Below are 121,546 nucleotides of genomic sequence, written 5' to 3'. Positions count from 1 at the left end.
ATTCTCCATCACCAGCCATTCTTAAATCAAGACTGGCTCTTTTTCTAACAGATCAGTGCTAGGGACTGTTGTGGGCAGGTCTCTGGCTTGTGCTATGCAGGTGGTCAGACCAGGTGAACACACTGGTCTCATCTGGCCTGGGGATCTCTGAATCTAGCCGAGCTCTGACTCATGTTCCTGGACAGTTATTATGGTGTCTACAATTCCTACAGGAATATGGGCCTGGGGTGACAGCAGCCACAGAATCCCGACCTGCAGCTCCCGCGGCCTCCCCCAATCCCCCTTCTGTAACAATGTCCCTCAGTCTCGACCCACAACCCCCTGCTATTCTAACCCTGGGCTCCTCAACAGCCATTGCCATCCGGAGCTGCAGCCCTCCTCCCCTGTGCAGTGCTTTCACACAGCTAATGGGGACTAGGCTGAGAACAGCCAAACTCGGTGCAGTCATGACCTGCATGAGATCTTGGACCCAGACTGTTCAGTGCCCGGTTCGCCCTAGGCCAGGCGGGGGATCGGGGTGGGGACGGACATGATGTGGCCCAGTCCAACCCAATGTCTAGTTTTCCCTCCCAAGGGCAAACGGGAAAGGGGAGCAGCTGTGATCTCCCCCAGATGCCCAGGTCCAAGGAATGCAGGCCCTGATCCACTCTGGCACCCCCCACATCTTACCCCATTTCCAGTCAGGCTCTCCTAGAGGGGGCGTTGGGACATATCAGGACACCTGGGTTCTATTCTGGGCTTTGCGTGAACTCGGGCAAATCCTTCCCCTGCTCCGTGCCTCAGTTTCCCCCATACACTGAGGCGAGCCCCTGCCCCAAGGGGGTCGCAGGTCACCCTCTCAGCTCAGCCCAGCTCCAGTCCCTCTGGCAGAGCTGAGGGTTTGTGGCCTCGCTGGGTCCTGGGGGACTTAGTGGCTCGTGTTCCCTTTTGCAGACATGTGGGGGCGGATCGGGGGATGGGGCTGGGGTGTGGGGGGCGGGTCGGAGGGGGGCTGTCCCCTTCCCAATAGATGAATGCCTGGGACACATTCAGGCTCGAGGAGGCGCAGTTCTTCATTCCCACCACTAGATGGACCCACAGCCACGTCTCACATTAACAGGCCCATACGGACCACACGTTACCATGCCCGTGGGCAGCTGGCATGTAGCTCTTCCGCTTAGGGCCCGTCTCCTGGTCGCTGCTCCCCCTTCGTGACAGCCTGGCTGGGGCCCTAACCCCATGGATCCAGGCCGCCCGGGGGTACGGACACTGGCCTTGAGCTGGACACAGACCCCCTGCTCTTAGGCTCAGCCCCGGGCTGCCCCGGAGATGATCGACCCTTTGTCCCAGTGCCACCCCATTGGGGGGAGATATGTGGGGGCATCTCCCTGGGGGAGAGGGGAGGATGGCATCATCACCCCCCCAGTACCCACCTCTTGTGCACTGCGACTCGTCCCCAGAGCCTGGCCCTGGGGGGGACCTGTGGCCCCTTTTAGAAGGCACTTGCAGGGGCATATGCAGATGATAGGCCACGATAATGTCACCCCCCTCCTGGCCACGGTGTGTGTGGGGGAGGGCAAGGGAGGGCAGGACTGCATCAACCTAGCTGGAATGCACAGGGCTTCCCCGGGGGTGGGCAAGTGGGGCAATTTGTGCCAGGCCCCGCAGGGGTCCCCACGAGAATATAGTATTCTATAGTATTGCAACTTTTTTTATGGAAGAGGCCCCCAAACTTGCTTTTCCCCAGGCCCCCTGAATCCTCTGGGCAGCCCTTGGTGTGCAGAAGGCAGAGTCTGGCTGGGAGCCCCCCTGACCCGAGCTGGAAGAGGGGCTGCTGGGGGTGGCGGTCGTGGCTGGAGCGGGAGTGTCTGGGTGTTGGGGGCAGGCTGGAGTTAATGGTTGATTGTGGGACCTTAACTCTGAGTCTCGGGAGCTTAAAAAGTCTGATTCCCACCCCATCCCCCGCAAATGTAACCCCGACTCTGGATTTCCTGCCTTGACTTATGGGGCAGGGTCTGGGTCTGACCAGCACCTGACATAGGATGGTGGCGCTGGGACTGGGGCTGCTAGGCAGTACAGATGCCACCCGACTTATGAAATCGTTCTGTTCCGGAAAGCCTTGAGTAGCTCGAATTTTGCATAAGTCGGAAACGTATGCCTGTATGTTATGCAAAAACTTCCACAACTCGAAAATCCTATTTCTGGTTTATGGAACTTTTTCTGTAAGTGCAAATTTGGGAGCATCTGAACTGTAATACATTTAGTATTGTGCAGCGCCTGGCTGGGGGCTGGGGCTGGAACTGGGGCTGCTAGGCAGTACCATAATACAGGTGCCCCCCCACCATTGCCTCTGCAGCAAGTCTACCGAGACCTGGGTGAAGTTTAAAAAAAATGTTTTTTAAAAGAATAAATAAAGAATAAAGAATCCTCCAGACACCGTGCCCATCCCCCACCCTACCTCCTTGGGTTTTGCAGCCTTAGTCCTGGGGGGAATAGCCAGGCATAGGGCCCCTCCCCCCAATAATCAGGACCATTTAGAAGCAAAATGCCAGCCTGGGCTGGCTACCCTGGGATGAATTGGCCCCAGTGCCGCCCCAGGGCCCAGCTGGTGGAACCTACATGGGCCTGGCCATTGGCTGCAGGACAGAGAGAGCTGGGGTCTCTGGGGCTCGCCAGCCAGCCTGCCCCAGCAGATCCACACACCATGGGAGACAGCTGCTGCCTTTGCCAATGGGCCAGCTCTGAGACTCGCCCAGGACCAGGGGTGGCACCAAGAGTGCCCACCAGGGGGCAGCATACACCTCTCACCTCTGCTGCCTCCCCATCCCGAGTCTGGGCCAGACTATTGCTCTGACCTGCTCCAGCACTGACCATGGGCCTTGGCTCCATTCATGTGGCAGTACCAGCTCTGCCAGGGGAGTGGGTCGCCATGAGTGCCACGCCTCGACTAGCGTTGGCCGTGCAGGATGGGAGACCTGGGAGTGTCACTCACCAGCTCAGACTCCTGGGGCTGGAGGAGCCAGCTCAGTGCCCCAGGGGCAGCCATGGCCGTGTCCAGCCAGCACAGCACAGACCTCCCACCTGCTAGGGCACTGCGGGCAGGGGGCTGCAAAGGGCAGCTTCCCCCGAGCTTTGACAACAGCCAGGATCAGCCCCTGTACTGGGACCTAGAGTCTCCCTCTGGGATCAGGGCCCCTTTGGGCTGGGCACTGCACCGACCCCAACTGAGATCAGGGTCCCCTGGTGCCAGGCACTGCTCAGACTCCGACTGAGATCAGGGTCCCCATGTGCTGGGCATGTACTGCCCAGACACAGAGTGAGCCCTTGTGCTGAAGAACTTCCAGTCTAAACAGATTAAAGATGGGAGGGGAAACTGAGGCACAGAGGGGGTGGTGACTGGCCCAAGATCACCCAGCTGTCCTGTGGAAGAGCTGCGACTAGAAGCCAGCTGTGTGGGTCCCACACTAGTGCCCTGCCCACTAGACCATGCTGTCTGTAGCTGCTTCGCCGTTCAATCCACCCTGGATCCAAGGGGCCTGGCTGCCGTCTGGAGGGGTGTGTATGTGACATCTCAGTGCCCCCAGTGACATATGGGCCCTTTGGGAGGTGACAGGGCTGGGTTCAAAGGGGCAGTGGGGCCGGGGTCCTGTTACTAGATCTGTATCTCTGCGGGAGGGGGGGCTCACCCTGTATTGGGGGCTCGTTAGGAAGATGAAAGGCCTCGGCTAATTAAAGAGATAAGAGGAGGAAATTGGGATTCTCTCTGCTTGTCCCCTTCCCCCCAAGCCTTGGCGCTGTCAGGGTGAAATACGGCCCGGGGGTGCTGGTTGTTTACGCAGAGCAAGGGGGGGTACAGAGCTGCCCCCCCATCCATGTCTCTCTGATCTCTGTGTTGGGAGAAAACCCCTGCTTGTGTCCTGCCCTGGCGCCCAGTGGGGCCGCACCAAGGAACTGCCAGCTGCCTTCGCCCGCTGCCCTGTGTATCAGAGCCCGGGTGCCTGCCCTAGTGGCACCTGGGCTCAGTAGAACCGTCCTGCAGCCCAAACCTGCCTGCCGAGGAGCTGGGCTGGAGGGCAATGGAGGCAGCTGGGTCGGGCATGAAGGTGGGGGCGTGCTCCTGGTGCAAGTGATGGGCACCCTGACATTGCAGGGATGGGATCTGGCAATGCGGGGAAGGAGGGGTCAAAGACCACAGTGATGGGGGGATGATGGGGGGATAAAGGGGGTGTATGGGGATAGATAGATAGATATGGGGGTGTATGAGGATAGATAGATAGATAGATGCGGTGTATGAGGATGGGTAGATAGATAAAGCGAGGGGGTGGACAGACAGACAAGGAGTGTCTGGGGATAGAGAGAAGGAAAGGACAGAGATGGCAGGAAGATTTGACAGCTAGGGGGCCAGCTGTTGTCTCCTAGGCCAGTTGCTGCCTCTGGGAAATTCTCCCCCCACCACGATTTCTGGCTTATCCCGGAATCCCCCCCCCCCACCCCCGTGTCCCCAGGCAGGGCAGGACCTGGGAGCATGTCCTCAGGAGTGGCGGCAGAGCAGCTGAGTCCCCGTGTCGCTCTCTGGCTCAGGGAACAACCCACTGACCACCCCTGGTGGCCCTGAGAGGGTTCCGGAGTCTGGACAAATTCAAAGGGGAGCACTGGGGAAATCTGGGGCACATGGATAGAGATGTCTGTGGCTGGGGGCATACGGGGGAGTTGGGGCAGCTGCGCTTGGATCAGCGCCCTAGTGAGAAGATCTGGAAGCCAGACGGGACCTTGGAAACACTGCAGTGGTGGGCCATTAGCACATGCAGAGCACTGAGCTTGTGGGGAACACTGCAGTGCTTAACCCAGCTCCGAGAAAGGCAGGAGAGAAGCAGCCGTATTGCAGATGGTCGAAATCAGGGCTCCGTCGTGCCGAGCGCTGCCCAGACCCGACCGAGATCAGGGCCCCGTCATGCCGGGTGCTGCCCAGACCCACTGAGATCAGGGCCCATCGTGCCGGGCACTGCCCAGACCCGACCAAGATCAGGGCCCCGTCTTGCCCGGTACTGTCCAAACCCTGACTGAGATTGGGGTTCTGTTGTGCTAGACCCCAAGGCCCTGTAACCCCCACACTGAATCCCAACATCCCTACAGCAATGCCAGGGATCCAGCCACTTTCACCATTTAACCACAACCTGCCCTCCTGCTTTCCTGGTGCCAACTTTGGGGGAGCCCTAGGCTGGGGGGAGGGGAGGCCAGGGTGCCTCCTCCCTCACCTCCCTCCTACATATCCAGGTTTCTTTCTTCCCTTACTCTCTTTCCTGGGAAATGCTCCTTTGCATGTGAGCGTGGGTGGCGGGTGGGGGTGGGGGTGGGGGACGGGACGACTGAGGCTCATAACTGCGCCAATAATTGCTTTTGCGGGTATTTCCCCCCCCCTCCCCGTCTTGCTTCTTGGCGGCTTCTCAATTTCCCTGTAAAAGAGGGAATTCATTTCCAGGCGCTAATGTAATGTCAGCGCGCGGGGCGCCCAGCATGGATGATGTATAGGGGGACGCGGCAGCAAGAGGACTATTTAATGATGCATAGAATTAAATCCAGCCCTCCTCAGCTGAGCCGGCGCCTCCCCCTCCTGATTCCCAGGCTCCGGGATGGGGAGGGGGAAGCGACTGCCGGTGACGCCCCTCGTCTCCTGTTCTCTCTATCCCCACTGCATGCTGACGGGGCCTCCCGGCCTGGTTTGCACTAGCGCCCCCTCTCAGAGACTCGCCCGCCCCTTGGCCTCGGGGAAAGAGTTTGGGGCTCTGCCAGGGCACCTGGGCTGGGAGTCAGGATGCCAGGGTTCTGCTTTGGTCTGCAAGCGAGTCACTCGCCTGCCCTGTGCCTCAGTTTCCCCTCCCAGCCCTTGTCTATTCCAATTGTGAGCTCTTTAAGTCTGGGGCTGTTTTTCATTGTGTCTAGGCAGCTCCAGGCACAACAGGGCCATGACTCCAACAGAGATCAGGGCCCCCACCCCCAGCTCATGGCCCATCTGCAGACCTGCTCCCAGCCCCCCAAGACTAGGCCCCTGAACCCAGGCCCCTGTGAAAGCTCTGGTCTCAGACCCTTTCCTCAGGGAAGCCTCATTGCCGGTGAATCCCCCACTCACCATGGAGGGGGCCTGGGGCAGGGCTGACACCTTATCCCTGCTCTCCCACCCCCATCATCACTTACACAAGGCATCCCCAGGGGGCGCTGTTCTCTCCGGGGACCTGCAGGGAGGGCACTTCTCCCCCACTGCTGGGACATGACCAGGCTGCTCCACCCCACCCTAGCCCTAGCCAGAGGGGAAACAGGCTGGTGGGGAACATGCAACTCACGGAAATCCTCTGCTCTAACCACTAGTCACCACCCCCAGAGCCAGGGTAGAGGACCCAGGAGTCCTGGCTCCCAGTCCCCACTTTGCCCTCCTTTCTTGATAACACATGGCACTTTCATGGGCGTCAGTGGGAAGGGGGTTAGGCCCTGAGACCGGGGATTAGAATGCTCCTTCTCTGGCTTTGTGCCCCCCTCCACCCCAGCGAAGTACCCCCAACTTCTCTTGTCAAACTCACTATGTTTGTGTTTGAAATGTTTCAGGAGCAAATGGGAAGGGGGAGGGGTTGGAGGGCTGCTACCACAAGCATGAAACACAGGGCATGTGGGGAGCCCAGGGCTGGGACAGCAGGGAGCTGCAGGCCAGGAGCAAGGGACACAGGCAGAGCTGTGGGGGAGGAGCCCAGGTCTGGGCTAGCAGGGGCTGTGAGTTGGGACTGAGGGGCACCAGCAGAGCTGTGGCAGCCCAGGAAGTTGCTCAGCATTTCCCTGCACTGCCCTGGCTGGCTGCCTGGGTGCTGGACTGGCCTATTCCCGTCACAGTGAACGGGCTGAAGTCGTTGGAAAGCATTGAGAAGCCCGATCCTGCCCACTGCCTCGTGGGCTCATTGACAATCTGTGGGGAGAGGGGAGAGCTGCCAGAAAGGGCCCCTCAACGTCACTGATATTAATGGGAGTTGGGTCCTGGATCCTTTGGGGGAAAACCACAGCGGTGAGGTGCAAGGGACAGGAGAATCAGGCCCCCAGGGCTGGGCGAGGAGAGGATCAGGGCCTAGCAGTTGCTGTGGGGGCCACGGGTGAATTCTAGGCCTGGGCCGTCTCTCCCGTTCTCTGGGCTGGCCACATGGCTTTGGTGCTAGCAGGTACCTGGTCGATTGGGGCAGGGAGCAAAGGAGGGGCATGTGCTGGGTATTTGTATAATGTGCCGCTTGGCTAGGTTCACACACCCGCAGACGGTGCTGGGAGCCGGTCCCATTGAGCTGAGCCGGGGCAGGACAGCCACCAATCTGGGAGTTCGCTGTGGAGGCTGCTGGACACAGATGGACCCTGGGGTGCACTCAGGTGCTCCTGCTCCTGGCCTGCACTGCCCAGTGTCACCACCTGCAGGCTCCCTACAACCCAGCATGGCCCCCTGAGAGAGGCTGTGTCAGAGGCGGGACCTACACATGGGGGCCATCGCTGCTCCCACATGGCACGAGGGGGCTCTGTGCTGTGGGTGGCCATAGCTAGAGACGCTCGTTCCTAGCCCCTAGCCACAGCACGAGGCTGGCACCTGGGCTGGGACAGATATGGGGTGGGGGCAGGGGAGGTACAGCAGGGTGCAGGGGTGGCAAAGATTTTGGCAGATGGTTTATCCAAGCCAGGAGCAGGCCAGGGAGGGGACTGGCTGGCTGCTCAGCTGGGATGCCATCTGGAGCCTGTTGCTGCTGGTTCCCCTGGAGCAGCTTGGGCTGGTGGCGACTGATTTCCATCAAGCCCTCCTGTGAAATGAACAACAGGGTGGGTCACTATTGGGTACATTATGGTAGCATCTGGAGGCCCCTGCTGAGATCAGAGCTGCCCCAAAGTGCTTCCATCGAACTGGGAACAGGGTGGGAGGGGAAACGAAGTCACAGGGCAGCGAGGAGTCTTGCCCAGGGCAACCACAGCCCCAGCCATAGACCCATCTCCTGACTCCCAACCCAGGGCTCAGTGGTCCCTATGCCTCTGGCTCTGGGCAGCAGCGCGGGGCAGGATTGGGTGGGGGCATCTCAAGTGGCTAGAGGCAGCTCTCCCAGCCCCAGAGGAGATAGGGCAAGACCTTAACCTCTGGGCTAAGAGCACCGTGCCCCTCCCCCTCATTTGCATAATGACTGCGGGGCTAAGGCGCTGGAAATGAGATAGCCAGGTACTGAGGCCGGTGGGGTTGATGCTGAGCTGCCCGGCAGTGCTGTATGCCAATCAGTCCCAGCGACAGAGTGCGGTATCCATCTCGTCCCCTCTCTGCCTTGACAGTGTGTGTGGTGCAGGGAGGGGGCTGCTGAGCATCGTCTGGCATGGGAGCCGTGGGCATCCGGCCACTCACCTCCTCAGCACTAGCCCTCGCAGCCCCTGCTGCACAGCTGGGGAAACTGAGGCAGAGGGGGTGATCTGGGGGAGATAGCCCCAGAGCCCAGCCCTGTGCTCTGTCCACTAGGCCCCCTGCAGCCTCCCAGCCAGCCTGGCCAAAGCCCTCAGTGATTGCTCTGGTCCTATGCGCAGCAGCTGTGCTTCCTGGGGTCCCAAACACGGTGGGCAAGTGAATCTAACCCGTCCCAGCCCAGGTGCCAGCCTCATACTGGGGCTAGGAACAAGCATCTCTAGCTATGGCCACCCACAGCACAGCGCCCCCTCGTGCCATGTGGGAGCAGTGATGGCCCCCTTGTGTAGGGCCCAGCCTCTGACACGGCCTCTCTCGGGGGGCCAGGCTGGGCTGTAGGGAGCCTGCAGATGGTGACACTGGGCAGGAGGAGGAGCGCCCGAGTGCATCCCAGGGTCCATCTGTGTCCAGCAGCCTCTGCAGAGACACCCGGTCACCTCTGCTCAGCCAGCCTGGGTGTGAGGCCAGGAAACAGCCCCACTGTCCCAATCTGGAATCCTACGAGCCACTGCAGGCATGTGGCCCATGTGGTGGGAAGGCAGCCTGAGAGCCACTCCCATCTGGCCCAGAGCATGAGCAGGGACCCACAGCTGGAGTGTGGGAAAAGGGAGAACACCTTGGCCCACCTGTGCCACCCCTGCTGCCAGCCCAGACACACCTCACCCCATGGGAGCACCCTCCAGTGCCATCATCAGCAACGGGGACCTTCCAGGGGCGCCAGTGAGGCTTGTGCTCTGGGAGGTGCATGGAGGGATCCTGTACCAGCAGGGGCCCAGGCTCAGGGTCATTAATGAGGCTCCGGGAGCAGCTTGGAAGAGCTAGCTGAGAACTGGAATGGAAGTAAAGGCTGGGCTAACGTTGAGGTGCTGCTCGCTGGGTCAGGGGGGACACCCCGGGGCCGGGGGGAACAGAGATCGCTCCCACATACACACCTGCCTCAGGACTACTCTCCTTGGAGCTCGTTAATAACAAATCTCACCATTAAATAGCCCTCTCCATCCACAGATCTCAGAGTGGGTGCATTACACTGGGGAAAACTGAGGCATAGGGAAGGGAAGTCAAAAATCACAGTGCAAGCCAGAGCTGGAGATAGAACCCAGGTGTCTTGACTCCCAGCCCATCCTATTCTAACAAGGAGACTCCATGACTTTTTTTAAAACATGGCAAGTTCAAACCCGCTAAAAAAAAGCATTTTCCCACACAAGGTGTGATCAGACAGTGGAACTCCCCACCACAGGAAACTCTCTTGGTCAAGAAATTAGCAAGACTCAGTGGGATTGGCCCAATCTCCAGCGTTAAATTGGAAAGGGTGATTAAACCAGCCAGAGAACAGGGTGGGACCTTCCCGGGGACAGGGTACCCCACAGCGGCCACTGCCAGGTTCTGCCACCTCCCTCTGCCAGGGTCTCAGACAGAAGCCTGGGCTAAATGGGCCATGATCCCCTCTGGCCATCTCCATCTTCCCGCTCGGAGGCTGAGAGAACCCAGGAGTCCTGATTCCTCTCCAGCTCTAACCACTACGGCACACTCCCTAGGCCAGGCATAGAACCTAGGCGTCCTGATTTCTGCCCTGCATGCCAGTTCCCCCTCCCCAGGCAGTCTGCTCTCTCCTCTTCAGCTCCCCCACCCCAGCCCGGTAACACTTGCCCGGGTTTGCAGTGGGGTGCTGAGCCAGTCCAAAGCCAAGTCTGGTTCCATCCTGCTCAGAACATCCGCTGGCACTGCAGTGTAGACAGCCCCACGGCCTCCTCTGTGACATCCCTCTCATCTCCCCCACCCACCATTCCCACCCCCCTTTTTTCCCCCACCCCCATGCTCACACCCTCCCATCTCCACCACCCACCATACCCACCCCTCCCGTCTCCCCCACTCCCCATACCCACTCGCTCCCTTCTTCCCCACCCCCATGCTCACCTCATCTGCCTCCACTCACCATTCTCACCCCCTCCCTTCTCCCCCACCCCCATGCTCACCTCCTCCCATCTCCCCCACCCCCCCATGCCCACCCCTCCCATCTCTGCCACCCACCATGCCCACCCTCATCTACCCCTACCCCCATGCCCACCCCCTCCCATCCCCCCAATCCCCATGCCCACCCCTCATTCCCCCCCATGCACGTGTTCTTGCCCGTCTCACTCCCTTGCTCTCCCACTATGATTTATTACTTGCCCTGATGCTTCTGACAAACTATTTGCGGGGAATGAGCCTGCGCCGGGCCTGGATGGCTCCTTTGGGAGGGGAACGGGGGGGCAGGGGTTTCCTCTCTGCCAAGATTCCCCCCCCAGCCGCTCCCCGTGCTCAATCAGGCCTTTAAGATAAATGAGCAAAATTAAGAGACTCCCGGGTGGGGGGAGGATTTAATAGCAGCGAATGTTCCCCCCCAGTGTGGGGTGTGTGTGGCGGGGGGGGGCGCTCCAGGCTCCATGGCAGGGGGCTGCCTTGCTGTCGGGGACGTGGGGGCAGAGCTTGGAATCAGGGTCCCTGTCAGGGTTCCTCTGGGGCACACGGGATGTCAAGGGGATAGAGTCTGTATGGGGTGGAGGCGCTCAGGTAGGGAGAGGGGGGCAGTGGGAGCAGGCCGGGGGTGGGAGCAGGGGGGTAAGGAGCCTATGTGGTGGGGGGCAGGGAAGCCCCCCCGGTCCAGGGCCCTCCCACAGTCCAGCAGAACCACTCCTGCTTTGCACCCAGGGCAGCCAGGCTCGGAGGTGACAGGATGCTCCCGGGATACGAGGGCACGAGCGTCTGCACCTGCCATAAGATGACATGAATTTCCACCCACTGGGAGGCTGGCCCATGCATCTTGCACTCAACTGGGTGTAACCCCCCTCTCCGGCAGAATGCATGAGTCACACCACCTTCTGGGGGAAGGTCCATGCACTGGATAACAGCCTACTACTGCTTCTAGCTACTGGAGTTACCCCTTCAGATCCAGGGGACGAGGCCTATGGTTTGGGGGCGGAGAGCCTGTGTAACTCATATGCAGGGCTTAGGTGGGGGTGGTTATGAACTGGGATTTGAACACCTGAGGGGCTCAGACATGTGGGAGAAGCACCTCACTGTGTGTGTGTGTGTGGCGGGGGCGGGGGCTGTAACATGCTTGTAAGGTATGTGTCTGGGCCACCTCAAGAGAACAACCTACTACTCATAGAATCATAGAATATCAGGGTTGGAAGGGACCTCTGGAGGTATCTAGTCCAACCCCCTGCTCAAAGCAGGACCAACCCCCAACTAAATCATCCCAGCCAGGGCTTTGTCAAACCTGACCTTAAAAACCTCTAAGGAAGGAGATTCCACCACCTCCCTAGGGAACCCATTCCAGTGCTTCACCACCCTCCTAGTGAAACAGTGTTTCCTAATATTCAACCTAGACCTCCTCCACTGCACTGTTCCTTGTTCTGTCATCTGGTACCACTGAGAACAATCTAGATCCATCCTCTTTGGAACCCCCTTTCAGGTAGTTGAAAGCAGCTATCAAATCCCCCCTCATTCTTCTCTTCTGCAGACTAAACAGTCCCAGTTCCCTCAGCCTCTCCTTGTAAGTCATGTGCTTCAGCCCCCTAACAATTTTTGTTGCCCTCCGCTGGACTCTTTCCAATTTTTCCACATCTTTGTAGTGTGGGGCCCCAAACTGGACACAGTACTCCAGATGAGGCCTTACCAATGCCGAATAGAGGGGAATGATCACGTCCCTCAATCTGCTGGCAACGCTCTGCTAGCTCCAGCAGCACTGGGGGCCTGAGAGCCAGCTCCATTGAGGCATCTGCAGTGGTGTGAACAACACTCCACGGTGCCCCACAGCCCACAAACTTCAATGTCACCCCCAATGCCCACCCTGCTCCCATCTCCCCCCACCCCAATGACCTCCGCTCCTCGCAGCACCATACCCTCTGCTCCTTCCATAGAGCTGGGCCATGAGATCTTCCCGGCAAGGCTCTGGGCCTGATCTCCCTCACCCGTTCTGTGTGTGTGTGTGTGTGTGGGGAGATGGCACCCCAGGGTGGGGCTGAGCCATCTCTGGGCTGGGAGGAGCCATCTCTGAGTGCCACTGTGCCCACTGTAGCCAGGGCTGAGCTGATTGGGGTGCCCGGACTCCTGGGTTCGTTCACACTCTCCTCCCTTCTGCCCTGCTCCTTTTGCCAGGATTTCGGCAACAAATACTGAGGAGAACCTTCCGGAAACCACCTCCTGGGGTGAGGGATCCCACAAGGATCCACCCTACAGGTGCTTGCTATCTCTGGGGGAGCTGCTGTCGATCTAGGTATTGTTTTTGAGGAGGCGCTATCTACCACGGAATCTAGGTAGATAATTGATTGTGGATCTCTATAAGCTCTCTCTATAGGTGAATCCATCTACAGAGGATCCATCTATGAGTCTCTCTTTATGGGATCCTCTATCTATAAGAGTCTCTCTGTCAGGGATCTCTCCTGGTGCCTTCTCCATGCCCAGCCTCCTCGTGCCACCCAGGGCCCAGCTCTGTGCCAGGGAATGCCCCAACCTGCCCAGGACTCACTAGCCCCAGGAGGGATGGGAACAGCCCCCTCCCCCCTTCGCTACGGTAACGCTGGCTGCCAGACAGCAGCGCGGCGGTGCCATGGCTGCAGCGCTGGCCATTGTTGGCCGCACAAAGGCTTCAGGCGGCTTTGTGAGCGCCCTGCAGCCCGGCCATTAACCAGCCCCGGGGCCTTTGAGGGACATCCTGGGGGTGGGGAAAGGTCGCAGGGGGCAGCTGGGCAGAGGAAGTGGGAGGGGACGGGAGAACAAAGGGGAGGCTGGACCCCCCTAGCTCAGCTCCCTCCCCAAAGAGCAAGGGGCACACACGTTGGCAGCCCAGCAGAGAGGATTCCCAGCATGCAGTACAGCTAGCCCCAGCCAGGGAAGAGCAAAGTGGCCTGCCTGGAAAGGAAGGCAGCAAGGCTGACTGGGGAGCCAGGACTCCTGGGTTCTCTCCCCAGCTCTGGGAGAGGAATGGGGCCTAGTGGGTTAGAGCAGGAGGGCTGGGAGCCCAGGGTCCTGGATTCTAGTCCAGTTTCATGAGGGGCTTATGTGCCATTTTATAGTGGTGTCCCCAGATCCCCAAGGGTTTTACTAACATCACCCCTTTGTCCCAGCCTCACAGAGAGGTGGGTCAGCCCAATCCTCCCAACTTCATAGACTGGAAAAGGGAGGCACAGAGCTGTGATGTCAGTCACAGAACCCAGCCCCCTGCTCTAACCACTACAGATCTGGAGAGAGAACCCAGGAGTCCTGGCTCCTAGCTCCGTCCTTCCACTAGTCTAATTGGACCATGTTTTCAAAGCCAAACCCCAGCTGACCCAACCCACAGCCCCCTACTGTCCCAGCCTGAGGCTCCCCCACCTTCTGCCAGTGCTCCTCACTCCCAACCCACAGCCCCCTGCAACTCCAGCCATGGGCTCCCCCCCAGTTCTGCCAGGCTCCCCACACTTCCATGGGCAGAAGAATCAATGCTCTCAGAACAAGGCAAGTGTTGAATCCTTGGGAGGGTACAAACCCTGCTCTGGAGTCCAGCCACAGCTCAGATGTCGGGCCCCCCAGCTGAGATGCCCCAGGCCAGGGAGCAAGCAGTCCCCAGTAAAACCAAGGTGCTGCAGACGCATGGACAGAGACAGTCCCTGCTCCCCAGCCCCAAAGCTCACCCTTTACAAAGCCAAGACAGATGCACAGCAGGAGAGATTTGCATATGGTCACCCAGGATTAGAACCCTGGTTCTCCTGAGTCCCAGCCTGGTGCTCTGCCCACCAGCCCAGACTGCCCCTCCACCAGGAATCCAGATCGACTCCTTATCTGAAAGCCCCCCCCAGCGCATCAAGAAGTCGTGCCCCCCCGCACCCTTGCTCCAATGCATCCAGAGACTGATCAAACCCCACCCTGCTCAGTAGGTGCAAGCCACCCGCTGCCCCAGCACAGGCTCTGCCAGGCTAACCAGGTACCTCGGGCTCTGCTGGAAGGGAGAATTGCCGGCAGCTTCACAACAGAATAAAATCCCCAACAATCTCCCACCCCCCAAATAAAATAGCAAATGGTGAAAAAAAAATTAAGCTGCACTTTGCATTCTCATTAGCAGGGCCCTGTGAGATGAAGCACGTTATGTTATTAGCCGCATTCTCTCGACTCAGTAAACACAAGCCGAATAAATTTATAAACATCAGCATTAAGTGAGATTTAACAGGGGGCTGTTTATCTTCTGCCTGTCAGGCGCTGACAGGAGGCTCTGGCTGCCATGTATCACTCAGCAGCCGTGCAATGCAGCCGGGCCCAGTGCTCGCCAGGAGCCGGAGCTGCCAGATCGCCCACCCGCCGCGGCGGGGGAGTGCGCCGAGTGTCGCAGGCTGGACAGGCCTGTTTTAATCCAGCCTGTGCAGCACCAGGCCCGGGAGATCTCCACCCATGTCCTGGGGAAGCCGATGCGGCAATTGAGCCGCCTCCCAATTTCCAGTCTGAATTTGTCCAGCCTCGACTTCCGGCCGTTGGCTCTTGTTTCGCTGAGCGGGGCCCTTTCCTGGGATTATTTCTGCTCAAGTAGGCCCTAAGAGACTGGGCCCTGGTGTGCCAGCCGCTGCCCTGAGGAGCTTACTGGCTGAATAGACAAAGGGTGGGAGGGCAAACTGAGGCACTGGGCGGGGCCAGGACTGCCCCACGGTCAGCAGCAGGGCCAGGCATAGCACCCAGGACTGGCGTGCCCCACCAGGCTATGCTGCCTCTGAGGGCAGGAGAGAAGACTGGCTGATGGGCAGTGGGAGAGACAAAGGCTTTCATGGTGCCCTGCACGACTTAGCTGGTGCCACCATGGCCAGGGGGTGCTGCTCCCCCGTCATTCCAGGTTGCTATGTCCATCTCAGTCCTCAGCTGGGCCCACCTGGGGCTGCCGTTGCCCCCGCTTTGCAGGCAGGCACTGGAGGCAGAATTTCCCTCCTGCACTTTCTCCCTGCCCCGCTCGCTCCTAGTTTTACCCAGGATGCCTTGCAGGAAGGAGGCAGAGCCACATCTTGTTCAGCTCGTGGGGTAGTTCTGTCCTTCTCAGAGGGCATCTGGCCACCCACGCACCTTCCCCCACCCTGTCCTGGCCTCAGGCCACAGGACTGGGCTGTCTCCAGCCCCCAGGCCACAGCCTGGCTTCTGGTCCATTGAAAGCATGATGGTGGCCATCTTTAGTAGGGGCAGCCTCACTTTCATGTGCCCAGACTGTAGGGAAGTGGTGGTGGCCATCTTGATTGAGGGTCATTTGGCTTTAGCCCCATGGATGGAAAGGGGAGTTGGTGTCCATTTCAAATGGGAGGAAATTCATGAGTTTGAGGCCGGGAACCAAGAGCTCGTGGGGAAGGCAGAACCCCTCTGTCGCGAGAGTCGGCTGCTGATTTCCCTTCCTTTGTCCACCTGCCTCCCTTTGCCTGAGCGCCTAGCCAGACCTGGAAGGAGAGCCGGCTCGGCCCAGACAGGCTGCCACATACCCCCAGGCTGTCCCTTTCGCACTGCGCGCCCCCTGCTGGCCTCCCCACACATCTGCCCGCCCTGGCACACATGTCACCCCACTGCTGCTCACATACTGACATGCACACCTGGGCACTCGCTTCCACACATAAACACCCACTCCTGCAGGCTCATGCACACAGTAGACACACAAACACACCCAGAGTACACACCCAGCATGCACACACACACACACACAGAGTAGACATCCAGCACACACACGCAGTACTGAAGGCTCATGCACACAGTATGCACACACACACCACACAGACACACATAGAATACACAGACAAACACAGAGTACACACATAGCACACGCATACACAGAGTACACACACATAAAGTACACGTGCACACATACACACAGCACTGCAGGCTCATGCACACACACACTCTCTCTCTCCCCTGCAGCCATATACACCACAGACACATACACGAGGGGACCATGTCTCTCTGCCCTTCACCCCATGTTCTCCCACTTTCCCTGCCGCTGCCCACTCCCCCACCCCACGACCTGCCTGCTCCCAGGACATGCCACAGCGAGTGCTGATGCTGTTAACCAGTCCCCCAGTAGACCCCACCTTGCCCCTATTTCCCCTGCCTTCGGAGGGACCCCCGTCACCCCAAGGGCATTAGCTGGCCTGTGCCCTGTGCCCTGATCCTGAGGCTGGAGATGCTGTGGAGTTCAGCATGCCAGAGGGCCATTGGGATGGGCAGCGCTGGGCCATCCAACCTGGGGCTTCCACACACCTGCGGCTTTGGCTGGCTTCCCCTGAGCTGCAGGCATCGCTTCCAGCAGACAGTGTTGCTAACCAGCTCAGACTCGAGGCCCAGTCAGTCCAGTGGCCCATTGGCCCTGCCCCCTACATGAGGTCTCCCCCTGAGTCCTAACAGGGCTCGTGTTTTGAAGCTGGATGTCATCATTCATACTGATCACGCCAGAGAGTCAAGATGTCCAGTTCCTGCTCAGCTCTTGTGAAGCTCCTGGCCTCTGCGGCTCCCTATGGCAGAGAGTTCCACAGGCCAAGCTCCCAGTGTGTTTCCTCGCATTGACTGTGAATTTCCCACCATTCAGTCTCATTGTGCTGGTGTCAGGAGGCCGGGAGAACAGAAGGTCCCAATCTCCCCTTTCTACTCCCCGGCCTGCTCCCCTATTCCCTGTCTCTGGGGATCAGTACTCAGATTTTCTCTGCGTGTGGGTACATGAAAAGCAAAACCAGGCACCCTGCCCTGCTCCCATCCCCCATCTCGGAACAGCGTCCCTCGCTCCCTAAGAGCTGCTCCCAGCTGCTGCCCCATGGCCCCCGCGCACTCGGTCTCAGCTACCAAAGCCCTCACAGGGTAGGACGTGGACAAGGGAAATGCCCCATGCAGCGGGAAATGACAGCAGTTCAGTGCGGCGGGCCCAGGTGAGTGAGACTCACGAGGTGTCTGCCCACATGGAATGCGGACAGGCGGCATTTCACGCCCATGCGGCCTGGCCTAGGGTAGAGAGCAGCTCAAGTCTCTGTGTGGGGGCTGGCTGATGACAATGGACCACCCCAGAACTGCCCAGCAGCATTGCAACATGGCTGCTAACAGGAGAGGTACCATGGACTGGAGAAGGGGCCAAGGCGTCAGGACTCCTGGGTTTTAGTACCACCTCTGTGAGGAGAGTGTGACCTAGAGGAAAAAGCATGGGGGATGGGGGAAGTGGGTCTACTGGCCTGGTTCTATTCCTGGCTCTGGGAGGGTGGCAGGATCTACAGATTAGAGGACTCCTGCGTTCTGCTCCCATCTCTGCTTACTAGTGATCTGGGACAAGTCACTTCACCTTCCTGCCTCACTCCTCTCAACCCCAGGTGCTGAGTATTTGCACCCATCACATCTGTGGAATGCTCAGAGTCCTTCAATAAGGAAAGGCAAAGAATTATTATTAGCTGTGCCTAAGTGCCCATTAGATCAATTCCAATCCGGCATCTCATCAGCATACAAGAAAAAGGGGCCACATGATAACATGACTGGCAGGTGCATCGCCAGGGAATAGCAGGGGACCAACCTGTGGAACTCACTGCTGCAGCAGACCATGTCCAATAATAGCACTGGTAGCTGCTCAGCCTGAGGAGGATTAATCAGATCTCATGCTCCAGGGCATCAACTCATCACTGCTGGGTGGGGTCAGGCAGGAACGTCACCAACCATTGCTCGATTGGGGAACTTCCTACTTTCTTCTGAAGCATAAACTATTGGCGGGAGACTGGACTGGATGGACCAATGAACTGCAAGGCTGCTATGCTCCCTTAACACCCTTGAAATGACTAGAACACAAATATTCCAGTGAAGAGGTTTAACCCTGGCTGGCATCAGCTCCCCCGGATGCAAACCCGCAGCCTCTGATACAGATGCACTGCAGCAGGATTTGGCCTTGTGAGGTCTTTCTTTTTTCTGCCACCTCCCCTCACCCCCCGACCTTCTCCTGTGTCTATCCAGCTCCAGCACATTAATGACCTACCTGCCCTTTGCTGGGAATTTCTCAGCGCTTCCTTAAACTCAGCACCTCTGACTCACTTACGCTGACTCCTTCTCGCCACCCCCCCGCCACTGCCATAATGAGTTGTGTACAGGAAAAGCCAGCCCTGAATAAGTCAGCTATTGTCCCCGCTGGGGGTTCGGGCCTCTCTGTCCTGTCCTCTGATTATTCCTGCCGTGCCAGCGGCTTTGTGGCCAAACAGCCTTTTCTGAGCCAATCTCCTCCCGAGAATGTCAGTGCAGGGCAAAGGAGCTGCTAAAATATAACCAGAAAGAGGCGTCCAGTACCCACAGTGCACCAGGCGTGGGCCACAAGGCCAGCGCTGCAGCCCCAGGTCCCTGTTTCATGAGAGTCATTATATTCCTGCCACCACAGTAGAGCCTCAAGAGCTCCTGCTGGGGAGAGGGTGTGTGGGGGGGTGCATGTCCCTACCCCAGATCCCCATCCTGGGCTGCTGCAGCAAGTGGGTCTCACTGAGCAAGCGGTGATGGCTGCTGTTACAGATTCGTCCCCTAGAGGGCGCCAGCGAGGGGTCAGAGCTTCAAACAGAAGTGCAGATGGGGGAAGGGCAGCTCTTCTCGCCCTGCTGGCTAATATTTCAGAGAGATTTCCTGGTCTATATGTAGTGCTCTGGCCTGGGGTGCTAAGAACCTTCATTCTAATCCCAGCTCTGCCACTTGCCTTTTCTCTCTCTTCTCCCCCCCCCCCCCCCCCCGCCTTATTTATTCACATTGTGAGCTCTTAGGGACTAGGTGCTAGTGATTAGAGCAGGGGACAATGTGTCCGGACTCCTGGGTTCAAGAGTGGGGTCTTGTGAGGAAAGAGAGGAATCAGGACTCTTGGCTTCTGCCTGGAGCTTGGGAGGGAAATGTGCTTTGCTGGTCAGAGCAGGACTCTTGGTTTCTATTCCTGGCTCTGCCACTGACTTGCCTGTACAGCAGCCAGCCCAATGAAGCAAAGCAAGAGCTGTGGGCTGCAGAGTTAAGGGCAGGAATAAGGATTTATTAAAAGTATATCACTAGATGGCAATGGCAGAGCTATCGATGAAAAAGCAGAAGAGTTCAATAAATATTTCTGTTCTGTATTTGGGGAAAAATGTGATGTCGTCACATCCTATGATAATACTCTTTCCATTGCACTGGTATCCTGAGGATGTTAAACACCAGTTGCTAAAGTTGCACCTTTTAAAATGAATAGCTCAGAGTGCTTGCATCGGAGAGTTTTAAAAGAGCTGACTGAGGAGCAGGTGGAACTGCTAATATTGATTTTCAATAAGTCTTGGGGCCCTGGGGAAGTTCCAGAAGACTGGAAGAAAGCTGATGTTGTGCCAATACTATGAAAGGGTAAAGGGGATGACCCAAGCGACTATAAGCCTGTGATTCTGACCTCGATCCTGGCAAGATAATCGAGCAGCTGATATGGGCCTTGATTGGAATTAAAGGAAGGTCATATAATTAATGCCAATCAGCAGGGGTTTATGGACAATAGATTTGTCATGGTATAAACCCCCACTCTGAACCTTAGCGTCCAAAAGGTGGGGTACCAGCATGAATTCCTCTAAGCTCAATTACCAGCTTAGTACCCGTAGCACTGCCACCAACCAGGAATTCCAGTGCCTGGTACACTCTGGTCACCTCAAAACCTTGCTCGGGGACCCTCAAGACCCAGACCCTCTGGATCTTAACACAAGGAAAGTAAATCCTTTCCCTCACCGTTGCCTCTCCTAGGCTTCCTCTCCCTGGGTTACCCTGGAAGATCACTGTGATTCAAACTCCTTCAATCTTAAAACAGAGAGGAAAATCCACCTTCCCTCCTCCTTCTCTCTCCCCCTCCCAGACTCTCCCTGAGAGAAAGTGATCCTAACACAGAGAGAGAAGTAACCTTTCTCTCCCCCTTCCCTCCTTTCTCCCCACCAATTCCCTGGTGAATCCAGACCTAGTCCCCTGGGGTCTCACCAGAATAAAAAAACAATCAGGTTCTTAAACAAGAAAAGCTTTTAATTAAAGAAAGAAAAAAACAGTAAAAATTATCTTTGTAAATTTAAGATGGAATATGTTACAGGGTCTTTCAGCTATAGACACTGGGAATACCCTCCCAGCCTAAGTATACAAGTACAAATTAAAATCCTTTCAGCAAAATACACATTTGAACTCCTTCCAGCCAAATACACATTTGCAAATAAAGAAAACAAACATAAGCCTAACTCGCCTTATTTACCTAGTACTTACTATTCCGGACATATAAGAGACTGTATCAGAGAGATTGGAGAGAAACCTGATTGCACGTCTGGTCCCTCTGAGCCCCCAGAGTGAACAACAACCAAAATCTAACAGCACACACCAAAACTTCCCTCCTTCAAGATTTGAAAGTATCCTGTCCCCTGATTGGTCCTCTGGTCAGGTGACAGCCTGGCTCACTGATGTTGTTAACACTTTACAGGCAAAAGAGATATGAAGTACTTCTGTTCTATTAACTCTTACTTATCTGTTTATGACAAGATCCCATCAAACAAACTTGATATCTTTTCTTTTGAGGAGATTACAAGTTTGGTTGATAAAGGTAATATGGTGATATAATATACTTAGACTTGTGCAAGGCATGTGACTTGGTAGCGCATGACATTTTGATTAAAAAACTAGACAGATATAAAATGAACATGGTGAACATTCAATGGATTAAAAATTGGGTAACTGAAAAGTCTTAAACATAATTGTAAATGGGGAATCATCTTAGAGTGGGCATGTTTCCCCCATGGGGACCAGTTCTTGGCCTCTCGCTGTTGAACATTTTGATAATAATGGCCTAGAAGAAAACCTAAAATCATCCCTGATAAAGTCTGCAGATGACACAAGAACAAGGGGAGTAGGAAATTACAAAGGGGACCAGTCACGGATATAGAATGAGTTGCATCACTTGGTAAGCTGGGCACAAGCAAACAGTATGCACTTGAATAGGACTAAATGTAAAGTGCACCTCTGGGAACAAAACATGCAGGCGGTACTGACGGGCTGGGGGACTGGACCCTGGAAACATATTTGGGGGGCGTGGTAGAGAATCGGCTGAACATGAGTTTCCAGTGCAGCGCTGTGGCCAAATGGACTAATGAGATCCTGGGACGCACAAGCAGAGGAATCTCGAGCAGCAGAGAGGTGATTTTCCCTCTCTCTTTGCTACTGGTGCGAGCACTGCTGGGATCCGGTGCCCAGTTCTGGTGCCCACAATTCAAGGAGGATGTTGGTAAATTGGAGAGGGAGCAGAGAAGAGCCACGAGAATGATTAAAGGATTAGAAAACGTGACTCGGGGAGCTCAGTCTATTTAGCTTACTAAGAGAAGGTCAAGTGACTTGATCCCAGACTAGCCGTACCTACAGGGGGACAAAGATTTCATACTGGGCTCTTCAGCCTCGCAGAGGAAGATCTCACACGATCCAATGGCTGAAAGTTGAAGCTAGACACATTCATACTGGAAATAAGGTGTAAATTTTTACCAGTGACAGAAATTAACCATGGGAACAATTTACCCAGGGTCGTTGTGGAGTCTCCATCACTGACAATTTTTAAATCATGGTGGTGCGTTTTTCTAACAGCTCAGCGCTAGGAATAACTGGTGCAGGTCTCTGGCCGGTGCTATACAGGGGGTCAGACAAGATAATCACCATGATACCGTCTGGCTTTGAAATCTCTGAGAGCCCTGCTCTAGGTGCTCAATGATAAGAGGAAGTGCTGCCCTGCCCTCCCTACCCTCCCTCCTGTTTCCTAGATGATCCCCTCCCATCTCCATTGTGGGTGGCTAGACGCTCGGGGGCCCACCTCCTTGCCAGTTATACGTGGCGTGGGCTTGACAAGGAGCTCTAGAAAGGGGAGTTAGTGTCTCTACACAGGACCCTTCGCTAACCTACTGCAGCTGCCTTGTAATTATACAGCACCAAGGAAATGAGCCCCATGCAAATGAGCGTCATTAATTAATTATAATTAAAAAAGGTCCCTGGAAGCCAGCCCTGGTGGTGAGGAATCCGTACAATGCACCAGTGGTCAGGGATGGCGGCGAAGGAATCGCTTGTGCCAGGGACTGATGGGGGATGCTGTGGAGTGGGCACACATCTGGGCACTGCTCTGAGACAGGCTCAGGAAGGACAGTGCCCTATGGGCGGGCTAGTCCAAGGGACATTTCTTGCACCTACTTCTGAAGCAGCCCCATAGTGGCAGGCTGTTGCCAAGGTCCCTAGGGGCAGCATCATTGAGACAAAAATGGGGCGGGGAGGGGATGAAGGACCCACTCTCATAGGTCAGCCAAAGAAAGGGCTGGCAGGAGATCTGGGCCAGGAGGTGCAAAGGCACCTGAAGAGGTGCCTAGTGAGGTTGTAGAAGTGCCTAAACCCCTGAGTTCTACCCACAAGCCTCCTAGGCCCTGGTGGGGGCCTTTGCCTGGAGTGAATTGCTCGCCATTTAACTGCAGGGAGTGAGCACCTGTGCACCGGCGGGTGTGGCCTCACCCCTCCTGCTTGTCCCAGGCTCCAACCCTTTGGGATTCAAATCCGGCGAGTCCTGATGGGGACCCACAGAGCAGCCTTCGAAAGGGGTTCACTGAGCTACAGTAAATTGGCTGTGGATTCACATAGCCCCCTAGTGCTCTGTGTGTGAGGCTGCCGGGCAGGGTCTCCTGCCACTCCATGCCTCAGTTTCCCCATATGTGAAATGGGGGCGATGACCCTGAGTGTGGATCCCAAGATGGGAGTGTTACTATAGGGCAGACCCCAGCCTCGATACAAACTGGGGACGGGGAAGAGCTGGTGTTCGGGGGTTGGCAGCTCCGCTGTGGAGACCAAACATCAGCAAGCATCTCACCAGGGAGGTGAGGAGCTGGATCAGGAGTTAGGAGAGCTAGAGTCTAGTCCTGGCCCCACTACTGGCCCAGACAAATCACTCCCCTGTCGGGGCCTCCATTTCTTCTGTGTCTGTTCAGACTGTGAGCCCTGACCTCAGCTGCCGTAATAATAGGGGATTCCTGTATCAAAATAACATGGCCCATGTGAAATGGATTAAAACTGAGTAACTGAGAGATCTCAAAATGCAGCTGTGAATGGGGCATTGTCATCAAGCAGGCGTGTTTCCAGTGGGTCCTGTGGGGATCAGTTCTTGGCCCTGGACTAGTTAACATCTTTATTAATCACCTGGCAGAGGAAATAAAATCATCACTAATGAACTGATGAAACCGATGAAGCTTGTGGGTGACCCAAAGTCTGGAGGAGTGGGAGATAGCGAAGAGGACAGGTAATGTGCACATCTGGGAGCAAAGCATGCAGGCTGTACTTACAGGCTGACTGGACCCTGGGAAGCAGTGACTCTGAAACAGATTTGGGGGGCATGGTGGAGAATCAACTGAACATGAGCTCTCTGTGTGAAGCTGGGGCCAAAAGGAGTAAAGAGACCCTGGGATGCCTGAAGAGGGGAATCTCAGGTAGGAGCAGAGAGGTTATTTTACCCCTGTGTTTGACCCTGTTGCGAGTGCTGCTGGGATCTGGTGCCCAGTTCTGGTGCCCACAATTCAAGAAGGATGTTGATAAATTGGAGGTGGGGCAGAGAAGAGCCATGAGAATGATTAAAGGATTAGAAACCTGCCTTATGGTGAGAGACTCAAGGAGCTCCATCTATTTAGCTTAACAAGGAGGAGGTGTAGGGGTGACTTGATCACAGTCTGTCAGTACCTACATGGGGAACGAATATTTAATAGAATCGTAGAATACAGGGTTGAAAGGGACCTCAGGAGGTACCTAGTCCAACTCCTCTGCTCAAAGCAGGACCAACCCCAACTAATCATCCCAGCCAGAGCTTTGTCAAGTCTGACCTTACAGACCTCTAAGGAAGGAGATTCCACCACCTCCTTAGGTAACCCATTCCAGTGCTTCACCATCCTCCTAGTAAAATTTTTTTTCTAATATCCAACCTAAACCTGGGTCTTCAATCTAGCAGAGGAAGGTCTAACATGATCCAAGGGCTGGAAGTTGAAGCAAGACAAATTCCTACTGGAAACGAGGTGGACATTTATACCAGTGACAGTAATTAACCATGGGAACAATTTGCCCAGAGCCGTGGTAGATTGTCCATCACTGGCCATTCTTAAATCAAGACTGGCTCTTTTTCTAACAGATCAGGGCTAGACATTATTTTAGGGCAGATCTCTGGCTGGTGCTATGCAGAGGATCAGATGAGATAATCACACTGGTCTCTTCTGGCTTTGGAATCAATGAATCTAAGACATCCAACTTTGTTGGGTCTTAGCTCAGCCGTGAGCTGCTGGCAAGAGTAGATTGTTATTCTATGCATAGTTCAGCTAGCAGAGGGGGCTGTGACACACTTACTTAGCATGTTACCCTTGCCCTGCTGCTGCCCATGACCCATGGATGGAGGCCAGTGGTCTCTAGGGCTGTCAGCTCTGTTTTGCTCTCCTGGGACGAGCCCCTAGGAGACGTGGCTGGAGGGAAACCTTTGTACCTCCAGTGGGAGCGTGTCACCTTTGCCCTGTTTCAGCCCCAGTGCACAGCTGGGCTGGCAATGGGTAACGAGGGCCTGCTGTGCTGACTCGGCAAGTTGGCTCAGCCTGGTTTCCCTGCTCTCCCCTCCTTGCCAGCTGTGCTTTTGAAGCCCAGAGCCACAAAGTAAGGGCTACTCCAGCACAGGAGTTAATGACACATGGGATGCTTCCACTCTGTGCCTTAGTTTACCCCAGGCTAACATGCCACCTGCATTGTGACTGCTAGGTGAAGAGCACTGCTGGAGAGACAAGGACCCTGTGGGCTTAGAGCTCTGATGGAGATGATGCCTAGGTAGCCATATGACGGCCCTTTGGCTTTCTCAGCCGTGGTCTTGGTGCCATTGTGACCTGGGGACCCGGCATGTGGGCTGAGGCTGGACTCTGCCTTGAAGAGAGGGCAGATGGGAGCATGATCCTTTGGCAGTTCAGATGCTTTCCTTGCCCCTACTCTGGGCTCTGCTCCTGCCCGAGGGGCATCACAGCAGAGCAGCAGGAAGTTTCATTACAAGGAACGTGTGCTGCAAACACAAACCCCTCTCACTGGTCTGCCTGCTCCAAGCCCCGCCCATACACTGGTGAGAGGTGCTTCGGCCAGTGGAGTCTTTTTAGCAAACCGATCCCGCTGGCTAGTTGCCTTCCATGGTTCATGATGCATGGCCAGCCATTGAAGTCATGTGGAGGCATGTCAGCTCCCTGACTGGATGGCAGGGAGAACATTTAAAGTGCACTTTGCAGTGTGAGTAGGTATTTCCAGGCAACCTGCCCTGGCCCTGAGCCAAACCCGCCCATAGCTGATGGGAAAGTGGACTTCAGAGACAAGGCCAGCATCAGAGAGCCTGGAGCTTCCCGATCCCTCACTGGCTGGGGGGCCATGGGACACCAGAGATCAGGGTCCCAACTCGCCGAGAGACCTGGAATCCTCAGGGAACCAACTCCTCCAGCCTGCTGGGAAATACCTGGCAAGATGTGCAGACTGGCTTTCAGAGTGTGAAGGAGACAGCAGGCACTGTTACTATTGCTCCAGCCATTCCCAGACACTCCTTCTATCCATCCATCCATCCATCCATCCATCCCGAGACACTCCTTCCCCCATCCATCCATCCATCCAGACACAACCTCCCTCCCTCTCCCCATCCCAGACACTCTGTGATGCTCTCTACCTAGGGGGAACACCCAGCACCCCCATGTTCATTCTTGTAAAATGATTGTGTGGTATCAATGCAAAGTTTGTCATGTTGGGTGTCTTCGGAAAGCTCATGATGCACTGAGCATTGTTGTCACAGTGATGTTATAGGTTATAATTTCATGTATATAGTTATGAGGCTGAAAATGTGTCTTCATGGTTTAAAGCAAGCCCAGGCAAAAACTCTCCAAGAGCAAAGAGACAGTTCACACCTCATCAGGGCAGGTATGAGACAAACTCAGCCCAGTCACACAGGAACAAAGGATACTGGCCTAGGCAGCAACAAAAGGATCTGTTCAAGTCACCCACCCCGCTTCCTTTGGTCAGTTTGAGATGGTGATGAGGTAATGCTCACCTGACTCGGGGGAGGGGGTGGGTGGCAAAGCCAAGAGGGAAGAAAGAACGTAATAAAATGGAGAGACGTTTGCCATGTTCTCTCTCTTCCACCTACATCTACAGAAACCACCACCAAACGACTGAAGCGCTGATCAAAGGGGAGAGCCTGGCTGAAGGGTAACCAGCCAGCCTGTGGTGAGAAGCAGTTACATTTGTAAGGACACTGGAAGTGTTAAGATCAGCTTAGAATGCGTTTTGCTTTAATTTCTTTTGACCAAATCTGACTTGTTCTGCTCTGACTAATAATCACTTAAAATCTATCTCTGTAGTTAATAGATCTGTTTGTTTGTTCTACCTGAAGCAGTGCGTTTGGTTTGAAGCGTGTCAGAGACTCCCTTTGGGATAACAAGCCTGGTACAGATCAATTTCTTTGTTAAATTGACAAACTCATATAAGCTTGCAGCATTCAGCGAGCATAACTGGGCACTGCATGACGGAGGTTCCTAGGGTTGAGTCTGGGACTGGAGATATTGACTAGTGTCATTCGGTTGCAAGTAGCTGGGAGCAGGTTACATGCCAGAGGCTGTGCGTGACCAGCCCAGGAGTGGGGAGTCTCACAGGCTGTCAGGCCGGCTCCCAGACAACACCAGGGAAACGTCACAGTGGCACAGTGAGCAGGGTGTATGTGCGGCTTGTTACTCCAAGTGAAGTTCACACTTTAAGCACTGATATTTGAGATTTTATGTGAGTCTTAAGTGCAGTGGCTAAGAACAGTCAGGGGGAGGTCACAGGTTTGTTATTTTCTGTTTGTTTATTTCGAGTGAGGGAAATAAGCACAAGAAAGCAGGAAAATTACTAGCAGTGAGGCAGCTACAAAACTAGAACTGGTCAGACTGGAAGCGGCAGAGAAGGCAAAGGACCGCGCGTTTCAGATGTGGCAGGCAGAAACGAGGCTCAAAGAAGCAGCTGCGGCCAGGGAAACTATGGAGGCAGAGGCAGCCGGGGGGTGGAGGCTGCACACAGAAGGGCCAAGGAAGAAAAAGAGCAGGAAGACCGAGAAGGAGAGAGAGCCAAACACCAACTGGACCTCCTAGAGAAGCAGAACCAGAACCCCCCGACCCCAACGATTTCCATCACTCCAAAAATCCACAAATGGGAACACTTATGTTCTGCATACAGTGACGAGGATGATACTGCTGAATAACTGACTGCCTTTGGAGGCTGTGTGTAATACATGAAATTCCTTATGATAAGAGAGTTCTTACCGTGATTGTGAAATTAACTGGCAAAGCTCAAAATGCATTCAGTGGGATGCCTATTGAAGATGCTTTAGTCTATTGTAAATTTAAAGATACTGTTTTGTGGAGTTTTCAGATTATCCCTGAAACATATAGAGTTCCATTTAGGAATCTGAAGAGAGCTATTGGGATGAGTAATGGGGAATATGTAAACCCAATGATCGATTTGTTGGGGAAATGGGTGCAGGGTAAGGAGATGGGAAGTTTTGAGGGAATATTGGATCTTGTTGTTCAAAAGCATTTCCTAAGCATATGTAAAGCAGATGTAAAGCAGTGTCTATGGGACAAAGATGTAAAGTCTGTGGATGAGGAGGCTTTTTTAGCTGATGCCTTTGAACAGAATCAGGTGTCTATTGAGGGCAGGCCACAGAAGGAGGGGTTTAAAACTGGTGGGAAGGGAGGATCCCATTTTGCCCCTGGGAAGAGAGAACGGGGTTGGGAGCCTAAACACTCTCTTATCCTAAAACATTCCTCTACTGGTAACTCTCATCCCAAATCTCCTGTTAAAGCAGAAGAATTCAGGTGCTATCAGCGTAATTCCACTGATCACCTGAGGAATAAATGCCCTGTGCTAGGAGGAAGCAGGCAACCAACAGCTCGTGTTAGTTCTGCTGTCCTCACCACAGAACCCCCCAGGCAATTGAAACCTATCATATTGGTTCTGTGAGATTAGCCTCTGCAGAACAAACATGGAGCATGTTTCGGCTGTCCAAACTGATGGCAGGGAGTACTTGGGGCAGAGGGATACAGGGGCCCAGATGTCTCTGGTTAAGCAGAGTGGGGTTCCAAAGGCCAGTATGTTACCTGGCCAAATGGCAGAGATCATGGGGGTGGGCGAAAGCAGATTCCTTGTACCACTAGCTGAAATCCATGTGGTGTGGGAAGGTTTGGAAAGTGTTCTGACTGTGGGGGTGATGGAACACCTCCCATTCCACCTGCTCCTTGGTAATGATTTTTTCTGTGTAGTTCAGGTTAAAGTATTTGCCTGCAACAGGAGGGAGTGTTATGCTGGGACCTCCAAGGGAGGCAAAGGGTACAGTCTCAGGAACTCAGTGCCAGGGCTGCCCAGAGGGAGGGGCAAGAGGGGCAATTTGCCCCAAGCCCCGGGCTCCGCAGAGGCCCCCATGAGAGTTTTTCGGGGCCCCTAGAGTGGGGTCCTTCACTCGCTCGGGGGCCCCAGAAAACTCTTGCGGGGCCTGGCCCCGGAGCTTCTTCTGCTCCCGGTCTTCACTGGTGGGGGGGTCCTTCCGCTCTGGGGTGGAACCCCCGCCATTGCATTACCGCTGAAGCAGGACCTGCCGCTGAAGTGCAACCCGGTCTTTGGCGGTAATTCAGTGGCGGGGGGCCCTTCCATTCAGGGACCCGCTGCCGAAGTGCCCCAAAGACTCACGGTGGGGGCCTCCCGCCACCAAATTACCACTGAAGAGCAGGCTGCACTTCAGCGGTTGGTCCCGCTTTGGTGGTAATTCGCTGGCGGGGGGCCCCCGCCACGGGTCTTCGGGGCACTTCAGTGGCGGGTCCCAGAAAGGAAGGGCCCCCCGCCGCCGAACAGGGCCAGCTCTAGACATTTCTCCGCGCGGGGGGCCCCCTGCTACTTGCCGGTCCCACGGCTCCGGTGGACCTCCCGCAGGCATGGCTGCGGAGGGTCCACTGGTCCCGCAGCTCTGGTGGACCTCCCGCAGGCGTGCCTGCGGATGCTCCACCGGAGCCGCGGGACCAGCGGACCCTCTGCAGGCGCGCCTGCTAGAGGTCCACCAGAGCCACCTGCCGCCGATGGCCCCAGGCCCCTGGAATCCTCTGGGTGGCCCTGCTTAGTGCTGGGGAATGGGAGAGAGTCTCCTTGATTCTTCTGCAGCTGGGGGAAGCCACATGCTTCCACGTGGGAGGGTGGTTGAGACCAACTCCTCCACTGCAGCTGGAGGCAACACCACATCGGGAAGGGATGGGGGTGTGATGCCGTCCAGGGAGAGACCTGTCCAGGTTGTTAGCTGCCGGCAGGTCAAGGCTGAACCAAAGGCAAACCCGGCTCTAGGGAGCAGAGAGAAATGTGTCCCAGAGGAGAGCCCAGAGAAGGGGCAGGGGGATCTCAGAATCCACTAAAGTGGGTGAGGATTCCTGTGACTCTGTAACACAAGGAAACAGGTGCTTTCAAGTAGGGGAGGGGCTGAGACTAGCTCCTTTCCAGCAGAAGGCAACGTGCCCTCAGGCGCAGGGGCAGCAGAGTGGTTGTCCGGGATTAAGGAAACTGTCCCAGTTGTTAGCTGGCAGAGTTCTACAGATGAACAAGAGACAGACCCCTTCCTAGGGAGCACAGAGGAATGTGTCTTAGATGGGGGCCCAGAGGAGGAAACTGGGGAAGGAATAGTGGGGGTACAGGAATGTCTCCTCACTAGTCGCTTGGGGCAGGATGCACAGGACACTCAGCCTGTGACCCAGGTTTTCAGAGGGAACTGTGTAACTGACCTCCTGGAGGGGAGCAGTCACACAGCTGACTTCTCGGGAACAGACAAAGGGGTGGCGGAGGTGCCTCAATCCAGATCCCCATTTTTCAGGATGCTATTTCTGAGACGTTTTTGGAAAGTAACTGTGTCTCTTTACATCAAGATGCAGCTCCAACACCTGTGATAATCAGAGGAGTTGGGAGCAGGAAATGGCCAAGTGGTAGTTTGCCAGGATACAAATGACCCAACTGATGAGGTGTGTGTGTGTGTGTTTTCCCCCAGGCTGGTGAGACACAGGGAGCAGTTATGGGAAAGCTGCTGGGAAAAGGTGAATCTGATCAAAAGGTAAACACACCTCGCCCACAGAGCACAGATCATAGTCCTCTAGGGGTCAAGGAAGGACCCAGTTCTGGGAGGGGGAAACACAGGGTAACCCCAAAGGGGAGATGGATTTTCTGCATATGTACAGTCCTGGGGCTGGGAGTCCGTGCCCCAAAGGGCCAGTCAATGTGCAGGATTCCCCTGAACACCCATCTTGCCAGACCCTGAGGCACCAAAATTCCAGAAACATGATTAAATTAAGAGCCCATGCAAAGGGAAACCCTGGAGGGAAGGAAAAGCCAGTGACTGGTTACATGGGAGAGAGTCAAAGGATGCCCTGGGTAATGAACAAACTAACCTTGAACTAGAATATCTGAACAGAGGGCGTGGGATCATAAAGATACTTGTAAACACACATCTGTAATAAAAATGTTGGTATTAATGTTAAGTTTTGGGGATAAGAATTTTGACACGGATGTTAAACCTCATGATAATGCTTCTTTTCAATTAATACCTGCTTAACACAGCAGAGAAACCATAAAAAACCGGTTTGCTGTGTGTGAATGGGGAAACTGAGGCACGCTGCCTCCTGACCTTGATGGCTGCATGCCAAGAGAACTATAACACAAACTGCCTTCGAGCTAGTCAGTGACTAACCCTCTTGCAGTAAACTAAGGGGGGAAATGTGATGCTCTGTACCTTGGGGGAGCATACTGTAATCCCCGTATTCCTCATTTTCATATAATCTTGATCTTACATATAAAGCATGCCTTGTAGGGTATCAGGGGAGGGAGATTGTGTTTGGGGATGGATGGATGGAAGGAGTGTCTGGGGATGGATAGAAGGAGTGTGTGACATTCCCCTCTGGTGTTATCCACTCCTGGGCTGTTCACGCACAACCTCTGGCATGTAAGCCTCTCCCAGCTACTTGCAATGGAATGACACTAGTTAATATCTCCAGTCCCAGACACAACCCTAGGAACCATCATCTTGCAGTGTCCAGTTATACCCGCTGGACACTGCAAACTTATATGAGTTTGTCAATTTAACAAAGAAATTGATCTGTACCAGGCTTGTTATCCCAAGGGGAGTCTCTGACACACTTCAAACCAAATCCACTGCTTCAGGTAGAATAAACAAACAGATTTATTAGCTATAAAGACAGATTTTAAGTCATTATTAGTCAGAGCATAACAAGTCAGATTTGATCAAATGAAATGAAAGCAAAACACATTCTAAGCTGATCTGAACACTTTCAATGCCCTTACAAATGCAAGTATCAGAGGGGTAGCCATGTTAGTCTTTATCCACAAGACTAACAGATTTATTTGAGCATAAGCTTTCGTGGATCAAAAACCCAGAGACAAACACCTACAAGATCTTTATTAAGCATTCTTAAAACTACAATACCATCTGGGGAAGTGGGGAAACAGATTGGCAGAGCGAGACGGGTACTCAGACGTCACCTACTACAGGACAGGCCCAATAAGGGAAAAAACAGAACACCATTAGCCTTTACATACAGCCGCCAGCTAAAACCTTTCCAGCACATTATCAATGATCTACAACCTATCTTGGAAAACAATCCCACACTCTCACAGAGCTTGGGAGGCAAGGCAGTCCTTGCTTACAGACAGCCCCCCAACCTTAAGCAAATACTCATCAGCAACTACACACCACACCAGAGAAACACTGACCAAGGAACCAATCCTTGTAACAAACTCAGTTGCCTACTCTGTCCCCATATCTACTCTAGCGACACTATCATGGAACCCAACCACATCAGCCGCACCATCAGGGGCTCGTTCACCTGCACATCTACCAATGTGATATATGCCACCATGTGCCAGCAATGCCCCTCTGCCATGTACATTGGCCAAACAGAATAAATGGGCACAAATCAGACATCAGGAATGGTAACATACAAAAGCCAATCAGAGAACACTTCAATCTCCCTGGACAGTCTATATGAGATTTAAAAGTAGCCATCCTGCAACAAAAAAACCTTCAGAAACAGACTTCAAAGAGAAACTGCAGAGCTACAATTCATTGGCAAATTTAACACCACCAATTTGGGCTCGAATAGGGACTGGAAGTGGCTGGCTCACTACAAAAGCAATTTTCCCTCTCTTGTTATTGACAGGTCCTCATCAATTATTGGGAGTGGACCACATCCACCCTGGCTGCATTGGCCTTGTTATCACTGGTTCTCCACTTGTGAGGTAACTCCCTCCTCTTCATGTGCCAGTATGTCTATGCCTGTACCTGTAATTTTCACTCCCTGCATCTGAAGAAGTGGTTTCTTTACCCATGAAAGCTTATGCTCAAATAAATCGGTTAGTCTTTAAGGTGCCACCGGACTCCTCATTGTTCTTACAAACTTAGATGCTTCTCACCACGGGCTGGCTAGTTGCTCTTCAGCCAGACTCTCCCCTTTGATTAGTGCTTCAGTCACTTGGTGGTGGTGTCTGTAGATGTAGGCGGAATAGAGAAAGAGAGCATGGAAAATGTCTCTCCCTTTTATCATGTCCTTTCTCCCCTCTCTCCAGCCATCCCCAGACACAACCTACCTACCTACCTACCTACCTCCATCCCCAGACACTCCTTCCATCCATCCATCCATCCATCCATCCCCAGACACAACCTCCCACCCTCCATCCATCCATCCCCAGACACTCCTTCCATCCATCCATCCATCCATCCAGCCCCAGACACAACCTCCCGCCATCCGTCCATCCCTAGACACTCCTTCTATCCATTCATCTATCCATCCATCTATCCCCAGACACAAACTCCCTCCCTCCCTCCATCCCCAGACACGTCTTCTATCCAGCCAGCCAGCCAGCCAGCCAGCCTCAGACACTCCTTCCATCCATCCATCCATCTCCAGACACAATCTCCCTCCCTCCATCCATGCCCAGACACTCCTTCTATCCATTCATCCATCCATCCCTCACCACTCATTCTATCCATCCACCCCAAACACTCCTTCCATCCATCCCCCTCCAGACATTCCTTGTATCCATTCATCCATCCATCTATCCACAGACACTCCTTCTGTCTATCCATCCATCCCTAGAAACTCCTTCTATCCATCCATCCATCCCCAGATACTCCTTCCATCTATCCAGCCCCAAACACCCCCTTTATCTCACTATCCATCCCCATAACCTCCTTCTGTCTATCCAACCCCATAGACACCTCTCTATCTATCTATCCTTCCCTCCCCATACACACACCTCTATCCATCCAGTCCCATACAGCCCCTCTATCTATCTATCCATCCCCATACTCCCAGTCTGTCTATCTAACCCTGCATATAGCCTCTCTATCTACCTTTTCATCCCCACCCACCCACCTATATCTATCCATCTTGCTATCTGGCCCCCATCACCGTGGTGTCTGGGCACCTCACAGTTATTAGTGGCATTAGTCTCATGCACCCTGTGTGGCAGGGCAGCGCTAGTTTTCCCATTGTACAGGTGGCAATGCAGCCCCAGGAAGATTAAGTGATTTGTCCAGAGCTGGGGGCAGAGCCAGAACTGAGCCAGTCTCCACTTTGTGATGTCATGGATATCCTGGTGGGCCCCTGAGCATGTGGCCTGGCATGATGTGCCATGGGACACAGTACAACGCTTACCTGGGTTCCCAGCACCACCCGCAGCTCAGACACCCATCCCCAGCTGTGACGGGCCATGGGCCCAGCACACTCGCAGCCTGTGGATGGTCATGTAGCACAGGGTGTGTGCTCTGCAGTGCCTCACGGTGTGCCCTGCATGTAGCCCTGCCTCATGCAAATGCTGGACTCCAGCTGGCCCTCTGGCATCCAGCATGGCAGGCAGCCAGCTGTGCGCCAGGGCATGCCCTGGGGTGGTGCCATCAGAGCCCCCCCAGAATGCAGCAATCCCTCCTCCTGCACCGGGGGCTGTGGCATATGCTGCTCTCTCCCCCCACCCCAGTTAGTTTGGAAGGGACAGTAACACCAGCGCCCTGCAATGACACAAAAGAGCAGGTGTGATGCCTGCGAGACCCTACGAGCCGTTGGCCTGGTCCTCCCCATTCACTACCCAGTCTCCACCTCTCTTCCCCGAGACCAAGGACTCTACTACCCTTCCCCCCTTTGCTGAGTGCCCCGTTCATCCTGCCCACCTTCCCAGAGTGCCAGGCTTTGCTGCCAGGGCCTTGGTTCCCCCATCTTTCACTGGTTTCCAGGACAGATTGAAAGGTAATTGGGGCAGGGACTTTGGCTTGTCTGTGGCTCTGGTCCTGGGCCTGAGTGGGCAGCCTATTATAGTCAATGCAGGGCCATGCTCCAGAGAACAATAAAGGAGGGTTTTGTCATTATCCCTGTTCTACAGATGGGAAAAATGATGCACAGGGCACTGACTTGCCCCAGGTCACCCAGCAGGCCAGTGGCAGAGCTGGGCCTAGCGCCTGTGCTGCTCTCCAAGGTAAGGGGCAGCACAAGGCAGGAGCCCCTCTCTCTGTGTTGTGTTCGTACAGCGCCTAGCACCATGGGGTCCCTGTCTACAGTTGGGGGTCCCACAGCTACCCACATTGCTATGATGTATACTGACGGGCCTGGCCCTGCTGAGCCCGGGGGAATGTTACGGCAGGCGTCAAAGGGAACAGAACTGGCCCCCCCAAGCTGCAGTGGAGAATCCTGCTCAGAATGGCTAATGTAAAAACACCAAGACAAAAGCCAGGAGGGAAACTGAACCATATCTCTGACTGGAGGCAGTGTGTCCTAGTGGGCAGAGCGTCAGGCTGGGAATTGGAACTGTTGAGTTTTGTGCCTGGCTGTAGTCCTGGGTGACTTTGGGCAAGTCCCTTCCCTGCTCTGTGAGTGTCGACTTCCCAGCAACTGAGTCTCAGTGTAGGTGTATTGAAAACAGTATTAATGTTGTGATGTCTCACTTTATATTCTCAGGTGTTTTCCTGGTCCTTCTTGCAGGTAGGGGGCTCTGCAGGGCAAGGTGAGATCAGAATCAATCCACAGCGAGCCAGCTTGCTAGATCAAGATGAGGCGTGTTGCATCTCGCTGCCTTCTGGAGCAGCCTGTTTTATCTCTTTTTGTTTTATGGTTCTTGCGTGTGCTTGATTGTAAGCGACAAAGTTACGCGGCATTGAGAGGATTTCTATTTTATAAAGCTGCTCTCTGGGGTGGGTGCCAAGAACATAACACAGAGGGGACACAGGCAGGGCAAGGAGCATGTGGAAAGAGTGGTGAAATGTTATCAATAATGACACTGTGCCCTTTTCTAGATCATCACCTCCACCCATCCTACCTTCACCGCACATGTGTGCATGCTCCCACACTTATCCATACATGTGCATTTCCACACATTTATCATACATGTCTGCTCACACACTCATCATACGTGTGCCCACCCACACACTCATCATGCATGTGTGCACACACACACACATACACACACTCACAGATGTCTCAGGGCAAGTGATGCAAGGTCGAGCGGTTTGATCCTGATTCCTCACCCCCTGGTCAGGCAAAGCTGGCAGTTTGGAAAGCAGCCTGCATCGCCCAGAGGCTGTCGCTTTCCCACCATCGCTGTGTGGCACCTGAACACTGCTGGCGTGACAGGAGGGCCCAATCCCACACACACCTGCTCACCCAGGCTGGTCTTGGCCTTTGCTTGCTGGGGCCAGGCCTGCCAGCCAGTTGCACCCTCCTGTGGGCTCTCCTTGGGCCCCACCTGCAGGGACTGGCACCTGGTGCTGAGTGGAAGTGATTTTGGGCTTGGAACCTTTGCTGGGTCAAGAGCCTGCAAGGGGACCAGGTCCCTGGGCTTGAGGGAAGGTACTGGCACCAGACAATCTGGAGCTAACCACTCCAGATCTGCCCAGACCCCTGGCCCTAAGCCCTGGCCCAGGCGAGGAGGGACTCCCCCCCACCGCATCCTCCCTAGTCTACAAACCCCGGCTCCTGTGTCTTTCTTTTTAACTCTTCAAGCCACTCAGCCATGACCCCCCTCCCCCTCCAAAACCCCAGCCAGCCAATCCCGCTCCTCTCCGCTCTGCCGGGCCGCTCTCGGGGGGGACCCCGTGGGATAAAACCGGCTGGAAATGACTCTGATTGGAAAAAACTTCCCAAGCAATCAAAAGTCAAACGGAGATTTCTGGTGGTGCTGCCCCTGCCCCTCCCCCCGCCGAGCGGGTACTCGGAGTCAGGCAGCTGGAGGCGGGTGCTGCAGCCGAACAGGTAACAGCAATACCCCCCCCAGCCCCCATGAGTGCTCGGATCTCTGCTCCCCAGGGGCGGGGGGAGCCCAGATATTGGTGGGGGGTTGTGAAATCGCTCTTCCAAGTGAAGGGGGTGACCCTTAGCGGAGGGGGGTTGGGCTGTGACCCCCCATCTCCCAGAACTGGTTGGATTTTCACCCCTAAGCATCCCACAGCTGAGGCTGTCTCGGACTCCTGGGTCTCTCCTGGCTACAGAAGGGAGCTGCCTGGGTTTCCTGGCCATTTCCAGCGTCTCATTTCCCCCTTCTCCCCTTTCCAGGCCTGCAAGACATTTGTGGGGGGGGGCTTGAGATCCAAAGGTGACCCCCCCCTGCAGCGCCCAGCGCCTGCTTGGGAAGAAGAGATCTGCCGCCAGGAGCAGCTGCCCGCCTTCCTTCTGAGGGGCGATCTCCCCCGCCCCCTAACCAGCCATGCCCCATAACACCATCCGATCAGGTAAGATCTGCCCCGCCTGGGCCTCCTCCGTCCTCCAGCCGATCCCCGCTCTGGGCTGGATCGGAGCCTGCGCTGCGACCCCACTTGGCGACGGAAGACTTGGGGCTCGTGGGGTGTGAGAAATGCTGGCTCCAAGGGGGGGGGATTCCGCCCGAGATGAGCCCCTCCAGCAGTTCACCTCCCGTCTCCTGTGGATGGGCCATTTCTTCCCCTGCCCGAGAGCCGGGCCAGCCCGATACTGGGGGTGTCTGTGGGTCTCTCCCCACGGGCCCGTTTGCTTTGCGGTGACGCTACCTGGTACCTTCTATGGCTGACGGATCGCGGGCCCCTCGCTTTGGGAAATCGCCCAAAAGGGAGCGAGACCCCGGAGCAGAAGGAAATCTCCCCTTCGGGCGGCCAGGCTGAAACGGGCATTTTCAGTTGAAAGTCAAATGTGCCCCCTTCTGAGTGCTGAGTTTCCAGTCACTTCACCAAGGATCTGGAGTGAACCCAGCCTCCATCCCAAGCGAACCCCCTTAGCAGGACGGAGGCTGCTTTTGCGGGGCCTAGTACAGTTTATTTTAATGGAGAGAATTGTGGGATTTTTTCCTAAAGAAGGAGAAAAAACTCTCCCAGATTTAACTACCTCGCAGTTAATCCCGGGGTAATTGTGTCATTAAAATCTCCCCATTAAAATATAGAAATGAACCCAGCCCGGCGCCCCGAAAGCAGGGGAAACACGGATCCTGCCATGTGGAAGTGTCACTTGATTTGTGCGGCTCAGCTGCAGGAAGCGACCCGGGCTGAATATTGACTGGGCAGTTGGCGGGGCGAATACATGCGGGGTTGGGGCAGCGGGGATCCGAGTGTGCCGGGAAATCGCCGCTCCCTCGCCAGGTGTGGGAATAAACGCGTGCCTCCCCGCGGGAAGCAGGGGGCTCTGGGCAGGGGCTGGCACGGATGGAGAAAAGCCCTTGGCAAACAAAAGCAACCCCCGCGCGGGCTGCTAAAAGCCACGCCGGGCTCTGGTGGCCGGGCCGGGGACAAGGGGGCCTGAGCTGGGGAAGCGGGGAGTTTGCAGAACTTTTCCTTCGCTTCGGCCGGCTCCGCTTCGGGTCCAGCTGGCCCACGGAGGTGACTGGGAACGGGATGGAAGCCGGCTGCTTTGGGGACACGCGGCGGGGCCAGGCGGTTTCGGCTTGACACCTTTTCCGGGGCGGGGGGGATCCACGTGGTTAATTGCCCCACAAGCTCCTGTGTCTGTCCGAAGCTACTAGCCCGGGGAGGGGTGTGTGCTGGGCAGGCAGGGAGACAAACGGGGATTTACAGCGAGCGCTTCGCGTCTATTGATCCAGGAGACACAATCGATAGTTCCCATTAATTCCCGGCGAAGATGAAGTCCAGCCCAGTAAAGGACGCATGAGATGTAATAGCGCGGGGTCGGAGCGGGGCACGGAGGGATCCATGTATCTCTCTATTCAGGTGGTTGTGTAACACACCCCGGTGTCCTTCCAGTTCTTTTGTAAACCCGGCGGGTCCAGGTAACTGGTGAGAATGTCAGTGGCTGAGCTGCCGGCCCCGAGCAGTGTGTTTCCATGGACTGGGGGTTCGTTGATCCGGATCGGGGCATGTTTTAGTTGTGTGGGGGACTCGGATCTGCTCTGCCCCTTGGCACATCAGACCTGAGCCCGGCTTTGTGCTGATCGCGGAGCTCCGCTCGGGTCCCGCTTTTTCTGCCAGCAGCCTCTGGCTGGGGGGGTCCAGGTTATTTTCTTTTCGTTAAAAATAAATGCATCGAACGTGTTTCTTCCCCTCCTCATTAAATACCACATTTCTCTTCGCTACCTCGCTTCCCTTTCTCTTCGCCTGCCCTCCCACTGGCCCTGTGTAAACCGGTACATACTGGGGGCTGCAGCGTGGAGCCTCAATTGGGACTGACGAGGCCGAAATGAGTTTAAACAAATCAGAACGATCCAGGGACTTTGCGGTGGAGCAAGGAAAATCCGAGAGGAAATAAATCTATTTCTCCCAGACGAAATCGGTCCGTAAACTCCAAGCGGTCAATGGGGGGGAGGGACAGCTCAGTGAGCATTGGCCTGCTAAACCTAGGTTGTGAATTTAGGGATCTGGAGCAAAATTGGGGCTTGGCCCTGCTTTGAGCAGGGGGTGGGACTAGATGACCTGAGGTCCCTTCCAACCCTGATACTCTATGATTCGTTTCTGCTTCGGGAGCTTCTTGGTTTAGGGAGAAACGAATCTCTCCGCAGGTCACTGCAATGCAATGTCCGCCGGCCTGGCTTGCGCCGCGGGGAAAAGCCAGACACGTTTTGAAACAACGAAGCCCTTAACGACCCAGCCGCGCTATCTTCTGCTACCCCCAGGTCCGTTTCCATCCCCAGCGTTATTCCAACCCAAGCGGCAGCAAACCCCCGGATCGTCCAAAGCGCGGCCGGATTGTAGGAAGTGTCATTTTTTTAAAAAGAAAAATTGATTCCTGGCGATTCTGCTCCCAGAGTCTCCGGCACAGGTTGTCTGTGGTTCGGAGGGTTTGGCCAGTGTATTTTCTCCCTCGCCAGCTCCTTCAGTCCCCGGCTAGCGGCTTTGGGGGTTACTGTGATCGCCCCCGGCCCCACTTCAGACATCGGACTGTGCTCGGACCTGGAATTCCCCGAGCGGCTGGTCCGTCTCTTCCTGCTGACTCCGCTGGGACAGGGGAAACTGAAAATCCCAACTGAACAATGGACATTGGCACCAAAAGCCATTTTCAAAGGCACGAAGGGCCCTTTTCCAGGCAGGTTCGTGTTTTATGCAGGGCCAAAAACGGCGCAAGAATCTGAAAAAGGAAAGGAAAGGAGAAGAAATCTGAACTACAATTCACGGGGCTTCCCCAGGCCTCGGCTTAGTTCGGAGAATTAGGGAGCTGGTGTGAGACTGAAAAGACACCCGTGTAACCCGAGGCCATCCAGAGAGGGGTGGGGGGTTCTAAGGCCCAGCCTGATATTTTCATTTTCATTTATTTTTAGACGGTTCTCGTCCTCTTCCGCCCCCCCCAGCCCCGCAAGAAAAAGTCCTCAATGAAAGTTAATTAGGAGATAATTTAGCTATCTCCTGAATTAGTTTCAAGATAAGTATCTTTTCAGGCTTTGTCACTTTAATTGTCCCGGTGATGGATGGGGAGTAATTGTTTTTGACTGACAGTTTTTTTGAAGTCACATTCAGGAATTTATTCTGTTTTTCTTAGTTTACCCAGGGTTTCTCATTAGCTTGTCATAAATCTAGGGTTACGTTCCGGCGGGGAAATGGAGGGGGAAGGTTAATTAATTTTAAAGGGTCACCTTGCCACACGTCTGTCTGATTTTATTTTTTTAAATATGGCTTGGGACAATGGGGCAAAGAGGCTGCAAACGTATCCAAAGGAATGTGTGTGATTGCCGAGGGAAGGGGTTAAATATGAAAAGCCATCCTGTGATCGCAGGACGGAGAGCTGTGGGTCCTCCATGCCTGGGCGCAGGGACAGCGATGCCAAACAAGTAAATACATCAAAGAAATGACCTGGGTGCTGCATAGCTGTGATTTCTTATCACTGGGTATTTCTCTATCCAGATACAAACATATGCACACCTGCCTAGATAGCGAGGTAGATGTGTGTTACTGTGTCTACATTAGAGCTCTGCTGTGTATGTTTTATGTCTAGAGGCCTACCAGTATCTGTGCCAGGGGTAGGTAACCTATGGCACATGTGCCGAAGGCAGCACGCCAGCTGATTTTCAGTGGCACTCACACTGCCCTGGTCCTGACCACAGGTCCAGGGGGCTCTGCATTTTAATTTAATTTTAAATGAAGCTTCTTAAACATTTTAAAAACCTTATTTACTTTACATACAACATTAGTTTAGTTATATATTATAGACTTGTAGAAAGAGATCTTCTAAAAACGTTAAAATGTATTACTGGCCCGCGAAACCTTAACTTAGAGTGAATAAATGAAGACTCAGCACAGCACTTTTGAAAGGTTGCTGATCCCTGATCTATGCTATATAGACAGGTGTAAGTGTGTTGGGATTCTCTTGTGTATCTGTGGGATGTGTGTCTGTGTATTGCAAACTACATTGTGTTCTCCTGTGTTTGTAACTGTATATTTTATATGGAGCTGTGTAGCAAGCTGCAGTCTAGCAGTGGATGTGTACCACACACTAACACAAGGGCTTACATCTGAGCAGGAATAAGGAAGGACACCCAGATAGATCATGTAGCCACAAACCATTGATTGCAGAATGCTCTCCCAGCTCTATGACATGGGCATAGCCAAGAGGTAGCTGCTCACTCTCGTATCTCCATCCCGGGTCTCAATCGCACACACATGTACCGTGCCGCACGACTCGCATATGACTCCCGTCCCAAGCAACTCCATTAAAAGACAAGAGAGGCCTTGTCTGCGGGAGAAGCGTAGCCAGCAGAGCTGTACCTACCTGGCCATGGCAGCCAATCCTTTCCTGGGGCTGGGACAGATCCTCAAGGCAAACAAGTGCGACCAGTATCACCAGCTGAGGCTGTTGCTGGCATAGCTCTGAGGCAGGGGTGCTGGAACTCGGGGTGCAGGGTTTAGTTTGATTCAGTGGCTCTCAGCCCCCACCGCCACTGTACAAACTGTTCCAATGCCCCTGTGGGCACCCCTCCCATCCCCAGAGCAAGGCTGGCAAGACGTGGAACCTGTAGACACCATTTGTAAAGTGACTCGGGAGCCCGGATCCGTGAGGCAGGGGCTTCTGGTGAGTGATCTCAGGGCCGGAGTCCATGTGGGTTTCATGTCCCAAGTCACTTTGAGGCTCTTTGGAACGTTTTGCTCTGTCTGGAAGCAGGAGCAGTTCAGCACAGGAGCTGGGGGGGGGCCGATGGGCTGGGGGGGTGTAATTGTAGCACTCGCAGAGAGTAGCCCCAGTCACCTGGCCCTGCTCAGCTCCAGGAGGGGGCAGGCTAGCAGATGTCCCAATATTAGGGGCTTTGTCTTCTATATGCAACTATAACCCCACTGCCCGCAAAAAAAAAGTGTCTTGATTTTTCACACTTGCTCTCTGGTCACTCTATCGCATGCCCCGGCTCTGATCCTTCTCTCCTTTGTAATTTACATCAACCCAAGCAGCCCCCCAGCCTTTGAAGGAGCTGGGGAGCAGAGACAAGAACCAGGCCCCTTATCTATGGGCCTGATCCTGTGGTGGCTGCGGTGAGCGCAGATTTGGTTCTGGTGCCATGGAAGCAGGACTCGGCAGCCCGCCCTCGCCTTGCTGTAATTATTAATGGGTGCTGGTATGCAGGTGCAGGGGGAGCATAAGCCCAGGACCAGGGTTTAATCATTCACGGCCCAGAGCCGGGGGTCGGGCACGGAGAAATGAGAGAGTTGTTTTTTAAAAGGCATAAAATGCTTTTAAAACCCAGTCTGAGCCCAGGGGAGCGGGGAGCCGTGGGGCCCAACCGGGGAAGGTAAGGGCACCCCCCACTGTGTTCCCCCAACCCCTGTGTCACACATGAAACACTGCACCAGCCACCACTATGACCTCCACCCCCCACTGCACTCCCCATTGCACCCCCACCCTCACCAGTGCACCTCCACCCAGCCAACCCCATGCACCACTGTGACCTTCCCACCCCCACTGCACTCCCCACTGCACGCCCACTCTCACCAGTGCACCCCCACCCAGCCAACTCCATGTACCACTGCACCCCCCCATCTCCATGCACCACTGTGACCCCCATCCCCGCCCTGCCAACCAGCCATCCAATGCACCACTCCCCCCGGTACCCCCCCACTTCCCCACTGCATGCCCCCAGCTGCCCACCCCATGCCCCATGCATGCACCACTGTGTCAACACGCCAACACATCCACACACACACATGCTCACTCCAGGATACTGACATGCATCATCACGCCAGTGTACAGGATACACTTGTCAACACACCAACAGTCATGGATCCCCACACCAAAGAATGCAATTGTACAGACACATGCATAGACTGGAGCAGACCAACACACAGCCATAGACACACACCGCCAACCTACACCCACCATCCAGACAGACAGACATGAACAAACCAACACAGCATCCACAACCCACTATGTGCACAGCCAACATACAGACAGCCGCAGCATCCACAGACCCCCATAATTCTGTATGAACACCTTCTCACCCCCAGTGTGTCTAGACAAACACACACAGTCAAATATACAGATATGCACCAACTCACAACATAAACACAGCCAACATACATGAACACACCCATATGTATAGATGTCCCTATACTCCCCACCTCTCTCGGGAGAGAGAACAGATACGCAGCACGGTAATAAATAGGTTTCAGATCCGAAAATATATTTGAAAAATGCTGCACATATTTTTGCCAGCTGGAGCAATGTGAGGGGGCGAGACGCCCAGCTGGTGCAAACTTGTGCACCGCTGGCTCCAGCAGATGCCCAGTGACTGACACCAGCTGAGGATCTGGCCCTGGTCTCTGGAACGGCACTGTAGCATGTTTTCTCTGAGACAAGGCAGGAATTGGAGCAAATTGAGGGAGAAATACATCTGTGTAAATCACCTTGTGGTGCAGCCGATATTGTACAAAACAAACTGACGGGGCTTCACCAGGCAGTGATGGAGCAATTGGGTGGCTGTAATGCATTGTCACTTATTATCAGGCTGTAATAATAGCGCTGAATATGGGACAGATTTTCAGAGAGGAGCACAGGCCTGGGGGAAGCCAAAGGGCTCCATGCATCTCACCCCACCCTTGTGCTTTTTGAAAATCACCCCCCTTTTTCATTGAAATCCTCGGTGTAGTCAAGGAGAGTTGCTGGTTGACACCAAGCAAAGATCTGGCCCTCTAATCACAATGCCACACAAATCCCTCCCCCTCCTCCCTGCCAGGTTCAAAGGGAAGAGGGGAATGGAGATACCTGGACCACCCCTGAAACATCCACCCCTGGGTGATCTGCAGAGCGCCCTGTGGGGAGCAGCTGGCTGAGGCAGCCTTCTCCCAGAAGGGGGTGCCCCTGGGATGCTGTGAGCTGATCTCCATCTGAAAGTAGAGTAGAGGAGTGAACCCTGCAGCCCTTACTCCCCCAAGTAAGGATTGGGCAAGGAGCTGCGGAGTTGGTGTGATTCAGCAAGACTCTGCTCATTGCAGCGAGGGCCCGATCCTGCCCAGGGTGATCCTACTGGCGTCAGGGGATGAAGCAGAGTCCCTCCCATGCACAAGTGTCAGAAGACGCGGCCCTGGGGCTTCCCTGAGGTGGGGACCGCATGTACGCAGGCCCTGGCAAAGACCTGCAACAATCATTAGGCCTCAGACTAGGATGTGGCCCAAGGTGATGCTGGGGTGACACATGGCCCATGCAGCGACGCACTGACACATGCTGTCCCGGGATGGGGTCACGCTGCACCACGGGGCCATAATTATGTGGCACAAACCCCCCCAGAACCAAGAGCAACTGACCAGGGAACAGCCTCACATAGGTGCCTGGCGAGGCTAGCGGGCGGCTCTGGATGTGCGCAGTGAAATGGAGCCAAGCAGGGTCGTGCACCGGGGCGATATCTAGGGCTGGGGTTCTCAATCTGGGCTCTGCAGACCTCTGGGCTTAGACTGAAAACTCATTGAACAGACTCTAACGACAGCTGGAGACCAGAGATTTCCAAAGGGGTCTGCACCTCCCTTTGGAATTTGTTACGGGGCCGCAAATGAAAAAAGATTGTGAACCACTGCTCAAAGGGCAGTCTGGGGAGCCCGTGGCCAGGGAGCATTGGGCGATGTACCACAGGGTTCTCGGGGGTTGTTCCGGAGTCCCTTTGACTGGTGTTAAATGTTCTCAGGGAAGGGAAAAGCCAGGCTCCTTCACGGCTGCTGGGCCCAAGAGCTGAGCTCATCAGCGTTAATGGTCCCCGGAGACCCGCTGGGGCCGATGCGCGCCGGCCGAGCGTCGAATGGGGCTGTGCAGCGCAACGCTCGTCGCTCCGGGGCTGTGGAGTCGCAGGCCAGATTCTGCCTCTAGGGACAGCACTGATTTCTATGGGGCTTCACCTGATTTGCACCAGGGCATTGCCAGGGCTTTACCTGGGGTTGTGGGGCAGCTGCCGTCTCGGATGGGGGCAACAGGGTTTGTTCAAAACAGCCCAGAGGTCTGCTGGGACCCAATGGAATCTCCCTCCCCTGCCCATCGCCCATTGTACAGGTGGGGGAAACTGAGATACAGGGCGGTGCCTGACCCAGCTGGTCTGTGACAGAGCTGGGACTGGACACAAGTTTTGGCCTTGCTCATTCTCCCCTTATTCAGCCAAGTCCAACTGGAGTTTCCAGATCGGATTCTTAGGGGCAAAGCTCCCTGCTCCCCCAGCTGGAGCTGTGCCCCCCGGGCCTCTGCTCCCTGCCCAGGGCAGCCCCACTCTAAGGGCCAGGTGTATGGCTGGGGGAAGGCAAAGGTGCTCCCTGGCAGGCACTGGAGCTGGGTCTCGGGTGAGTGGGGCAGCTTGGCCGGTGCTGGAGGTTGTTGCTGGGAATAGTGGGGGCTGGTGGATGCCGGGACTGGGGTCAGTATTTGGAGTGGTGGGGCTGAGCGTGAGGTTGGGGTGGCCGCTGGCTGCAGACGAGGGGAGCCAGGCATTGCAGCAGGGTCTGGGATGTTCAGCTATGGGGCTGGAGGAAAGGTTCAGCTTTTCATGTTAAAGGCATTTGAATGGCACATGACATCATGCCTTTCCACTGGGAAGGGGGCCACACGGCTCTCTCCATGCGCCCCAGAGTGGACCCCCTGGCTGCTCCCTGTAGTATGGAGGCCTCTCTAGCAGGAATAGGCCCTGCTGGATGACCTTGGGCAAGCCACAATCCCTCTCCCGTGCCTCGGTTTCCCCTCCCAGCCCTCATCAGTTCAGACTGTGAGCTCTTTGAAGCAGCCTCTCACTGTGTGTCTGGGTGGCACCTGGCACAGTAGGAACCTTGATCTCAATGGAGGTCCATGCCCCCTGCTAAGGTCACATTCCCTATGCCACCCCAGCCTGCTGTGGCCTGTCCCTGACACCACCACGCAGAGGTTCTGTGCCACTTTTGTCACAGCCGGCTCCTGGCTAGCAGGACATCCTTACCTCTGGTAGCTGCTGGCTCTGACCCAGCTCCGCTCTGGGCCCAGATGGCTTGGCTGCCCCCCCGATGTTTGGACAGCACTAGATCTTACCAGCGGCTGCACCAGCCATGGTACTGCATCAGCCAGAACAGCTTTTGCCGAGGCAACAGTGGAAGCAAGGCTGAAGGTCCTTGTGTCACCTCCGCAGTGCCTGATCCACAGCCCACTGAGCTTAGTGGATGGACCTGCAGTCCATGGGCTTGGATCAGGTCCTGCAGGGCAGAAAGAAAGACCCCTGAATTGTCCTCTGCAGCTTGACCTCTGCCCCTCCCTCCCTCCAGGGCTATCCCTGACCCTGACTGGCCCCTAACATAGACTGCGAATGAACCCACCCGCTAGCGACCTCCACTCCCCGTTTGAATGGGGTCACTTAGTGTCATGGAAGCAAAGTGCTGTGGAGTGTTTGATTGGAGCAAAGCTGGGACAGAGCTCTTGGCGTGTCAGAGGCCGATGTGACGAGATAGCTGGACCTGTCTGACAGACTGCACTCTACAGCCAAGATGGCTCACGGCCTGGAAGGATGTCCAGGAATCCCCGAGCCCTGTCCTCTGAAAATCAGCCTTTTGCAGTGTCTGTTGTCTGAGCTGGAGGGCTGAGAGGGAGAGATGTTCTCTTACTGTGTGTCCTTGCAGCAGACTTTTTAATAAATATTTCTGTTCTGTATTTGGAAAAGAGCCAGATGAAGTATTCATATAATAAGATGATGAAATACTCTCCTCTCCAACAGTGGCTCAGGAGGATGTCAAACAGCAACTACTATAGTCAAACCTCTTTAAATCAGCAGGAGCGGAGGACTTGAACCCAAGAGTTTCAAAAGAGCTGGCCAAGGCACCTCCTGGCCAATTGGTGCTGATTTTTGTTGCTAAGTCATGGAGCACTGGGGAAGTTCCAGAAGGCTGGAAGAAAGCTGATGTTGTGCCAATATTTAAAAAGGGGGACAACCTAGGGAGTTACAGGCCTGTCAGCCTGACATCAGCAAAATAGTGTTGTGGCCAATCTGGGACTCCTTGAATAAAGATTAAAGGAAGGTAATGTAATTAATGCCAATCAATGTGGGTTTATGGAAAACAGATCCTGTCAAATTCACTTTATATATTTAAAAAATGGAAATCCAAGGTTGAATGATAAAGTGAATAGTGGTGCTGTAATACACTTATACTCCTCACGCGTGTGACCTCATGCTGACATTTTGATCAAGAATCTGGAACAATATAAAATCGAGGGGGCTCAGATTAAATGGCTTGGGAAGTGGCTGACTGATACATGTTCAGACCAAACTGTAAAAGGGAAGGAGGAGGATCTGGGGAACTACAGGCCAGTCAGCCTCACCTCAGTCCCTGAAAAATCATGGAGCAGGTCCTCAAGCATGGATTCACCAAGGGCATGGATTCACCAAGGGCAAGTCATGCCTGACCAACCTGATTGCCTTCTATGAAGAGAAAACTGGCTCTATGGATGAGGGGAATGCAGTGAACGTTATATATCTTGACTTTAGCAAAGCTTTTGATACGGTCTCCCACAGTATTCTTGCCAGCAAGCTGAGGAAGTATGGGCTGGATGAATGGACTATCAGGTGGATAGAAAGCTGGCTAGATCATCAGGCTCAACGAGTAGTGATCAATGGCTTCATGTCTAGTTGGCAGCTGGTATCAAGCGGAGTGCCCCAAGGGTCGGTCTTGGGGCCGGTTTTGTTCAACATTTTCATTAATGATCTGGAAGATGGGATGGACTGCACCCTCAGCAGGTACGCAAAGGACACTAAGCTGAGGGGGAGATAGAAACATTGGAGGGTAGGGATAGGGTCCAGAGTGACCTAGCCAAATTGGAGGATTGGGCCAAAAGAAACCTGATGGACAAGGACAAGTGCAGAGTTCTGCACTTAGGATGGAAGAATCCCTTGCACTACTACTGTTTGGGGACCGACTGGCTAAGCAGCAGTTCTGCAGAAAAGGACCTGGGGATTACAGTGGATGAGAAGCTGGATATAAGTCAGCAGTGTGCCCTTGTTGCCAAGAAGGCTAGTGGCACATTGGGCTGCATTAATAGGAGCACTGCCAGCAGATCGAGGATGTAGACAAATTGGAGAGAGTCCAGTGGAGGGCAACAAAAATGATTAGGGGGCTGGAGCTCATGACTTATGAGAAGAGGCTGAGGGAACTGAGCTTGTTTAGTCTGCAGAAGAGAAGAGTGAGGGGGGATTTGATAGCAGCCTTCAACTACCTGAAGGGGGATTCAAAAGAGGATGGAGCTTGGCTGTTCTCAGTGGTGGCAGATGACAGAACAAGAGGCAATGGTCTCAAGTTGCAGTGGCAGAGGTCTTGGCTGGATATTAGGAAACACTATTTCACTAGGAGGGTGGTGAAGCACTGGAATGGGTTCCCTAGGGAGGTGGTGAATCTCCATCCTTACAGGTTTGTAAGAGCCAGCTTGACAAAGCCCTGGCTGGGATGATTTAGTTGGGGATTGGTCCTGCTTTGAGCAGGGGGTTGGACTAGATACCTCCTGAGGTTCCTTCCAACCCTGGTATTCTATGATTCTATTATGATGATGGCTGGACAGATGGGTAGATAGCCCTGTTGGTGTGATCACCAGGGGGAGCAGTAAGGGTCCCCGTTGCTGGTCCTGGCCCTGTGGGGCGCAGCACCCCCTTCCAGTGAGTGAGGGGAGCTGGCACCTCACAGGATCAGGCCCTAACAGAGCCCCCTTCAGGGACAGATTCTGACAGGCCCTTTTGCCTTATGCCCACAGTGCTGTGGAGTGCCCCCTGCTCTCGGGCCACCCCATTTGGCCTGCAGTAGAACTGGGGGTCTCTGGGCCAGCCCAGGAGTTGGGTGAGGAATCATTGCAAGGTGTGGGCTCAGCTAAAAGATAGTGCAGTGCAGCGGCCAGCTGGGCAGTGCACCCCAGCCCTGTGCCCCTCACAGAGCCACCGGCCGGGCAGTGCGCTCCAGCCCTGCATCCCGCGCAGAGCCGCCGGCCGGGCAGTGCGCCCCAGCCCAACGCCCCTCGCAGAGCCGCCAGCAGGGCAGTGCTCCCCAGCCCTGCGCCCCATACAGAGCTGCCGGCAGGGCAGTGAGCCCCAGCCCTGCGCCATTGCATGGTGCCCTCCTCTCCATGCACATCCACTGCCTGGCCGCCAGCTGCCCCCGTCTTTCTCTTCCCCACCCCGCTCTGCATCTTGCCTCCCCTGCATAATCGTTCTTGCCTGCATGAGTGCTCCAGCTCCGCAGCCTGGCGCCCCTCTGAGGCATTCTCCCCTCTCCTGTTATTCTTATATTAACGCCGAGCCCATTACAGCTAATTTGCTCGCCCTAATCTCCATTTATTTCTCCCTCGTTGATATTAGATTTTGCTTCTCTATTGCTCCGGCCTGATTTCCTCTTTGTCTCTCTAATGCCCCCCCCCCCCATTTCTCTATTAATTTGGTTTCCTCTCGTCATTCGCCCCCCCTCTCACCCTCACCACCCATCCCAAACTGAGTCCCCTTTAAATTAACTCCTGGCTGCCCTGGGGCTGGCAAGGCGGGAAAAGTCTGGCTTCACAGAGGAACAGGCCCCTGCTCAGAGCCCCCCATATGTTGGCTCTCGTGCCACATGGGACCCCCAGAAACAGTCCACATCCTCCCAGGCACCCCCCTGAGTGCTGAGATCCCAGTTCCCCCACCCACCAGGGGCCTGCCCTATAGCCTGACCCCCACAACACCATAGGGAGCCCTCCCTGACCCGGTCAGGCTCATCTTGCACAAGCCCAGCAGCCTCTGGGGGGTTGCCCCCCCTCTCTTTGGGGTGTTTCATAAAGCCCCAGCTCCTGGAGCCAGGGGAGTCTCTGCTCCAGACTGCCTGTTTGCAGAGGGCAGCTGGACATGTGGCCCCAGCCCCCTCCTCCAAAAAAAAGCAAAGACAAAAGGACCCCACCTTTGGCATTGCAAAAACCCTTGTGGTTTCTCATTTTGGGGAGCCTGGTTCATGGGTTTGACTGCTAGGGGCTGGTCAGATGGAAAAAAACATGCTCTGGAGAGTTAATGGCACTTCTCTGTACCACTCCCTCCAACTCTGGTGCTCCAGATCCCCTTTCCCACCCCTGTGTCCCCCATTCCCTGTATCCTGTCCCCTGCTCCCCACCCCTGGACACCCTCCCAGAGCCCCCCAGGCTCTGTCTCCCAATTCCACTTCCCCTCCCCAACCCCTTTACCAACCTCCCTTCCCCGGCACTGTACCCCGACCTCCCCAGCCCCTGTAACCATCTCAGCTAGCTCCTGTATGTCACCCCCTTTCATGTCCCTCACTGAACGCCTCTAAGCGTTACTGGTGCCTCCAGCTCCCTACTCCACCCCGCTGACCCTATGTTCCTGAAAGCGGGGCTGGGAATGGTACATTGAGTTAGAGATTGTTAGGCCAGACGGAGCTATGGAACCAGCCAGTCCAACTGCCCGATCCCCGAACTGATCCCTCTTTGAACTGGCACAGAGCTGTTAGCAAAGGAGTGTGCTGGAGAACACGCCAGGCCCTTGGGAAGTCGTTCCAATGGCTAGTGACCCTTAGTGGTCACAATTTGCACTTTATTTCTAGTCTCAATGTGTCGAGCTTTGACCTGCAGCCAGCGGATCATGTCAGGTCTTAGACTGAAGACCCCTCTGGTACCAATTTCTGTAGATACTGACAGATTGAGATCCAGGTCCCCCTTGACGGTCTCTTTGAGAAGCTCATAGATGGAGCTCCTGGGCTCGATGGCAAGTTGTCCAAGCTTTTAACCATTCTTCTGGATCTGCTGAAAACCCTCCCTCATTATCAACTTCCTGCTTAAATTGTGGGCACCAGAACTGGGCACCGGATCCCAGCAGTGGTTGCACCAGTGCCAAACTCGGAGGCGAAATCACCGCTCTGCTCCTACTCGAGGTTCCCTTGTTTACCCATCCCAGGGTCACACCAGTCCTTTCAGCCCTAGCATCACCCATGGAGCTTGTGTTCAGCAGATTCTCCACCATGACACCCAGATTTGTTTCAGAGTCCCTGCTTCCAGGATAGAGACCCCAGCCTGTCAGTATGACCCTCACTCTTTGTTCCTGGATGTACCACCTTGCATTTAGTTGTAGTGTTTGCTCATGTCCAGCTTACCAGCGCCTCAGATCGCTCTGTATCAGTGACCCCTCCTCGTCAGTACCTCCCACTTCCCCAAGCTTGGCGTCATCTGCAAACTTTCTGAGTGAGCATTTTATGCTTTCTTCTACGGCAATGGCAACCAAATTATGTGGAGAGTCACCAACCTATCCCCGAGGAACCCCCCTCGAAAAACAACTGTTCATTGATGATTCCCCCCCACCCATCACTCTGGGCATGGCTCTTGGGTCCCAGGGAGACTTAGATTTTCCCTGCTCAGCATGGCAGCTGCTCGGGAAATGATCCCCGCCCCCAGTGAAAAATTTCACTGAAAAACCTTTTCTTTGACTTTTCCTGGGTTTTTTGGGCAGGGTCATTTGATTTTTTTCCTCTCAAATCCCTCGTTTGTTGTTGTTTAAACCAAACCATCTGCATTTAAACCATTTCGTTCAATCCCAAAAAATACTGGCCTTTGGTTGACTTTTGGGGTTTGCTGAACGAACAATTAATTTTTTTTGCCCCAAATGGGACTATTTGGGCAGATCACCCTTTTCCTGGGTCAGAAGGCCATTTTCAGATGTGTGTGTGTGTGTGGGGGGGGGGAATGTAGGCAGAACAGTTGTGACCAGCTCTAAATCAGCACCCGCAGCTTTTCCAACGCTCCATGCCCAAGGTGCTGAGGAACAACCGGCCACTGGCTACTTGGGCTGAGTTCTTGTGTCCCTACTACATGGACCCCCCCCCCCGTGTGTGTATGCACCACTGAGATCTGTCTACAATGCTGCACTGCGGCCGGGCTTCCCACAGGAGTTTGACAAAATCCTTGCGATGATCTTCAAACTTTATGCTGGAGCTTATGCCGCAACTCAGGCCTCAGCCCGGCTATGCCTATGGGAGGAGAGGAACATAAGAACATAAGAGCAGCCAGACCAAAGGTCCATCCAGCCCAGTGTCCTGTGTGCAAACAGTGGCCAGTGCCAGGTGCCCCTGAGGGAGGGAACAGAACAGGGAATCATCATGTGATCCATCCCCAGTTGCCCATTCCCAGCTACTGGCAAACCAGGACTATGAAGCGAACTTCCAGTTTTAAACCGTATAAAGGAAAAACCCAGAAATTTGGTGGAACAAGAACAGAAAATAAATAACATCTAGTGTCATCGAATGCTAGGTTAGGAAAATAAACTGTAAATTTACTCTGCGTGCCTCGAAAGCTGGGCTCTCTCCCTGCCAGGAGCTGGGCCAATAAAAGATCTTTCTCCACCCATCTTGTCTCATCGCAGTACAAGATGTTTGTCAGCACCGCAACCCGTCACCCCAAGGGGGACTCCACCCTCTCCCTGGCTGCGAAGTCTGGCTTCGCCTCACCTCTCTCTGGCATGCGTCACTCCTTTGCTTCCACATCCCTTTCCAACAGCTCCCCCTCTGGATGGCCACGCCTGGTCCCCAGGCGCCCGAACGGTACCCCTCTGTCAGGGTTCCAGTAGTCAACCTCACCCGTCGTATGCTCCGTACTCCTTACCACCTGGCTCCTTGCGGGCAGCTTCCTCTTCCAGGGCCACATTCTATGCTGCTGCATCACAGCTGCTCGCCCTAGCCTTACCCTCTCGGTTGAAAGTGCAGCTGGTGCCGGGGCCAGGGTTACAACACTTCTTTGCCTACCCATGCAAACCTGCACCCAATAGCTGCCCGTACATTGGCCTATAACGACGCCAAGCCAAATATGGGCCTTCCCACCCATTGCCTGGGCATCAGATGATATTTATGCCCATTTGCCTTTAACATATTAAACTGGCCAAGGCAAGCCTGACAGTCCTGGGGAGAAGGGAGTGGGCACATGGTGGGAGCAGGCAGGGAGCACTGCTGGCAACTATTGGAGTGTATAGGAGCTGTGAGGGAAAATGGCTGAGGGGCCAGGTGTGTGTGTCTAGGGCTGGGTATCTGGGGGATGCAGAGATACGAGTGTGTAGCTCCCTGCTGTGCATGTAGGGGTGGGCTCACATGTAGATTCGGGTGCATACATGCAGGTCTGTGTGCCTGCATATAGATCTGTGTGCATGTAGATCTGTGTATGCATGCAGGCCTGCACGCACGTAGAGCTGTGTGCATGTGTGTCAGTCAGTGCATGTGTGTCGCTCTGTGTGCAGATCCATGTGCATGTGTGTAGATCCGTGTGCATGTAGGTCTGGGGGTCACTCACTCCGGGGAAATGCTGCCACATTGTACACAAACAGTCACAGCCCAGGGTCAGAGCACGGAGCTGGGAACCAGGAACTGCTGAGCTCCTCCCAGCTCTACCCTTGATTTGCTGCATGAAGTTGTACAAGTCCTGCCCCCTTGCCATGCCTCAGTTTCCCCATTTGCAAAATGGCAATCATCAGACTTATCATCCTGCCTAGGTACTGGCATTTTCCTCTCCAAACCAGAGTGGTATCTGGGCACCTCAAAGTTCTTAAAGAATTTACCCCACAACAACCCTGCAGGTTTCAGATGGAAAAACTGAGGTCCAGGGATAGGAAGGGACTTGCTTCAGGTTGCCCAGTGAGTCAGTGGCAGAGCTGGCATTTGTACCCAGGGCTCCTGGCTGTTAGTCCCATGCATTAACCACAGCCCCAATCTTTGCCTAGTGCACAAGGCCGACCCACTAGATCAGGGGTTGGCAGCCTGTTAGAAGTGCTGTGCCAAGTCTTCATTTATTCACTCTGAATTAAGGGTTCGCGTGCCGGTAATACATTTTAACGTTTTTAGAAGGTCTCTTTCTATAAGTCTGTAATATAGAACTAAACTATTGTTGTATGTAAAGTAAATAAGGTTTTTAAAATGTTTAAGAAGCTTCATTTAAAATTAAATTAAAACGCAGAGCCCCCCGGACCTGTGGTCAGGACCAGGGCAGTGTGAGTGCCACTGAAAATCAGCTCGCGTGCCGCCTTCGGCACCTGTGCCATAGGTTGCCTGCCCCTGCACTAGAGCATAAAGTTCTTTCCAAATGAACAGCCTGATTCTGATTGATCTCACGTTCCTGTGAACCCAGGGTAGCCCCAGTGACTTCACTGGTGTAAAACTGACCTAGAGGAGATCCGAGGCTGCACAGACACATGCTGCTGAAGGAGCATGGGCTGCAGAATTGTTCCACTCCGCTCCATACAGGCGTGTAATGTATTTGGCATGGAAATGAGCGACTGACACTTTCCTTGCTAGGCTCCGTGTCACTGTTAACTGCATGTGAGGTTGGCTGCAGCCTGGTCCAAGCTGTGATGACTTCCCTATCACGCAGGGCGTCACATGTGCCAGCTCCTCCACCTCCCTCCCACTCCAAGCAGCTGACCAATCCCTGGCACCAGATGGCAGGAACAAAGAGAGGCCAAAGCCCAAAGACCCGCAGACGTTATGTCCTCATAACAGAGCCACCTCCTCTGGAGCTAGCCTAGCTCAGGTGACAGCGACAGAGCAGGCTGTGTGGGCAGCAGGGGCTGGGGAGTTAAAAGCACCACCATGCTCCAGGGATGGGGTTCTGTGTGTGGACACGCAGGGCCAAAGCCACAGCTGCAGCTCAGTTAATGCTGCGGTGAGCCCAAAATGCCAGGCAGCACCAAGGAGCCGGTATGTAGCTGAAGGGACACTGCTAAGTACAGAGGACATGAGGAAAACGTAGGCAGCGAGCCTGGGCAGCCATGTGCTTACGGCCCTGCAGCGCTCAGCTGGGGGGTTCAACTCAACACCTTCCAACTGGCTCCCCCTGCATGGCGCCAGGTAGAAAACTGGCTGCAGAAGGAGACAGGACAGGTGGGAAGAAGCTCCCCTGGAGGTTTTAAGGGTACGTCTACATAGCAAAACCAACTCCACAGCAGCAAGGTCAACTGACTGGGCTCATGGGGCTCGCCCAGTGCAGTTAAAAACTGCAGTGGAGACATCTGGGCTCAGGCTGGCTCCTGGCTCTGAGACCTGTTGAGGTAGAGGCCCTCGGGCTCCAGGTTCCAGCCCGAGTGGGTGCAGCTACATGGCTATTTTTAGCCCCTAGCTCCATGGGGGCAGATGAAGCTTCCTCCGGGGAAGGATAGCTCCCTATCCCACCTCTTCTGTCCGTGGCCCCGCCCACACACCACCCCTGCTCTGCCCCAGGCCCCTCCCCCACGTGGCCCCCTGCTCACTCTGCCCCCCTGCCACCGCTGGCCACGTCCCTCCTCTCCTCTACCCCCACTGCAGGGAGACCTCACAGGTGACGGGGTGGAGCAGAGGAGGGACAGGCTCACCAAGCAGCGGTGGGGGCCTTGGGGAAGGGGCGGAGCAGTGAGGGGATGAGGCAGGGCCACCATGACTCAGGTGTCCAGCAGCAGGGCTTAGCCTCCCCTGGCCTCTTATACCCATGGCCCATGCCCAGCACGATCCCTGCGATCCTCAGTCAGTTGTTCAGGCCCTGGACTTGCTGCCGCGGGGGTTTTGCTGCGTAGACGAACCCTGACTTGAGTGGGAAGCCAGGTTGCCATGTCTTCACTGCCGTGTTAACCCAGGCTAGCTGATCCACGCTCAGAATGCAGCATCACCAGCACCCGGAAGAGCACAAGTGTCCTCTGGCCAAGACGCGTGGAAAGAAGAGGGCAGGGGACTGGCACCACCGTGGGATTGGAAGAGTCTGGGGCTGGAGTTTGTGCTGACCAGACCCCCGGCTGGTGTGCAGGGCCACAGTTCCGCTATCTCTACTGTAGTTGCTGGAGCTTTCCCCATTTACACCAGCGGCGGAGCTGGCCCATTGCGTGGACAGGATCGAATGTTAGCGGTACTGATCGTCCTCCCAACTCCACTTGGAGTAACCCTATGGACTGCCCTGGAGTCACCATGGAAGAGCCAGGCCCACTGTCACTCCTGGCAGAATTAGCCGGTGGAAGTGACTGCTACTGGCTATTGCTGAGGCCAAAGACTAAGCAAGATTTGAAGAGAGACTGGACATGTCTACCAAGCAGATGCAGAGTTCTATGGATAACAAATCCGCGCCAGAGTTCTGACAAAGGAAGTGCTGGAACTCAGGGCAGTGAGAAGCCAGGAGGGAGCAGAGGGAGGAAGGGGGGAAATTCGGCGTGTGTGTGTGGGGAGTGGGAGGAAATTAGGGCAGTGGGGGAGCTAGAGGAGGGGGAACAGGGGTGATTCCACACAGAGCCCATCCCATCCCTGCTTCCCTTCTGCTTGTGCTCCCCGTAGGGGGCCCAATGTTGGGGTGTCCTTGCTGCTTAGCTGTTGACATCTGCTGGCTCTGGCGCCCCAGGCCAGTCTGGGCTGCAGTGATTCAAACCACTGGGCAGAGATTGGGAATCCTGCAAACCATCAAGTTTAATCTGCTTTTCTGTTTGTTCTCATTGGCACTATAACCATTAAAACACAGGCTTTACCATCACATGGACCCCTGACACTAGGTTTGGCACCTGGCAGGGTCCCTGCTAACTACATACATTTATTTACGCAATTATATCTTGTAATATGCTCCGATTCTTATCAATTGTACATTTTTAGTCTGTTTGAAAATGGTGACTGATCTGTTGCTTATTTCCTAGATAATTAACTTTTTGTTCATGGTTTGTGTCAAGCAGCATTAGGATGGTAACTGGGAATTTAATTAAACACCCAAAACAGCATCTACAATTTATTTTTATTAAGCAAAACAACATTAGATGTTTTGGATACATCAGCTTCACTTATCAAACCGTATTTCACAGTTCCAGCTAAATGATTTGTTAAAGGAACAGAGGGATTAACTGTAGTCAGTGAATTAATCAGATTATTTCAGGTCAGCCTGGGAAAAATTTCAAGTCTACCTAAGTGAAAGTGACTGGAGCATAAGTTTCTACTCGCCTAACGTGATGAAGTGGGAATTTTCGATAATATTTTTATTCAGCCTTGGCATGCCTCAGTTTCCCTTTGCATGTTGCATTGCTACCCAGTGCATACAAAAAGGTTAACACTGGCGTAGCGCAGGAGCAGGGCGAGGGGTTGTCACTTTGCTGTCTGGGGCAATTAAAGAGATGCCCCAAGGACAGAACAACTCCAGACGTGGAAGGGAGCTGGAGAACAAGGGGTCAGATGGCTGGAAGAAGGGGCCTTTTGGAGGGGTGCAGGAGCCTGGACTGGGGGATCCAAGAGAGGGAGCCAGAGATGGAGTCCATCACTGCTTGGCTGTCTCATCACAGCACTGGTTGGATTGGGGTGGACTATGGCGGAATCCTGTCACTCTGTGCTGACCGAAGGATGTCCAGATTCTGTAGCCAGGTATTTAATCAATGGTGACCTTGTTTGGGAAAGGCTGCCTATGTCGCTGTGAATATTCCCCGAGAGCATCGTGCCCTGAGGGGCCCGGTCGGCTCAGCTGGATTCACTGCAGGGAGTGTCAGAGCGGTGGAGACCACGGACCTGCCCTGGTGGAACTGTGCAGGTCCTTGGGGCCCAGTTCAGCGAAGGGGTCATTCCCAGAAGACTGGGGACAGGCTGGGCAGAAACTAGATGCTGGGACTCCATGATGCTTGTCTCTTGAAATGAGACAACAACCTCCTAAGTGACTTAGGGGTCTTCAAACTAGGAGATCTCATCTTTCCCTCCTCACGACACGGGCTCTGGCTTTTTCAACTCCCAGTCAACTTCTCAACCATGAATGAATTGATCCGAATGAAGAACATGTTCTCTCTATGCCTGCAAAAGAGGCATCTGCTGCAAAAACTCGGCTAGCACTTCACCAAACTGGTTCCAGGTGCTTCACCAGTGACTTCCACCCGTTCAGTGGTGGGTCTTTCCTTTAAAACACCAGCAGCCAATACATGCTGCTTGCAGAGTTCACCTCCAGCCCGGAATTTTATGATGGTTGGCATGATTGATGGGTGATTCTTCAGTGCCATGTCAGAGCAGCATCTTCTTCTGCAGTTACGCATCTCCCTGGGTATGTTGGTTGAGAATATCGGCAAGAGCATGAATCGGAATAAGTGCTTGATCCAGTCACTTCTTTCCTATCTGCAATTTACCTCTGTCGGTGACTATTTCGTTCTTCAGCGTCTCTGGAAGTTCTTTCCATATTTCCACGCCAGCAGCAATACAGCAGCATCCTGCTGTGGTTTGTCCGAGGCAGATTTCAGGATATCCAGCACCTCTTCTCCATTTCTCTTGTTGTTGGTTGGCTACTTTGGCTGGGAGAGCGCCAGCTATTGTGTCACAATTTTCCTCACAAATGGCCATCAGAACAGGCCACTTCTTAATAAACAGCTTCAAACAGTCAGCTGCTGAAAGCCCATTGTACATCTAGCGGGAGACTTCGTTTGGATCCTCCTGCTCTCTTCAGTGACGCTGAAGCAGAGTGGTTGTTCTGGAAATATTGTGCAATGTCAACAACATTTCCCTTGATTCCTGGAGTTGAACTTAAGTCTTTGGCTAAAAGATGCATCACATGAGCCCTGCATCCACAGGCAGGGCCGGTTTAGGCCTATTTCACCAATTCCCCCGAATCGGGCCCCACGCCTAAGAGGGCCCCGCGCCCAGTGAGAATTCCTTCCCTGGCTAGAGGAGCCTTTTTAATTTTTACTCACCTCGTGGCCCCCCGGGTCTTCGGTGGCACTTTGGTGTTGGGCTCTTCGCTCACTTTGGGTCTTCGGCAGCACTTCGGTGGTGGGTCCTTCAGTGCCGCCGAGGAGTGAAGGACCCATCGCCAAAGTGCCACCGAAGACTCAGAGCACTATCCAGTGAGTACAATCCCCATGTGTTTTTTTACATGTTTTTTTTTTGGTTTTTTTTAGTCATCCCTATGGGGGGCCTATCGAAACTGTTCCAATTGGGCCCCACACTTCCTAAAGCTGGCCCTGTCCACAGGTTATAAGTGTCAGGTTCCCTTCATTATCTTCTTCTACATTTCTTCTCATCTTTGCTACCTTGGCAGCACTGTCTGGGACAAAGTTACACATCTGACACTTGATTTTTTGTTCATGGTTTGTTATCGCTCTTCTTACTACTTCTTTTAAGTACTTTGCTGTACAGGCATTTCCTGATGTATCAGTTGTTTCTATAAGACAGCCAACCCCATCTTCTGTTGTCACTAGGGTGACCAGATGTCCCCATTTTATAGGGACAGTCCCAATTTTTGGATCTTTTTCTTATATGGGCTCCTATTACCCCCCACCCCCATCCCGATTTTTCACATTTGCTGTCTGGTCACCCTAGCTGTCACACAATACCTATTATTGGATGATTGTGTACGTTGCTTCACCCATCAAGACTCAGATTAACAAACTTCCCATCAATGATTTTTGCGAACTGTTCAATTCCCTTCTCACGCACTGTAGCCAGCAACTGTCCAGCAGTGGCTGCTCTGACAAGTGGAGTCAGGGCTGGCACTAGGTTTTTTGCTGCCCCAAGAATAAAAATTTGTGGCTCCCCCATGCCCCCGCCCCGCACTCCCTGCCGCCCCAGCCCTGGGCTTTCCCCACAACCTGCACGCTCCTGCTATCCTAGCCCTGGGTCACTGGTAACTCGCTCCCAGGGCAGGTCATTCAGCAGGAATTTTGGATGTGCACAGAACACAGAGAAGATTGGTTCTCATATGGTTACAGAACTGCAGTAAAGTGGAACAATTTTCAGCTTGTGTGATTGGAGGATATCTGGATGCATATTATAAGACTGTCCTCCATAAGGGAGGAAAAGTTGAGGTGCCTTTATTATTCTTTTGTTCCACTTCTTGTTTCTATGGGGAATTTGCCAATGCAATATCACTGTCTTCCTTTTAAACAAATAAAACTTTTAAAAAAGGGCAATCGCTGTTGAAAATAGCAATTCCAGTCCTAAAAACCACTAGGAAGCATTTCTTACTTCTTCATTTCTTATCCTACTTTTTCTACAGCAAGTTACAGTGGATCAGTATATTTGATTTGAGAGAAATGAAGTAACAGCTGCCCAAATTGAGCTTGAGCACTCCTGAATTTTGAGGGTGTTCAAATCTGGAAGGCAGGTGCTAGATTCCCTTTCTGAATATTAGCTATAACTGGAAAGGAAAAGTCAATTTCTGCTTCCATGGCTCAGACATGGAAATCCTCCTACGTGCCTATATCTAAAGCTGCCAAAGTCCCCTAGCAAAGCCTCCCCGCCCTTACTTTTCATTTTAAATTCTAGTGGGATCCACATATATCCCTTGCCAGGCTTCAGACTGAGGGGGGCACTGTCCATTTAGTCCACCCAGTTCCTTCTTCGGGGGCTGCAAGGTGAGGTCACACCAATATCCCTAATTCAATCTGGGGATGTCTTCTGAAGGGGACATCTGAGGCAAAGCCTTCTGCTTCTTGGGCACACTTGTTCCCCATTCATGGTGCCACTCTTTTCAACTCACAGCAAGCTGCAGCATGGCTCAACTACGTTACTCCCTACCCCTCCCTTTCCTGTTGATAGCAGCCAAGGGATTGTTGGGAAATGTAGTTCTTTCCCTGCTCCAGGGCTGGCTCTATAGGCAGGGAGCTAGGCAAGGAACTACAGCTCCCAGGGTCCCATGGGTTCTCAGCTCCCATGCTGGATCCTCAGCTGCTGTGTGGCTCTGCTTCTGCGGGATTGTGAGAGGGGAGGAAGTGAGTTAAAAAAAATGACGCCCTCTGGAAATGTGCCGCCCCAAACACCTCCTTGTTTTGCTGGTGCCTAGAGCTGCCGTGGGTGGAGTGCAGTCTGCTCAGATGATGGAACCATGTCAATCAAATGTTTGTCCTGAACAAGATGAAAGGGATAATTTGTTGCACAAATGAACCCAGCAATCTTTGCATCTATGGAGTCTTGGTGGAATTTTCTGCTCCTGATTACAAACTCATCCATAGCTTTACTGGACAATGAAGGAAAGTTTGGTTTGTTGTTTTTTTTAATCCAAGTAATTTACTGCCTGACGTACGTTTACTTGCAGCACTGCTGGTGGCACCAGCAGATGACTCTAAAGTTGTAGACATTGCAGATGATGGACGTTCATAACCATGTATGTCTACGCTGGACCCTGAAACAAAGCGATAACAAAGTCACTCTTGCTCACAGAGTATTGTGCCTTGCACTGCTTTATAAAAAATGAGATTGTATGATAGATTCCTCCTCCTGCAGCTGTTTGTACCCCTGTTTAAATGATATTTATTCCAAATCCAGTTTTATAGGGAAAATAATAAATCATAAGGAATATCTCAATCTATTTAAACCCTTATCTCTAGCAACACACCAAACAGCTTGGAGTAAATGTTAACATTCCTAGATGCCAAACAAACCTTTACTTTTAAATGGGAAATTGTCCCCCAGGATATTTGATTATATTGAGCTATAAAAAAAATAAACCTCAGAAGTCCCGCAGTAACTGATAAATCCTCTCACATCAAACTAACATGCCAGTTCTATTCTGAACACCAACATTTTGAAATTCCCAGGTAAGTAATGCCCTCAAAACACAGCTGTCTGACAATAATCCAAGGTGTCCCTTGTGAGCACAGTAAGGCATGGTAGCTAGTCTTTGAGAATGGTGCAAAAATAAGATTACTAACCAATTGATCCAGACCAGATCCAGATCAGACATGTTCACAAAGTTGTTCCCTTCTGAAGAGCATTTTTCACGGTAGTTCATTCTTTCAAGCAGCCTTGCATCTCTTTGTGGCACTGTTCACATTTGTCGTGTCTTCCCTTTTTACAGGGATTTCTTGAAAATATCCCCAAACAGGGTCTCTATGACAACCTGCCGCCACTGCAGGTTTTTTTCTCCAGCTCCCAGGTGTTGAAATCGACCCTTCCTTGACAGCAACCTTGCACGTCCTGCTTCTTCTCCCTTGCTACCTAACCCCTCTTGCCCCCCACCCCTGCCCCCAGAAACACAAAAGAATGAACGTCACTCCAAGGCTCTTGCTGGTGTGACCCACGTGCCAGTGGCGCTGCAGTGTGTGGAGTCAGAGAGAGAGGCTGGCACAGAAACGAATGGATTTTGGTGTGTTTACGTCTCTTTCCATGTATGCTCACAAGGAGACGGAGCAAGACTCTTTATGCAAAGGGCCCAGATCCACCCAGAAGCAAGAGCTGGCAGTTAGTGGCAGATCCGTGTTTTTCCATGAGCTGGAGAGCGTGTTTCCATGGTTGTCATAATGTGAGAATGGAGCTAGTCTGACCAGAAGCTATAAAGCAGGAGTTGGCCCAGGAAGGCTCAGAGGATGATCCCAATGACACCTGATGGTGTCTGCTGGAGTCAGAGGTCAGATCTCAACACCTGTGATGACTTTGCCAGTCTCTTGCGCCCACTCACACAGTCCCAGGTCACCTTAATACTGCACAGGACCTAGTGTGCCATATTTACAAAGCTTGGCCTCCAAACCTAGGTGTCTCGCCCCTGATTCTTTTTTTCTAGAGACAAGCAGCTGTTGGCACCGAGGTTTGGCTGGAGGCTCATGGATTCAGCCAATTTATTTGTATTGAAATGTTTGAAGAGATTATAACAAGCGTTAGCCCTGAACATAGTTCATAGGACATTTAGATTGCCTTTGAAACAGGTGTATTTTTAAAAAGAAAAACTTATTGTCATTTCAATAAAATCTAAAAATGTATTTAAATAAAAAACTCCAATTTCTGTGCCCCCATCATCAATTTTTCCCACTCTGCCTGGCTGCGGTGTCCCTAGCTCTGTCCACATTGACCCACCACTGAGCGCCCTGCCTGAGCCAGGCACCTGTGCCTGCCGGCTCAGAGGATGCTCTGTAGCTGGGGGTGGGGGGAAGGATCTTCCTGGACCAGGCCCTGCAGAGGTACCGAAACGCCCCCCAGCTCCTAAAAAAGTGCCAGAACAGTGTTCTGGAGCATTCCGACGCTGTAACAAACGCTAGAGGGAGATTAAACCTCCTGCGTCAGGCTTTGGACAGCCTGGCTCTCAGTCCCTCATGCTGCGGACATCAGGTGGGCTTCCTTGTTGCTATTTTTAGCACACTGGTCTGGGCCCTGCTGGTCTGTCAACCTGTGCTTGAGGCTCACTCCCAGCTGCAGGGGAGCCAGGCCCAGAGGGATGGTCTGTCCCAAAGCCCAGCCTCCGTGCAGAGCTGAGCGAGCATGGTTGGCTGCGTCAGACACAAACTCCTGGAACACAGGGAAGGCAAACGAGGGTTCGCTGGGAGAGCGGCAGCGCCAGGCACTTCAGAGAAAGGGCTAACTCCCTGGCAGTAGCAGCTGGGGGTGGCTGCCCCCAGGCAGGTCTCTTCCAGGCCTCTATGGAGACGTCTACGCTGCAAAAATACACCCGTGGCAGCGAGTCTCAGACTCGGGCTCACGAGGCTTGTGCTATGGCGTTAAAAATCCCCTGCGATTAGTCCCCAAAGGGTTATTTATATCCCGCTTTATGCACCCTGGCTGAGCTGTCGCTCCTGTCAGCGCCAGTGTTGTTTCTTTCTTACAGCATTCAACTTGCTGCAACTCATGCTCTCTCCTGCACCTGCCCGGATAGTGAATTAGTGAGGCCAGTGGGCTGCGGCAGTCGAGTGCGGACTCTCTTTCTGCTTGTGCGCGTGGCTGGCGCTGAGCTCACCTGCATGTTTAACATACTGTAGCGCGTAGTGGTGTAGCTGTGTCGGTCCCAGGATATTAGAGACAAGGTGGGTGAGGTCAGAGCTTTTAATGCCGTTACCTCCCCCACTTGTCTCCCTAATACCTTGTCCGCATTGTGTTACGGAAACCCAAGCAGGCGCACGGGGGGATCGGGCAGCTTGGTTACTCGACGTGTAGGAGCCCTGGCTTAGAGAGCTGCAGATGAAGGATGCTAGATCCATAGAAAGAACTGTAATACAGTCCATGGAATCACTGGCTTCCTGGAGTCTGGTCCACCTATTCATCACTGGCTGTGGACTAGGGCACCCAAGCAAAGTAGGTTTTTCAAAGACTGGCTCATAAGTCAGGAGAGCTGAATGCAGGTTGCATGGGCAGCCTTCAGGCTGGCATCTCCTAACACTTGAGTGTTTTGACTTTGCAGCCTGAACATTCTGTTAATGTTAGATGTCGACAGGGTAATTTCTGATGGTTTTAAAAACTGTAGCAACACCCAGCAGTTCATCCTGTGGAACTATATTGTCTCCCTACATGGACCACCAGCGGGCCTGGGGTCATGATGTCTACAGACCTCTGCCGCCTGAGCTAACTGAGTAACTGGCAGGAGTAGTAGGCTGTTTTCTTCTATGTGGGCCTGCCACTAGAGAGGGATAAGACATACACACTTTGCCGGGGGGGCTTCATGGCTATTTCCTAGACAGCAGAGGAATGGGGAGACTCAGGACTCCTGGGTTCCATTCCAGGCTCTGCTGGGGAGTATCTCTTGTGGGGACAGACTCTTCTGCTCCCATCCAGCTCTAACCTCTCCTTGTCCTCTTCCTCTACTGTCCTGCCCCATCCTACATCTCTTGTTCACCCTCCCCCATTCCTCCCCTTCGGCATTGTGGCCTGCAGGGGGAATTGCTGAATGCATGGGACAGTCTCCCTGATCCCAGCACCACAGCAGCCACAGCCTCTAGGAGTTCTACTCAGCCCCTGCAACCCTGGGATGGAGCATGCTCATTCGCACTGTGGGGATGGAGCAAGCAACATCTGGTCACATGTGAGGGGATGGAGCGCGCTCAGTGCAGATGGAATCTTTGGAGAATTTAGCTGCCAAACTCTAACAAGTCTCCACTGAGCATGTGCAAACTGAGATTTTAGGGGCTCATTAAATGGCCAACTTTAGGAGAATTTTCATGGGGATGGCAAAAGGCACCTTACTGATCCTAGGGTGACCTCCCCCCTGCCAAATTTCAAGTTCTTCCTCCAAAGCATGGAGGTGTTAGAGCTTCTCAACAAAAGGGCTACAAGATATTTTTAACACATGCAAAGCCATGTATTTTCCCCCAGCCTCGGTCTTGGAAACAGAGGAACCATTTTAGCTGAAACTTTCCAAATCAGTTCAGTCTGTGGCAGACCCTGGCCTGGAAAATTTCATCCCTGAAAGTTTAAGTTTGCAAAGTTATACATAACTGAAAACAGGGGTTCATAATGGGAAGTATCAGACCACTTTAATAATAGGTGTCGCTGCTTGTTCCACCTAAAAAAGCTCCAGTGGGAATTCCTACACATCACCCATTTTACACAAACCCTTATCCCTTAGATCTGCTCTGTCCAAAAATCTCAGATAAAATCTCTGTTTTATTTGCCTGTGCAGCACCCAGTCTTGGACCAGGGCTCCTAGCTGCTACCAGAATATATCTTTGGGTGAGGCTGGTGCGGGGAAAGCCAGTGCCTGTGCCATCCCTGAGGATAGAGGCTGTTAGCAGTGCCACCAATCCAAAGCACAAATCCCAAGCCAGGCTAAACAAATCATGAGATTTTTTTATTTGCTTTCTGGGGTTTGAGCCATTGGGGTCATGTTGGGGGGTCACATTATCTCCCCAACCACGAGAGACAGAAACTTACTTACTTTTCAATAAAATGCCAGCAGAGATCCTCTTGTCATCCCGCAACTCTGGGAGCTGGGACTTGTAGGAAAACAGCCAATATCGCGAGCCCTGTGATGGAATCACAGGCGTCGGTGACCCTTGTTTGGGCTCCAGGAATCTCACTTGTTAGCAGCCCAAAGTTTGCTAAAAATCTCATTAATCGTTAGAGTCTAAGACCTGGAGATGGTGCGATGTGTCTGGTGCCTGCAGGACCCCGGCCAGAGAACATCCCCCCAGGGTCTTGCACGCAGCCCGATCTCTCGGGACTGAGCCAGTGCGTGTAACCAGCTGTGGTACATGGCCCCTAAGTAATACCAGGCCTCCCCTGGCCTGGCCGGGGCTGGCTTTGTCTCTCGGCAGGGCACGGCGGGTTGAACCAGCTGGGCGGGGCCTTCGTGAACGGCCGCCCGCTGCCAGAAGTGGTCAGGCAGCGCATTGTGGACTTGGCCCACCAGGGCGTGCGGCCCTGCGACATCTCCCGCCAGCTGCGAGTCAGCCACGGCTGCGTCAGCAAAATCCTGGGCAGGTAAGCGCAGAAGCGGGAGCCCTTTGCTGGATGGTGATGGAGCCAGGATGGGGCTTCACAGTCTCCCGGCCAGCCACACCTGCCTTCCCAGCAGACCCCAGCAGAGTTTCACCAGCTTGCCCTCCATGGGAGGAGCCAGGCCAGGAACTGTTACAGGCTGACACAGCTTGCCATCCAGTCTGAAAATGGTCTCGCTGCAGAGACCCCAACCAGGGTAACTAGGGCCTGTCTGGGCAGAGCTAAGGGGACGCAAAGGCTGGTCTAGCAGCTAGGGCACTGTCTGGCACTCAACAGTTCAATTCCTGGCTCTGCCCCGGATCCTCTGTGACCTTGGGTCTCTCCCTGTATTTCTCTATGCCTCAGTTTCCCATCTGTTAATGAAGACAATGATCTTGGGGCCTGCGCTTGGCTGGGGTCCTCTCGGGCAGGCAGCTCTCAGCATGGCAGGACAGGACTCTCTGCTCAAATAGCTACAGAAACTACAGTCCCTGGTGAATCTCCCTAGCGGCTCGGTGCCATCCCTGCGCCTGGCTCCCAGCAAGGCTAGTTGGCTGGTGCAGAGTGGCTGGGAAACCCTCACCCCACATGGAAGCCAGCGGTTCCTGCTGCCAGTGGTGGGCTCTGGGTGGACGGTGCCAGGAGTTTGGTAGTATAGGTTCTTCACTCCAATATTCAGTGCATCCCCTGCCACTGGTTAGTCTCTGAAGTGCACATGAGTTACTGTGCGGCATGCCCTAGGCTGGGGACAGTCCTACAGGGCTTGAGAGGGGCTGTATGGGGAGGGTCATTTATCTGCAATAAGTAATTTGACCAGCCCAGGTCCCAGAGTAGCACCAGACACCACTGTGACGGTACAGTAGGAACGGATGGCTGGAGGAAGCGGGACATGCCTGACCAGGTAACAGCTTGATATAGTTCCCTGAGGCTGGACACATCCTGACTATTTACAAAGACCCCATCTGAGACTGGGGTGATGCCCTGTTCCCCCTTTGTGCCTTGGTTTCCCCATCTGGGGCTAAAGTACTTTGCGATGCCCCACAGACAACTCAGTGAGCTGGGAGGAACCAGCTGTTTATTTCACACCGAGCAATCGCAGTGCTGTGCTGAAAGATGAGCCCCTGGCTCATGCTATAGGGAGGGTATCGCAGCATAGCCCCCCAAGCACTCGTAGCCCAGCTGTGCCCGCCATCTGCTTCCCTCGGTTTACCCGGTAACCCTCTTGCTTTCTCTATTGGAGTAGGTACTACGAGACTGGCAGCATCCGGCCCGGCGTGATTGGCGGCTCCAAGCCCAAGGTGGCCACCCCCAAGGTGGTGGAGAAGATCGGGGACTACAAGCGGCAGAACCCCACCATGTTCGCGTGGGAGATCCGTGACCGCCTGCTGGCCGAGGGTGTCTGCGACAACGACACCGTGCCTAGCGTCAGCTCCATTAACAGGTTGGAGCCAGGGGACCCCATCTCCCCTAGATGTAGCCAGTTCTGTCCCCTCCCATCTCCCAGGAACTCCTCCTGTCCATCGGGGATCCCCCACTCTCATTAGCTGGGACCTCCATCCCTTGGGAAGGGCAGGGAGGTGCCCGACATGGGTCTGGTGAGGTTATTAGGCCTTGGTATCACTTAAATCCCACAAGGCCTGGACACCATTTCAGTCCTGCTTCTTTTGAGAGTTGGGGGACTCCCTTTCCCCTCTTTGTGCCTCAGTTTCCCCATCTGGAACAAGGGGTTAAAGTACTTTGCGATGCCCCTCAGGCAAAGTGGGACTGAAGTGGTACCTAGGACTTTGCCCAGGGATGAATCTCCCCCAGTCTGAGCTAGAAACCACTCCCCGAAGTCCAGGGGACCTGCCTCTAGCTTCCTCCCAGACAGAAGTTGGTCCAGCCAGTCTGTGAAGGAGCAGCCCCGATTCTCACACTAGACACGCCCACACCCAGGGCCTGCCCTTTAATTTCTCTGATGCCCTTTCTCCCTGTCAGAATCATCCGGACCAAAGTCCAGCAGCCATTCAACCTCCCGATGGACAACTGTGTGGCCTCCAAAGCTCTGAGCCCTGGGCACAGCCTGAGTGAGTTCTGGGGCAGGGTCTCATATGGGGGCTGGGTGTTATAGTGGCTTATTCCCGGGTCCGCACAAGGCCTGTCTCTATAGCATTGTCCCTCACTCCAGCGGGGCGAGGACGGAGCCCACTGATCTCAAAAGCACCCGCCGCTCAGTCGGTCCCTCTGTTGGCTTCCAGGCAGTAGCAGAGCTGGGCAAAGAGTGGAATTTGTCAAAAATCTCTGGCCATTTGGAAAAGTTCAAAGAACCCGTCTGGGGTTAAATGAAACATTTCGGTTTTGAGCCATTTTGAAGCAAAATGTCAGTTCAGCTCCTACCTCCCCCCAAAATGGCTCTCCCCCCCCCACCCGAATCTTGTTATTGCCCGCCCTCCAACAACCATTTCAATGGTGAAATGTTTCGGTGGCCTGGAATCTGCATTTGTCCTTCCCTCCCCCCCATCACCCCCCCAAAAAAGTGTTGCCCAAAATATTTCTCCCAGCTCTATTCATGTGCTCTGTGTGGCCCAGTCACTAGATCGGCACAACCGGCCGTGCTGGGTGGGCTACAGAAATATGGAACTAGCTCTCGCGCCCAGGCCTGGTGGGAAATTTTCCACTTAAACAATGGAAACTTGAGTTTTCAACAAAACGGAATTTTTCATGAAAAGTGTCAGTTTCCTGAAGAAAAATCTTGATTTTTTTTCCATAAAAACCCCAAATGCTACCAAACTGAAATGTTTCAATTCAGAAATGTTGCCATTGTGCCCCATGGGAATTGTAGTTCATTGCCCCATATCACTGTTCTCTATTGACTGAGCTCCTTGCTGGGGACATCTTCCATGATGCACCATAGCCAGGTCTCCCAGCAGCCATGCTTCCATGGTGCATCATGGGAGATGTAGTCTCACTAGGGATCCTGCCCTATGTGTCATGTGACACAAGGCACCCAAACTACAACTCCCAGAAGGCTCTGCAGCAGCATTGCCAAATAAATTGTTTTCTGTTTTTTCCTGAAATTTTTCAGTATTTAAATTTCCTCCAAAAAAATTGAAAATTTCTATGGAAAACACCCTCCATTTTTAACCACCCTATGCCATTGCCCCCAGGCAGGGAACTGGGCACATAGAAGGGATGGGTTGCACAGCCAGCTGGCATCAGGCTTGGAGCTCCCAGAGTCCCCGATGCGCGAGGGACATCTGCAAGGGATGATTCCTCTGGGTCGCCTGGGACCCCCAGCCTTGCCCCGTCCTTGGGGCGGGTGGCACGACCCAGCACCATGGGCGAGGTGCCCCGGCGTCACGCCCGCCCTGTCTTCTGGCATTGGCTCCATGGCTTATTGACCTGGGGGGGGGAGTGTTTTCAGTCCCCAGCTCGGCCGTGACCCCCCCCGAGTCACCCCAGTCGGACTCACTGGGCTCCACCTACTCCATCAGCGGGCTCCTGGGCATCGCCCAGGCCAGCAGCGACAACAAGAGGAAGATGGACGACGGTGAGTGGGGGTGGGACAGTGCCGGGGGCAGGGTCTCTGGGGCCGGGCTGGCAGCAGATGGGCCTGAGGGGTCCGGCCTCCGATGCCAGGGGGGTGAGTGCGAATGCCCCGTGATGGCGACAGAGACCTAGCCATGGGGAGGCGGCGCTGAGACTGGCTGGACCCAAGGCAGCTTCCATGTGGCTCCAGAGCGGCTGCCTCAGTCCCACAGAGGCTGATGTCAGTGTCCTGTGCCTGGCCCAGGGGCTAAGCAGGCAGCGATGCCCTCTGCGGTGCCATCATGCTGCCGTGTGGTGCCCAGGCATACCTGGGGGCAGCTGGGCCAGGCCTGGAGGAGCTATGGGCTGGCAGTGAAGGGCCGGTCGGGGATCAGGCCATGCTCATGGCTGGGAGGTTGTCGGGGGTTGGGCCGTGCCTGTGGCTGGTTGTGGGGGACCAGTCGGGGATCGGGCCACGCCAGTGGCTGCTTGTGGGATCAGGCCATGCCTGTGCCTTGGATGGGGGTCTCATGGCTGCTCTGCCTGGCAGGCGACCCAGAGAGCTGCCGGCTCAGGATGGACACTCAGAGCAGCACCAGCGCCACCCGCAAGCATCTGCGCTCCGAAGCCTTTGGCCAGCCCCTTCTGGAGCCACTGGAGTGCCCCTTCGAGCGGCAGCACTATCCTGAGGCCTACGCCTCCCCCAGCCATGCCAAGGGCGAGCAGGTCTGGGCCGTGCCCACCGCTCTGGGGGATGAGCAGTATTGGGAGGTCCCAGCGGGGTGGTGAACAGTATTGGGGGGCCCCCTGGGGTAAGCAGTACTGGGGGGTTCCCAGTGGGGGGAGCAGTATTAGGGGTGCTGGGAGGGATGAGCAGTGTTGGGGATCCTGGAGGGAGTGAGCAGTATTGGGGGCTTTCCCATTGGGGGTGAGCATATTGGGGGTATCCCAGTGGGGAGAGACCATATTGGGGATCCCAGTGGGGGGTGAGCAGTATTGGGGGCTTTCCCAGCAGGGGGGAGCACTATTGGGGGTCCCAGTGTGCTGTGAGCAGTATTGGGGGTCCCAGCAGGGCGGGTGACCAGTAGTGGGGGCTTTCCCAGCGGGGGCAGCAGTATTGTGGGTCCTAGTGGGGAGTGAGAGTATTGTGGGTCCCAGTGGGATGTGAGCAGTATTGGAAGGGTCCCAACGGGGGCAGGATTGAGCAGTATTGGAGGTCCCAGCGGAGGGGTGAGCAGTTTTGGGGGCTTTCCCATTGGGGGGAGTAGTATTGGGGGGTCCCAGCGGGGTGTGAGTAGTATTGGAGTCCCAGCAAGGGGCTGAGTAGTGTTGAAGGTTCCAGTGGGGGGTGAGAATATTGGGGGTCTCCATTGATTGTGAGCAGTATTAGGAGGGTCCCAGCAGGGGGACATGAGCAGTACTGGGGGGTTTCCCAGTGAGGGGGAGCAGTACGGGGGGTTTCAGCAGGGGGGTGATCAGTATTGGGGGGCCTTCTGGGGTCAGCAGAACTCCGGATCCCAGCAAGGGTGAGCAGTATTGGAGGGGTTTCCCAGCAGGGGGCTGAACAGTACTGGAGGTCTCAGTCGGGGGGTGAGAAGTATTGGGGGTTCTCAGGGGTGGATGAACAGTACTGGGGGTCCCAGTAGGGGGGATGACCAGTATCGGGGGTCCCCTGGGGGGTGAGCAGTAGGAGGGTCTTAGGAGAACTCGGGGGGCTGAGCCTTACCAGGGGTCACTGACCTTTCTATTGCCCCCTTCCCCAGGGTCTCTACCCACTGCCCCTGCTGAGCAGTGCGCTGGATGACGGCAAAGCCGCGCTGACCACCTCCAACACGCCACTCGGCCGCGGCCTGGCCGCCCCCCAGCCGTACGCGGCTGTGACGGGTAAGGGCTGACCCTCAAGTCTCGCCCCCCACAACCGGGGGAGTTTAGGGCAGGCTGGGGCTGGCGTGGGTGTGAGGAGATGCCAGAGGGTCAGGGCTAGGGGCCACAGGGACAGCACTTGCCGGGACCCTGCTGTCTGGGGGAGCCTGCAGGAGGTTCTCCCAACTCAGGCCCTCCCTACAGAGCCAGCCCCCCGCCAGCACCTGCCAGGGAAATGAACCTCTGGAGAAGACTAATAGGGAGATGGAATTTCTGTTGGGACCCTACTCCTGCTCCCGACAGTACAGCCCTGCCCCCACTGCGCACACATGGTGACCCCCACTGCATAGCCTTGCCCTCACTGCACATACACACTGCCCTCCACTGCACAGCCCGCCCCACTCTGCACAGCTCTGCCCCCACTGCACACACACGGTGACCTCCACTGCACAGCCTTGCCCCCACTGCACATACACACTGTGCCCCACTGCACAGCCCTGCCCCACTGCACATGCACAGTGACCCCCACTGCACAGCCCTGTCCCCACACTGCACAGCTCTGCCACCACTGCACACACACAGTGACCCCCACTGCATAGCCTGTCCCAACACTGCACAGCCCTACCACCACTTCACACACCCACAGTGACCCCCACTGCACAGCCCTGCCCGCACACTGCACAGCTCTGCCTCACTGCACACGCACAGTGACCCCCACTGCACAACCTATCCCCACACTGCACAGCCCTATGCACCCACCCGCCACTACATAGCACTAACACCTTCTCCTGCCCCACCCCAGTACAGCTTCCCCAGCGCCAGTACATGGTCCTGGCCCTCCCACTGTGCAGCACTGCCAACCTCACTTCCCCTTCGCCTCCATTTCCTTTAGCCAGCCCTCTGCTGCCCAGCCCCTCCTGCCCTGCCCCTGCGCTGCCAGCTGCCCCTGCCCCACCAGTGGACCGGGGTTGGGTGGGGAGTGTGGGGAAGGGCAAGGGATCCAGTGTCCCCTTTGTGATCTCATCCCCTGGCTCCAGATCCCCAGACTGGGCGTCAGCGCTGACCCTGTGATCATTTCAGCCCATTTTCATTTCATCTCCTGTCTCTTTTTTTTCCCACCATCCCCCTCAGACCTCCACTCCCCCTTCCTTGTAAAGCAGGAGACCCCCGAGGCCTCCAGCCCAAGCGCCACCCCTTCCTCTTTATCTAGTGCCGCCTTTTCGGACCTGCAGCCCGGGCCGCCCTTCAGAGCCTTCCCCCACTGCTCTGCCATCTACAGCCAGTTCCCCGGCCAGGGCCTCGTCCCAGGTACGGCTCCGGTGCAGCGGGGGCTGTTGGCAGCGGCTGGCATCTAGCAATGCAGGGACAATCCCTGGGGTTCTAGACTAACAGCCCTCCCTCTGACCTGAGCTGCAAGACCATGTTCAAGATTCGCTCTAGAGCCCAGCTGGCAAATCAGGTTCTGGAACTGTCCTCCAGACCCCAGTTTATAGGAGGACATTTCCTTCCAGCCGTTGGTTAGAGATTTGGGTTCCAGGCTCCTCCTTGTAGCTGTCTGTGGGCACAGGTTCTAGACTCACTTGGGGGTCAAGTGGGAGTTTGGGTCTGTGGGCTCCCCTTGGAGAAGACAGCTCAAGTGTGCGTTCTGTAGTGTTCTAGACCTGGGCAGAATTTATGTGATGCCGGGTTCTAGCCTCCCTCCAGAACCCATCAGGCCAGTGTGTTCTGGGTTCCCTTGAGAGCCCAGGCAGGGGCAGGTTCTGGAGTCTGGCTCACGCTGGGGTCTGGACCCAGGGATGACCAGGTTCTGGGCTCCCTGCAGGAGTTGGGCAGCCAGGGCCGGCTTTAGGCCAATTCCACCAATTCCACTGAATTGGGCCCTGCGCCTAAGAGGGCCCCGCACCCAGTGAGAATCTCTTCCCTGGATAGAGGTGCCTTTTTAATTTTTACTCACCTGGTGGCACTCCGCATCTTTGGCGGCACTTCGGCGGTGGGTCCTTCGCTTGCTCTGGGTCTTCGGCAACAGGTCCTTCAGTGCCACCGAACACACCTGGAGTGAGTGAAGGACCCGCCGCTGAAGTGCTGCTGAAGACTTGGAGCACCGCCCGGTGAGTACAAGCCCCATGTGGTTTTTTACATTTTTTTTTTTAATAGTCATCCCTGCCAAGGCCCCGTCAAAACTGTTCAAATTGGGCCCCGCGCTTCCTAAAACCGGCCCTGCAGGCAGCAGTTCTGGACTGGTGCCCCCCACAGAACCACTGAGGTTCTGCCTTAGCCATGCCCACGAGCGTCCTGTTCACAGCACAGGAACCCCTTAGCTGCCAGATCCGAACATGGGCGGGCCCTTTCCCCCTCAACCTTGGCTTCCCCCCTCAACCTTGGCTTGAGATCAAAGGTGCATTTCCCCTCCTCGCCCTCCTCAATTGTCTTTTTATTGGGCTGTGGGCTCTGGCTGGGAGCCAGCTGGGCTGGACTTCAAACACTGCAGCCGTGCCCTCCCCAGCCATATCCTGGGGGAACCCTGCCCGAGCTCTCAGACCACTCCCCACAATCTATCCTCCCACAGCTTGCCTTCTGAGCTCCCGGCTGGCTATCAGGGCTCGCCGCTCAGCTGTGTGTCCCTGGCCCCGCACTGCTCTTGAAGAATGAGGATTCTCCAGCGACAGGGATTTGAGTGGCCCAGCCGCCTGGCTCCAGGGTTAGAACGCCAGGCTCTGAGGCCTCCCAAGATTTGAGGCAGCTTGGGCCATTAGCTGGGAGTAGGGGCTGTGGCACTGGAGCAGAACCGGACCCACCGTTCTGGGGTTTTGTCTCGCATGAGGCCAGTCCCAGCTGCTCCAGAGGAAGGTGCCAGAGCGCTCCCCCAAAGTGGGCTGTTCAGGAATCACCTGACGGTGATGTTTCTCCCTGACACTGCTGGGGGCAGGAGGGGTTATAGCCCAGCTAATGAAGGTGGACCTGTGCCCATTTATCCATCAGTGTCTCCTCTGCTTTGGAACCCTCCTGGCCCCAGTGCTCCCCAGTGGCAAGGAGTTCCACAGGCTAACTGCATTTGCCACATGCAGCTTTCAGGCTATGGACGGGATTGTGATACCCTCCTTCTCCCCCCCTCCCACCGTGGGGGCTTGGTTCTGGGGCGGAGGGGAGGGTTGGCGCAGGCCCCTGGAGAGCAGGGGGACCTGCAGAGCTGGCTCTGGCCCAGGAGGCCTCCCGCCTTGTCCACAGGAGAGGAAATTGCTGGGTCTCAGCTCGCTGGAGGGTGACGTGAAGGAGGCCACCTGCCAGCTGTGCTGATACTGGGGTGGGGGTCATTACAGGCAGGGGGGCACCCCAGGGATCCAGGAATTGGGGTAGGCGGAGGGTTACGAGGCTTGGCTAGCGACAGAGCTACAGACTGAGAACTGGATCCCCTGGCCTTCCCATGGCAGCTGTGTCGCCATCTCAGAGCCAGCCCCCTCCTCGCGCCCTCCTGCCCCAACTGCCCCGCCCCCTTGGCAGCCTGGTCCCTGAGGGCAGCAACACCATTGCCAGTGGGGCCAACAGCTGGTGGAAGCCGGGGCAGGTCGGGCACCCAAACCCTTAGGCCCTCTGTACTGGGAGCACAGGCAGCTCGTGGAGTGGGCATGGACACAGAGAGCGCCTGACCAACACAGCTGGGCAGCGCTGCCCAGAGCCCTACAGGCACTCACCTCAGCCTGGTGCTTAGGGCACTGAGCTTAGCCACAGGATATCTGGGTTCAAGGCCCAGCTCTACCACTGACTCCGTGGGGGATGTTGGGTAACTCCCTGCCACGTGCTGTGCCTCAGTTTCCCCAGCTGTAGAAGGTGGATAATCATCCTCTGTAAGTTTGTTTAAACTGCTGGCTCTAGCACCAGGTCAGAGTGGCGCCCAGTGCAACAGGGCCCTGATCTCGGTCAGGGTCTGGGCAGCACCTGGCACAACAAGGTCTGATCTTGGTTGAGGCTTCTAGGTGCTACCATAATACAAATCATGACGTAAAAACTTGTCCTCTGGGCCTGGAGCATTTTGGCCGTGCTCATTAACCCCTTGTGTCTGCACTCATCCCAGCTGCCTTCTGCTGCTGCAGGTCACCGTGCACTCCATGTTTCCCATGCATTCTTCACCGACGCTTAGGCTGGTGGGTTCATCCCTAGAGCGCAGGGCTGGGGGGCAGGGGGCTCAGACGGGGATTTAGGCTCTGCCAGCACCAGAGTAGAAGAGGGTTAGAAAGACAAGGGAGGGTCACCTGGTATAGAGAGTTAGCACTGTCCAGTTAAACCCTTAGCGTCCGTCTGTCCTGGGGAACATTCTGGGGTTCAGCGGGGCTGCCACCTGCTAGATGAGCTCCAGCAAAGCCCTCCCGTCTCTCTAGGGCAGACAAAGCTGCCTGGATCCATAAGGGAGAGGCAAGAGCATGGGGAGCCAGGCCAGGGGCGCTGCCCAGAGATCAGACCAGCAGTTCCTGGGCCTGGAGAACAGCATCAGCACCCTGGACCCTAGAGACCCTCCAGGGAGGGGAGTGGGATGGCCCACGGTCACCACCAGGGATCCGGGGCTGTAGGAAATTGAGAGGAGACAGAGAGGGGGCGATCCCCAGGTCAGTAAGGTACTAGATCCCCCAGGGAGATCCCTCCAGGTCAGTAAAGTCCTAGATCCCCCAGGGAAATTCCCCCCAGGTCAGTAAGGTCCTAGATCAGCCTGGGGAGATCACCAGGTCACTACAGTACTAGATCCCTCAGGGAGATCCCTAAGGCCAGTAAGGTCCTAGATCCCCCAGGGAAATTCCGCCCAGGTCAGTAAGGTCCTAGATCAGCCTGGGGAGATCACCAGGTCACTACAGTACTAGATCCCTCAGGGAGATCCCTAAGGCCAGTAAGGTCCTAGATCCCCCAGGAAGATCCCTCCAGGTCAGTAAGGTGCTAGATCCCCCAGGGAGATTCCCTCAGGTTAGTAAGGTATTAGATCCCTCAGGGAGATCCCTAGGTCAGTAAGATGCTAGATCCCCAGGCAGATCCTTCAGGGAGATCCTGCAGTTGGTAGAGCCCCAGATATAGCAGTTCCCCAGATAGGTAGGGAGATCCCATTGGGAGAGCCCTCTGGTAGGTAGAAGGATCACACCTGCAGATCCCTAGGCAGATCCCCAGCTAGGGAGCTGCATTCTGCCTGGCTCCCTGGCAGGCTGATCCCAGGCTCTGCCCTCTGGGCTGGGGTCCAGCTGGGCTGAGGGCTCATTTTGGGGCTGCCTCTTGCCCCCCTCTCATGTCCAGCCTTTCACCTGCTATCCCTTCTCCCTTTCAGGGCGCGAGATGGTTGGCTCCACCCTGCCCGGCTACCCCCCGCACATCCCCACCGGCGGGCAGGGCAGCTACGCCTCGTCCGCCATTGCTGGCATGGTGGCAGGTAGGGCTGATGGGGGGCTAGGGGGTGCTGCAGAACCGGGGCAGCAGGGGGAGGGCGCAGCGGGCACTGTACTGCAGGGCAGCTGTGCTAGGGGAAGCCCTGGGGTAGTTAGCAGGGGCCTCTCAGGTGCCATTTAGCTCCCAGGGGGAGGGCAGGCCTGTGGGTCGGGATTGAGGAGCAGAGCTGGGGGTGAGAGAGCCTGGGCTCAGGGATACAGTGCATGGGGTGATTAGAACAGGTGGGGTGATTAGAAGGCAGAATTCCTGGTTTCGTCCCAGCTCTTGGAGGGGAGGAGAGGGGATTGGAGGGGAGGGGATTGGAGTCTAGTGGTTAGAGCAGGGGGCTGGGAGCCTGGACACCTGGGTTTTTTCTCCAGGTCAGTTTTGCAGCTGACTGTATCTGTAATGGGCTGAACCAAACCTCAGGATCCCCCCGCCCCCCATCAGATCTAGCTGTGAGTTTTGGCTCCAGGGATCTGGGAGGAGTTGTGGCGGGGGGCGGTGGTGGGGGCTGTCTGTGTGTGCAGAGCAAGTGGAGGGGGCCTGATGCTAAGAAATTGGGTGGGGGGACAGGTGCTGGGAACCAACTGCACCCTAATCCCCCTGCCCCCAGCCACACCCTCTCTGGTGTTGCAGCTGGCTGTTCCCTGCGAAGGGTTAATCTCTATGGGCCGTGGGCTGTGCCCCAGGTAGCTGCACGGCTCCCCTGGGCCGGGAACATGCTGAACTGGCTTGTTGCCGCGTTACCCTGGAGATGTGCTTAATGCAGCGTTGCGAATCCAGCGCTGCACCCGGGCCGCCCCAGCCCCTCTCCTCGAGCGTGAAATGAGATTGAAGAGCGCAGGGCGGGGGGATTTGGGACTGGGTTAGACAGTGTGTGCTGGGGACTCCACCAACTGCCTGCAGCCTGCCCAGCCCCCGGCCTGCTAAGCAAGGCAAGAAACCCAACCGCTTCGCTCACTGCTACCTCCATCCCCAGACAGTGCTAGCTGGGCCGGCATGCCAGGGAAACACTGGGCATGGATCGACTGGTCACAGCGATTGGCAGGATCGATCTTTACGTCCATCCGCATCTATCAATCTATCCCCATTCACCCCCCTCATCTATCTATCCTCATACACTCCCCCATCCTCATACACCGCATCATCTATCTATCTATCTATCTATCTATCTATCTTAGAATCATAGAATATCAGGGTTGGAAGGGACCTCAGGAGGTATCTAGTCCAACCCCCTGCTCAAAGCAGGACCAACACCAACTAAAACATCCCAGCCAGGGCTTTGTCACCCGGGCCTTAAAAACCTCTAAGGAAGGAGATTCCACCACCTCCCTAGGGAACCCATCCCAGTGCTTCACCACCCTCCTAGTGAAATAGTGTTTCCTGATATCCAACCTAAACCTCCCCCAATGCAACTTGAGACCATTGCTCCTTGTTCTGTCATCTACCACCACTGAGAACAGTCTAGATCCATCCTCTTTGGAACCCTCCTTCAGGTAGTTGAAAGCAACTATCAAATCCCCCAATTCTTCTCTTCTGCAGACTAAACAATCCCAGTTCCCTCAGCCTCTCCTCATAAGTCATGTGCCCCAGCCCCCTGCTTGTTTTTGTTGCCCTCTGCTGGATTCTTTTCAATCCAGTGAGGGGACCAAAACTGGACACAGTACTCCAGGTGGGGCCTCACCAGTGCCAAATAGAGGGGAATAATCTATCTGTCCCGATCCACCATGTGTCTGTCCCCATACTCCTCCTCTATCCATCTGTCATTGGCCCCTCACCATGGTAGCTGCACTATCTGCAGCTCTCATGGCTTAGCTGCATTCTCCCCAGGTGCCCCCAGACTTCGTGTCCTGTGCCCTAGTGCTCACTCCCACCCTCTGTCTGTCCTGGAATGGCCCATGAAGGGGCTCCCTTGTCCTCCAGAACTCTTGGCCATGCAGGCTGCCCAGCACCAGAACCAGCTGCCCAGGGGTGATGGTACCCACCCTAGGTATGCCATGCCCTAGCCCACTCTCTGGACACTAACTCCTCTTTCTGTCCCCAGCAGGCAGTGACTACTCTGCAAACGCCTACAGCCATTCCCCCTACTCCACCTACGGTGAGGCCTGGCGGTTCCCCAACTCCAGCCTGCTGAGTGAGTGCCTGGCACAGGATAGGGCTGAAGGGACTCTACTGCATGGGGGGTGGAGGGAAGGGGCCTGCCTACACCCCAGGTGAGATCAAGACCCCCTTGTGCTGATGCCACACACACCCATACAACGCCACAAGGGATGGTTCCTGCTCAGAGCTCCCAAGGGGTGGAAGCAGGACTAGAACCCAGGTCCCCAGCATCCTCTCCCAGTGCCCTTCCCACTGGGCCCTATGGCTTTGCTGTGAGGGCACCAGCCACTGGCTGCTTCCTGCTCTTTGTAGCCACGAGGCCTGGGAGTTGGGGGGTGGGTGGGAGACAGGCGCAGGCAGTGGGAACTGAGCGGGGTGTGGGGGCGGAGCTCCTGGTGTGGGTTAACCTGTGATGCTCAGTGTGAATGGTTAATTCTGGCGGGGGGACCAGGCTGGCTCTCCCCTCTAACGGGTACTGTTGGTCTTGCCCAGGTTCCCCGTATTATTACAGCTCTGCCTCAAGGGCCCCTGCGCCCCCTTCTGCTGCCTACGACCACCTGTAGCTGCCATGGGAGCCGCAGCACAGGACCCCTGGACGGGCCCAGCGCAGCCAGTCAAAGGCATTGTTATTTATTACCCAGCGACAGAGCGCAGCCAGCCCCAACACCCGCAGGGACGGGGTGACACGGCCACCTGCGGCACCGGCACAACTGCTTTGTGGGGACGTGGGGTGGAGGCATCTGGGCAATACAGCTCCACTGGGGGCAGAACAATGCGGGGGCCCAGGATACCCAACAATGGACAGCACCTCTGTGCCCATCCTGCCCCTTGGCCAGAGACCGCCCAGACAAAGGGGCCTGGACAGGGACTTTTGATCATCACATGGCTTCTAGAGACCCAGATCAGATCGATCTGTCTGTTCCCACACACCCCGTCAGTCCATCCGTTCGCACCCCCCATCTGTCTGTCCCCCCCCCCAGTCATCTGTCCTCATACACCCCTCTATGGATCTATCTGTCCCCGTACACCCCATCTGTTTGTCCCCATACACTCCTCCTCTGTCTGTCTATCCCCATCCACTCCATCTATCTATCTATCTATCTATCTATCTATCTATCTATCTATCTAATCTGGCGATCGCTCCCCCCAACAGCCTCATAACCTGAGGACTGGCTCTGGGACCCTGCTGAGCTGCTGTCCTGTGTTTCTCACCAGCCCTGTCCCCACCACGGGCTTTCGTCTCTCCTCCCCTCTTGCTGGCCGTCCAGCCATGCTGGGCTGGGTGCAGGACTTCGACGCCCGGCTGGGCCCCTTTGGGATGCAGGCCCTGGAAAGCTCTATTTGCTGAGGCTCACCCTGCTGGGCTGGTGTTTGCTAGCAGCTGGGGAGGGGCAGTGCACTCAGGGGCAGCCCAGTTCCCTCCTGCCAGCCTGGCCCCTCCTCCATGGGCAATGCCAGCTGCCCCCATGGCACTGCATAACGGGCATTCCAGCCCCCCTCGGGACCACGCCCGTTGCTAGGTCTCCATCCCAGCCTCACCTTGCTTGTGTATAGACTGTACATCACCCCCTCCCTTGGTGGGGCATGGGACAGCCCCCTCAGTTCTCCTCTTTCGCTCTCTCCCCTTTGGATGCTCCTGCTTTTTATTAAAGGTTCAATAAACCCGTTGTCCTGGCGTGCCAGGTGTGCCAGCGTGAGCCGGCAGCGGTGTGTGTGGATGTCCTCCCTGTCCAGCCCCTGCAGGGGGCTGTGTGGGGCGGTGCCTGGGGAGGGCGCTTGGCAAGGTGTGGTATGGTACCCCCGGAGGAAGGGCAGGTGCAGGGACAGGATGGGATCTGCACACTGCCTGGCTGAACTCCAGCAGAGGAACTCCCTGCTCAAGCTGGATTCGCATTGTGGGCTCCATTGCCTGCATTGCACCAGTGGGGGTGACCCCCCCCAATCTGCGCCCACCCCGACTCAGTGCAGCTGCAGCAAGAGCTCTGCCAGCAGCACCGGAAAGCAAAGAACCTAGAGGAGAAAAGAGTCGCCTAAAGCTGGGCCCCAGGGTGACTGGTTACGTACAGAGTGTGACTGCACTTAGCGGCCAAACCGCATTCGGCCCCATTGTGCCAGGTGTGTATGAGCCCCACACTGTAAATCCCCAGCCCCAAGGAACTGGCAATGCTGCTCTGCCTCCCCCCGCTTTGCCCCTCCTGCCCCGCTCCCCACAGCACCCCCTGCTGAGAGACGCTGGGATTGGAGTAGCTGGGAGCCTCACCCCCAGCTAGTGATCATGAACCAGGGCTTTCGACTGAGCTATGGCTGTGCGTACTCTGTATAGCAGAAGGATCCACAGTCATCCCAGCTGTCCCAGGGTCACTACGCTGTGCCCTGAGACCTCTCAGAGCCACACGGCAGCAGGAAAGAGCCCAGATCTGCCTCCTACTTGAGAAATCCAGGGATTGAGGCCCTGAGGTAACAGACAATCCCCCTCCACCCGGCCAGTGACACACATGTGTGCAGTTCTGGGCCCATCCTGCAGAGGGCAGTGATGCTCACACACACCCAGTGCAGGTCAATATTAACGATTTAGTGCCTGAGCCCAGCGCAGGCTGCCAGGGGCCAGGAAGTCTGCCATGGCCAGCTGCAGAGACGCCCACGGTCCAGGCCAGAGGGAGCCCCCGAGGGCTAGGACCTGGGGAGCCCAAAGAGCCCCAGCAGCCTTGCCAGAGAACGCCCCCCCCCCCGCACCCTTTGCTTCACTAGGGTGCAGCCCTGAAACTGCCACTCCTGCTGAGCTGGGGCTGGGCTCCCAGGTCCCCCAGCTCCATCCAGCCCCTGGCCCCACGCAGGCAGCGAGAGACACGTGGTGGCCATGGTCAGCAGCTCCAGCAGCAGGCAAGGCAGCCCCATTGTGCAGAGGTGGGGCAGCGATTCCAGGCTCCAGTCTGTGGAGATGCCAGGGCAGCTTTTTCCCAAGCACTCCACTCCCATTGAACATTTTGTTAGTTGTTTGTTTCTGGCCTTCGTCCAACCCCAGGGTTTAATGGACCCCTCCCCTGCAGACTCCAGCCCGCAGGCTTGCCCAGCTGCTGGGCTCCAGTCCGCCGGGTCCGGTCCAGCCCAGGGCAGTACCGAGCAGCTGCTGGCCCTGCCCACAGGTCACAGCCTGTGGCCACAAAGCATAGCCATGGGCCCAGGTGGAGGGATCCCTCTGTGCTGGACGCAGCTCCCCAGTTAGGGATGAATCCCGAGCTCGCACGACTGCGGCACAGGGAGTGAAGATTGGGGGCAGTGCGGGGGACTCACCCCACACCTATTCTGTGGAGGGAGGCGGTGGTGTCCAGGGCCCAAACAATGCTGCACCTTCGGCCAGCCCCAGATTTATGCAACAATGGAAGGTGCGGAGCAGCTGCCTGGTCTGAGCAGCTGGGAACCCATCCGGGCAGCATAGGCACCAGGCCCTGCTGATGCTGGCAATGCGCCCAGGGATGGCACATGGCGCACTGGCTCTGCCCTCAGTCTGGGCTGAGAATCTCAAGGCTGTCTGATGTAGATGTTCATAGTAACAAGAAGAAGCCAAAAATAGGCCACCAGGAGGGTGATTTTTGTTGCTGTTGTTGTTGACACTGTCCCTTTAAAAGTCCATGTATTGCTACAGCTGCCCTGGGCGCGCCTTGGCTGAGATCAGGGTGCCGCAGTGTCAGGTGCTGTACAAACTTACACCAGCCTGCAAAAATCATGTCAGGTGCTCAAAAAATAAAATAAAATAAAATAAAATAAAATAAAATAAAATAAAAAACAACCCAGAAGATTGGCTTAAAAATTACAGGATTTAAAACAATAATAAATGTGGGGCTGGAGCCTCGGGTGTGTGTGTCACATTTTCAAGCTTTTCTGGGGGTCCACCAGGGTGAGAAACCTACATACTGCCATGATTTGAAATCACATGAATGTGAGGCAAACTCCAAGCGGTGTGAGACGGGATAAAATTGCCAGAGTTGAGGGCCATGTCTACATCTAAAATTTTGCAGCGTTGGTTGTTACAGCTGTATTAGTACAGCTGTATAGGGCCAGCACTGCAGAGTGGCCACACTTACAGCAACCAGCGCTGCAAGTGGTGTTAGATGTGGCCACACTGCAGCGCTGTTGGGCGGCTTCAAGGGGGGTTCGGAGAACGCGAGAGCAAACCGGGAAAGGAGACCAGCTTCGCCGCGGTTTGCTCTCGCATTCCCCGAACCACCCTGCAAACCGCAGGGAAGGAGACCTGCTTGCTCGGGGTTCCGGGAATGAGAGAGCAAACCGGGAAAGGAGACCAGCTTCGCCGCGGTTTGCTCTCGCGTTCCCCGAACCACCCTGCAAACCGCAGGGAAGGAGACCTGCTTGCTCGGGGTTCCGGGAACGAGAGAGCAAACCGGGAAAGGAGACCAGCTTCGCCGCGGTTTGCTCTCGCGTTCCCCGAACCACCCTGCAAACCGCAGGGAAGGAGACCTGCTTGCTCGGGGTTCCGGGAACGCGAGAGCAAGCCGGGGAAGGAGACCAGCTTGATTACCAGAGGCATCCTCCTTCCACGGAGGTCAAGAAAAGCGCTGGTAAGTGTCTACATTGGATTACCAGCGCTGGATCACCAGCGCTGGATCCTCTACACCCGAGACAAAACGGGAGTACGGCCAGCGCTGCAAACAGGGAGTTGCAGCGCTGGTGATGCCCTGCAGATGTGTACACCTTCAAAGTTGCAGCGCTGTAACTCCCTCACCAGCGCTGCAACTTTCTGATGTAGACAAGCCCGAGGAGACTCCACAGGGCAAGAGACAGTCCCTTCCCTCAAGCGCAGATGACTGAAATAGGCAAGGCAAAGGCAAGAATATTATCCCCATTGTACAGATGGGAAACTGAGGCCCAGACAGACCAAGGTCCAGCGCCTCACAGGAATTTAGCCACCAAACAGCCAGTGAACTCAGTGGCAGTTTGGCTGGGCCAGGATCTCACGGGGTGTCAATGGCAGAGCTGGGAACCAAACAAAGAGATGGTTAAGGGGGAACTTGATCAGTCTGTTGCCTACATGGGGATTTCATAAGGGGCCTTTCAGTCATGTCTCACAAGCCAATGGCTGGCAGTTGAAATGAGACAAAGACTGGTGCTAAGATGTAAATAGAACAGGAGTACTTGTGGCACCTTAGAGACTAACAAATGTGTTAGTCTGTAAGGTGCCACAAGTACTCCTGTTCTTTTTGCGGATACAGACTAACACGGCTGCTACTCTGAAACCTGTAAGATGTTTACCAGGGAGGGGAATTAACCATGGGGGCAACTTACCCAGGGCCATGGTGGCGTCTCCATCAAGTGGGGCTGTTTTGTGCCAAGGAATGACTGTGGGCCAGGTCTCTGGCCTGTGCTATGCAGATGATCACAACGGGCCCATCTGGCCTGAAATCGCTAACCATGAGCCCCCTTTCTCTGCAGAAGGCCCATTATCAGCTGCAGCCTAAGGAAGCCATTTGCTGTGACTCTCTCTGGGTTTTGAGCATGCCCAGGCGCCTTTCCTTGGAACGCGCCCTGGATGGGAGCAAAGCCTCCGAACAGCTGGGCAGGGTGAATGCCTCCTGGCTGTTACTGGTTTATGCTCATCAGCTATAAAACATTACAGTTCTCTCTCCTAGCCCGCTACCTTTAGCGCAGCTTTAGCCGTTGCGCTGTGAAAACTGACAGCACCCCACCAGCAGGGAAGGAGAGAGATTTATCCTGCTGCTGAGAGTGATGGAAAAGGATGGGGGGAGGGGGCGTTGTAGTGAGTGAGGAAAACAACCCATTGGTGAAATAGGCTTTTCCAGAGAATGGGAATAGGCTAAGCTGGGCCTCAGAAGACCTGGGTTCTAGTCCTGTTGGGTGACCTTGGGCAAGTCACAGCCCTGTCCTGTGCCTGTTTCCCCATCAGCCAAATGGGGCTCATGACACTGCCCTCCCTGGTGAAGAGCTTTGAGAGCAATGGATGGAAAGGGCTCAATGTGTGTGCAAGAAGGAAAGTTAGTGTCACTTGTATTTATGGTAGGGCCTACAGGCCCCAGTTGAGCGTGTGCTGGGAGCACAGGCTAACCAGACAGGAGAAGAAAGGAAAGGTTATTAGCCCCATTTTATATCTTGGTAAACTGAGGCCCAGGATAGGTCAGTGACTGGCCCAGAGTCAAAGATTCTAAGGTCAGAGGGGCCCACTGCGATCATCTAGTCTGACCTGTTTAACCCAGGCCTGGGCCTTCCTTGAGTTAAAGCAGTCATACAGGGAGACAGTGGTAGAGCTAAGAATTAAATCCCCAGATATTCAGCAGCCTTAACCACAAGAAACATAAACAGCTGCCACACTCCTCCCCAGAGGCAGCTGCATCTCAGCACCAGGTGCAGGATCCCTGTGTCTCACCCCAGAGGTAGCTGCATGCTCACTCCCTCTGCAGCCCTGAAAGAGCTTTTATTTTTACTCATTCTAAATACCACTCCGTCCCCTGTGGATCCGTGCTCCTTTCCCCCGTCCCATAACCGCCGTGAGAAATGCGGCTAAGTACACAATGACTTTGCTGTGCTGCACTAGTGATAAAATGCTTGAAAAACTTCTGGCAAATGCCAAGTCCTAAGGAAAAACACTTGATTCAAAATGTATTTACTGAATTAAGAACACAATTCCAGCTCAGAACTAGAGGCACGTCAGGCACTTGCTGTGGGCGGCTAAGGGTTTTGGTGAAACGCTCGCAGAACGGCTTTGGCATGTCAGCTGCACCGTACAACAGGAGTGAGGTTTAGAAACACACTTTGCACCAATCCAGCGGGAGGCCAGACTAGCCAGGCCCAGGCCAACCAAGTGCAGCAGCTGGTCCTGTTGCCCCCCCAAATCCTGAGATGTTTAAAATAATAATTTGGAGAGGCACTTTGACCTTTGCTTCTGGGGGTCCCTTTTTCCAACCCATGTATAGCCCGTTGTTTTTCTCCCCAACCATGAGGGGTGGACACTCTTCTTTTTAAGCAGAAGGTGAGTCTTTGATATTCATGTGACTCCAGGAGCTGGGGATTTAAAGCAGCACATGTGGGCTGACTTGCAATGACATGGTGAGACCTGGTGGGCCCCAAACTTCTGCCAGGCACCCAGAGTGTGCTCCTCTTTAGGACCCCCTGAACTGCCCCGGCCATGGGGGTTTGGCAGGAGAGCCCAGCCCCGATCCTGCAGCTGGATTTGAACCAGGCTCTGGAAGTGAAAGGCTTCAGTGCCCAGGGGAAGAGAGTGATTGTGTTTGTGGCATCTTATGCCACCTCATCAGTCAGCCTGGGTACCAGCCCCCTCCCTAGAGGCCTCTGGGCATCACTCCCCACTCACAGCTGGCCCAGTCCAGTGTCTCTGTGCTGGGGGTGGGCAGCGTTGGTCAGCTCGTGTCCCCTCCCGAGGGGGCCCTGTGGGCAGAACAGCAGGGGTGGGGGAGCCCTGTCCTAGTGCTGCCCAGGCTGCGAAGAGGGTTGTTGTTCTCTGCCAGTGTGGGGGCCTCAACTGGGCAGGGCTTGTGAGCTCTGAGGACCTTAACCCCTTTGCTCTGTCCCACCCCAGTTAGCCCCCCCCCCAGGGACAGGTTCCCGGATAGCTCCCGCCCGTGCTCAGGCTCATGGGCTCGGTGTTGCAGCCCAGATGCCACACACTGGAGGGTTGGGGTGGGGATCAGAACCCCCTCCACCCCTCTCCCATTGCTCTCAGGGTGGGGGGAGCCTTGTCCTGACGTCTGGCATCTGGTGGTGCCCACTGAGCAATCGCTGGAGACAGGGTTGGGGGAAGCTAGAACGGAGAACAGAAGGGCAGGTGAGGGGTACAATTGGGCTGGAGAGCGGGAGAGGGAATGGGGGTGGGCTGGGGAGGATGGGGGATATGGGGGGGCACAGGCCTCTTGGGGCAAGAGCTGGTCCTATTTTATGTGGGGTCCCAGAGTTTGGGGTCCTGGAAGGGCAGAGAGATTGGCCGTACCGTGGGTCCAGCCCCCCACCCCTGCCCAGCCTCAGGGCTCATCCCCTCCTGCAGAGGGCGGCAGGGACACATACACAGAACCCCCCCATCACTCTCACACTCCATGCAATGGGGGGTTGTGTGGAGGTGGGGGATGGACAAGCCAGCTGCCTCTCTAGGGTCACTAGGGCTAGGGGGGAACCTCACAGATTCTCCACAATTGGGTCTGTCTGCATATATTTCCCTCTGGAGTGGGGCATCCTCTTTAACTTTCCTGCCCCCCCAGCCCTCTGTACCCCCAAATCCTCCATCCTCCAACTCCCCCAAACCCTCCATCCCCCAACTTCCCCAAACACCTGTACCCCTAAACTCTCCATCCCTGCAAACTCCTCCTCCCTGGCCCAGCGCCTCCCTCTTTGTGTGGTTTGTTTTCACGCTCTGTTTTCCCCTCTCCCCGAGGGGGGCTGTTTATCACGGAGGCCCTGAGCCGTCGGCGGCTGCAGGTGCGGGGGGCTGCGGAGCGGAGCACAAGGCGGTGAATCCTAACGAGAAGGGGGGCGGGGACGGGGAGGTGAATAAATAATAGGAAATAAAAGTTCATGATGCAGAAAATAAAAGGCAGATTATACAGATGTGGCAATTTGCAGGATCATTGCGCCTGTCCTCCTTTTAACTGCTGCATCTGGCTTTTCCACGGCCTGCACACCCGCCCCGCTCCAGGGCACCAGCCGGGAGCCACCAGGCTGGGCCGGGCCCTGGCTGTGCTGCGGCCAGGGCAGGATAGAGGGTCTCCCTGTGATGACACGGGGGACAAGGGGCCCCAGGGTCTGCGGGAGTCCAGCAGCCGCGCTAGAGACCACCCTTTAGACAGCGCCAGCCCAGCCTCAACTGCATGGAGCATCGCAGCCTCTGCACACCATGCCCCCCCCCATTTAGGCTCAGCTGGGGGGGGCAGGGTGCCCATGTGCCCTGAGGTGCTGGGCCGGCTTTAGGAAGTGCGGGGCCCAATTTGAACAGTTTTGGCAGGGATGACTAAAAAAACAAAACAAAACACGTGGGGCTTGTACTCACTGGGCGGTGCTCTGAGTCTTCGGCAGCACTTCAGCGGCGGGTCCTTCACTCGCTCCAGATCTTCGGTGGCACTGAAGGACCCGCCGCCAAAGACCCAGAGCAAGCGAAGTACCCACCATTGAAGTTCCGCTGAAGACCTGGGGCACCACCAGGTGAGTAAAAATTAAAAAGGAGCCTCTAGCCAGGGAAGGGATTCTCACTGTGCGTGGGGCCCGATTTGGGGGAATTGATGGAATAGGCCTAAAGCCGGCCCTGGTGCCATGGCAGACAGATAACAGTGATGCTAAAGGAGCAGGAGGCCCCCGCCAGCCATAGTAGGGTGGGGGTGGCCTGGCTGGGCCTGGCAGAGCTCTCTCGGACCAGGCTAGCCGCCTGGCTGGGAAGATGGGGCGGGAACCTGCGGCCTCCTGCACTGGGAATGCAGCCTCCTGCCCACGCATGAAGAGCTCCGCACAGATGGGCTCCATCTCCCCTAGGCCTGGAGGGTGAGGGCACTGCTCTTTGGAGCTCACATGAAGCCCCCACTCCACCCACACTTGGGAATGGCATGTGTGGGTATTGAGGGACAGAGCTCTCTGGTGGCTGGGACCTTTATAGCGGTGTAAGGCCAAGTGCCGCGCGATATTGGACGAGTAACGCCCTGTATGGGGGTGGAGCCCTGCTCAGCAGGGCAAAAACAGGTCCTGCTGCTTTAACACCAGGGCAGGACTGGCCTCCTCCTTCTAACCACCGGGGTACGGCCCAGCCCCCAGCCAGCAGCTGCAGACAGAAGGGGGCTTTGCTGGAAGGTGGGGAAGCCTAGCGGATGGAGCACAGGGCTAGGCTTCAAGACTCCTGGTTCTAGCCCCAGCTCAGCCGCTGACCTGCTGGGAGACCACAGCCCAGTTGCCTCCCTCCCCGGCCTCAGTTTGCCCCCAGCTCTTGTCAAGTCTTTGGGGCAGGAACTGCTGTGTGTAAGCACAGGGGGCCCTGAGCTCGGCTCAGACCACTAATGAGCCTGACCTCACCTGCTCGCCAGCCCTGCTGCTGCCACGCCCTGAGCAGCAGAATGAGCCACTTCTGCAGGAGGCTGGAACTGCCCCCCTCCCCTTGGCATGGCCTGCGCTGGCCTGGGGGGCACCTGCCCCTGCAGCTCTTGGGGATGGGACGGGGGGGCTGTGCTAAGAGGCCCCTTGCTGAGGCCTGTGGCCAGCGGGTCAGTTTGTGCCTGGAGTCTGCCACAGTCCGAGTCTGGGTCTCACCTGGAAATGGAGGGGAGGGAAATCCAACCCCTGACCCCCGTTACAAATGAGCTGTAAAGATCTCATGATTCGGGGGGCATCTGAGTGACAGGTTCTGGGCTGGGGAGGGGGATGATGCTGCAGCTGGTGGGTTGGGGGGGATAGGGCAACCTGGGTCTGCAGGATTCAGGAGTGGAGTGGGGGAGGGGAGTGAGGGGACCGACAGGGGAGGTGGGGATGAATGGCTCTTTCAGAAACTTCAAGGGCTGGTTTGCAGACTGGGCAGGTCGTAGAACCTGCCACCAGGAGGGTTTTACCCCAGCTCACCCCTTCCAGGAGCAGGAGGGAGGCTGCCCAGCCAGGGGACCATGGGTCAGGAGTGAGGGGCACTGACAGAGCTAGGTAGGGAGCTCAGGGCTGGGCTAGCAGGGGGCTGCAGGTTGGGAGTGAGGGGTACCGGCAGAGCTGCGGGGAGGGGGGTGCAGATCTGCCATAGTTGGGGGCTACAGATCAAATCCCATGAATATCGGCTGGGTGGCTCTGTCTGCCGGGGCCCGCGCTCAGGGCCTGTCCCCATGGGGCACTGGGCACAAAGGGTGCAGCCCAGAGCAGGCCCCTAAAGCTGTCCTGATTTATTTGGTTCTGCCGGGCCTGGCTTTGGGGGTTGGGGGAAGGGAAGCAGGTGTGACTGTGACACAATAGGGACACACTGGTCTCCCCCCAAGCCCTCCCGCCCTGGCACCCCGGCTCCAACTCCATGCACCAGGACGAGGTGCCGCAGCCCCGATCCCAGCCCCACTGCCCCCCACCCCCGTCCTGATTTCTCTGCTCCTTGTAACAATCCGGTCAGCAATGGCTCCCCGCAGGGCAGGCGTGGAATGGATCAGCTGTGGTGCTTTGCTCCGGCTGGGGGCATGGACCTGTCATGCTGCCAGTGGCGCTTCTTGGATGCCCTCCCGCCCCACTCAGGATGTGTCTCACCCCACCCCATGGTCCCTCTGCAACGGCTTCCCCATGCACACGTCTTGTGCTCTGGGCTGAGGCCACCTGACACACCTGGGTCAAGTTTGCAGTGGAGCCTAGTTCCTATTTTGGTGCCTAAATCTAGGAGTCGGAGCAGAGACCCCGGAACCTGTGCAGCCCTCACCACGGAAGGACTGGGCAGGCCACGGCCCCAAAGGGAGCGCAAGGCGAGGGGCAGCTAGTGCCAAGAGACTGTGAGACCCGATCTGCTCACTACTGCCCCCAGCTGGCCAGCCTTTGTCACTGCTCCCTCTGCACGCTGCTCGCCTGTGCCCCCGGGGGCACGTGCTGCTCAGCAGGAGCCCGGGCAGTGGGTTTGAGCCCACAGGGTTTTCGGGGCGGGGAATCCAGGGATCCCCCCAAATTCACACACCAGGCTGCCACGTAACTCCCTGGCGCCGCCCAATGGGCTGATCCCCACGGTTCCCGCTGCACAGGGCGCCGGCTGGCTGGCTGGGCACTCGCTGCCGGAATCCCGCTCAGGGTTTAGCTTCCCGGGGTGAAACTCTCCTGTCCAGGTTCGCCCCCGGCCCCATAGCAGGGCGTCTCCCACAGCGTTTCAACCCATTCCACCCCCTGGCCGGCCCGATTCGCCTGACTCCCGCCGAGCGACCTGCACTGGGTTCCAGGCTCCAAACTCGCTCGGGACACCCGCGAGAACCAGAACCAGCCTGGGAGGCTGCATGGACTCCTGCCATCCTGTGCCAAGCCCTGCTGGGTTCACAGCCCCACGCTCTGCGTTGCACCCTGCCCCCGGCCTGCCCTCCCGCCACCCACGTGCACGGCACCTGTGGCCGGGGCAGACTTGCCCGCGCCGCCAAGGCTACTCCACTCTTGCGCCCGCCAGTCGTGATCTACCCTGGCCCAGCAAGAGCAGGACGGTGCCCGCGGAGCCACTGCCCCCTCCCCCATGGTCCCAAGTCAGAACCGCCCCACGGATCAGCTGCAGTCAGCACTCCTGAGTTGTCACCTGGCTCTAAACCTGCCTTCTCCAGCCCCGCAGCCTCAGCCGCTTCCCTGGGCCGGGAGCTCCACCTCCCGGGCCCCTGGCAGCACAGGCTCGTTAGCGGGGTCTTTCCCCCACCAACCCGAGTATCCCGGGCTTCTTGCAGACTCCGCCCACTGCCACACGAAATGAGTGACAGTGCGCCCAGCCAATGGAAGGCCAGCACAGCAGACTCCCATTGGGTGACCTATTAGTCCTGGGCGGAGCCAACAGAGGGCCAGGTGGGGCCGCAGTGCCCAGGGACAGACCGGGAGTCCCAGCAGCCCGCCCTGCCCCCCCGCCAGGACAGACTGGCTGCAGGATGTCAGAGCCAGGGAGAGAACCCAGGAGTCCTGGCCCCACACCCCGGAATGCCTGGGGAACCAGAGAGCACCTCACTCGGGGCAGGGCAGCGGGTGCCTGTCTGTGGGCAAGACATACCCCAGCCCCCCTGGAGCAACCTGAGACCCCGGCCAGGCACTGCCAGAGCCCAGGGGGCAGTCAGGGCTGGGGGAGGGGCCACAGAACGAGGGGAGCAGCTAGCTGGATAGGAGACCAGCACCATCTGCCCGGTATGGGCAGGGCTGGGCTAGCAGGGGGCTGCAGGTTGGGCTTCAGGGGCACTGGTAGAGCTAGGGGGCAGCTCATGGTGTGGTAGCTGGAGCCTTCTCTCCCTGGCTCCCAGCCCCTCCTGGCTGCAGCCTCCAGCTGGGCTGGGCCAGGCGGCTCCCTTGGGGCCGGTTCAGCCCAGGTGCCCAGGCACCTCCAAATTCCAGCGATGCTCTTCATTCCCCCCTCCTTCCCATCATGCTGCCCCCACCCCCGCAGCTCAGCTACGCCCTGGTGAGCACTCGAGGGCTCTCCAGCCCGGGAGGGGCCCTATTGCCCGGCTCTGGCCCGGAGGGGGGGAGGGGAGGAATTCCATATCCATCCGGCACCCATCACCTGGGCGTTGCAGCAGCAGTAGGGCCCATCACCCATCAGTGCGACATCCTGCCCAGCCCCAGCTGCAGGATTGGGCCCGAGGTGATAAGGCAGTGCAGGGCTTTGCCAAGCCAGGCCCATGGGTTTGGCAGTCCCCCCTCTCCTCTGCCCTGCTGCCCCCATGACATGGGGCACACTGCTCAGGTGGGGAACAGCCCCATGTCCCCGCCCATCCCCACGCAGCCTGGGCACGGTTCCACAGCTCACTCTGGTTTATTGCTCTGGCGGCTTCCAGTCTGTGAGAACAGGAATCAGGAGCCGGCCTGGGGGGTGTGGCGCCCCGGGGGGCCCCCAGAGCCCAGCTCAGCTGGCAGGATTTACCGTCCTGTGTCAGGTGTCCCCCAGCTCAGCCCAGCCCAGGTCCATCAAGGCAGCGCTGCCTCCTGGGGGGGACACATGGGCAGGGCTCAGTGCTCCTCCCATTCCAAGGGCAGGGGGGGCTCAGAGTCCCGGGCTGGGACCCCCCAGGGGGCCACCCACTCTTGGTGCCACCTTTGCCCCCCCCATTGCTGAGATGCTGGCGCCACCTTGGGGCTCTGTGCTGTCGGTGCCGTCGTGTATGAGCCTAAGGTTCCAGTCCAGGCAACGGCTCGTACCTTGTGCTGGGGTGAGTGCCCGGGGGGTTTCCCTGGGCGCCCCATGGGAAGGGGGGGGTCACAGCAGCTGCTTGTTGCGCTTGGGGATTATCTTGCGGACCGTCCTGCGCTCAGAGATGTTGCGTTTAACCTTCACGCCAGTGGGCGGCGGGTCCAGGTTGAGCGAGGGGCTGGAGTGCGACTTGGTGAGGCCGAGCCCCTCGTCGGCTGAGTCGGGACCCCCAAGCCGTGTTTCCCACTGCTCCAGCGCCTCGGAGCCCCCGCACAGACGCGCCTCCAGCAGCTTCACGTAGGTCTCGTAGCGGCGCTTCTGCAAGGGTGAGCGCAGCATGAGCCCTGGCCGCGGCCAGTTCTGGGAGGCAACGTGCCAGGCAGGGGAACGGCCGCACCTGGGATGCCCTGTGATCTTCCCTTTAGTGTTAGGTCCCCTCCCTTCCCCCTGCAGCCCAGCACCCCCTGCTCAGGGGCAGCTCTAGGGATTTTGCCGCCCCAAGCATGGCAGCCTGCCTGCTGCCCTCGCGGCGTCGGCAGAGCGCCCCCCGCAGCTTAATGCCCCAAGAATGTGCTTGGTATGCTGGGGCCTGGAGCCGCCCCTGCCCCTGGAGCCCCCAGCCCCACCCCTCCCCTGGCAGCCCAGTGTCCCCTGCTGAGCCCCCCCCACCAGCAGCCCAGCGCCCCGTGCTGAGCTCCCACCCATCCCCCGACAGCCCAGAATCCCCTGCTGAGCTCCCATCTCTCCCCCGGCAGCACAGCACCCCCTGCTGAGCTCCCACCTCTCCCCCGGCAGCGCAGCGCCCCCTGCTGAGCTCCCACCTCTCCCCCGGCAGCACAGCGCCCCCTGCTGAGCCCCCGCCCCTCCCCCGACAGCCCAGCACCCCCTGCTGAGCTCCCCGCCCACCGGCAGCCCAGTGCCCCCTGCTGAGCCCCTGCCCCTCCCCCTGCAGCCCACTGCCCCCTGCTGAGCCCTGCTCCTCCCCCGGCAGCCCAGTGCCCCCTGCTGAGCTTCCCCTCCCCCCTGGGCAGCCCAGCGCCACCTGCTGAGCCCTCGCCCCTCCCCCGGCAGCCCAGTGCCCCCTGCTGATCCCCCTCCCCCCCCGGCAGCCCAGTGCCCCCTGCTGATCCCCCTCCCCCAGCAGCACGGCACCCCCAGCTGAGCCCCCTGGCTCTGAGCCATTCCTACTGAGGACACAGCAACCTCTCGGCCCAGCCCCAGCCTGTGCCCACCCCCAGGGCAGTACCCACCTCATAGAGCAGATACTCCTTCTTGAGCCGATACTCCTCCAGGTCGCGGCCCCGGCCCCGCTTGTCGGGCAGGTTCCGCTGGTGCTCGCCCAGCTCATCCGAGAACTTGTCCATGCATGCCTCATGGGCCTGGTGCTGCTCCTCCTGCCAGGACATGGGCTCAGTCCAGGAGCCCCCCCGCACCCGCAGGAGTCCTCCCCCCGCCCGGGGAACCACAGCCACTGGGGACAGAGGGATGGCCACGACAAACAGCCAATCCATGGGGCATCGGGCTGCCATGGGTTGAGCCGGGAAGCTGATCCAGTCACTACCTATGGTGCTAATGGGCCCACAAATCCATGATGGGGCAGAGCCCATGGGAGGGCACTCAGAGGTGGCACCAGGGGGCAAAACTGAGCCAAGGAAGATGCCCCTGTCAGTGAGCCCCTCAGGCTGGAGAGAAAACCCCCAGGTGGTCTGGAGGTCCCGTAGCTGGGGAATCGCTGAGGGAGCCTGGGGGTCCTGTGGCTGGCAGTCACTGATGGGCCTGGGGGTCCCATCGCTGGGAGTCGCTGAGGGCCCTGGGGGTCTCATCACTGGGGGGTCCCATGGCTGGCAGTCGCTGGGGGCAGCCCTGCCCCATGCCCAAGGGTGGCAGCGCTGGGGAACTCACCAGGGAGCTGCGGCACTGTGCCGTGGGCAGGATGGGCCGGATGAACTTGCGCTGGGAGCCGACAGCTGCCGGGAAGGGCGGGGACGAGAACATGGCGGCCACCAGGTTGATGCGGGAGATCCAGGAGCTCATCTCCTCGGCGCTTCTGGGAAGGAGAGAGGGAGAGACTGGGGGGTGGATTCTGGGAGGAGGCAGCGCCACTGGGGCCTGCGCGGGAGCAGACACCCTCCGGGGTGAAGGCTCTGGCCAGCTGCTTCGGCTGGGTCCCAGTCTATGTTCAGCTCCCAAGGTGGGTGTAGTGAGGGCTGCGAGTCGGAAGTGAGGGGCATGGGCAGAGCTCCAGCTATGAAGGCAGAGCCATGTAACATGCAGTGCCTTTGGGGTGGATGGGCAGCAGGCCCCAGGACACGGGGGATTGAGGTAAAGGAGCAGGGAGAGTGTGCCTTGGGGTGTGGGGGCGGGGGCAGAGTGCCCAGGCAGGGCAGGGGAGGAGCGTGCCCATGGTGGGGTCAGCGTGTCCAGGATGGGTTGGGAGGCAATGTGCCCTGGCCAGGGGAGAAGGGCAGGGTGGGGACTTCGTGCCTGGGGTGGGGGAATGGGACAGCATGCCCAGGATGGGGGCAGTGTACCCAGGTTGGGAGGTACCATGCCTGGGGGGCCACTCACAGAGCCTGGAAGAGGAAAACGCGCCAGTCGGCCGTCTGGAGGCGGAAGACATGTGGGCGTTTGTTGTACTTGGAGGCTCTCTCGGCCAGCGCATGGTGCACCCCGATCGGCTCCTCCATGCCTGGAGCCTCTGCCCGGGTCTCGTCCTGCAGGGGAGGGGCACACGACACATGAGCCAAGAGGCGGGAGCAGACAGCCCTGTCCGGAGCTCTAGCCCCTACCCGGCACAGCCTGTCTACCCCCCACTGCCTGCCCTTTGTGCCCCATACCAGGGACCCACTCCCAGGGCGGCTCCTGCTCCGTGGGCTGGGCCAGGGGTGTTGGGCCTGGCTGGTGTCTGCTAGGGGCTCCTGCTGGCCATCAGGGAGACATGGATCTGAGCCACAAACAGCCCACAAAGCCACTTTAGTTATGGTGCCCCCAGCCACGAGGTAGGGGCTGGGGATTAGACCCTGAAGGGCTGCTCTCCCCGTGCCCCCAGCCCCATGGCACTGCCCATGCCTCCCCGCGCCCCCAGCCCTCTCTGCACCCCCAGCAGGACCCTAGCATTACCTTGAGGAAGTAGAGCACCATTCCCTTGAGCACTGTGTAGAAGGTTTTCCAGCCTCGCTTCCCCCAGGGTGCTGGAAGGGCAAAGGTCATGCAGGGTGAGATCCCAGCCCCTCCCGCCCCAGGGAGGATGAGAGCTCCACCTGCCCCAGCCTGTGATGGGTGTCATCCCCCAATGCTTGTTTCCCAGGGTGACAGTCTCTCTCTCTCCCCCCTCTCCCCCCACAGGCTGGTTGCTGGGGCAACAGGCATCACACACCCTGTGCTGGTTGCCAGGTGACGGGTGTCACTCCCGCCCCCATACAGGTTGCCAAGTATCACTCCCTGCATGCTGACTGCCAGGCAACAGATGTCACTCCCCGCATGCTGGTTGCTGGGGAGACGGACGACACTCACTCTTCTTGCCGTCGGCTTCGGCGTGCACCTTGCGGGCGAGCTGCCCCTCCTTGTACGTGGTGGCCTTGGCGTCCTGGGTCAGCGTCAGGAAGGGGTTACTTTTCTTCCGGCTGGACGGGGTGCCGGGTGGCCGGGGCGTCAGGGCGCTGACCAGCTCCTCCTCATCCCTGCAGGGGGAGACACGGAGCCCAGCATCACAGGCTGGGCTGGCACAGTGCCCTTCTCCCCCCGTCAGAATGGAACAGGCCGGGGTTTGTCCCCATGCCCCCCTCATTCGCCTCCCCATGGTCAGAAAGGAATGTATTATGGCTCCTGCAACCCCCCCGTGGTTAGAATGGAACTGACGTGGCTCTCCCTTACTCCCCATCATAATGGAACCGGCCATGGCTCTCCCTTACTCCCCTATCATCAGAATGGAATAGGCTGTAGCTCCTGCCCACCCTCCCTATGGTCAGAATGAAACAGACCATGGCTCCCACTTATCCCCCTGTCATAATGGCATGACTCCTAACCTTCCCCCAGTGGGCAGAACGGATCAGGCCGTGGCTCCTACTCATCCCACCATGGTCAGAAAGGAACAGGTTGTGGCTCCCCCCATCAGAATGGAACATGCCATTGATCCATGGGGTGGAATGGGGGTTGGACCAGACTATATGGCTCCTGGGAGGGACCACTGCAGGCAGCAGGGGCAGTGGGAGGCTGGCAGTGCCCCGGGTACTCACATGGCCCACTCCAGCTTCTCGTTGCGGATGGAGTAGTACAGGGCCTGCCAGGAGAGCAACAGGGTATCAAAGGGGCCACACACCCCCGTGAGAGCCCCGCCCCATGCTTGGGGAAGGCCCCACGCAGCCCCCTAGCAGCAAGACAGCTGGGAGTCCCTGCCTCCCTCCGGCACTATCCCAGGCAGGGCTGTTCTGCTGCCAGACTGTCTGCTGCTGCAAATGCCACCCTTTGCAGAGACAGCCCTATCTGGGACGGCTGGACACCCCCATCTAGGGGGGTGTCACCCTCGCTGCAATCACTGGGACCCCACAGCGGTTCCATGGGCTATCTCCCCAACAGCACTCTAGGAATGGGCCTGGGCTCTGGGATTAGCCACGTTCCTCCCCCCCACACAGGGCCACGCGGAGCCCTGTTACCCTCCCCACCCCATGCAGCACTGAGACACGGGGGGCAGGGTGCCAGGGATACGTAGAGATAGCTAGAGGGGGTGTATGGGGATAGATAGATAGAGTGTGTGTGTGTGGGGATAGATAGATAGATACGGGGGTGTATGGATATTTCTGTATAGGATGAACAGACAGACAGGTGACTGCATGGACGGTGCAATGGCTGGACACACAGCTGAGTAGGTATCGGGTATGCCAGGCCCTCAGCTAGCATGCCGGCCGGAAGCTCTCAAAGCCAGTGGCGCCAGCTCGCCTGGCCGAGGGGCTCGGTACCTTGAGCTGATCTTTGGGGAAGTTCTGCCCATCTCTCATGCCATCCAGGTTGGTTACAAACTCGTGGCAGGTCATGCTGCGGCCGATGTTCTGCAGCCACAAGGGGGCGATGGTGCCACACGCACACCAGGGTGGGAGAAACAGGGATCAAAGTGAGAACAGGGCTGGGTTTGTGCCCACGGGGCCCTCAATGCTGCCCAGTGCACATGGCCCCCACACATGGCCCCACCCTAGGCCAGGGCTGGCCCCAGGGGCAGGGGCACTGACCTCCCACAGCCTGGATAATGGAGCCAAATAATCTTTCTAGCACACAGAACCTGCTGCTCCCGGAGCCCTGGAGAGAAGCTGCACCGGAGCTATGACACACTGTTACATGATGCTACATCCAGCCAGCAGAGGGCAGCAGTGCCATGTCTGGCCCCCTCTAGTGCTGGCCAGGACCACAGACACAGGTTGACGGAGGAGGGGCCCACAGTTCCATCCTGCAGGCTGACAACTCAGCTGGGGGGTAGGCCCTGCACCCCTCGCTCCGCTAGCCTGCCTGTGACGTGGCTATCCCAGTGACAGGCAAAGTCGCTCCTTCCCCTAAGAGCACAAAGCGAGAGGGGGGTGGCAGGCAGGAGCAGAACCCAGGAGTCCGGGAGCCAGGTCTGTGCTGGAGCCTACTTGGGCACACCCCTCCACGCACTGTTTCTGCACACAGGCACTCCCCTGTTCACACACATGCCTGCTCTTGGGCAAACAGCCCATGCGGCATGCACACCCAGGGCCTTGTGCCCACACTCACACAGCATTTCACCCAGGAGCTGCAGCATGGAGCCATGACACATCTGGGTGGGGTCACTGTTCTCAGAGGTGACCTTCCCCCTGACCCAGGGTGTGACTCACGGGCACAGCTCCTCCCGGGTAAGAGGCCTGGGGTCCCATGGAGAACAGCTGCCAGGGGCCCAGCTGGGTGCCGCCAGGCACCAAGGGTGGCTCCCAGAGCAGCAGGAGAAGGGGAGTTTGCAGGGCCAGTCACCGCACTGCCCAACTCCCCAGATCAGCCGAAGACTAATGGGCCCCTTGAGCAGTGCTGGAATTGTGTGTGACCAGGGACAAGAAGACTCACCCAGCAAAGCGAAATGCCTGTCCAAACCAGAGGGCAGCCCCAGCTCCATGGATCTCCCTCCTCCCTGACATGGGCATACGCTAGCACAAGCCCATGAGCACATACCTGGGCAAGCACCCAGATGGCCATGCACATGCAAGTATGTGCGAAATAACGGAGCCTGTGTCCACGCACGTGTGTGCTAACTGGAGGCCTGTCCCCTCCAAGACTGAGCCTGCCGATTTGCTAACGAGCTTTTTAGCCTTGCTTTTTCATGCGATCGGTTCCCTTAGTGACTGTGGCGCTGGCGAAAAGGGCCAGATGGATGGACCACCCTCCCCCCCGCTGCAACCCAGAACGTGCACAGCCACCTGCCTCCAGTCCTCACCCTGCCCCTCGTGAGCCCTCCCTGCTGGAGACGGGCTGAGCTCCCCTAACTCATTGCGCACTGGCACCAAAGCACCAGCCAATGGGAACTACCAGGGGGAGGGCACATCCTGTTACCAACCCCATTTACCCACGAAACACACAGCTCTGGGCACCGCCCTGGCATGGCCAGTCGGGCCATGCTCTGGGCTTGGTTGGTGAGATCCCCATTGAACCCGCCCTCCCTGCTGGAAGGGGCGCCCAGATCGACATAGGCCTGATGCTGCCCCCCGGAGCTCCCCCCATGCCCGTGGGCTCACCTGCCCGTGCAGGTCCGTGTTGAGCAGCATGAGGGCGCAGGTCAGGGTGTGCACAGCATCTAGGGGGCAGAGAGGGAGTATGTGTTCAGCATGGAGCCGGCCTGGAGTCCGTGGCAGGAGAGATCTGCAGAGCTCGCTGCGTGTGGACAGCGGGAGGCCCACGGCCCTCCAGGGCACAGATCACCACGCCTGGCACCTCTCCCATGCAGGCACCATGGCAGCCCCCTGGCAAACGATCCCAGATCTCCATGGCATGGCTCCTCCCCCCGCATCTACTGAGTGCTGGGGTGGGGGTAGGGGCAATCGTGGGCATTTGCATGGGGGCAGTGGGCCTCTTGAAACGCCTCCATCCTGGGGCTCCAAAGTAAAACCTAGGCATCCCAGCCAAACTCCAGCTCCATTCATGGCCTCTGCCCCTAACCCTCACCTCACCCTCGCAGCTTCCTGTGGCACAGCACTCTTCACTTCCTGTCTTAAACTGGCCCACAGCCTTGTGGTGCCATTAAACAGCTCCCTGGTTCCAGCCCAGAGGTGGCTGCCTTTCAGTGGCAGGCACCATGAGCACTCTGAATGGCCCGGGGGCTGGGAGGGGTGCATCGCCGCTCTTTAGAAGCACGATGGTCCTGCCTGTGCTAGTGTGGTTAGTGAAACTGAGGTACAGAGCAGCACCGGTCCAGTGGGGAGTAAGTGGCAGCATCAGGCCCAGGGTGCATCAGACCCTAGGGTGTCTGTAAGCTGGGGCGGGGATGTGGGGGCCCCGGGGAGCTCACCTGCTGAGGGGAAGGCATCGGGGTTGCTGAGGTGGTAGCGCTTAGAGAAGTGTCCAAGGATCCGCTCCCGCTCCTGCGTCTCCCCAGTCAGCACGAAGGCCTTGAGGAAGGACCTGCCCATCGCAGAGGAGACACCGTGCTGGGAGACTTGCAGCTGCACCTGGACTGGCTGGATCCTCTCCTCTCCTCTCCTCTCCCCACCCTGTGCACGCCGCTCATCTGCTGCGGCTGCAGCCCCAGGTGTGTTTGTACAGTCCCTGGCAACTTGCAGCCCCAGGCCCATGCAACAGGGACTCTGCCTCTCCGGACCCAGAGCTGTGTGGCCTGGGGACTCTCTCTGCTTGGAGCTGATCAGCCGTTTGCTCCAATCCCTGTCCCCCTCCCCACGTCTGGCCTATTTAGCTTGTCAGCTCTTCGGGGTGCAGACTGTCCAGTATGCTGTGTGTCCAGCTCCTGGCACCTTGGGGCCCTCTCTGGCTGGCCTTAGCTCCGGCACAAGAGATGAGGAATTAATAGCGCTGCTCCGAGTGCCCCCTCCCTCTGCCCCCCTCCCCACAAGCTTTTGTCCTGCGCTGTTCCCCTGGGAAACACTCTGGACGGATCTTTGGTGCCCTTACCTGAGTGCCCGGTCCAGAGTCTGCCCGCTGAACTGGAAGAAGGTGAGGTATTCCTCTGCCACCTGCCGGCTGAACTCGTTGCTGGGAACCAACACAAGCAGATCAGAGCAGCGCAGAGCTGAGGTCCTGGCTACTCCAGGCCTGGCCTCTCCCAGCAGGGGCGCTGTGGGGAGCAGGGCAGGACTCTGGCTGTGGGGGGAGCTCCCAGCTACTCCAGGCCTGGCCTCTCCCAGCAGGGGGCGCTGTGGGGAGCAGGGCAGGGCACTGGCTGTGGGGGGAGCTCCCAGCTACTCTAGGCCTGGCCTCTCCCAGCAGGGGGCGCTGTGGGGAGCAGGGCAGGACACTGGCTGTGGGGGGAGCTCCCAGCTACTCCAGGCCTGGCCTCTCCCAGCAGGGGGCGCTGTGGGGAGCAGGGCAGGGCACTGGCTGTGGGGGGAGCTCCCAGCTACTCCAGGCCTGGCCTCTCCCAGCAGGGGGCACTGTGGGGAGCAGGGCAGGGCACTGGCTGTGGGTGGAGCTCCTGGCTACTCCAGCCCTCCCAGTGGGGCCACTGTGGGGAGTGGAGCAGGGTGCTAGCAGTGGGGGGAGCTCCTGGCTACTCCAGCCCTCCCAGCAGGGGACATTCCAGAACACTGTCCATCTTGCCCAAAACGTTACTTAAGTCCTACTTCTTCCTGAGGTAGGAGGCCACCTGCGACCTCTTGAAGCCGTCCAGGTGGTAGAGCCGCGCTGCCAGCCGCTGAGCAGCCCGCTGGTCCCCAGAGGCCCCGTTGGCAAGCAGGGCCCCGTCGGGCTGCGGCGCTTCCAGATCTCTTGGCTTTTCCCCTGCATCTTCCTGCCTGGGACACCTGAGGGGGCGGATGGAGGTGTCAGAAGCAGGGGGGAGGGCCCTCCCATCACTCCCCTCCCCATGGCTGAGTCCTGCCCTCTCCTGCACCAGCCTTCCACCGGGAGGGGTGGAAGGAGGACTGGCTCCATGTGCCGGGCTGCAAGGCCCAGCTCTGTCTGCCCCCACCCGCTGAGCCTCAGGGGTCTAGCTCAGGCAGTGTAAGTGACACATGGGGCCTTGTGATCTGCCCCTCTGTGCGCAGCGCTCAGACACGAGTCTGTGGATAAGTAAGGATAAGAGTCCTACTGCTGCCTCTGAGTGCTCTTCGTTAGCTCACGGGGCAAAGGCTGCAGTTCGGAGAGTGAACGAATCTGGGTTCTCATTCTGCTTCCCCATTAGGAGTGAGCCACTCCTATATCAGCTCATGTGTGCGTCAAAGAGGGGGGTAAGGCTAGGGAGCAGCCCATGCCTGCAGTCATAGAATATTAGGGTTGGAAAAGTCCTCAGGAGGTATCTAGTCCCACTCCCTGCTCAAAGCAGGACCAACCCCAACTAAATCATCCCAGCCAGGGTCTGGGGAGGGACGGATTGAGGAGAGTTTGGGACGGATCAAGTGGGGGAGTCTGGGAGGGAGGGATCGAGCGGAGGTCGGGGGGGTCGGGTGAGGGACGGATTGAGGGGGGGTCGGGTGAGGGATGGATTGAGGGGGGTCTCGGGAGGGACGGATCGAGGGGTGGTTGGGGGGTCGGGTGAGGGATGGATCAGGGGGGTCTGGGGAGGGGTGGATCGAGGGGAGGTCATGGGGGTTGGGTGAGGAATGGATCGAGGGGGGGTCTGGGGAGGGATGGATCGAGGGGAGGTCGGGGGGGTCGGGTGAGGAATGGATCGAGGGGGGGGTCTGGGGAGGGACGGATCAAGGAGGAGTCTGGGGAGGGATAGATGGACGGACGGACGGGTAGCAGTTTCCATTAGCTCTCAGCTATCTCTGCCCTCTCGGAGTGCTCACCAAATGGCTGCCAGCTCTCATCTCAGATGCCCTCACAGTGCAAAGCTCAGCTCAGCCCCGGCGCCTAACCACAGCTGGAGGATGTCGTGGCTGCCTGAGCCCTGTGACCTCCCGTCTGGTTCCCCATGACCCCACTCGCGTGCTGGCTTACCCCGGGGTGGGCTCCGGCCTGCCCTCCTCCCCCAGCACAGGCTCATCTCCAGGCATGGGGGGTAGTTCCTCTATGTCCTGCCCCTGCGCTGCGCTGCCCGGCTTCCCCTCCGCCGCGTCGAGCGACTCAGCCGGGGACTCGGCCGCAGTGACTTCCCCTCGCGGGCAGGAAGTGCTCTGGGACGCCTTTGCCACCAGACAGGGGGGCGCCAGGCTGTCATGGCCAGGAGCTGGCAGCTCCAAATCCGCCTCCTGGTGCTGAGCCGGTTCCGTGGTGTGCTGCAGCGAGGCCTGGGGGCTCCATCTCTCTCCGCCCGGAGAGGGACTTGGAGGGTGGAGCTCGCAGGGGCTAGGGTGGTCCCAGTCTTCGGCGTGCAGCAGATTCGATACCAAGGAGGTGCTGGAAGCCGAAAACAGCAAGCCGCCCTCCTCCGGGTCCAATGCACCACTGAGACCTGTAGGGACAGTCCAGTTACCAATGGCCCCAGCACAGCTCCCCTCCCCTGCTGCTGTTGCCCCAGCCAGCCTCCTGCCTGCGATATGGGGCCAGACCCTTGCTGGCGTGATAGGGCAGATGGGGTGGGGGCAGGACAGAGTGGGAGTAGGGGGAAGGCAGATGTGATGTCCCTTTCTTTTCCATAGAATATGATGGGCCCCCCACTTTAAGCATGGCACACAGGCCTGGCCCGACTTGCTCAGACCCAGGGCCCACCCAGCGCAGTGTCATCTGGGACAGTGGCAGCACCAGCTGCTGCAGAGAGGCACAGGAACCAGCAGCAGCAGGTGGGGTACGGTCTGCCCCCCACATTTGGTCTCACAGCTAGCCCCCTGCCTCCTATAGGCCAGGGAGGAGCGATTGCAGAACAGCCATCTCATCCCCGAATGGTCCCAGGACTGACCTGACTCCGTGCTGCACAGGACAACCGGGGGGCCGCAGACGGCTCCATCTGCCAGCTGGTCGGGGGGGAGGCCTGGGGCCTGGAGAACAAGCAAAGACTCATTAGAAAATCCACAGGAGCCCAAGAACTGCTGGGAACAGAACAGAGGCCAGGGAGTCGGCTGGTAAGACCAGGCGGGGCTGCTCTGATCCAGCCTGGCCTCCTGCTCAACGCAGGTGGACAGTCCAGCCCAGGACACCCAGATTGTAGAAAGAGATGCCCAATCTCCATTTGAAAATGCCGAGTGAGGGAAAATCCACCGCATCCCCTGGTCTGCTTAATCTTCCTCCCTGGAAACGACATGCACTGGCCCTTCCAGCCTAGAGCGACCAGACAGCAAATGTGAAAAATCAGGACGGAGGTGAGGGGTAATAGGAACCTATATAAGAAAAAGACCCCAAAATCGGGACTGTCCCTATAAAATCAGGACATCTGGTCACCCTACTTCCGGCCCACGCTCCTGGCCCCGACCGTGGCTGGCACCAGCAACTGTCGCAGAAGCAGCAAAACTTCCACAATAACCGACTCTGAAATTACGGACTCAGAAGGGAAGTTTCTGCCGGGCCCTGGTAATGAGTGGCTGCCTCACACCCTGACGCAGGAGGGTTTATAACATGACTGAAGGTAACCAAGCCTGATTTGCTGCTGAGCCTCTTTTGTTTCTGATCTCTTGTGGCAGGGAGTTCCACAGGTTAACTAGGCCCTGTGTGTGTTTTTCATTCGCTGCCTTTAACACTCATCGATTGTTCCCTGGCAGGGGCATTATGCAATAAGGCAGGGCCTGCTGTTCTCCCATCTCTCTCTCACTCTATTTTATAGCTCTCTGCCATCTCCCTACCTCTCCTCCTCTCTAAACCAACGGCCCAGCCCTTGCCCGTCTCTGTGTCTGCTCTGGCCTTTTTGGTGGCAGGTTGACCTGACCCCAGCTGACCCACAGGGCTGGATGGGATCTGAGCAGAAATCACAGTATCCTGGTATTTCAACATCGGTTTTGCTCCTGAATCGGGACGGAAGACAAAAATATTGACATTTTTTTGCAGAATGAAAAGGTCAGAAAAAAAGTCAATTCAGAAATGCAGAAACATTCAACCACATCTGTCTATGGAGCCATGGTGCCTCATGGGAGTTATAGTTCTGGCACCTCATTCATTTGTGCTGGATGGATGGGCCTCCCTGGCTGGACTACATTGCCCAGCATGCACCTGCACTCATATGATTTCCCTGCTACAGCATGTGGTTCAGAGGTGAGACATGATGCATCATGGGAGATGTAGTTCATCCAGAAATCTAGCACCTAGGGAGAAATGGGACATACAGCACCTGGCAAAACAGGGGGCCATGTCTGTGATTGGGGCACCTAAGCACTACTGTAATAACTCTAATAGCAATAGAAAAGTACAGCGCCTAGCACAATGGGTACATGGTTGGGGTGCCTACGTGCTACTGCAATATCTCTAATAATAATATACAAGTACAGTGCCTAGCACAGAGGGGTGCTAGTCTGTGAGTGGGGCCCTGAAGGGTTACGGTAACACAAACACAACCAGTGCAGGTGGGAGTGGTGAGAACCGGCTCCGAGGAACTCCTCCCTCCGCTAGCAATCCGCGTCAGTAACAGCTCGGGAGATGTGTCTGGTTTTGACACCTGCGGGTTTAACCCAGCAGCATCCTGTAGACTGACAGACTCTGGGCAGCGTCATCTCAGCCTCACACTGGGGTCTGACCTCCAGAGGCGCTCAGGGCCTACTGCTCCCCTTGGCTGAGAACCAGGCCCCTGAACCAAGTGACCCCAAAAGCAGTGCTGGCCCTCGCCCAAGGGACCCTCCCTCCCCAGTCCCACTCCATCGCCCCAGCCTCAGCACCCCAACTGTGGTTGTCACCCTCCTAGTCACTGCAATGGCAGGAAAGCCAACACGGGAGCTACCACAAGCTTCTCCTGTCACCGCCGGCAGCCCCCGAAGCCGGGGGCTGCTCCTGGGAAATATTTCAGAACTGTGTGTCACCCTCCCCCACGGACTCCCCCCTGCCCTGGCAGGATGGCTGACACCCTCCCCTCAGCAAAGCCTGACACACCAGCCCAGCTGCCTCATCCCCAGTCCAGCCCCACCCTGGAGACTGGCCAGGTGCCAAGCCACCGCTGCAAACAATCCACAGGAAGGCGCATGCTGAGCTGTACCCTGTTGGAGCCAGGCTCCAGCCATGCCAGGCCAGTTTTAAAAATAGAGCCTTGGCCCGAGGGCTTAGGGCAGGGCAGGGCTCCCCAGCCCCTAGCATTTCCTGCCCTGCTCCTGGCCTGACAGGCCCAGCAATCAAGGCCCTCAATGGAGCTGAGGTCAGAATTCAGCCCACGCAAGCAGCGTGTCAGGGGCTGCCCCACGGTGCCGGTGCTGAGGGGTTGGCCCAAACCCCATTCCTTGTCTCGGTTTCCTCTTGCACTGGTTTGACACACCAAACAGGCCTTAGGGTAGGTGTAAATGGCCCCCTCGGGCTTCCGCCTCTGCAATGGCCTCCCCAGCTGGTGTGGAGCCCTGCCCCTAAGGCCATAGGGGGCGGATTGGGGCATGGCTGGGGCACCCTGCGCTGTGGCTATTCCCTGCCCCCCAGGGCACATAGGGGGAAGATCGGGGGCATGGCCAGGGCACTATGCACTGTGGCTATTTCCTGCCCCCAGGGCACATGGGCAGACGGGGGCATGGCCAGGGCACCCTGCGCTGTGGCTATTCCCTGCCCCCCAGGGCATATACGGAGCAAATCGGGCACATGGCTGGGGAACCCTGTGCTGTGGCTGTTTCCTGCCCCCAGGGCCATAGGGGGCAGATCAGGGGCATGGCTGGGGCACCCTGCACTGTGTCTGTTCTCTGCCCTCTAGGGCCCATGAGTGGGGGAATGGGGGCATGGCTGGGGCGTGCTGCACTGAGGCTGTTCTTTACCCCTAGGGCTCACTGGATGCTATGAAAAACAGATTATGAGTTGGAGCAGCCTGAAGGTAGCTCTAACTGACCCCAGGGGCTCGGCAAGTCCCTACATGGCCCCAGAACCTACCTGGGGATTACAGTGGACAAGAAGCTGGATATGAGTCAACAGTGTGCCCTGGAGCACTGCATCTTGGGACATGTAGTTCCTATGGGCCACGCCTCCAAATTGCTGAGGCTGTCTACACCCAAGATGCACTGCCTACATCAAGGGGAGGGCTTTTCCTGCCGCTGGAGGTAATTCACCTCCCACCAGACCCCTGGCAGCCTGGTTTGCTAGGCTTATGCAGAGCAGGGAAAATAATTCCCTCTGGTGCCATTCCCTGGCCAGGGTTATGCAGCGGGTCGGATTGGATGGGCTGAGGGGGGTCAATACTGCAGATCAGTACGGACCCAGGAGGGCACAGTCCCTTCATGCCCCCCAGTCTCACAGCTCCACAGTGCCGGGAGTGGATCCCCAGCACACGCTGGGCAGGCCGAGGGGGGCTTTCTCCAAATGGAGATCACTCAGGTTGTCCTGAGCGGGTGGGGTAAGGGGCGGAGACATGGGCTGTCCCTCCACTAAAACCCTCCCTCCAGCTTGGTCGCCGGAGGAGGTTGACAAAGGGCAAATGGGCTGCTCGCTTCTTACCTCCAGCTCCTCGGCCATTGAGCAGGCCCCGTCGATGTCCCGTTCTGTGATCACCAAGGGGGCCCAAGTGCTGCAGTGCATCGTGTAGGCGGGGAAATCGCACGGCGTCTCATCCTCAGCTCCCGGTTCAGTCGCCTTGGCGAAGGGGCACCAGAGCTCTTCCTCCCGTGGGCTGCCTGACACCGACTCGCCCTGGGGAGCCCCATCGGCCTCATCGCTGGAACCAGTGCGGTCCCCATCGGCGGCACTCCAAAAGGCAGAGCCGTCAGAGGGGCTGGGCCCCGCGGGACCTGGGCTCTCCTGGAAGAGCGGGTTGTTGTAGAAGAGGCACTGCTCTTCCTCCTCCTCGGACGACCAGCTCTCCTCCTCCTGCCTCCCTGGGCCGGCCTCTTGCCCGTCATCGCTGTCGCTGGCTGCGGTGGCTCTTTCATCCAGCGGCTCCCCGGAGATGGGCAAGCCCTGTGCAGCCGGGGCACAGCTCAGTGCGTCCTCAGGGCCCCGGGACCAGCTGCTTAGCTCAGCGACAGGCTCTTCTTGCTTCTCCAGCTCCCCTTGCAGGTCCAGCACGCACAGCTGAGCTTGGAGGATCCCGGACCAGAACAGTGCTTGGGCAGCGTCATCCTTCCCCTCATCCTGAGCATTCAGGTTCTCCGCTGGAGGGGGTGGAAATTCCACTGCAGGGATCTCCGAACCAAGTGCGTTCCCCACGGCGCACAGCATCTCTCCACCTCCCAGGCCAGCAAATTCTTCCGGAGATGTCTCGCAGTCCCCGGCAGCGACTTCCAAGGAGCAGCTGCCAACACCGTCGCCCTCCGGGCCCGAGGGGGACTGGGCATACAAGGCACTGCCCAGGTCTGTGTAATGATCGGAGAATACAATCGCATCTTGAATCCTAAAGAGGCTTTCTCCAGGCCTACATCCGGGAGCTTCTGCGGCATAAGGAGCCAAGAGGTCCATGGGCTCCGTGTGGCTGGAAGGGCTGGCTGGATCCATGTCACCCTCCACCAGGAACCACGCCCTGGGGTTGCAGATGCGCCTGACTTTGCTTTGAAAAGTCCAGTTAAGCCAAAGTGGGCTCTTCTCCCAGCTTGTTTGCTAAGCAGTGAGCAGCCGGCTCTCTAGAGAGGCTCCCCATGGCACTCGGGTCTACCCTGGAGCAAAGGAGGGCAAGCAAACAAAACCACAAGTTAACGTTCAACGAAATGGGCTGGAAATGGGCACGTTAGACAACCCCAGGAAAGGCCAATGCGAGCCGCTGGGGGCGAGAGACACTGCAACCCGGCCCAGGAATGACGAGTGATACTAAAAGCAGGGAAATCCATTGGGAGGTCACAGGGTTTGTACAGTACACGGGGGTGACGATCTATTTATCACATAGGGCACCCAGACACATAGGGGGCGCAGCAGACAAATGCGAGCAGCCCAGGGCGGGTTTTTTTCTGTTTGGTCAGCAGCGTCTGCTGACGTCAAAAACTGCTTGAGAAATTCATTTTTAAAGGAAGTGGTTCAATTCCTAGCTGTGCCACTGGCCTGGGTGACCTTGGATAGGTCACGGACCTACCTCACGCCTCAGTTTTCCCATCTGGACATTGATCCTGAGTTCCTTTGGAAAAGAGCTAGGAATTGGTGGCACTCAGAGTATAGACTAGTGACTAGGGCACGTGCTTGGGATACTTGTGCTCTAATCCCAGCTCTGCAACTAACTCTCTGGGTGACCATGGCCCTGCTCCGAACCTCAGTTTTCCCATCTGTAAAATGGGGATAATGACACTGGCCTGCATTGAAGTGCTCAGACAAGGAGTGTGATCTGTCACGCTTCCGGCCCCCACAGTGCGCTCAACATTGTACCACACAGGGAGAAAGGACAGCCCCACAGAGTGTAGAAGCTACACAGAAATGTGCAGTACACTTGGAGGGGAAATGCCTGGCGTCTCGGCTAGGGATGGAGATCACCCTGGTGCAGGACTGCACAAAGCCTAGATGCTACTTTGCAGGACTTCAGTCCCGCCAATCTTGGTTTAAAAATGGTCCCTGATGGAGAATCCACCGTGAGCCTGGGTAAATTGTTCCCACGGTTAATTACTGTCACTGATAAAAATTTACACCTTATTTCCAGTCTGTATTTGTCTAGCTTCAACTTCCAGCCGTTGCATGATGTGAGACCTTCCTCTGCCAGACTGAAGAACCCAGTATGAAATATTTGATCCCTGATAGACAGTGATCAAGTCCCCTTAACTTTCTCTTTGTTAAGCTAAATAGATGGAGCTCTGAAAGTCTCTCACTCTCAGGCAGGTTTTCTAATCCTTTAATCATTCTCGTGGCTCTTCTCTAACCCCTCTCCAGTTTATCAACATCCTTCCTGAATTGGGGGCACCAGAACTGGACACATGATCCCAGCAGCGGTCGGTGGCACCAGGGCCGAATACAGAGGGAAAATAAGCGCTCTGCTCCTACCTGAGATTCCTGACACACCAGGGATCACATTTGCCCTTTTGGCCCCTGCATCACACCTGCAGGCCTGAGTCCCTGAAGTCCGCAGAGTTCTCCCATCCCTGAAGCCGGCCCTATGTGCCAGCCCGCAGACACACAGATACCTCCGACCTACTATCCAGGGGCTCCATTTCTGCTCGCCCCGGATCACTGAGAGCTAGCTAGAGAGCAGCCCACAGAGGGGCCCGAGCTGCAGGGCTGCACACGCGGGCCTGTGCACACGCACACTCAGATGCTGGGAGAGCGACCACAATTGCAGAGCCCAAGCCGGAAGAGTGTTACACTCAGCCACAGCATTTCCGGTGCCTGCTTGATGCATGTGAAGTCCCAGCTTATGCGGCTAAGCAGAGACATATGGAACTGACACAGTCACATAGAAAAGATTCCCATAACTGAATGCTACAGCTTGCTAATCTATAGCATTAAAAACCACTACCCCAGAGGAATTCTACTATTAGCACTTGTGTCCTGGTCATCTGTATTAGGGCAGCGTCCGGAGCCCCCTTGTGGAACATGGTCCTGGTGTGCTGGGCGCTGTACAAACACAGCACGCTTTGAGCCCTCAGCTGAGAGTGCAGCGCTGCCAATGCTTAAGCCAGGCTTGTGATTTTCAGGGTGTCTCTAACCTGACTGGTGAGTGCTGCGAGCACAGGGCTACTGGCTGTTCTGGGGTCTCACTCACTGCTGTGACCTGACCAGAAATTCCATCGTAGGTCTGAGAAGCTGCATGGCCAAAGTTTAATCAAAACTGTTACGTTCCTGTGAAAAGGCTGGGTGCTGGCAAAGAGCCCATTCTCCCACAGGCTCACTGCTCTGTAAAGCTCCAGCTCCTGGAGTCACGGGAGCACATAAGAATTGCAGCGTTTGTAAAACTAACACAGGTTGGGCAGGCCTAGCTGTGCAGCCAATGAGACAGAACAGCATAGGGAGAGAGTCGCCTTTAGATGCCGGCACCTCACTTGGGGCCACTGCCCCTGACCCCGGCTCTGGAAGAGGAAAAATGCCGTGGATGCAGCAAGGCTGAGGGTGGATGGGGATAGACAGATAGACAGACAGAGGGCATGGATGGGGATGGATAGATGATCAATCTCCCAGAAGAGGTAAGTATGGGCTCGGGGGGCTGGATGATTAAATAAGAGGCAGTGTGGTCCAATAACTAGAGCACTGACTGGGGAGTCAGGACTCCTGGGATCCTTTCCTGGCTTTGTCACTGACTCCCTTTGTCACTTTGGTGCAGTCCTTGCCCCTCTCTTTGCCTCAGTTTCCCCATCAGCACAATGAGCGTGAAGGGGTGTGAGGCTGAGTGGAAAGCCAGAGTTCACGGTCACTGGAGGGAGTGAACCAACACCCCCGAGCAGCCAGACCAAAAGTGTGTCTGGCTTCCCTTCTCTGTGTCTGTCTGTCTGCTTCTGGGGGCTGCCTGTCCAGGTGCCCCTGGGCCCAATTTCCAAGGTGCTGGCTCCTGCTAATGTCCATGGGTGTCATGAGTGCCCAGCCTTGCTTGTGCATCCATGTCTGTCTGTGTGTCTGCAGAGGGGTGTGTGTGTGTGTAAGTGTCTGTGTGTCTGGGGTCTCTGTTTGCATGGCTATGTCTGTGTGTCTCTGTTTGCATGGCTGTGTCTATGTTTGCATAGGTGCTGGGAGCAGCTAGCTTGGGCAGCATGGCCATGGTGGCAGGGGCAACAGCAGGGGCTAGCCACCCGAGCCAGACCCAGGGGCAGGTAGCCTGGACCTTGAGTGGCTAACTTGAGCCACCCCCTGCTATTGTTAGCTGGGCTAACATGTGGCTGGTTCCCCAGGCTGGGCAGCTCACTGCCAGCTGGACTGTGGCCAGCTGTGGGTCTGGGTATGTCTGGTGGGGGGTGGGGGAGTGTGTGTCTGTGTGTGCCTCTGTCTATCCCTCTCTCTGCCCCTGTGTGAGTCTTGTCCTGCCCCACACCCGGACCAGCGGAGGAACAGATGCCCCATTCATAGGCAGGGACACAGCTCCACCAGCCTCCTCCCATCCTTCCTGAGTCGTGTCACAGCCATAAGCGCCGGGGAGGGGGGGCAAGCAGTGCTGGGGGGGGCAGCCCCCTGGATCCCCTTCCCCCCCACACACTCCCAGCTGGGGTCCCCACAACTCGCTCCGAGCTCCCCCCATGCTCCTGCCAGGACTTTCCCATCCAAGCCAAGCGGCCCTGGTGCCTTCCCCAGCCAGCTCCCACTGGCTCCCAGCCCAGCAGCCCCCACCAGAGGCACCTACCAGGGGCTTCTCTCTGCGCTGGGGAGCGGGCCAGCCCCTGCCCGGGGGCGGGGAGCCTGGGGAGACCTGCCCATCCTTGCTGGCTCCGGGTGGCTGGGGAAAGCGCCGGCTCTCTCCTCCCCCCCACCCTGCATTCGCTCTGCTGCTGTCACTTGCCTGCACACTTCCTGCCCACAGGGTTTAGAAATGGGGCGGGGAGGGGGGAGAGCTCTCCCCCTCGCCCCCCCCCCCGCAGCCAGGCCCAGGCCCTCCTGGCCTCCCACTGCTGGCTAAGCTAAGGGCATGCAAACAGCTGCACAGAAAGCGGGGCATGACCCACTCCCTGCCCCACCTCCCACAGCCAAGCCCACAGCCCTGGGGCAGGCCATGGGGCTAGTTGGGGGGGAGTTCTGCGTTATCCTCCCCCACGCTGCTGACACACTCTTCTCGGCAGCTTCCGGCACGTTTGGTTGCAGCCCTGGAGCAGCGGGGCTCTGAGAGGTGCAGATGTGGTTGGGGGGCGTCCCTCTCCCAGCGCTGGCACTGGTCCCCCCCTCCCCAGGGGGGCGTCCCAAGGTGGGAGCGGGGCCTGCTGTTTTGCCAGCCCTGGAAGTTCCAGCCTCATGGCTCAGACCCCACCCAAGCAATCAGGAGATTCCTACACCCCCCCTCCAAAAAATTGCAACATGAAAAAAAAAATCAAGTCATGGTTTGCGGCTGGGCTAAATCCCCCTTGCCCTGTGCATTGGTGTCACTTCTACAAGTACCCAGCGGGTGAAGGGATTTCGGGTCCTGCTGGGGCAGAATGGGGCAGAGCTGCGGGACCCGTTGGGGCCAGGTGCTGTACAAACACCTAGTGAGTGCAGTCCCTGCTCAGAGAGCGCCCAGCCGAGCGCCATGCCAGGGGGTGAGTTTGGCACCTGGGCAGCTCATCTAGGGGCCATGGGGAGGGGGAATCATTAACCCCTGCTAAGCCCAGCTGCATTCAGCCAGTGACCTGCGGGTGAACGGCTCCAGCCCCCAGAACCACCAGTGCACTGTGGCTGCTCACTGAGGCGAGGCTGGTTAAATTCCACCTGGGTGCACCCCTAGGCAGGGTCTGCCCGCAGCTCTGGCTCCAACATGCCCTGCAATCCCGCGCCCCACCTGGCTCTGAGAGGGACAACTCCTGGCAATCAAATAGCAACAGTCAAACTGCAGCAGCCAAGCAAGCACTGAGCCGGGAGCCGAATTCCCCTCAAGCTGGTGCTGCGCAGCATAAAATCAGCCTTGCGGTGGCGCTGTTTTTTCTGCGACCCTCCAACGGCCCGGACTTACTCCTTGTTTGAACGCGAGCAGATCTGCTAGGAAAACGTCCTGGCCTGGTTTGAAATGGTCAGTGATAGAGACTCTACTTTGATCCTGGAGCAGGTGCTCCCAGGGTTAATTCCCCTCCCTGTTAAACATTTACACCTTTCTTCCAGTTGGAATGTGTCTAGCTTTGACTTCCAGCCATTGGATCGTGTGAGCCCTTTGCCTTCTAGACTGAACAGCCCTTTATTATCAGCTTTTTGTTCCCCACACGTAGACACCGTGTCACCGTCTCTGTGCTAAGCTAAAGCGATTGAGCTCCTCGGGGCTGTCTACACAGCACCTAGACACCCATGGCTGGCCTGTGCCCGTTGACTCGGGCTATGGGGCTGGTTCATTGCTGTGTAGACGTCCTGGCTCTAGGACCTGCGAGGTGGGAGGGTCCCAGAGCTTGGGCGCAAGCCTGACCCTGAAGTGAACATAGCGATGAACCAGCCCCAGCCAGCTGGTTTCCCTTTGCTGTGCAGACACCCTCACAGCCTAGCACCACAAGGCAGGTTTTCCAGCCTTTTAATCCTTCTCGTGGCTCTTCTCTGACCCTTCCCGGGCAGCAGAACGGGACGCAGGACTGTGGCCGTGCCAAAATCACCTCTCTGCTCCTACTCGAGACACCCCTTTCCCTTCCCCCCATTAGCCCTTTGGCCACAGCATCGCACTGGGATCCCATGATACATTTGTGACTGATGCCAACCCGGGGGTCTGTCAGTGCCCATCCACAAGGGCGCTGCTCAGCCACCCGCCACCTGGGCTCAAACCCTTCTTCCCTCAGATCCCCCCCGGCTATAGTTAAAGGGAAAAACCTCCCATGGAGGGGAGGGGGGCAGCATGAGCAGCCACTGCCTGCCCCCCTCCAGGCAGGAGAGGAACAGCGGCACTGTGCCATCCTGTTGGGCACCCAGGGGCACCTCCAGCTTTTGTGCTTCAGAGGAATGAGTGTGGGGGTGGGGGTCTCCACTGTGGACATGCCAATTTCTAGGCTGAAATCTACTGGGGGGCTGATCCCTGGCAGAGCTGACAGCTCCTGCAGGCAGAGGCCCCCCACGGGAAGGATGAGGGTACGGGGTCTCCCAGGCACTGCCCTGCCCGATGCAGTCACAAGCAGCACTCAAACTGCTCCCACTCCCAGGCCTCCCCAGGGATGACAATGGAGATGCCGCTGGGGCCCCTGAGGGAAACTCTGAGGGAAGCCAGAGGCAGCCTCAGGACCAGCCTCAGGGCAGCCTGGGTCACACTAGCCCCCAACATTTTCCCTCCAGGATCAGCTGCTCATTTGTGTGTCCACAGCTCGGTGCTATTGACAGGCTGCCCTGCCCGGGGCGTCCACTCCCACCCCTGGCACCGTTCAGTGATGTGCAGGGAGCTGGGTGGCTGTGATCCCCTGGCCTGTGGCCAGAACCTTGCTTGGGGTCACCAGCCTGAGGCAGAAAGGCCAGGTTCTAGGCCATAGCCCACCTGAGCACCATTTCAGCCCCCCCGCCCCCTGGCTCGCTTCCCTCCATTGGTACCAGGTGGTCACTGCCTCTTCCTGCCACAGAACGGGCCAGGCCGGCCCACTTGCCCTTCCATGGCCAGCCAGCCTAGGCCACCAGCCCATTGGCAGCACATGGCGCTGGGCCCCTGGAGGCTGCGTGACCAACTCTACTTGGGCCAAAAGCGGGGGGATGAACCTCGGACCATCTGCACCAAAAGCCTGAGCCTCTCCCACTGGAGCCAAAGGACTGGCTCCACTAGCTAGCGCTTATAGTAGACTCTTATCCTAGTCACTAGAGGGAGACAAAGCACCCTGGCATGCGGGCAGTAGGAAGAGCTGCCCAGGGAGCAGACACAGAACAATGCACACGCTTTGGGGGTCTAGGGACTAGAACTCCAGCCTGGGAGCGCTACAGAGAGGGTCTCCCCTGCCTGCGGCTAGGAGCAGGCCAGGCCATGAGCAGGCAACACCCTGCTTGGCTCACACCTGCTGAGCCAGCCCCTGGCCCGCAGCCCTGTGGCTGGGGTGGAGAGATCCCTGCAGCAGCTGGGCCGCTCGCACCAGCCCTCCCTAGCCGGCAGCACTCAGGGCGTGCAGATGCGGCCTACCCCCCAGAAGGCCTCCACACCAGAGCTCAGCCACAGACCCCGTCCAGCCCCAGCCCGCTGCCAGCGGCGGGCACGGGGGAGAGGAAGCGAATGTGCTGGTGGAATCCCACCCGTGCCCCCAAGAGAACCGCTTGGGAAGTGTCACAACAACTCACCCAGTGCAGCCCTGCAGCCGCCCGGCCTTCACCTGCTTCCGGTGCCATGAGGCCAGCCAGTGGCTTCCTGTTTGCTGCACAGCACTAGCCGGCTCCTCCTGCGGTGGCAGGAAACGCTCAGGCAGGTGCAGCAGTTCCCCAGGGGCTGCAATCTCGGGGCACACAGCAAGGCCCCAAGGAACGGCCCTGACTGCTCCCAACACTGCTGCGCTGCCACGGCTACCGCCATGCGCCAGTGGGGACAGGAATCCGGCTGAGCTGCTGGGAGTGCAGCCACGGGGCAGAGAAGAGGGGGAATTGCCTACAGGGGCAGGTCTCTGGCTAGCTGCCCCCTGCACACGTACAAACATGGATGCACACACGCTGGGCCGGGTACACACGGACACACAAGCACAGACATGGACACGCACACGCTGGGCCAGGCATGCACGGACACAGAAACACAGACATGGATGTGCACACGCTGGGCCGGGCACACACGGACACACAAGCACAGACATGGATGTGCACATGCTGGGCCGGACACACACGGACACACAAGCACAGACATGGATGTGCACACGCTGGGCCGGGCACACACAGACACACAAGCGCAGACATGGATGTGCACATGCTGGGTCGGGCACACACGGACACACAAGCACAGACATGGACACGCACACACTGGGCCGGACACGCACATGCACACGCTGATCCGGGCACACACGAACACACACACACACAGACATAGGCATGCACACGCTGGGCTGGGCACATATGGACACACACACACAGACATGGACATGCACACGCTGGGCTGGGCACACACAGACAGACATGGACATGCACACGCCAAGCCGTGCCTGGATCCCACCCACCTGCACTATTGCCCTGCTCTGACACATCCGTGCCGTCATCCCGACACAGACAGGAACTGCCCTGACTGCTCTTCCCCGACCCCAGAGCAGTTCTCCTGGGTCCCCTCCAGCCACGCGCCCATCTCTCCGCCCTGCCCCATCCTACGAGAGCTGGACACCTGTTCCTGGACTAGGCTGGTCCTGGACTAGGGGTTCAGCCCCTGGCTCTGCCACTGAGCTTCTGTGTGACTTTGGGCAATGCCCTTGGTTGCTACTCCATGGGGCGGGGGATGAGGGGAGAGCTGTTCTTCATGGGGGGGGGCTGTGAGAACGAGTGATCCTGGAGAGGCAGAGGAAGCTCACAGCAACACTCTCCCCCAGATGCCCTCTGGTCACAGCCACCCCAATTTTCCCTCCAGCCCCACCCTGCCCCCGAGGTCCTGCCAGCTGAAGCTACAGCAGAGCGAGGCCAGTTCTGCCTGCCCACTCCAGGTAGAGCAAGCACCCGCCCCATCAACCTCCCAGCGCGAGTGCTAACCACTGGGCCACACAGCCTGGCTTACGAAGTGGGCCTGTGCCCAAGGGCTGCTGGCCCTGCTAACGACCTCCCTCTGCACTGGTTTAGTATGTGGTGCCATTTGCAGTTTGAAGAGTTCTGGGATCTCTCCCCACCCCCGCCCCCCCGGGTTATCAACGTCTCCCCACCCAGCATTCCTGGTTCCTCGGCGTCTCTAGCTGCGGCCACCTGCAAATGCCACCAGGGACCTATGGCCTCCCAGTGATGCCGAGGGTGCATGCAGGGAGAGGTCTGGGGACCAATTGCCCACCACGCTGCTGCCGTGGAGGAAACCCCACATGCCACATCACCGACTTCTGGAGAGCAACCCTGCTGGGTACTCTGGCCCTGCGCTGGCACGAGGCACACAAACATGCCTAGATCCTGACTGTGAGCAAGGCCAGGGGGCACCTGGCTGGCTGCAGCCAGCCAGCCTTTGCCTCCCCAGCCAGCTGCTGGGCTGGTGTGGGTGGCAGCAAGGATCTGTGCCAACACTAACACACTCAGGGACGCCATGTGGCCAGGCTGGGCGGCCGCAGTCATTAGCAAGTCCAAGCACAAATAAAGAGACCCACAGAACCACCCTCGCCCAGCCCTTTGTGCCGCAAGCCAGCTACCTGCCCGCCCTGCCATGCCAGCACCGTGGGCAGGGACCAGGGCTCCAGGCCAGGTCCCCTAGCCTCTCACTCTGCCATGACCCCAACTGGCATCCGTGGGAGTTTTGCATTGGTCCAGGCTCCAGCCCATGGATCGTGAACGCCCTAGTTGGGGCTGCGGCTGCCTGGGCCAGTCTAGTGCCAGGCATGGTGCCAGCACTCAACACGGGCACTTGTCCCTAGCTCACCCCAGCCCCTCCTGAGACAGGCTGTGTGTGTCTCCAGCCCAGGATTTCATTCCCTGCTCTGAGGCGAGCTGGATCCTGCAGCCCCAGGACAACAGGGCCCCACACTGCGACAGGAAGAGCCCAGCCTAATGACTGAGGCCAGCTTAGTGCTTGGGACATCAGGGTTCCTGGCTCTGGTACAGACCCTGTGTGAGCACAGGCTGGTCCTATCCCCCCTCTGTGCCCATCTGTAACAATCCCTCATCTGTACAGACCGGGAGATCCTTGGGCAGGGGCTGTCACACGGTATGTCTGGGCAGCGCCCGGCACGATGGGCCCTGATCTCGGTTGGATCTGGGCAGCGCCTGGCATGACGGGCCCTGATCTCGGTCGGGTCTGGGCAGCGCCCGGCACGACAGGGCTCTGATCTCAGGGGAGGTCTGGGCAGTGCCTGGCACAACAAAGCTTGACCTTGGTCGGGGCTTCCCCAAGCCTTCCACCAAGAGCACTTTCCCTCTGGTGCCTGTGAGTGTCTGGTCCGCTGTGGTCTGTGCAGGGCCAAACACAAGGGGAAGTGATTCCTGGCTCTACCAGCTCCTCTCTGCTTGCTGCAGGACACTCCCCTCCAGGTGTGGGCGGTGCATCTTAGCCCCGGAGCCAGTGAGCAGAGGTGTCGCTCTGTTGTTCTGATCACAAACCTAATGTGCTATTAACACACTTGCCCCATGAATGCCAGGGGCACGGGCTGCAGTTGGAACGAGCCTGGGCCAGCCTTGCCCCATGGGCTCAGGGTTGGTGTGGGCATGACAGAGCCAGGGCAGCCCCAACCACGCTCATCTAGGGACCTTGTCACACTGATCCGTACGGGCATCACACACACACACACACACACACACACACACACACACACACACACACACACACACACACACACACACACACACACACACACACACACACACACAGACATGTCCTGCACCCACCCACCACGCAGGAGGAGAGGGGGCAGGGATTTCATGCTATTTCTAGATTTAAATTCTCAGCAGTTGCCAGGTACCCCAGTGATGGGCGCTGGGCGAGCCCCTCATGCCCTCTAGCCTGGCCAGGGCACTGGCTGGGGGCCCCATGTGCCAGCTGGGCTCGAGAGGGAGGATGTGCCGAGCGGGTCTTTCCCAGCTCTGAGCCCCGGGGTCCCCTAGGTCTGCAGAGTGGGGGGCCAACCAGGACCTCCCTCTCCACCCCCCAATCCCTCCCACCACCTCCAGGACAGCTTATCCCAGTGCACAGGGGGCCCGGCTGCCTTCCCCCACCCCCTTGCCAGGGCATGAGTGCCAGCAGGGCCTGGTGCTGTGGAAAGCCCACTAAACCCTCCCTCCAAGGACCTAGGTGGGGGCGGGGGCGGGGAGGCCTAGTCTGGAGTCAGGGACCACAGTGCATGCTGGGAGGTTGTCCCACAATCCCTTTCACCCCTGTCAACCAGCCCCGTCCCCTCCATGCCACTGGCAAGGCAGCTGTCTCCTTACCCATCTTGGGGGGGGGCTCGGTGCAGGGACACAGGCCCAGGGCCACTCGGTTCTGCCTTCCCCGGCCCAGCAGGATCATGGCTCCGTCTCCAAGGGCAGGGGGCCTCTGGGCTGCTCTCCCCTAGGCCCAGGGGCGCAGGGATGTGGGGAGCACACCGGGACTCTGGAAACGTGGCTCGGCGGAGCGGAAGAGCCCGAGCCGGGTGCTGGGGCGAGGAGGAGCCGGCACGGGGCTGCCAGACAGGTTTGACAGCAGCAAGCCCGGACGGCCGCTGCCGGCACGGTGCCCATTCCGGAGCCCCGGCCGGGGCGTCCTGACTGTGTGCGGAGCCACTGACCTTTGGTCCCTGGGGCCTGAGAGCTGCGCTCCAGCCTGGGGAGAAGCGGGGGCAGGAGGGGTGCTACAGACTGGGAGATTCGCGTCCCAGTCCTGGCCCCTGCCCCTCTCCGCACCACTGAGGAAGGAGCTGCTGGGGTGGGCCCACAACTCGGCTCTCCCTGACCCCCCTGAACGGGGCTGGCGGCCCAGCTCAGCCAGCAGCTGCCAGGAGCTGAGCCCGGCTGGGGATGGGCGTGTCTGGGCCTGGGAACGCACTGGGCCCGATCCTCCTCTGCGCCTGCTCTGTGGGCCCGATCCTCCCTTGTCCCAGCACCATGGGCCCGATCCTCCCCTATCAGGGCTCTGTGGGTCTCATCCTTCCCTGCCCTAGCACCACAGGCCCAATCCTCCCCTGTCTAGGCTCCGTGGTCCCAATTCTCCTCTGCCCTGGCTTTCTGGGCCCAATCCTCCCTTGCCCTGGTTCTGTGGGCAGGGCCGGCTCTAGCCATTTTGCTGCCCCAAGCACGGCTGCACGCCGTGGGGGTGCTCTGCCGCTCGCTCATCCCGTGGCTCCGGTGAACCTCCCACAGGTGTGCCTGCGGATGCACCACCGGAGCCATGGGAGCAGCGGACTCTCCGCAGGGACGCCTGCGGGAGGTCCACCAGAGCCGCCTGCCACCCTTCCGGCAACCGAAAGAGCGCCCCCCATGGCATGCCGCCCCAAGCAAACGCTTGGCACGCTGGTGCCTGGAGCCGGCCCTATCTGTGGGCCTGATCCTCCCCAGGCCCATTGGCCCAATTTTCCTCTGTGCCGGTACTGTGGGCCCGATCCTCCCCTGCACCTGCACTGTGGGCCTGATCCTCCCCTGCCACGCCACTGAGGACCCTATTCTCCCAGGTCCCAGCACTTGGTGTTGTCGCTGACACCGCTGCCCTGCCAGGGTTACATGCCACCAGCCTAGAAGGGGCAGCACCCTGCACCCACTTTGCCCTCATGCAGGCAGCAGCAGCGAGGTGCGGGGCAAGGGGCAGGAGGCCCACCCCACCCTGCAGCCAATGACACTGGTGTAAATCAGGAGTGAAGCCATTGCCTTCCCATGGCTCAGCAGGGCCTGTGCCTTGTTTACACCAGTCAGGGCAGGTGGAAGGCTGGGCTCCAGGCCTGACCCAGGAGAGCAGACGGGGCCAGGCTGCACGTGGGTGACTCCCTGGCTGGTGCTGCCTTCCCCTTTGCTCAGCCAGGTCAGAGCCAGCACATATGTAGGAGGCCCTTGGGTCCAGAGCCTTAAAACTAGTTGGGTGCCTAACTCCCCTCAACCGCCATGTGCCCAAATACCTTTCACAAGCTGGGCTGGCATAGCTCAGCCTGGCTGGCCACTACACGTTCCCGGCGCCCATGGGGCCCACAGC

General features: G+C 56.9%; 2 protein-coding genes across 6 annotated transcripts; one reads left to right on the top strand and one right to left on the bottom strand.

The window, feature by feature from the left end:
- Nucleotides 1–13,022: 13,022 nt before the first annotated feature.
- Nucleotides 13,023–79,879, top strand: PAX8 (paired box 8). Its single transcript, XM_030549411.1, has 12 exons — nucleotides 13,023–13,073; nucleotides 14,683–14,968; nucleotides 66,284–66,449; nucleotides 67,687–67,887; nucleotides 68,424–68,512; nucleotides 69,850–69,975; nucleotides 70,504–70,679; nucleotides 71,717–71,837; nucleotides 72,948–73,124; nucleotides 77,116–77,217; nucleotides 79,264–79,350; nucleotides 79,809–79,879. The coding sequence occupies exons 1-12, from the start codon at nucleotides 13,023–13,025 to the stop codon at nucleotides 79,877–79,879; spliced, it is 1,653 nt and encodes a 550-aa protein (XP_030405271.1).
- Nucleotides 79,880–92,747: 12,868 nt separating this feature from the next.
- On the bottom strand, nucleotides 92,748–120,014 carry PSD4 (pleckstrin and Sec7 domain containing 4). 5 transcript variants are annotated; one of them, XM_030551794.1, is made up of 16 exons: nucleotides 119,818–120,014; nucleotides 107,782–108,932; nucleotides 104,141–104,219; nucleotides 103,243–103,696; nucleotides 101,925–102,104; nucleotides 101,257–101,337; nucleotides 100,640–100,752; nucleotides 99,870–99,928; nucleotides 98,094–98,183; nucleotides 97,374–97,417; nucleotides 96,652–96,818; nucleotides 96,259–96,329; nucleotides 95,707–95,852; nucleotides 95,041–95,185; nucleotides 94,389–94,532; nucleotides 92,748–93,456 (listed from the first exon to the last, which is right to left on the bottom strand). In XM_030551794.1, the coding sequence occupies exons 2-16, from the start codon at nucleotides 108,772–108,774 to the stop codon at nucleotides 93,205–93,207; spliced, it is 3,018 nt and encodes a 1,005-aa protein (XP_030407654.1). In that variant the 5' UTR covers nucleotides 108,775–108,932; nucleotides 119,818–120,014; the 3' UTR covers nucleotides 92,748–93,204. The 5 variants fall into 5 exon arrangements, with proteins under 5 accessions (XP_030407654.1, XP_030407651.1, XP_030407655.1 ...); XM_030551791.1 differs by lacking the exon at nucleotides 119,818–120,014 and adding an exon at nucleotides 116,080–116,279; XM_030551795.1 differs by lacking the exon at nucleotides 119,818–120,014 and adding an exon at nucleotides 116,080–116,279 and having other exon boundaries at nucleotides 107,782–108,927.
- Between the last annotated feature and the right edge of the window lie 1,532 nt (nucleotides 120,015–121,546).

The sequence above is a fragment of the Gopherus evgoodei genome, chromosome 2 (assembly GCF_007399415.2).
Source record: "Gopherus evgoodei ecotype Sinaloan lineage chromosome 2, rGopEvg1_v1.p, whole genome shotgun sequence".
In the NCBI taxonomy this organism is placed as follows: Eukaryota; Metazoa; Chordata; order Testudines; family Testudinidae; genus Gopherus; species Gopherus evgoodei.
Note: the sequence above shows the minus strand (reverse complement) of the source record. Positions and strands in the feature narration are given on the sequence as shown.

Excerpts from the sequence above, each read along its gene's own strand:
- PSD4 (XM_030551794.1), bottom strand. The coding sequence starts at position 108,774 with ATGGATCCAGCCAGCCCTTCCAGCCACACGGAGCCCATGGACCTCTTG. Across the intron at positions 101,338-101,924 it reads GCCTCCTACCTCAGGAAGAA|CAACGAGTTCAGCCGGCAGG; the intron begins GTAGGACTTAAG and ends GTTGGTTCCCAG. Across the intron at positions 97,418-98,093 it reads TCCCCAAAGATCAGCTCAAG|GCCCTGTACTACTCCATCCG; the intron begins GTACCGAGCCCC and ends CTCTCCTGGCAG.
- PAX8 (XM_030549411.1), top strand. The coding sequence starts at position 13,023 with ATGGCTGCAGCGCTGGCCATTGTTGGCCGCACAAAGGCTTCAGGCGGC. Across the intron at positions 68,513-69,849 it reads GAGCCCTGGGCACAGCCTGA|TCCCCAGCTCGGCCGTGACC; the intron begins GTGAGTTCTGGG and ends GAGTGTTTTCAG. Across the intron at positions 69,976-70,503 it reads CAAGAGGAAGATGGACGACG|GCGACCCAGAGAGCTGCCGG; the intron begins GTGAGTGGGGGT and ends TCTGCCTGGCAG.